The sequence below is a fragment of the Coregonus clupeaformis genome, chromosome 1 (assembly GCF_020615455.1).
Source record: "Coregonus clupeaformis isolate EN_2021a chromosome 1, ASM2061545v1, whole genome shotgun sequence".
NCBI lineage: Eukaryota > Metazoa > Chordata > Actinopteri > Salmoniformes > Salmonidae > Coregonus > Coregonus clupeaformis.
In genome coordinates, this window is record NC_059192.1 from 73,682,595 (window position 1) to 73,803,927 (window position 121,333).

Here is a 121,333-nt window from a genome sequence, read left to right on the forward strand (position 1 = left end):
CGGATGATCTCCGCATGGGTAGTTCCCACCGTAAAGCATGGAGGAGGAGGTGTTATAGTGTGGGGGTGTTTTGCTGGTGACACTGTCTGTGATTTATTTAGAATTCACACACTTAAACAGCATGGCTACCACATCATTCTGCAGCGATACGTCATCCCATCTGGTTTGGGCTTAGTGGGACTATCATTTATTTTTCAACAGGACAATGACCCAACACATCTCCAAGCTGTGTAAGGGCTGTTTTACCAAGAAGGAGAGTGATGGAGTGCTGCATCAGATGACCTGGCTTCCACAATCCCCCGACCTCAACCCAATTGAGATGGTTTGGGATGAGTCGGACCGCAGAGGGAAGGAAAAGCAGCCAACAAGTGCTCAGCATATGTGGGAACTCCTTCAAGGCTGTTGGAAAAGCATTCCAGGTGAAGCTGGTTGAGAGAATGCCAAGAGTGTGCAAAGCTGTCATCAAGGCAAAGGGTGACTATTCGAAGAATCTCAAATATAAAATATATTTTGATTTGTTTAACACTTTTTTTGTTTACTGCATGATTCCATATGTGTTATTTCATAGTTTTGGTGTCTTCACTATTATTCTACAATGTAAAAAATAGTCAAAATAAAGAAAAGTAGGTGTGTCCAAACTTTTGACTGGTACTGTATATCTGGCAGACTTTTTTTTTTAACATAGTACAATTATATTTCATACAGGTATGGTCATGCAAAATGGATCAAATAAAACCTAATTGAGTTGTTTGGCAGCCATTTTGGGGAGAAAATATTTGTCACTCCAACAATGCAGAGTTAAAGATACAAAAAATAAGAATAATGAAATAGTGGCATGAGGAATAGATACACAGTGAATAACGAATAACAAACACAAGTAAAAATAACATGGCTATATACAGGAAGTACCAGGTAATAACATGGCTATATACAGGAAGTACCAGGTAATAACATGGCCAAATACAGGGAGTACCAGGTAATACCATGGCTATATACAGGCAGTACCAGGTAATAACATGGCTATATACAGGGAGTACCAGGTAATAACATGGCCAAATACAGGGAGTACCAGGTAATACCATGGCTATATACAGGCAGTACCAGGTAATAACATGGCTATATACAGGGAGTATGAGGTAATAACATGGCTATATACAGGAAGTACCAGGTAATAACATGGCTATATACAGGGAGTACCAGGTAATAACATGGCCAAATACAGGGAGTACCAGGTAATACGATGGCTATATACAGGCAGTACCAGGTAATAACATGGCTATATACAGGGAGTACCAGTACCGAGTCGATGTGCAGGGGTACGAGGTAATTGAGGTAGATATGTACATATAGGTAGGGATAAAGTGACTAGGTAACAGGATAGATAATAAACAGTAGCAGCAGCGTATGTGGTGAGTGTGAAAGTGTGTGTGTGTGAGTGTGTGGCGTCAGTATGCATGTGTACACATGCTATGTGTGTATGGCCGTATGTAGCGTGTGTGTGTATGTGTGTGTTGAGGTGTCAGTATAAGTACTGTATATATGAGTGTGTGGGTAGAGTCCAGTGTGTGGGTAGAGTCCAGTGTGTGGGTAGTGTCCAGTGTGTGGGTAGAGTCCAGTGTGTGGGTAGAGTCCAGTATGTGGGTAGAGTCCGGTGTGTGAGTAGAGTCCAGTGTGTGTGTAGAGTCCAGTGTGTGTGTAGAGTCCAGTGTGTGAGTAGAGTCCAGTGTGTGTGTAGAGTCCAGTGTGTGTGTAGAGTCCAGTGTGTGGGTAGAGTCCAGTGTGTGGGTAGAGTCCAGTGTGTGAGTAGAGTCCAGTGTGTGTGTAGAGTCCAGTGTGTGTGTAGAGTCCAGTGTGTGGGTAGAGTCCAGTGTGTGTGTAGAGTCCAGTGTGTGGGTAGAATCCAGTGTGTGGGTAGAATCCAGTTTGTGTGTAGAGTCCAGTGTGTGGGTAGAGTCCAGTGTGTGAGTAGATTCCAGTGTGTGGGTAGAGACCAGTGTGTGTGTAGAGTCCAGTGCAAGAGAGTTAGTGCAAAAAAGGGTCAATGCAGGTAGTCCGTGTATCCATTTGATTAGCTATTTTGCAGTCTTGTTTGGCAGTCTTATGGCTTGGGGGTAGAAGCTGATCAGGGTCCTTTTGGTTCCAGACTTGGTGCACTGGTACCACTTGCCATGCGGTAGCAGAGAGAACAATCTATGGCTTGGGTGGCTGGAGTCTTTGACAAATTTTTTGGCCTTCCTCTGACACCACCTGGTATAGAGGTCCTGGATGGCAGGGAGCTCGGCCCCAGTGACGTACTGGGCTGTACTCATCACCTTCTGTAGTGCCTTGCAGTCTGGTGCCTTGCAGTTGCTGTACCAAGCAGTGATGCAGCCAGTCAGGATGCTCTTAATGGTGCAGCTGAATAACTCTTTGAGGATCTGAGGGCCCATGCCAAATCTTTTCAGCCTCCTGAGGGGGAAGGGGCGCTGTCGTGCCCTCTTTACAACTGTGTGATGGGTGTGGACACCGTCAATTCCTTAGTGATGTGGACATGTTCATTCCTTAGTGATGTGGACACTGTAGTGGAGCTCTCAACCCGCACCACTACAGCCCCATCGATGTGGATGGGGGTGTGCTCGCCCCTCCGTTTCCTGTAGTCCACGATCAGCTCCTTTGTCTTGCTGATGTTAAGGGAGAGGTTGTTGTCACATTGCCAGGTCTCTGACCTCCTCCCTATAGGCTGCCTCATTGTCGGCGGTGATCAGTCCTACCACTGTCGTGTCGTCAGAAAAATTGATGATCAAATCAAATCAAATCAAATTTTATTTGCCACATGCGCCGAATACAACAGGTGTAGACATTACAGTGAAAGGCTTACTTACAAGCCCTTAACCAACAATGCAGTTTTTCAATAAAAAATAAAAGACGGTGATGCAACCAGTCAGGATGCTCTCGATGGTGCAGCTGTTGAACTTTTTGAGGATCTGAGGACCCATGCCAAATCTTTTCAGTCTCCTGAGGGGGAATAGCCTTTGTCGTGCCCTCTTCACGACTGTCTTGGTGTGTTTGGACCATGATAGTTTGTTGGTGATGTGGACACCAAGGAACTTGAAGCTCTCAACCTGTTCCACTACAGCCCCGTCGATGAGAATGGGGGCGTGTTCAGTCCTCTTTTTTCCCCCTGTAGTCCACAATCATCTCCTTTGTCTTGATCACATTGAGGGAGAGGTTGTTATCCTGGCACCACATGACCAGGTCTCTGACCTCCTCCCTATAGGCTTTCTCATCGTTGTCGGTGAGCAGGCCTACCACTGTCGTGTCGTCGGCAAACTTAATGATGGTGTTGGAGTCGTGCCTGGCCATGCAGTCATGGGTGAACAGGGAGTACAGGAGGGGACTGAGCACGCACCCCTGAGGGGCCCCCGTGTTGAGGATCAGCGTGGCAGATGTGTTGTTACCTACCCTTACCACCTGGGGGTGATGATGGTGTTGGTGTCGTGTGTGGCCAAGCAGTCGTGGGTGAACAGGGCGTACAGGAGGGGACCAAGCAGACACCCCTGAGGGGTCCCCGTGTTGATGGTCAGCGTGGCAGATGTGTTGTTGCCTTCCTTGGATTCTGGACTTCTGTAGGGTTAATGCGTGAATACTGTAATGGCCCTGTATTTACAAATATTTTTAAAACCCTGTTATAGCTGTGTGTGTGCAATTTGGTGCCTCTATCCCCAAAGTTACAATCCAAAAACATAGCTGCCTCACTACATGGAATTCTATTGCTAAGCTTCCAATATTATAACGTCAATGTCACAATATGGGCCAATAGTTGTAGGTAGTGCTTTCAAAGTTGGTTATGTTATATATAATTTGAAAGGTAATTTCATGACCTTTCAGAACCACTTGTCAAACAAAGTTTCAAATGTATCAGGGGTTCATTTTAAAGCAACCTTTACAGGTAATTCTGATATGTACCCTAGAGGTCAAATGTCAAAGTTATGTTGACCTGAGCATTCCAAAAATGTGTCGAATGGATAACTGTGAATCTAAGCTTTCCAATGATATATGATTAATGTGAGCAATAACTTGTTGTATGCTGACATTGTTTGTCATAGGGTAAAATCCACAAAAATGAATGGAATGGAGGGATGAATGAAAGCCTGACAACACAAAGAAAGCTGCCATTGCTGCACTGCTACCACACATTTTACAACTCTAGGGACATAGACTTCAAGAAAATCACTAATGGACATCGTCACCCCAAGTGAGCCCGACTGACCCCCCTGGCCCATGGACTATTAGTCTGGTTCCTCCAAAAGTTTCATCTGATCTAGGGAGTGTTTTATTGCCACTGTCGCATCTGCTTGCTTTACATGGGTTTAGGGCTGAGTTTAATTTTGTGACAAATGTATTTGTAAAAAAGCTTTACACAAATATAATGTTATTAATGTATTTATTGGTTGATTGATTCATAGATTAGGTGATCGATACATTGGTTGATTGATTGATTGGTTGATCATGCCAAAATATCTCTGATCATAGTATGAAAGAATGAAAAATAAAATAAAATGTATGCACTCACTAACAGTAAGTCGCTCTGGATAAGAGCGTCTGCTAAATGACTAAAATGTAAAAAATGTAATCATACGGTACCGCCAGTCCAGATTGCAGTAGCATGCCTCAAGCAGCTGAAAACTACAACTCCCAGAATACCTTTCACAGGAATAAACACGAAGAAGCGGTAGGTGACTACCAACATGTGTTACTGAGGCTGATTTTACAAAGTTGCTTTTAAGCGAAGAGATTCAAGGGTACATTGGTAGAATACTAATAAACGAAATCTAAGATTGCTTTTACAGTATTGGCAAGTGGTAGAATAGAGTCGGAGAAACGCATAGCTTCACTACTACTCTGTTAGCATGCTAGCTAGCAAGGTAGCAAACTGTAATGTGTTAATTGTTGTATGTCACTGGATGTGCAATCAGCACTGTTATGTTCGATATTAGAGAAGACATGATGATCTGAAGATTTTGTTTAAAGTATAGAATACATTTCTGATGCAAGGAGCACAAGTCCCCTGTTAACCAATAACGTGATGTCAAATTCAATCTTGCCCCTTTGGTTACAGAGTGCACCACCAGGAGTAGTGGTATGATATCACACGAGACAACAAGAAGGAAGCCCTGACTCTAGACTTTGACAGCCTGACATCACCCCAAAAACAGTCCAATCACGTGCCAGAAGAAGATGCCCGACCGCTGTGTGGCGTATGGGTGTGGCAAGTCTTGGGACGATGGCGTGACTCTGTACAATTTCCCCAACAATGACACAGAGGAGTTTCACAAATGGGAGAAGCAGGTCCAGCGGACACGCAGCAACTGGACCGCCACGCCGAACTCCCAGCTTTGCTGTGAACACTTCGGGAAGGAGTGTTTTGAAAACAAGCCCTACCCCGTCCTCAAGGCTCTCGCTGCCAAAGGACAGCTGAAGCTGAAGCATGGGGCGGTCCCCACAGTGTTCATACGGCCCCCCTGCACCTCCTGTGATGGCTTAGGCTGCAATGTGTGCATCCCCAAAGCCCAGAGACGTGGCGTCCCCGTAGAACCACAGGAGTATGACACGGTGAGTCTGCGACCATGAGTGTTGTGTGTCGGTGACCACCTGACATGGGAAAAAACTGCCCAATTCTATACTTTCTTAAACAAGAGGTAGCTAGATAGATTTATAACCTAAGGTTGATCATCTGTGATGGTAAAGACTTATTTAAGAGCTAAAGCACAGTTCCATGTTCGCAGAATAGTTCAAATCATACATGACCCTCTCTCTTACCCAACCTTGTTCCTCTCTCTCAAAGGAGGATGTTGAGGGGGGCCCTCTGCAGTCGGATGACACTGACGCAGAGGATGACGATGAAGATGACGATGAAGAGGAAGATGATGAAGACGAGATGGATGATTCCTTTGGAGATTACTACTCTGCTCTCACTATAGATGACGGACCAGGTGAGGAAAGACTGCATTTGCCTGTTGCTCTAAAGCTAATCAGTTAGCCTGTTGATCAAAAGTTAATCAGTTAGCCTGTTGATCTAAAGCTAATCAGTTAGCCTGTTGATCTAAAGCTAATCAGTTAGCCTGTTGATCTAAAGCTAATCAGTTAGCCTGTTGATCTAAAGTTAATCAGTTAGCCTGCTGATCTAAAGCTAATCAGTTAGCCTGTTGTATCTAGACCTGGCCGTGTGGTGCCAGGATAACAACCTCTCCCTCAACGTGCTCAAGACAAAGGAGATGATTGTGGACTACAGGAAATAAAAGAGGACTGAGCACGCCCCCATTCTCATCGACGGGGCTGTAGTGGAACAGGTTGAGAGCTTCAAGTTCCTTGGTGTCCACATCACCAACAAACTATCATGGTCTAAACACACCAAGACAGTTGTGAAGAGGGTACGACAAAGCCTATTCCCCCTCAGGAGACTGAAAAGATTTGGCATGGGTCCTCAGATCCTTAAAACGTTCTACAGCTGCACCATCGAGAGCATCCTGACTGGTTGCATCACTGCCTGGTATGGCAACTGCTCGGCCTCCGACCGCAAGGCACTACAGAGGGTAGTGCGTACGGCCCAGCACATCACTGGGGCCAAGCTTCCTGCCATCCAGGTCCTCTATACCAGGCATTGTCAGAGGAAGGCCCGAAAAATTATCAAAGACTCCAGCCACCCTAGTCATAGACTGTTCTCTCTGCTACCGCATGGCAAGCGGTACCGGAGCGCCAAGTCTAGGTCCAAACGGCTTCTTAACAGCTTCTACCCCCAAGCCATAAGACTCCTGAACAGCAAATCATGGCTACCCGGACTATTTGCATTGCCCCCCCCCACCCCAACTCCCTCTTTTACGCTGCTGCTACTCTGTTTATTATCTATGCATAGTCACTTTAACTCTACCCACATGTACAGTGGGGAAAAAAAGTATTTAGTCAGCCACCAATTGTGCAAGTTCTCCCACTTAAAAAGATGAGAGAGGCCTGTAATTTTCATCATAGGTACACGTCAACTATGACAGACAAATTGAGAAAAAAAATCCAGAAAATCCCATTGGTAGGATTTTTAATGAATTTATTTGCAAATTATGGTGGAAAATAAGTATTTGGTCACCTACAAACAAGCAAGATTTCTGGCTCTCACAGACCTGTAACTTCTTCTTTAAGAGGCTCCTCTGTCCTCCACTCGTTACCTGTATTAATGGCACCTGTTTGAACTTGTTATCAGTATAAAAGACACCTGTCCACAACCTCAAACAGTCACACTCCAAACTCCACAATGGCCAAGACCAAAGAGCTGTCAAAGGACACCAGAAACAAAATTGTAGACTTGCACCAGGCTGGGAAGACTGAATCTGCAATAGGTAAGCAGCTTGGTTTGAAGAAATCAACTGTGGGAGCAATTATTAGGAAATGGAAGACATACAAGACCACTGATAATCTCCCTCAATCTGGGGCTCCACGCAAGATCTCACCCCGTGGGGTCAAAATGGTCACAAGAACGGTAAGCAAAAATCCCAGAACCACACGGGGGGACCTAGTGAATGACCTGCAGAGAGCTGGGACCAAAGTAACAAAGCCTACCATCAGTAACACACTACGCCGCCAGGGACTCAAATCCTGCAGTGCGAGACGTGTCCCCCTGCTTAAGCCAGTACATGTCCAGGCCCGTCTGAAGTGCATTTGGATGATCCAGAAGAGGATTGGGAGAATGTCATATGGTCAGATGAAACCAAAATATAACTTTTTGGTAAAAACTCAACTCGTCATGTTTGGAGGACAAAGAATGCTGAGTTGCATCCAAAGAACACCATACCTACTGTGAAGCATGGGGGTGGAAACATCATGCTTTTGGGCTGTTTTTCTGCAAAGGGACCAGGACGACTGATCCGTGTAAAGGAAAGAATGAATGGGGCCATGTATCGTGAGATTTTGAGTGAAAACCTCCTTCCATCAGCAAGGGCATTGAAGATGAAACGTGGCTGGGTCTTTCAGCATGACAATGATCCCAAACACACCGCCCGGGCAACGAAGGAGTGGCTTCGTAAGAAGCATTTCAAGGTCCTGGAGTGGCCTAGCCAGTCTCCAGATCTCAACCCCATAGAAAATCTTTGGAGGGAGTTGAAAGTGTGTGTTGCCCAGCGACAGCCCCAAAACATCACTGCTCTAGAGGAGATCTGCATGGAGGAATGGGCCAAAATACAAGCAACAGTGTGTGAAAACCTTGTGAAGACTTACAGAAAACGTTTGACCTGTGTCATTGCCAACAAAGGGTATATAACAAAGTATTGAGAAACTTTTGTTATTGACCAAATACTTATTTTCCACCATCATTTGCCAATAAATTCATAAAAAATCCTACAATGTGATTTTCTGGATTTTTTTTCCTCATTTTGTCTGTCATAGTTGACGTGTACCTATGATGAAAATTACAGGCCTCTCTCATCTTTTTAAGTGGGAGAACTTGCACAATTGGTGGCTGACTAAATACTTTTTTCCCCCACTGTACATATTACCTCAATTACCTCGACTAACTGGTGCCCCCGCACATTGACTCTGTACCGGTACCCCCTGTAATAACCTCCCTACTGTTATTTTATTTTACTGCTGCTCTTTAATTATTTGCTCTTTTTATTTTTTCTTAAACTGCATTGTTGGTTATGGGCTTGTAAGTAAGCATTTCACTGTAATGTCTACACCTGTTGTATTCGGCACATGTGGCAAATCAAATTTGATTTGATTTGTTGATCTAAAGTTAATCAGTTAGCTTGCTGATATAATGTTAATCAGTTAGCTGCTGATCTAAAGTTCCAGGCAAGGCTACTCATCATGGATCACCAAAACCACAGATCCAGTCTGTAACATATTCTCATCCTCTTCCCTCCACAGTGGTGTGTGAGATGTGTGGCTTCAGTGGGACCAGAGACACCTTCTATTCCAAGACCAAGCGTTTCTGCAGCGTCTCCTGCTCCAGAGCCTACTCCTCCAACTGCAAGAAGTCCTCTATCCTGGCACGGCTTCAGGTGAGAGAGAATGTCTTTCTGTGTGTTACAGGTGGTGAGGCTAGATGTTTATAGACTTTATACTGTATAGCCTTTATAAAGCCTTTCATATAGCATCACCCTTGTCTTCACTCATTGTTTTATTTTCTCCAGGGAAAGCCTCCCACCAAGAAGGCCAAGGTGCTGACTAAAACGGCATGGTCCACCCAGATGGGGAACATGATCGCCTCTCTGGGCAGCAGTCAGGACAACCGCTCCAGCTCTACAGCACAGGACGGTGAGACCACTTGGAGGGCTTTTCCATTGCTGGGTTAGTGGAAAAGCCACATTATAGACAGACACATACAAACTTTTAATTTGGCTCTATTCTTCAGCGTTTTGGATTTGAGATTAAATGTTTCATTTGAGGCGACAGTACAGAATGTCACCTTTTATTTGAGGGTATTGTCATATCTGTTTTGCGGTTTAGAAATGAAAACACTTTATGTATCTAGTCTCCCCATTTGAAGGTGTCATAAGTATTTTGACAAATTCACTTATACAGTGGGGAAAAAAAGTATTTAGTCAGCCACCAATTGTGCAAGTTCTCCCACTTAAAAAGATGAGAGAGGCCTGTAATTTTCATCATAGGTACACGTCAACTATGACAGACAAAATGAGAAAAAAATATCCAGAAAATCACATTGTAGGATTTGTAATTAATTTATTTGCAAATTATGGTGGAAAATAAGTATTTGGTCAATAACAAAAGTTTCTCAATACTTTGTTATATACCCTTTGTTGGCAATGACACAGGTCAAACGTTTTCTGTAAGTCTTCACAAGGTTTTCACACACTGTTGCTGGTATTTTGGCCCATTCCTTCATGCAGATCTCCTCTAGAGCAGTGATGTTTTGGGGCTGTCGCTGGGCAACACGGACTTTCAACTCCCTCCAAAGATTTTCTATGGGGTTGAGATCTGGAGACTGGCTAGGCCACTCCAGGACCTTGAAATGCTTCTACGAAGCCACTCCTTCGTTGCCCGGGCGGTGTGTTTGGGATCATTGTCATGCTGAAAGACTCAGCCACGTTTCATCTTCAATGCCCTTGCTGATGGAAGGAGGTTTTCACTCAAAATCTCACGATACATGGCCCCATTCATTCTTTCCTTTACACGGATCAGTCGTCCTGGTCCCTTTGCAGAAAAACAGCCCCAAAGCATGATGTTTCCACCCCCATGCTTCACAGTAGATATGGTGTTCTTTGGATGCAATTCAGCATTCTTTGTCCTCCAAACACGACGAGTTGAGTTTTTACCAAAAAGTTCTATTTTGGTTTCATCTGACCATATGACATTCTCCCAATCCTCTTCTGGATCATCCAAATGCACTCTAGCAAACTTCAGACGGGCCTGGACATGTACTGGCTGAAGCAGGGGGACACGTCTGGCACTGCAGGATTTGAGTCCCTGGCGGCGTAGTGTGTTACTGATGGTAGGCTTTGTTACTTTGGTCCCAGCTCTCTGCAGGTCATTCACTAGGTCCCCCCCGTGTGGTTCTGGGATTTTTGCTCACCGTTCTTGTGATCATTTTGACCCCACGGGGTGAGATCTTGCGTGGAGCCCCAGATCGAGGGAGATTATCAGTGGTCTTGTATGTCTTCCATTTCCTAATAATTGCTCCCACAGTTGATTTCTTCAAACCAAGCTGCTTACCTATTGCAGATTCAGTCTTCCCAGCCTGGTGCAGGTCTACAATTTTGTTTCTGGTGTCCTTTGACAGCTCTTTGGTCTTGGCCATAGTGGAGTTTGTGTGACTGTTTGAGGTTGTGGACAGGTGTCTTTTATACTGATAACAAGTTCAAACAGGTGCCATTAATACAGGTAACGAGTGGAGGACAGAGGAGCCTCTTAAAGAAGAAGTTACAGGTCTGTGAGAGCCAGAAATCTTGCTTGTTTGTAGGTGACCAAATACTTATTTTCCACCATAATTTGCAAATAAATTCATTAAAAATCCTACAATGTGATTTTCTGGATTTTATTATTCTCAATTTGTCTGTCATAGTTGACGTGTACCTATGATGAAAATTACAGGCCTCTCTCATCTTTTTAAGTGGGAGAACTTGCACAATTGGTGGCTGACTAAATACTTTTTTTCCCCAATGTAGAACATTAATGGACAGGAACAGCAACACAAATTTAAACTAAGAACACTACGACTAAAGAACAATATGACTGTTTTTTTTTAAAAAGAAGAATAATAATACAAAGAATAATGTGTGGGTGTGTGTTGAGTTTGTGTTGGAGAGTGTGTGTGTCTCTTCACAGTACGCGTTATTCCTTGAGGTGTTTTATCTTTTATTTAATTTTTTGCTTGCCTGAGTTACCTGAGGTGGAAGAGAATTCCATGTAGTCATTGCTCTACACACTACTGCGCGACTCCCAGCCTCTGTTCTGGACTTGGGGACTGTGAAGAGACCCCTGATTGCATGTATTTTGAGCTGTGTATTAACTGGCCGAACAGACGATTCGGTACTTTCAGCACGTCAATACTTCCAAAGAACAGCAGTGATGCAGTCTATCTCTCCTCCACTCTGAACCAGGAGAGAATGACATGCATGTTATTGACATTGGCTCTTCGTGTGCATTTGAGGGCCAGACGTGTTGCTCTGTTCTGGGCCAGCTGCAGCTTTTCTAGGTCTTTTTTTGCCGCACCTGACCATACAACTGGGCAATAATCAAGGTGACAACCAGAGCTTGCAGGACTTGTTTGGTTGCATGTGATGTTAAAAAAGCAGAGCATATGTTTATCACAGACAAATCTCTCTCCATCTTTACAACAATAGAATCAATATGCTTTGACCATGACAGTTTACAATTTAATATAACATCAATAAGCTTAGTCTATTCAACTTGCTCAACAGCCACAGTATTCAGGACCAGATTCAGCTGAGGTTCAATGCCTAGAGAGTGATTTGTACCAAATACAATGCTTTTGGTTTTAGATATGTTCAGGACTAGTTTATTCATAGCCACCCATTCTAAAACTGACTGCAAATCTTTGTTTAGGGTTGCAGTGATTTCACTAGCTATGGGTGCTGACAAGTTTGGTGTTGAATCATCTGCATACATAGTAGGGCTGGGAATTGCCAGGGACCTCATAATACGATATTATCACGATACTTAGGTGCCGATACGATATGTATTGCTATTCTCACGATTCTATATACAGTGGGGAGAACAAGTATTTGATACACTGCCGATTTTGCAGGTTTTCCTATTTACAAAGCATGTAGAGGTCTGTAATTTTTATCATAGGTACACTTCAACTGTGAGAGATGGAATCTAAAACAAAAATCCAGAAAATCACATTGTATGAAGTAATTAATTTGCATTTTATTGCATGACATAAGTATTTGATACATCAGAAAAGCAGAACTTAATATTTGGTACAGAAACCTTTGTTTGCAATTACAGAGATCATACGTTTCCTGTAGGTCTTGACCAGGTTTGCACACACTGCAGCAGGGATTTTGGCCCACTCCTCCATACAGACCTTCTCCAGATCCTTCAGGTTTCGGGGCTGTCGCTGGGCAATACGGACTTTCAGCTCCCTCCAAAGATTTTCTATTGGGTTCAGGTCTGGAGACTGGCTAGGCCACTCCAGGACCTTGAGATGCTTCTTACGGAGCCACTCCTTAGTTGCCATGGCTGTGTGTTTCGGGTCGTTGTCATGCTGGAAGACCCAGCCACGACCCATCTTCAATGTTCTTACTGAGGGAAGGAGGTTGTTGGCTAAGATCTCGCGATACATGGCCCCATCCATCCTCCCCTCAATACGGTGCAGTCGTCCTGTCCCCTTTGCAGAAAAGCATCCCCAAAGAATGATGTTTCCACCCCCATGCTTCACGGTTGGGATGGTGTTCTTGGGGTTGTACTCATCCTTCTTCTTCCTCCAAACACGGCGAGTGGAGTTTAGACCAAAAAGCTCTATTTTTGTCTCATCAGACCACATGACCTTCTCCCATTCCTCCTCTGGATCATCCAGATGGTCATTGGCAAACTTCAGACGGGCCTGGACATGCGCTGGCTTGAGCAGGGGGACCTTGCGTGCGCTGCAGGATTTTAATCCATGACGGCGTAGTGTGTTACTAATGGTTTTCTTTGAGACTGTGGTCCCAGCTCTCTTCAGGTCATTGACCAGGTCCTGCCGTGTAGTTCTGGGCTGATCCCTCACCTTCCTCATGATCATTGATGCTCCACGAGGTGAGATCTTGCATGGAGCCCCAGACCGAGGGTGATTGACCGTCATCTTGAACTTCTTCCATTTTCTAATAATTGCGCCAACAGTTGTTACCTTCTCACCAAGCTGCTTGCCTATTGTCCTGTAGCCCATCCCAGCCTTGTGCAGGTCTACAATTGTATCCCTGATCCTTACATATCACTGTGGTCCTCTGTAGCTCAGCTGGTAGAGCACGGCGCTTGTAACGCTAAGGTAGTGGGTTCGATCCCCGGGACCACCCATACACAAAAAAAAATGTATGCACACATGACTGTAAGTCGCTTTGGATAAAAGCGTCTGCTAAATGGCATATTATTATTATTATTATTATATCTCTCTGGTCTTGGCCATTGTGGAGAGGTTGGAGTCTGTTTGATTGAGTGTGTGGACAGGTGTCTTTTATACAGGTAATGAGTTCAAACAGGTGCAGTTAATACAGGTAATGAGTGGAAAACAGGAGGGCTTCTTAAAGAAAAACTAACAGGTCTGTGAGAGCCGGAATTCTTACTGGTTGGTAGGTGATCAAATACTTATGTCATGCAATAAAATGCAAATTAATTACTTAAAAACCATCCAATGTGATTTTCTGGATTTATGTTTTAGATTCCATCTCTCACAGTTGAAGTGTACCTATGATAAAAATTACAGACCTCTACATGCTTTGTAAGTAGGAAAACCTGCAAAATCGGCAGTGTATAAAATACTTGTTCTCCCCACTGTATATTGCGATATGATAATGAGTTTAATGCGATTCGATGTTCCAAACATATTTCTCACCATATGTCTGCTGCAGAGGGACAAGTGAGAGCCATGAGAAAATTCGTTTTGATCTGTCATGGAAGTTAAAGTGCTGAAAACCAATGGGATCCCTATTTATAAAGATAATGGAGAACAAGCTATGAAGAAAAATACTGGAGTTTTGGTGCAGGTACAGCAAACTAGCGCAAAAATAATATTGTGGTACTGTCAAAACGATACGATATATCATCAAAAATAATATCCCGATATGTAACGCTCCCCCCCCCCCCATCACTAGTACATAAACACACAGGCATTGTTTAACGCTAGTGGTAGATCATTAGTAACAATAGAGACTGTATTGTAGAGGGCCAAGACGGCTCCCTTGTGGAATACCACACTTTACATGTTTTACATTAGAGAGGCTTCCATGAAAGAAAACCCTCTGTTCTATTAGATAGATAGCTCTCTATCCATGATATGGCAGATTATGTAAAGCCATAACATACATTTTCTCAATAATAAATTATGGTCAATAATATCAAAGGCTGCACTGAAATCTAACAAACAGCTCCCACAATCTTCTTATTATACATTTCTTTCTGCCAATCATCAGTCATTTGTGTCAGTGCAGTACATGGTGAGTGTCCTTCCCTATAAGCGTGCCGAAATTCAGTTGTTAAATTGTTCACAGAGAAATAGCATAGTATCTGGTCAAACATGCATAAATATCATACCCCTTAAAAATGCTAACCTCCCCTGTTATTGGTAATGGTGAGGGGTTAGCATGTTCTGGGGGTATGATATGTATGCCTCTGTAACTTTCTCACTCATAATTATTCACGTTTCATTCATGATTACCCGTAATCATGGTAGCATCCACATTTTATGTAGAAGTGTTCAGAAACATATTCTATTCTTATTTACAATAAAAGTGACTCCAAAATGACACAATACATATTTGACCATTTAATTTCTATTGGGCACAACATAATCTCAAACACAACCAAAACAAACTGCAAATGCATCCAACAAGTTTGTAGAGTCACAAGCTTGATGGAGCCATTGCGTGCTAGGAATATGGCAACAAATACTAAACTTCTGACTACTTTCGTACACTATAAGTGAATTTGTCCAAATACAGATGACACCTTTAAATGGGGGGACTAGATACATAAAGTGCTTTCGTTTCAAAACGGTAAAACATATGTATGAAAATACCTTCAAATAAAAAGTGACATTCTGTACTGTCACCTCATAAAACATTTAATATCAAGTCCAAAATGCTGGAGTATAGAGCCAAATTAAGTGTACATAGACAATATTAGCTAAAACATCACACCAGTGCAGCCAGGAAGGAAAATCCTCTCAATCTTTTTATGTAAGTTACAAGAAGGGAACATTTAGTTCCTTTCTGAGACCTGTGTTAGTTCTCCCTTTTCCCCTTGTGATATAGCTGCAGCAACAGGAAACTTTGACTGGGGTGCTTACCTGGAGAAGGCAGGCTCTCTTGCTGCTTCAGTGGCCTGCTTCAGACATGTACGTCTTCATTTGCACTTGTTACAATACTATCCTATTCCATTTTAAAGTTGCGTAGCAATAAAACGTTTACTTTATTCGACTGGTGAACCAACGTTGCCTCTGTTCCCCTCCATTCCACCCCTGCAGGCACCGCTCTGTGCCCAGTGGGATGACATCACAGTTGGGTTAAAGGTAGAGGTCCTGAACACTAGTGCCATCCTGCCCAGTAAAGTCTATTGGATCGCCAGCATCATCCAACTTGCAGGTCAGCCAAATACACTGAAACTGACTGATGGCACATCTAAAAATGGCACCATATTCCCTATACACTACTTTTGAGTACACTATACAGGGAATAAGGTTCCATTTAGGAGGCATCCTGAGACCTCAAACCTGATTTATTGGCATGTACTGTATGTTAGTTTACCTTTTCCTCCCTCTGTTTTCCAGGCTACAAAGCTCGGTTGAGGTACGAGGGTTTTGAGGAGGACGGCAGCCAGGACTTCTGGTGCAGCCTGGGCTCTGGAGACATGTACCCCATCGGATGGTGTGCCATGACCGGCAAGCTGCTGGTGCCACCACAGGGTGAGTGACCTCCACAGGTATAGAGGACTATAGGTCTAAAAGTTTTAGTTAACATTTCTGTAAAAAAAATAAAAAATGTGGGTAACGAGACATCCCTTTTTTTAAGCAGTATCTGAAGAAGTGCAAAATTTCGATTACACATACTTTTTTTTTGGTGTTAATTAAACGTTTTGCTAGTTGATCAATACAGTGCATTTGGAAAGCATTCAGACCCCTTGACTTTTTCCACATTTTGTTACGTTACAGCCTTATTCTAAAATTGATTAAATAAAAATGTCCTCATCAATTTACACACAATACCCCATATGACCGTTTTTTTTTGTTTAATTTTATGTAAATGTATTAAAACTAATAACAGAAATACCTTATTTAAATAAGTATTCAGACCCTGGTCACTGATGATCCTCAGTCACATTCACATTATCTTGGACTCCACTATGACATTGGAGTCTAAAACTATCACTCTTCTCTTCCAATTTTACTCTTGTTTAATTGTTGCACTAGCTGAAGAGTTTAGAGCCACGGTTTGTTTGCTTAATTGTACATATCCAAAATGCTAAGGACGTTTACCAATACAGGGGCTGACCCTTTTCATAGCCTACTGGTTAATTTAGAATGTTTCTCATTACTCAGCCATGTGGCGACACATATGTTGGCATTATCAAAGATTCTTGTGCTCTGTTTCTCTAAAGGATTATTTAAAAAAATATTCCTGTGTTTTTTTCATGCAGCTCCATGTCTATGTCTCTTTTCCTGTTTCTTTTTCATTTCAATTATCTTCTTATAAGGATTAATGTCTAGTTCAACAACAAGTCAGGATGGTATTTTGGGGCTTCCAGTCAGACTGGTGACATGGAACATTCGCAGATGTGGGGGGCAAATTAAGCGCTCCATAGTATTTTAACATCTGAAGAGCCTGAATACTGATATCGCATCTCTTCAAGAATATGTGTTAATGACCATACTAGATTGCGTAAAGCATGGTTTGGACAGGTTTTTCATTCAAATTTTAACGGCAAAGCCAGGGGAACAGCAATAGTGATTCACAAACGAGTACAGTTTTCACCCTCACAGATAATTTCAGATCCTGGAGGACGTTATACAATAGTTAGTGGCACCCTCTTCCAGACCCCTGTAGTACTTGTGAATGTTTACGCCCCTAACTGGGATCCTGAGTGGCGCAGCGGTCTAAGGAAATGCATCACAGTGCTAGAGGCTTCACTACAGACCCGGGTTCCATCCCGGGCTGTATCAAAACCGGCCGTGATCGGGAGTCCCATAGGGTCGTCCGGGTTAGGGGAGGGTTTGGCCGGGGTAGGCCGTCATTGTAAATAAGAATTTGTTCTTAACTGACTTCCCTAGATAAATACAAATAAATAAATAAATACACCTGGCTATTAGATAACACTAGATTTATGACATCTCTTTTAGCCTCTCTCCCTAATCTTGACACCCACCGCCTCATCTTCGGTGGGGAACTTAACTGTGTTATTGAACCAAAACTTGACCGGTCTAATGCCAGAACACTTACTCCTTCCGGGATGGCAAAAGCTCTTTCTACATTCATGATCCAAATGGGTTGTGTTGATCCATGGTGCTTCCTCCACCCGGTCACAAAGAACTTCTCCTACTTTTCTCATGTTCATCAAGCCTACTCGCGCATAGACTACTTTCTTTTAGATAGGGCCCTTCTCCCCTCAGTTAAAACTACAGAATATTCTGCTATAGTAATTTCACACCATTCCCCCCACATTCTGGACTTAAAAATTACACCTCCCCCTCTTTTCTTTGGGAGACTTTCAAAGCTTTATTACGGGGAAAGATAATTTCTTACAATGCTCATTATGTCAAACAAAGAAAACTGAAACGTCAAGAACTGGTGGACTCAATCCTGGCAATAGACCGCCAATATTCAACTTCACCATCCCCTGAAATATATACGTAGAGAGGCTGAAACTTCAAACTCAGTTTAATCTGCTTTCCACTGATAAAGCAACGTTTCTGTTGCAACGAACAAAGGGTACGTACTACGAATATGGTGACAAGGCCAGCCGCCTTTTGGCACACCAACTTAAACGCCAATCAGCATCTCATCTCATCTCTCAGGTACAGTGGGGGAAAAAAGTATTTAGTCAGCCACCAATTGTGCAAGTTCTCCCACTTAAAAAGATGAGAGAGGCCTGTAATTTTCATCATAGGTACACGTCAACTATGACAGACAAATTGAGAATTTTTTTTCCAGAAAATCACATTGTAGGATTTTTTTATGCATTTATTTGCAAATTATGGTGGAAAATAAGTATTTGGTCACCTACAAACAAGCAAGATTTCTGGCTCTCACAGACCTGTAACTTCTTCTTTAAGAGGCTCCTCTGTCGTCAACTCGTTACCTGTATTAATGGCACCTGTTTGAACTTGTTATCAGTATAAAAGACACCTGTCCACAACCTCAAACAGTCACACTCCAAACTCTACTATGGCCAAGACCAAAGAGCTGTCAAAGGACACCAGAAACAAAATTGTAGACTTGCACCAGGCTGGGAAGACTGAATCTGCAATAGGTAAGCAGCTTGGTTTGAAGAAATCAACTGTGGTAGCAATTATTAGGAAATGGAAGACATACAAGACCACTGATAATCTCCCTCGATCTGGGGCTCCACGCAAGATCTCACCCCGTGGGGTCAAAATGATCACAAGAACGGTGAGCAAAAATCCCAGAACCACACGGGGGGACCTAGTGAATGACCTGCAGAGAGCTGGGACCAAAGTAACAAAGCCTACCATCAGTAACACACTACGCCGCCAGGGACTCAAATCCTGCAGTGCCAGATGTGTCCCCCTGCTTAAGCCAGTACATGTCCAGGCCCATCTGAAGTTTGCTAGAGTGCATTTGGATGATCCAGAAGAGGATTGGGAGAATGTCATATGGTCAGATGAAACCAAAATATAACTTTTTGGTAAAAACTCAACTCGTCGTGTTTGGAGGACAAAGAATGCTGAGTTGCATCCAAAGAACACCATACCTACTGTGAAGCATGGGGGTGGAAACATCATGCTTTGGGGCTGTTTTTCTGCAAAGGGACCAGGACGACTGATCCGTGTAAAGGAAAGAATGAATGGGGCCATGTATCGTGAGATTTTGAGTGAAAACCTCCTTCCATCAGCAAGGGCATTGAAGATGAAACGTGGCTGGGTCTTTCAGCATGACAATGATCCCAAACACACCGCCCGGGCAACGAAGGAGTGGCTTCGTAAGAAGCATTTCAAGGTCCTGGAGTGGCCTAGCCAGTCTCCAGATCTCAACCCCATAGAAAATATTTGGAGGGAGTTGAAAGTCCATGTTGCCCAGCGACAGCCCCAAAACATCACTGCTCTAGAGGAGATCTGCATGGAGGAATGGGCCAAAATACCAGCAACAGTGTGTGAAAACCTTGTGAAGACTTACAGAAAATGTTTGACCTGTGTCATTGCCAACAAAGGGTATATAACAAAGTATTGAGAAACTTTTGTTATTGACCAAATACTTATTTTCCACCATAATTTGCAAATAAATTCATTACAAATCCTACAATGTGATTTTCTGGATTTTTTTTTTCTCATTTTGTCTGTCATAGTTGACGTGTACCTATGATGAAAATTACAGGCCTCTCTCATCTTTTTAAGTGGGAGAACTTGCACAATTGGTGGCTGACTAAATACTTTTTCCCCCACTGTATATGACTCTTCCCGTAATCTTACAAGTGATCCCTCTAATATTAATTAAACTTTTGTGTCATTTTATTCTAACCTCTACAAATCCGAACCCCCATCAGGTAATACGGCTATGGACAACTTTTGAGAACTTGGATATTCCAGCATTTGATATGGACATGAGTGAAGTTCTGGATAACCCTCTGCATCTAGATGAGATTACAAAGGGTCTAAAGTTAATGCAAAGTGGCAAGGCCCCAGGCCCTGATGGCTTCCCCGTCAATTTTTATAAAATATTCTCAGATCAACTCGCCCCATTACTATTAGGTATGTTCACCGACTCGTTATCACAGGACTCTCTCCCCCCGACGCTAACTCAAGCCACTTATACTCAAGAAAAATAAAGATCCGGCGGAATGTGGTGGATATCGGCCCATTTCACTTTTGAACGCTATTAAACTATTAGCTAAGGTTCTAGCATGCCAGTTGGAACCCTGCCTTCAGGATGTCATATCTGATGATCAAACGGGTTTCATCAAAGGGCGACAACTGTTTTCCAATTTACGCCGTCTTTTGAACATTATACTCTCTCCTTCTGTCTCTCCAGACCCCAAAATTGTTGTTTCTCTTGATGCGGAGAAGGCTTTCGACCGGGTGGAATGGGATTATTTATTTAAGATTTTGGGAAGATTTGGTTTTGGGTCCAATTTCATCTCATGGATACGTCTGCTCTATTCTGCTCCTACGGCTAGCGTACACACCAACTCTCAACATTCAAAATACTTCCCCCTCTCCAGAGGGACCCATCAAGGGTGCCCTATGTCCCCGCTCCTTTTTGCACTTGCGATAGAACCGCTTTCCTTGGCCTTAAAATTATCATCATTCACTGGAATCCACCGAGCTGGTGAAGAACACAAAGTGTCACTGAATGCAGATGATCTACTATTATATATCACTAACCCTGTGATATTTTAAACACATTTGGATCATTCTCAGGTTACAAATTGAATATTCAGAAAAGTGAATGTTTTCCGATCAACCCGGCTGCCAAACAAATTCCCCCTGGAGCCCTGCCTTTCCGTCAGTCACCCTCTGGTTTTTCCTATTTAGGTGTGAATACATTCTCTGGCTACATTTACATTTACATTTACGTTATTTAGCAGACGCTCTTATCCAGAGCGACTTACAAATTGGTGCATTCACCTTATAGCCAGTGGGATAACCACTTTACAATATGTTTTTTTTTCTTTCTTTCTTTCTTTGGGGTGGGGTAAGGGGGGGTAGAAGGATTACTTTATCCTATCCCAGGTGTTCCTTAAAGAGGTGGGGTTTCAAATGTCTCCGGAAGGTGGTGAGTGACTCCGCTGTCCTGGCATCGTGAGGGAGCTTGTTCCACCATTGGGGTGCCAGAGCAGCGAACAGTTTTGACTGGGCTGAGCGGGAACTGTGCTTCAGCAGAGGTAGGGGAGCCAGCAGGCCAGAGGTGGATGAACGCAATGCCCTCGTTTGGGTGTAGGGACTGATCAGAGCCTGAAGGTACGGAGGTGCCGTTCCCCTCACAGCTCCGTAGGCAAGCACCATGGTCTTGTAGCAGATGCGAGCTTCAACTGGAAGCCAGTGTAGTGTACGGAGGAGCGCGTTGACGTGAGAGAACTTGGGAAGGTTGAACACCAGACGGGCTGCGGCATTCTGGATGAGTTGTAGGGGTTTAATGGCACAGGCAGGGAGCCCAGCCAACAGCGAGTTGCAGTAATCCAGACGGGAGATGACAAGTGCCTGGATTAGGACCTGTGCCGCTTCCTGTGTAAGGCAGGGTCGTACTCTCCGAATGTTGTAGAGCATAAACCTACAGGATCGGGTCACCGCCTTGATGTTAGCGGAGAACGACAGGGTGTTGTCCAGGGTCACGCCAAGGCTCTTCGCACTCTGGGAGGAGGACACAACGGAGTTGTCAACCGTGATGGCGAGATCATGGAACAGGCAGTCCTTCCCCGGGAGGAAGAGCAGCTCCGTCTTGCCAAGGTTCAGCTTGAGGTGGTGATCCGTCATCCATACTGATATGTCTGCCAGACATGCAGAGATGCGATTCGCCACCTGGTTATCAGAAGGGGGAAAGGAGAAGATTAGTTGTGTGTCGTCTGCGTAGCAATGATAGGAGAGGCCATGTGAGGATATGACAGAGCCAAGTGACTTGGTGTATAGCGAGAATAGGAGAGGGCCTAGAACTGAGCCCTGGGGGACACCAGTGGTGAGAGCACGTGGTGCGGAGACAGCTTCTCGCCACGCCACTTGGTAGGAGCGACCGGTCAGGTAGGACGCAATCCAAGAGTGAGCCGCGCCGGAGATGCCCAGCTCGGAGAGGGTGGAGAGGAGGATCTGATGGTTCACAGTATCAAAGGCAGCAGACAGGTCTAGAAGGACAAGAGCAGAGGAGAGAGAGTTAGCTTTAGCAGTGCGGAGAGCCTCCGTGACACAGAGAAGAGCAGTCTCAGTTGAATGACCAGTCTTGAAACCTGACTGGTTTGGATCAAGAAGGTCATTCTGAGAGAGATAGCAAGAGAGTTGGCTAAAGACGGCACGCTCAATAGTTTTGGAGAGAAAAGAAAGAAGGGATACTGGTCTGTAGTTGTTGACATCAGAGGGATCGAGTGTTGGTTTTTTGAGAAGGGGTGCAACTCTCGCTCTCTTGAAGACGGTAGGGACATAGCCTGCGGTCAAGGATGAGTTGATCAGCGAGGTGAGGTAAGGGAGAAGGTCACCGGAGATGGTCTGGAGAAGAGAGGAGGGGATAGGGTCAAGCGGGCAGGTTGTTGGGCGGCCGGCCGTCACAAGTCGCAAGATTTTATCTGCAGTGTGAGCAGGACCAGCAGTGTCATTTGACTTAACAAACGAGGATCGGATGTCGTCAACCTTCTTTTCAAAATGGTTGACGAAGTCATCCACAGAGAGGGAGGAGGGGGAGGGGGGAGGGGGAGGAGGATTCAGCAGGGAGGAGAAGGTGGCAAAGAGCTTCCTAGGGTTAGAGGCAGATGCTTGGAATTTAGAGTGGTAGAAAGTGGCCTTAGCAGCAGAAACAGATGAAGAAAATGTAGAGAGGAGGGAGTGAAAAGATGCCAGGTCCGCAGGGAGTCTAGTTTTCCTCCATTTCCGCTCGGCTGCCCGGAGCCCTGTTCTGTGAGTTCGCAATGAGTCATCAAGCCACGGAGCTGGAGGGGAGGACCGAGCCGGCCGGGAAGATAGGGGACATAGAGAGTCAAAGGATGCAGAAAGGGAGGAGAGGAGGGTTGAGGAGGCAGAATCAGGAGATTGGAGGGAGAAGGATTGAGCAGAGGTAAGAGATGATAGGATGGAAGAGGAGAGAGTAGCGGGAGAGAGAGAGCGAAGGTTGCGACGGCGCATTACCATCTGAGTAGGGGCAGAGTGAGTAGTGTTGGAGGAGAGCGAGAGAGAAAAGGATACAAAGTAGTGGTCGGAGACATGGAGGGGAGTTGCAGTGAGATTAGTAGAAGAACAGCATCTAGTAAAGATGAGGTCAAGCGTATTGCCTGCCTTGTGAGTAGGGGGGGATGGTGAGAGGGTGAGGTCAAAAGAGGAGAGGAGTGGAAAGAAGGAGGCAGAGAGAAATGAGTCAAAGGTAGACGTAGGGAGGTTGAAGTCCCCCAGAACTGTGAGGGGTGAGCCATCCTCAGGAAAGGAACTTATCAAGGCGTCAAGCTCATTGATGAACTCTCCAAGGGAACCTGGAGGGCGATAGATGACAAGGTTATTAAGCTTAAATGGGCTAGTGACTGTGACAGCATGGAATTCAAATGAGGAGATATACAGATGGGTCAGGGGAAAAATAGAGAATGTCCATTTGGGAGAGATGAGGATTCCTGTGCCACCACCCCGCTGACCAGATGCTCTCGGGGTATGCGAGAACACATGGTCAGACGAGGAGAGAGCAGTAGGAGTAGCAGTGTTTTCAGTGGTAATCCATGTTTCCGTCAGCGCCAAGAAGTCGAGGGACTGGAGGGTAGCATAGGCTGAGATGAACTCTGCCTTGTTGGCAGCAGAACGGCAGTTCCAGAGGCTGCCTGAGACCTGGAACTCCACGTGCGTGGTGCGTGTAGGGACCACCAGGTTAGAGAGGCAGCAGCCACGCGGTGTGAGGCGTTTGTATAGCCTGTGCGGAGAGGAGAGAACAGGGATAGGCAGAGGCATAGTTGACAGGCTGCAGAAAATGGCTACAATAATGCAAAGGAGATCGGAATGAAATGAACTAAACATCTGGGAAAGGAGAGAGCGGGGCCTCCCTCACCACAACACCCAAATATAACTCTCCCAACTTCCACCTCAGAAACTATAATTGTTGTAAACTACAGCGGTTCAATGTTTTCTAGGAATAGACTAACTTAGTTTATTCAGCTAGCTAACTAGGGACAGTATTCTTCCGTGAAAATCGTCCAGGGCACCTAGTCATAAGACGCCACAGCCAGCTAGCATGCCGGACTCCAACAACACGGTTTAGCACCAATACTCGGCCACAACAAACCACCAGTGTGTCAACACGCCAAGCAGATCGTTCGTGTCCGTGTCTAACGTTGTGTGTTAGTCCCGACAGCTTGAGCGAGTCCGTCGTCAACTTATTCAGCCAGTTAGTTAGCTAGAATAGTTAGCATACTAGCTAGCCATTGCTTTCAGACAAAGAAGAAACCCCTCCTTTCACGGCACAAACACACAGAGAGAGCAAAACTAACGTTAACTAGTCACCCATGTCCCGAATTCCTTGAACGACTCTAGCTACCAATATGTAAAAATAAAACACAAATGTAGGTTATGACTTACCCCTAGCAGCTACTGTTAGCTAGCCAAGTGCAATGCTAGCCACTGAATTGACTCAGCCAGTTCGCGTCTGTTCGCCAGGTCGTTCCAGCTATTGTTTACTAGTTGCTATCCAGGTAGCAACAAGCTAGCCAAATTTCAAGCACAGTAGCCACTTACTACCTAACGTTATGGCTACCCTTCATAAAACGAACTTTGCAAGTCACACAAGTTAAAGCAGACCTACAACGCTGGGATAGTCTGCCTCTCTCCTTAGCTGGCAGAATCCAATCTGTTAAAATTAACATTTTACCTACAGTACCAGTCAAACGTTTGGACACGCCTACTCATTCAAGGGTTTTTCTTTATTTTTACAATTTTCTACATTGTAGAATAATAGTGAAGACATCAAACCAACAAAGCACCATCACACCTCCTCCTCCATGCTTCACGGTGGGAACCACACATGCAGAGATCATCCATTCACCTACTCTGCGTCTCACAAAGACACAGCGGTTGGAACCAGAAATCTCAAATTTGGACTCATCAGACCAAAGGACAGATTTCCACCGGTCTAATGTCCAATCTCTTCTTATTATTGGTGTCCTTTAGTAGTGGTTTCTTTGCAGCAATTCGACCATGAAGGCCTGATTCACGCAGTCTCCTCTGAACAGTTGATATTGAGATGTGTCTGTTACTTGAACTCTGTGAAGCATTTATTTGGGCTGCAATCTGAGGTGCAGTTAATTGCAGATTTCTGAGGCTGGTAACTCTAATGAACTTAACCTCTGCAGCAGAGGTAACTCTGGGTCTTCGTTTCCTGTGGCGGTCCTCATGAGAGCCAGTTTCATCATAGCGCTTGATGGTTTTTGCGACTGCACTTGAAGAAACTTTCAAAGTTCTTGAAATGTTCCGGATTGACTGACCTTCATGTCTTAAAGTAATGATGGACTGTTGTTTCTCTTTGCTTATTTGAGCTGTTCTTGCCATAATATGAACTTGGTCTTTTACCAAATAGGGCTATCTTCTGTATACCAACCTTACCTTGTCACAACACAACTGATTGGCTCAAACGCATTAAGAAGGAAAGAAATTCCACAAATTAACTTTTAACAAAGCACACCTGTTAATTGAAATGCATTCCAGGTGACTACCTCATGAAGCTTGTTGAGAGAATGCCAACAGTGTGCAAAGCTGTCATCAAGGCAAAGGGTGGCTACTTTGAAGAATCTCAAATATAAAATATATTTTGATTTGTTTAACACTTTTTTGGTTACTACATGATTCCATATGTGTTATTTCATAGTTCTGGTGTCTTCACTATTATTCTACAATGTAGAAAACAGTAAAAAATAAAGAGAAACCCTTGAATGAGTAGGTGTGTCCAAACTTTTGACTGGTACTGTGGGTTTCTATACCTTTTTCAATGTCTTCTGATCTTTCTGCCTAAATCATTTTTTACCAAGTTGGATAGGCTCATCAGTCATTTTATCTGGGCAGGCAAATCACCTAGGATACGTAGGGCAATACTTCAAAGAAAGAGACAAGATGGAGGATTGGCACTTCCAAATTTACTGATTTACTATTGGGTAGACAATATTCAAAAGATTATGGCCTGGTGTAATGCTCCAAGTACCAACTGGTGCTCATTAGAAGCACAGACCCTTTCTGCTCTTACTGCCCCACACTGTCCTTGTGTCCTTCAAACCCCATTGTGCTCTACTTTGAAGATCTGGAGACAGTTTCATCAACATTTTAGACTTTTGGCCGCTTCTCTTCTAAGCCCTATTTGTAACAACCACCTATTTTTACCCTCCAAACTCGACCAGGCTTTTGTTTTGTGGCGAGAGAGAGGTTTGGTATGTTTCAAAGTTGATTTTTTAGATGGGAAGTGTGCCTGTTTTAATGATCTCGTAGCTAAATGTAATCTGGCTCATTCTAATCTTTTCCGCTATTTTCAAGCCCGTAACTTTGTTCTCTCTCATTTTTCCACCTTTCCTCAACTACCTCCCAAGACGTTGCTAGAAGAGATTTAGTCCCTGCCATGGATTAGGCAGGGTTTGATTTCTAGATTATATGACATTATGCTTTCCTCTGAACCCTCTCCAATAAACAAAATCAAGACAGACTGGGGTAGTGAACTTGACCTTATAGATGACTGTTGGGAGGAGGCTCTTCTTAGGGTTAACTCCACATCCTCATGTGCTCGGTTAAGTTTAATTCAGTTCAAGGTCTTGCACAGAATTCACTACACCAAAGAAAAATGTAGTAAATTCCTCCCAGACACAAATGACACGTGATAGATGTTCAATCACTTCGGGCAGACCACACCCATATGTTTTTTTCATGTTCTAAGCTGTCTGAGTATTGGTCATCCTTTTTTAATACTCTCTCTAAAATTCTAGATATTGACCTGCAGCCTTGTCCGTTGATAGCTAAATTTGGAGTTCCATCTTTGTTGCCTAGTCTCACTAAAAGTAAAGCAGATATTCCGCTGGCACATATTTTTTGGTTTTTTACAGCTTTTCTGCTACATATACATACATTTTACATACATTTTACTTTTAAATAAAGCAGTCATATAACAATAATACATTACCAAACATAAGCTCTTTAATCCCACCCCTCATCCACTCTCAGCCCATCCCACCTATCACCATAGACCACCCTTGTTTGGTTTCCATGTGCCATATATTTTTCAATTGTGCTGTGATGTTTTACATAAATGTTGAACCTTTCTAATCATATAGTATCCACAGATTGTGAGCTAAAAGATGAAAACCTTTCCCACGAGTATTAATATATTATTTATTGACTGACTATGGCTTTCCAAATCGCCGGCAGATCTTGCTTAATTGGAAATCCTCCAAACCTCTCACTGTATCAGCGTAGTTGAAAGATCTAATGTCTTTTCTACACTTAGAAAAATTTTAATATACTTTGAGAGGTTGTACTGATAACTTTTTCTTGAGATGGCAGCCTTTCATTTCCTTTTTTGAACAGTTGCCTTATATTGATCAGGAGTAAGAATTTTGGCCAACGGGATATGAGAGGGTGTGGGAGGGAAGGGATAGTATGTTGTGATATTTTGTATTTATTTTTGTGTATGTATATGTGTGTGTATGTGGTGTACATGTGCATATACAGTGGGGAGAACAAGTATTTGATACACTGCCGATTTTGCAGGTTTTCCTACTTACAAAGCATGTAGAGGTCTGTAATTTTTATCATAGGTACACTTCAACTGTGAGAGACGGAATCTAAAACAAAAATCCAGAAAATCACATTGTATGATTTTAAAGTAATTAATTTGCATTTTATTGCATGACATAAGTATTTGATCACCTACCAACCAGTAACAGTTCCGGCTCTCACAGACGTGATAGTTTTTCTTTAAGAAGCCCTCCTGTTCTCCATTCATTACCTATATTAACTGCACCTGTTTGAACTCGTTACCTGTATAAAAGACACCTGTCCACACACTCAATCAAACAGACTCCAACCTCTCCACAATGGCCAAGACCAGAGAGCTGTGTAATGACATCAGGGATAAACTTGTAGACCTGCACAAGGCTGGGATGGGCTACAGGACAATAGACAAGCAGCTTGGTGAGAAGGCAACAACTGTTGGCGCAATTATTAGAAAATGGAAGAAGTTCAAGATGACGGTCAATCACCCTCGGTCTGGGGCTCCATGCAAGATCTCACCTCGTGGGGCATCAATGATCATGAGGAAGGTGAGGGATCAGCCCAGAACTACACGGCAGGACCTGGTCAATGACCTGAAGAGAGCTAGGACCACAGTCTCAAAGAAAACCATTAGTAACACACTACGCTGTCATGGATTAAAATCCTGCAGCGCACGCAAGGTCCCCCTGCTCAAGCCAGCGCATGTCCCATCTGAAGTTTGCCAATGACCATCTGGATGATCAAGAGGAGGAATGGGAGAAGGTCATGTGGTCTGGAGACAAAAATAGAGCTTTTTGGTCTAAACTCCACTCGCCGTGTTTGGAGGAAGAAGAAGAAGGATGAGTACAACCCCAAGAACACCATCCCAACCGTGAAGCATGGAGGTGGAAACATTCTTTGGGGATGCTTTTCTGCAAAGGGGACAGGACGACTGCACCGTATTGAGGGGAGGATGGATGGGGCCATGTATTGCGAGATCTTGGCCAACAACCTCCTTCCCTCAGTAAGAGCATTGAAGATGGGTCGTGGCTGGGTCTTCCAGCATGACAACGACCCAAAACACACAGCCAGGGCAACTAAGGAGTGGCTCCTTAAGAAGCATTTCAAGGTCCTGGAGTGGCCTAGCCAGTCTCCAGACCTGAACCCAATAGAAAATCTTTGGAGGGAGTTGAAAGTCCATATTGCCCAGCGACAGCCCCGAAACCTGAAGGATCTGGAGAAGGTCTGTATGGAGGAGTGGGCCAAAATCCCTGCTGCAGTGTGTGCAAACCTGGTCAAGACCTACAGGAAACGTATGATCTCTGTAATTGCAAACAAAGGTTTCTGTACCAAATATTAAGTTCTGCTTTTCTGATGTATCAAATACTTATGTCATGCAATAAAATGCAAATTAATTACTTAAAAATCATACAATGTGATTTTCTGGATTTTTGTTTTAGATTATAGACTCACAGTTGAAGTGTACCTATGATAAAAATTACAGACCTCTACATGCTTTGTAAGTAGGAAAACCTGCAAAATCGGCAGTGTATCAAATACTTGTTCTCCCCACTGTAAGTATTTGACCCCCTCTCAATCAGAAAGATTTCTGGCTCCCAGGTGTCTTTTATACAGGTAACGAGCTGAGATTAGGAGCACACTCTTAAAGGGAGTGCTCCTAATCTCATCTTGTTACCTGTATAAAAGACACCTGTCCACAGAAGCAATCACTCAATCAGATTCCAAACTCTCCACCATGGCCAAGACCAAAGCGCTCTCCAAGGATGTCAGGGACAAGATTGTAGACCTACACAAGGCTGGAATGGGCTACAAGACCATCGCCAAGCAGCTTAGTGAGAAGGTGACAACAGTTGGTGTGATTATTCGCAAATGGAAGAAACACAAAATAACTGTCAATCTCCCTGGGCCTGGGGCTCCATGCAAGAACTCACCTTGTGGAGTTGCAATGATCATGAGAACGGTGAGGAATCAGCCCAGAACTACACGGGAGGATCTTGTCAATGATCTCAAGGCAGCTGGGCCAATAGTCACCAAGAAAACAATTGGTAACACACTACGCTGTGAAGGACTGAAATCCTGCAGCGCCCGCAAGGTCCCCCTGCTCAAGAAAGCACATATACAGGCCCATCTGAAGTTTGCCAATGGTCCTGGAGTGGCCTAGCCTCTCAACCTTAATGACTTGGAGAAGATCTGCAAAGAGGAGTGGAACAAAATCCCTCTTGAGATGTGTGCAAACCTGGTGGCCAACTACAAGAAACGTCTGACCTCTGTGATTGCCAACAAGGGTTTTGCCACCAAGTACTAAGTAATGTTTTGCAGAGGGGTCAAATACTTATTTCCCTCATTAAAATGCAAATCAATTTATAACATTTTTGACATGCATTTTTCTGGATTTTGTTGTTGTTATTCTGTCTCTCACTGTTCAAATAAACCTACCATTAAAATTATAGACTGATCATGTCTTTGTCAGTGGGCAAACGTACAAAATCAGCAGGGGATCAAATACTTTTTTCCCTCACTGTATATCGACATAACCTGAAAGGCCGCTCAGCAAGGAAGAAACCACTGCTCCAAAACCGCCATAAAAAAGCCAGACTACGGTTTGCAACTGTGCATGGGGACAAAGATCATACTTTTTGGAGAAATGTCCTCTGGTCTGATGAAACAAAAATAGAACTGTTTGGGTATAATGACCATCGTTAGGTTTGGAAGAAAAAGGGGATGGCTTGCAAGCCAAAGAACACCATCCCAACCGTGAAGCATAGGGGTGGCAGCATCATGCTGTGGGGGTGCTTTGCTGCAGGAGGGACTGGTGCACTTCACAAAATAGATGGCATCATGAGGAAGGAAAATTATATGGATGTATTGAAGCAACATCTCATGACAACAGTCAGGAAGTTAAAGCTTGGTCGCAAATGGGTCTTCCAAATGGACAATGACCCCAAGCATACTTCCAAAGTTGTGGCAAAATGGCTTAAGGACAAAAGAGTCAAGGTATTGGAGTGGACATCACAAAGCCCTGACCTCAATCCTATAGAAAATGTGTGGGCAGAACTGAAAAAGCGTGTGCGAGCAAGGAGGCCTACAAACCTGACTCTGTCAGGAGGAATGGGCCAAAATTCACCCAACTTATTGTGGGAAGCTTGTGGAAGGCTACCCGAAACGTTTGACCCAAGTTAAACAATTTAAAGGCAATGCTTCCAAATACTAATTGAGTGTATATAAACTTCTGACCCACTGGGAATATGATGAAATAAATAAAAGCTTAAATAAATCATTCTCTCTACTATTATTCTGACATTTCACATTCTTAAAATAAAGTGGTGATCCTAACTGACCTAAGGCAGGGAATTTTTACTAGGATTAAATGTCAGGAATTGTGAAAAACTGAGTTTGAATGTGTTTGGCTAAGGTGTATGTAAACTTCTGACTTCAACTGTGTGTGTGTGTGTGTGTGTGTGTGTGTATATATATATATATATATAGCTATAGCTCTGGAAAGAATTAAGAGACCAGTGCAAAGTTTTCTTAAATCAGCATCTCTACATGTATGACAGCCATTCCATTCCAGTGTCTGTTGAATTCCAACACAGGCACACCTCATTCTACTGAATTAGGTACTGAGTAGGTGATCACCTGAACCAAATCTTATTTAACGAGGAAAAGTATAAAAACCACTGCTGTGGTCATCACTTTCCTCTTGCAATAGGACCAGCTGGATGGCAAAAACAGTGCTAATAGTACCTCAAAAGTAATATTAATCAAAAAATAACTATTGACCATGCCAAAAGAGTTGAAAAGGAAAGTTTTGAGTGAGGAAAAGAAGGGTTCAATTCTGGCTTTACTGGCAGAGGGATACAGTGAGCGTCAGGTTGCTTCCATCCTTAAAATTTCAAAGACGGCGGTTCATAAGAACAAGGTCAAGCAGCAGACATTGGGGACAACAAAGCTACAGACTGGCAGAGGGCAAAAACGACTCTCTACTGACCGGGATGACCACCAACTCATTCGAATGTCAGTCAACAACCGTAGGATGACATCAAGTGACCTACAAAAAGAATGGCAAACGGCAGCTGGGGTGAATTGCACGGCGAGGACGGCTCGAAACAGGCTCCTAGGGGCAAAGCCAGAAAAAAGCCCTTCATCAATGAGAAGCAAAGAAGAGCCAGGCTGAGGTTTGCAAAAGACCATAAGGATTGGACCGTAGAGGACTGGAGGAAGGTCATCTTCTCTGATGAGTCCAATTTTCAGCTTTGCCCAACACCTGGTCGTCTAATGGTTAGACGGAGACCTGGAGAGGCCTATAAGCCACAGTGTCTCGCACCCACTGTGAAATTTGGTGGAGGATCGGTGATGATCTGGGGGTCCTTCAGCAAGGCTGGAATCGGGCAGATTTGTCTTTGTGAAGGATGCATGAATCAAGCCACGTACAAGGTTGTCCTGGAAGAAAACTTGCTTCATTTTGCTCTGACATTGTTCCCCAACTCTGAGGATTGGTTTTTCCAGCAGGACAATGTGCCATGCCACACAGCCAGGTCAATCAAGGTGTGGATGGAGGACCACCAGATTAAGACCCTGTCATGGCCAGCCCAATCTCCAGACCTGAACCCCATTGAAAACTTCTGGAATGTGATCAAGAGGAAGATGGATGGTCACAAGCCATCAAACAAAGCCGAGCTGCTTGAATTTTTGCGCCAGGAGTGGCATAAAATCACCCAACATCAATGTGAAAGACTGGTGGAGAGCATGCCAAGACGCATGAAAGCTGTGATTGAAAATCAGGGATAATCCACCAAATATTGATTTCTGAACTCTTCCTAAGTTAAAACATTAGTATTGTGTTGTTTAAAAATGAACATGAACTTATTTTCTTTGCATTATTCGAGGTCTAACAACACTGCATCTTTTTGTTATTTTCTGCAAATAAATGCTCTAAATGACAATATTTTCATTTGGAATTTGGGAGAAATGTTGTCAGTAGTTTATAGAATAAAACAAAAATGTTAATTTCACCCAAACACAAACCTATAAATAGTAAAACCAGAGAAACTTATATTTTTGCAGTGGTCTCTTAATTTCTTCCAGAGCTGTATATATATATACACTGCTCAAAAAAATAAAGGGAACACTTAAACAACACAATGTAACTCCAAGTCAATCACACTTCTGTGAAATCAAACTGTCCACTTAGGAAGCAACACTGATTGACAATAAATTTCACATGCTGTTGTGCAAATGGAATAGACAACAGGTGGAAATTATAGGCAATTAGCAAGACACCCCCAATAAAGGACTGGTTTTGCAGGTGGTGACCACAGACCACTTCTCAGTTCCTATGCTTCCTGGCTGATGTTTTGGTCACTTTTGAATGCTGGCGGTGCTTTCACTCTAGTGGTAGCATGAGACGGAGTCTACAACCCACACAAGTGGCTCAGGTAGTGCAGCTCATCCAGGATGACACATCAATGCGAGCTGTGGCAAGAAGGTTTGCTGTGTCTGTCAGCGTAGTGTCCAGAGCATGGAGGCGCTACCAGGAGACAGGCCAGTACATCAGGAGACGTGGAGGAGGCCGTAGGAGGGCAACAACCCAGCAGCTGGACTGCTACCTCCGCCTTTGTGCAAGGAGGAGCAGGAGGAGCACTGCCAGAGCCCTGCAAAATGACCTCCAGCAGGCCACAAATGTGCATGTGTCTGCTCAAACGGTCAGAAACAGACTCCATGAGGGTGGTATGAGGGCCCGACGTCCACAGGTGGGGGTTGTGCTTACAGCCCAACACCGGGCAGGACGTTTGGCATTTGCCAGAGAACACCAAGATTGGCAAATTCGCCACTGGCGCCCTGTGCTCTTCACAGATGAAAGCAGGTTCACACTGAGCACGTGACAGAGTCTGGAGACGCCGTGGAGAACTTTCTGCTGCCTGCAACATCCTCCAGCATGACCGGTTTGGCGGTGGGTCAGTCATGGTGTGGGGTGGCATTTCTTTGGGGGGCCGCACAGCCCTCCATGTGCTCGCCAGAGGTAGCCTGACTGCCATTAGGTACCGAGATGAGATCCTCAGACCCCTTGTGAGACCATATGCTGGTGTGGTTGGCCCTGGGTTCCTCCTAATGCAAGACAATGCTAGACCTCATGTGGCTGGAGTGTGTCAGCAGTTCCTGCAAGAGGAAGGTATTGATGCTATGGACTGGCCTGCCCGTTCCCCAGACCTGAATCCAATTGAGCACATCTGGGACATCATGTCTCGCTCCATCCACCAACGCCACGTTGCACCACAGACTGTCCAGGAGTTGGCGGATGCTTTAGTCCAGGTCTGGGAGGAGATCCCTCAGGAGACCATCCGCCACCTAATCAGGAGCATGCCCAGGCGTTGTAGGGAGGTCATACAGGCACATGGAGGCCACACGCACTACTGAGCCTCATTTTGACTTGTTTTAAGGACATTACATCAAAGTTGGATCATCATAGGTACACGTCAACTATGACAGACAAATTGAGAATGTTTTTTCCAGAAAATCACGTTGTAGGATTTTTAATGAATTTATTTGCAAATTATGGTGGAAAATAAGTATTTGGTCACCTACAAACAAGCAAGATTTCTGGCTCTCACAGACCTGTAACTTCTTCTTTAAGAGGCTCCTCTGTCCTCCACTCGTTACCTGTATTAATTGCACCTGTTTGAACTTGTTATCAGTATAAAAGACACCTGTCCACAACCTCAAACAGTCACACTCCAAACTCCACTATGGCCAAGACCAAAGAGCTGTCAAAGGACACCAGAAACAAAATTGTAGACCTGCACCAGGCTGGGAAGACTGAATCTGCAATAGGTAAGCAGCTTGGTTTGAAGAAATCAACTGTGGGAGCAATTATTAGGAAATGGAAGACATACAAGACCACTGATAATCTCCCTCGATCTGGGGCTCCACGCAAGATCTCACCCCGTGGGGTCAAAATGATCACAAGAACGGTAAGCAAAAATCCCAGAACCACACGGGGGGACCTAGTGAATGACCTGCAGAGAGCTAGGACCAAAGTAACAAAGCCTACCATCAGTAACACACTACGCCGCCAGGGACTCAAATCCTGCAGTGCCAGGTGGAAACATCATGCTTTGGGGCTGTTTTTCTGCAAAGGGACCAGGACGACTGATCCGTGTAAAGGAAAGAATGAATGGGGCCATGTATCGTGAGATTTTGAGTGAAAACCTCCTTCCATCAGCAAGGGCATTGAAGATGAAACGTGGCTGGGTCTTTCAGCATGACAATGATCCCAAACACACCGCCCGGGCAATGAAGGAGTGGCTTCGTAAGAAGCATTTCAAGGTCCTGGAGTGGCCTAGCCAGTCTCCAGATCTCAACCCCATAGAAAATCTTTGGAGGGAGTTGAAAGTCTGTGTTGCCCAGCGACAGCCCCAAAACATCACTGCTCTAGAGGAGATCTGCATGGAGGAATGGGCCAAAATACCAGCAACAGTGTGTGAAAACCTTGTGAAGACTTACAGAAAATGTTTGACCTGTGTCATTGCCAACAAAGGGTATATAACAAAGTATTGAGAAACTTTTGTTATTGACCAAATACTTATTTTCCACCATAATTTGCAAATAAATTCATTAAAAATCCTACAATGTGATTTTCTGGATTTTTTTCCCTCATTTTGTCTGTCATAGTTGACGTGTACCTATGATGAAAATTACAGGCCTCATCTTTTTAAGTGGGAGAACTTGCACAATTGGTGGCTGACTAAATACTTTTTTTCCCCACTGTATATGTATATATATATATATATATATATATATATATATATATATATATATACACACACACAGTGGGGAGAACAAGTATTTGATACACTGCCGATTTTGTAGGTTTTCCTACTTACAAAGCATGTAGAGGTCTGTAATTTTTATCATAGGTACACTTCAACTGTGAGAGACGGAATCTAAAACAAAAATCCAGAAAATCACATTGTAGGATTTTTTATGAATTTATTTGCATTTTATTGCATGACATAAGTATTTGATACATCAGAAAAGCAGAACTTAATATTTGGTACAGAAACCTTTGTTTGCAATTACAGAGATCATACGTTTCCTGTAGGTCTTGACCAGGTTTGCACACACTGCAGCAGGGATTTTGGCCCACTCCTCCATACAGACCTTCTCCAGATCCTTCAGGTTTCGGAGCTGTCGCTGGGCAATACGGACTTTCAGCTCCCTCCAAAGATTTTCTATTGGGTTCAGGTCTGGAGACTGGCTAGGCCACTCCAGGACCTTGAGATGCTTCTTACGGAGCCACTCCTTAGTTGCCCTGGCTGTGTGTTTCGGGTCGTTGTCATGCTGGAAGACCCAGCCACGACCCATCTTCAATGTTCTTACTGAGGGAAGGAGGTTGTTGGCCAAGATCTCGCGATACATGGCCCCATCCATCCTCCCCTCAATACGGTGCAGTCGTCCTGTCCCCTTTGCAGAAAAGCATCCCCAAAGAATGATGTTTCCACCTCCATGCTTCACGGTTGGGATGGTGTTCTTGGGGTTGTACTCATCCTTCTTCTTCCTCCAAACACGGCGAGTGGAGTTTAGACCAAAAAGCTCTATTTTTGTCTCATCAGACCACATGACCTTCTCCCATTCCTCCTCTGGATCATCCAGATGGTCATTGGCAAACTTCAGACGGGCCTGGACATGCGCTGGCTTGAGCAGGGGGACCTTGCGTGCGCTGCAGGATTTTAATCCATGACGGCGTAGTGTGTTACTAATGGTTTTCTTGAGACTGTGGTCCCAGCTCTCTTCAGGTCATTGACCAGGTCCTGCCGTGTAGTTCTGGGCTGATCCCTCCCCTTCCTCATGATCATTGATACCCCACGAGGTGAGATCTTGCATGGAGCCCCAGACCAAGGGTGATTGACCGTCATCTTGAACTTCTTCCATTTTCGAATAATTGCGCCAACAGTTGTTGCCTTCTCATCAAGCTGCTTGCCTATTGTCCTGTAGCCCATCCCAGCCTTGTGCAGGTCTACAATTGTATCCCTGATGTCATTACACAGCTCTCTGGTCTTGGCCATTGTGGAGAGGTTGGAGTCTGTTTGATTGTGTGTGGACAGGTGTCTTTTATACAGGTAATGAGTTCAAACAGGTGCAGTTAATACAGGTAATGAGTGGAAAACAGGAGGGCTTCTTAAAGAAAAACTAACAGGTCTGTGAGAGCCGGAATTCTTACTGGTTGGTAGGTGATCAAATACTTATGTCATGCAATAAAATGCAAATTAATTACTTAAAAATCATACAATGTGAATTTCTGGATTTTTGTTTTAGATTCCGTCTCTCACAGTTGAAGTGTACCTATGATTAAAAATTACAGACCTCTACCTGCAAAATCGGCAGTGTATCAAATACTTGTTCTCCCCACTGTATATATATATACAGTGAGGGAAAAATGTATTTCATCCCCTGCTGATTTTGTATGTTTGCCCACTGACAAAGACATGATCAGTCTATAATTTTAATGGTAGGTTTATTTGAAAAGTGAGAGAAATCCAGAAAAACGCATGTCAAAAATGTTATAAATTGATTTGCATTTTAATGAGGGGAAATAAGTATTTGACCCCTCTGCAAAACATGACTTAGTACTTGGTGGCAAAACCCTTGTTGGCAATCACAGAGGTCAGACGTTTCTTGTAGTTGGCCACCAGGTTTGCACACATCTCAGGAGGGATTTTGTCCCACTCCTCTTTGCAGATCTTCTCCAAGTCATTAAGGTTTCGAGGCTGACGTTTGGCAGCTCGAACCTTCAGCTCCCTCCACAGATTTTCTATGGGATTAAGGTCTGCGAACTGGCTAGGCCACTCCAGGACCTTAATGTGCTTCTTCTTGAGCCACTCCTTTGTTGCCTTGGCTGTGTGTTTTGGGACATTGTCATGCTGGAATTCTGCAGCGCCTGCAAGGTCCCCCTGCTCAAGAAAGCACATATACAGGCCCATCTGAAGTTTGCCAATGAACATCTGAATGATTCAGAGGAGAACTGGGTGAAAGTGTTGTGGTCAGATGAGACCAAAATCGAGCTCTTTGGCATCAACTCAACTCGCTGTGTTTGGAGGAGGAGGAATGCTGCCTATGACCCCAAGAACACCATCCCCACCGTCAAACATGGAGGTGGAAACATTATTCCCTCAGCCAGGGCACGACCCATTTTCAATGCCCTGGCTGAGGGAAGGAGGTTCTCACCCAAGATTTGATGGTACATGGCCCCGTCCATCGTCCCTTTGATGCAGTGAAGTTGTTCTTCCATTTGTGAATAATCGCACCAACTGTTGTCACCTTCTCAGCAAGCTGCTTGGCGATGGTCTTGTAGCCCATTCCAGCCTTGTGTAGGTCTACAATCTTGTCCCTGACATCCTTGGAGAGCTCTTTGGTCTTGGCCATGGTGGAGAGTTTTGGAATCTGATTGATTGATTGCTTCTGTGGACAGGTGTCATTTATACAGGTAACAAGCTGAGATTAGGAGCACTCCCTTTAAGAGTGTGCTCCTAATCTCAGCTCGTTACCTGTATAAAAGACACCTGGGAGCCAGAAATCTTTCTGATTGAGAGGGGGTCAAATACTTATTTCCCTCATTAAAATGCAAATCAATTTATAACATTTTTTACATGCGTTTTTTCTGGATTTTGTTGTTGTTATCAAATACTTTGTTGTTGTTAAACCTACCATTAAAATTATAGACTGATCATTTCTTTGTCAGTGGGCAAACGTACAAAATCAGCAGGGGATCAAATACTTTTTTTCCCTCACTGTATATATTTGAAAAAATCAGACCCTTTGCTATGAGACTCGAAATTCAAATCAAATCAAATGTTATTTGTCACATGCGCCGAATACAACATGTTTAGACCTTAACGTGAAATGCTTACTTACATGCCATTAACCAGCAATGCAGTTCAAGAAAGAGTTAAGGAAATATTTACTAAATAAATCTAAAACTAAAGTAAAAAATAAAATTAAAAGTAATACAATAAAATAACAATAACGAGGCTATATACAGAGTCTATGTGTGGGGGTACAGGTTAGTTGAGGTAATTTGTACATGTAGGTAGCAGAGAGAACAGTCTATGACTTGGGTGACTGGAGTCTTTAACCATTTTTCGGGCCTTCCTCTGACACGCCTAGTATATACACGACCGTTCAAAAGTTTGGGGTCACTTAGAAATGCCATTTTTTCGAAAGAAAAGCAATTTCTTTGTCCATTAAAATAACATCAAATTGATCAGAAATACAGTGTAGACATTGTTAATGTTGTAAATGGCTATTGTAGCAGGAAACAGACGATTTTTTATGGAATATCTACATAGGCGTACAGAGGCCCATTATCAGCAACCATCAGTCCTGTGTTCCAATGGCACGTTGTGTTTGCTAATCCAAGTTTATCATTTTAAAAGGCTAATTGATCATTAGAGAACCCTTTTGCAATTATGTTAGCTCAGCCGAAAACTGTTGTGCTGATTAAAGAAGCAATAAAACTGGCCTTCTTGAGACTAGTTGAGTATCTGGAGCATCAGCAATTGTGGGTTCGATTACAGGATCAAAATGGCCAGAAACGAATAACTTTCTTCTGAAACTTCGTCAGTCTATTCTTGTTCTGAGAAATGAAGGCTATCCCATGCAAGAAATTGCCAAGAAACTGAAGATCTCATACAACGCTGTGTACTACTCCCTTCACAGAACAGCGCAAACTGGCTCTAACCAGAATAGAAAGAGGAGTGGGAGGCCCCGGTGCACAACTGAGCAAGAGGACAAATACATTAGTGTCTAGTTTGAGAAACGGACGCCTCACAGGTCCTCAACTGGCAGCTTCATTAAATAGTACCCGCAAAACACCAGTCTCAACGTCAACAGTGAAGAGGCAACTCCGGGATGCTGACCATCTAGGCAGAGGTACTGGATGGCAGGAAGCTTGGCCCCAGTGATGTACTGGGCCGTACGCACTACACTCTGTAGCACCTTACGGTCAGATGCCAAGCAGTTGCCATACCAGGCGGTGATGCAACCGGTCAGGATGCTCTCGATGGTGCAGCTGTAGAACCTTTTGAGGATCTGGGGACCATGCCAAATATTTTTGGTCTCCTGAGAAGGAAAAGGTGTTGTCGTGCCCTCTTCACGACTGTCTTAGTGTGTTTGGACCATGATAGTTTGTTGGTGATGTGGACACCAAGGAACTTGAAACTCTCGACCCGCTCCACTACCTCCCCTTCGATGTTAATGGGGGCCTGTTCGGCCCGCCTTTTCCTGTAGTCCACGATCAGCTCCTTTGTCTTGCTCACATTGAGGGAGAGGTTGTTGTCCTGGCACCACACTGCCAGGTCTCTGACCTCCTCCCTATAGGCTGTCTCATCGTTGTCGGTGATCAGGCCTACCACTATTGTGTCGTCAGCAAACTTAATGATGGTGTTGGAGTCGTGTTTGGCCATGCAGTCGTGGGTGTACAGGAGGGGACTAAGCACGCACCCCTGAGGGATCAGCGTGGCAGATATGTTGAGGATCAGCGTGGCATATGTTTTTGCCTACCCTTACCACCTGGGGGTGGCCCGTCAGGAAGTCCAGGATCCAGTTGCAGAGAGAGGGTCCTTAGCTTAGTGATGAGCTTTGTGGGCACTATGGTGTTGAACGCTGAGCTGTAGTCAATGAACAGCATTCTCACATAGGTGTTCCTTTTGTCCAGGTGGGAGAGGGCAGTGGGGAGTCCATTGAGATGTTTCTAAAACTTGATTGGAGTCCACCTGTGGTAAATTCAATTGATTGAACATGATTTGGAAAGGCAAACACCTGTCTATATAAGGTCCTACAATTGACAGTGCATGTCAGAGCAAAAACCAAGCCATGAGGTCGAAGGAATCGTCCGTAGAGCTCCGAGACAGGAATGTGTCGAGGCACATATCTGGGGAAGGATACCAGAAAATGTCTGCAGCATTGAAGGTCCCCAAGAACACAGTGGCCTCCATCATTCTTAAATGGAAGAAGTTTGGAACCACCAAGACTCTTCCTAGAGCTGAGAAAACAAGATTCTCTGGTCTGATAAAACCAAGATTGAACTCTTTGGCCTGAATGCCAAGCGTCATGTCTGGAGGAAACCTGGCACCATCCGTTGAAGCATGGTGGTGGCAGCATCATGCTATGGGGATGTTTTTCAGCAGCAGGGTCTGAGAGACTAGTCCGGATCGAGGGAAAGATGAACGGAGCAAAGTACAGAGAGATCCTTGATGAAAACCTGCACCAGAGCGCTCAGGACCTCAGACTCGGGCAAAGGTTCACCTTCCAACAGGACAATGACCCTAAGCACACAGCCAAGACAACGCAGGAGTGGCTTCGGGACAAGTCTCTGAATGTCCTTGAGTGGCCCAGCCAGAGCCCTGACTTGAACCTGATCGAACATCTCTGGAGAGACCTGAAAATAGCTGTGCAGCGACGCTTCCCATCCAACCGGACAGAGCTTGAGAGGATCTGCAGAGAAGAATGGGAGAAACTCCACAAATACAGATGTGCCAAGCTTGTAGCGTCATACCCAAGAAGACTCGTGGCTGTAATCGCTGCCAAAGGTGCTTCAACAAAGTACTGAGTAAAGGGTCTGAATACTTATCTTAATGTGATATTTCTGTTTGTCTATTTTTAATACATTTGCAAAAAATATCTAAAAAACAGTTTTTGCTTTGTCATTATGGGGTATTGTGTGTAGATTGATGAGAAAAAAACCAACAATTTAATCAATTTTAGAATAAGGCTGTAAATTAACAAAATGTTTAAAAAGTGAATACTTTCCGAATGCACTGTATATTGGTTGTGTGTCCCTTTTCTAGCTGTGCACCAGAACATCTCCGACTGGAAGGAGTACCTGATGAACCGGCTGGTTGGAGCCAGAACGCTGCCTGTGGACTTCTATATGAAGGTAACACTTGTGTCAGACAAACTGCCTTTTCTCTGTGGTAGAACTAACCAAATTACCACATCTCTCCACCACTGCCCTTTTCTTCTCTAATGGCCTTCCCTTCTCTCTCTGCCTGTCCCCCCCCTCCCTCCTCTTTCTTTCTCAGCTGGCAGAGAGTATGAAGTGTCCGTTCCGCACAGGCATGCGTGTGGAGGTGGTGGACCGCACTCTGGTGAGCCGGACGCGGCTGGCAATGGTGGAGACTGTGACCGGAGGCCGCCTAAGACTGGTCTATGAGGACGGGGAGCAGGAGGCCCAAGGGGAGCCCCTCTCAGACTTCTGGTGCCACATGTGGAGCCCCATACTGCACCCAGTGGGCTGGTCCAGCAAAGTGGGCCACGTCATCAAACTGACTGGTACGGGATTAAACCAACTGGAGCACTGTGTTTTTGTTTTTGTTTTCTATGTTGATCAAGTTGAAGGCTGATCATATTTAACTTTTTTCCCCAGACGTTGACCACCCAACATTCCGTAAGGTGTACTGTGACAGCGTCCCTATGCTGTTTAAGAAGGTCAGTGTATAGACTTATCACATGAATCAATGTCTAGCTATAGATACTTTGTTGATACTTTGGCATGACTAACACCAGAGGAGTCGGCTAAAGAAGCACAAATAGAGCTGTGTTTCTGCATACCACAACGGCTTGTTTCATGACTGTGGACCTTTATAACACTGCTATGCCTCTCTATGAACCCCCACAGCCCAGGACTGTGTACATGGAAGGAGGCTTCTTTGAGGTGGGGATGAAACTGGAGGCCATCAACCCTGTAAACCTGGGCAACATCTGTGTGGCCACTATACACAAGGTAATGATTGAGAGGATTTTCCTTCCTGGCTGCAATGGTGTGATGTTTTAGCTAATATTGTACACTTAATTTGGCCCTATACTCCAACATTTTGGATTTTATATTAAATGTTTTTTCATGAGGTGACAGTACAGAATGTCACCTTTTTATTTGAGGGTATTTTCATACAGTTGAAGTCGGATGTTTACATACACTTAGGTTGGAGTCATTAAAACTTGTTTTTCAACCACTCCACAAACTTCTTGTTAACAAACTATAGTTTTGGCAAGTCGGTTAGGACATCTACTTTGTGCATGACACAAGTAATTTTACCAACAATTGTTTACAGACAGATTATTTCACTTATAATTCACTGTATCACAATTCCAGTGGGTCAAAAGTTTACATACACTTAATTTGACTGTGCCTTTAAACAACTTGGAAAATTCCAGAAAATGATGTCATGGCTTTAGAAGCTTCTGATAGGCTAATTGACATAATTTGAGTCAATTGGAGGTGTACCTGTGGATGTATTTCAAGGCCTACCTTCAAACTCAGTGCCTCTTTGCTTGACATCATGGGAAAATCAAAAGAAATCAGCCAAGACCTCAGAAAAAGAATTGTGGACCTCCACAAGTCTGGTTCATCCTTAGGAGCAATTTCCAAACGCCTGAAGGTACCATGTTCATCTGTACAAACAATAGTACGCAAGTATAAACACCATGGGACCACGCAGCCGTCATACCGCTCAGGAAGGAGACGCATTCTGTCTCCTAGAGATGAACGTACTTTGGTGTGAAAAGTGCAAATCAATCCCAGAACAACAGCAAAGGACCTTGTGAAGATACTGGAGGAAACAGGTACAAAAGTATCTATATCCACAGTAAAACGAGTCCTATATCGACATAACCTGAAAGGCCACTCAGCAAGGAAGAAGCCACTGCTCCAAAACCGCCATAAAAAAGTCAGACTACGGTTTGCAACTGCACATGGGGACAAAGATCGTATTTTTGGGAGAAATATCCTCTGGTCTGATTAAACAAAAATAGAACTGTTTGGCCATAATGACCATTGTTATGTTTGGAGGAAAAAGGGGGTTGCTTGCAAGCCGAAGAACACCATCCCAACCGTGAAGCACGGGGGTGGCAGCATCATGCTGTGGGGGTGCTTTGCTGCAAGAGGGACTGGTGCACTTCACAAAATAGATGGCATCATGAGGAAGGAAAATTATGTGGATATATTGAAGCAACATCTCAAGACAGTCAGGAAGTTAAAGCTTGGTCGCAAATGGGTCTTCCAAATGGACAATGACCCCAAGCATACTTCCAAAGTTGTGACAAAATGGCTTAAGGACAACAAAGTCAAGGTATTGGAGTGACCATCACAAAGCCCTGACCTCAATCCTATAGAAAATCTGTGGGCAGAACTGAAAAAGAATGTGCGAGCAAGGAGGCCTATAAACCTGACTCAGTTACTCCAGCTCTATCAGGAGGAATGGTCCAAAATTCACCCAACTTATTGTGGGAAGCTTGTGGAAGGCTACCCGAAACGTTTGACCCAAGTTAAACAATTTAAAGGCAATGCAACCAAATACTAATTGAGTGTATGTAATCTTCTGACCCACTGGGAATGTGATGAAAGAAATAAAAGCTGAAAGAAATAATTATTGCTACTATTATTCTGACATTTCACATTCTTAAAATAAAGTGGTGATCCTAACTGACCTAAAACAGGGAATTTTTACTAAGATTAAATGTCAGGAATTGTGAAAAAACTGAGTTTAAATGTATTTGGCTAAGGTGTATGTAAACTTCCGACTTCAACTGTATGTTTTACCGTTTAGAAATGAAAGCACTATGTACAGTTGAAGTCGGAAGTTTACATACACCTTAGCCAAATACAGTGGGAAAAAAAAGTATTTAGTCAGCCACCAATTGTGCAAGTTCTCCCACTTAAAAAGATGAGAGAGGCCTGTAATTTTCATCATAGGTACACGTCAACTATGACAGACAAAATGAGAATTTTTTTTCCAGAAAATCACATTGTAGGATTTGTAATGAATTTATTTGCAAATTATGGTGGAAAATAAGTATTTGGTCAATAACAAAAGTTTCTCAATACTTTGTTATATACCCTTTGTTGGCAATGACACAGGTCAAACGTTTTCTGTAAGTCTTCACAAGGTTTTCACACACTGTTGCTGGTATTTTGGCCCATTCCTCCATGCAGATCTCCTCTAGAGCAGTGATGTTTTGGGGCTGTCGCTGGGCAACACGGACTTTCAACTCCCTCCAAAGATGTTCTATGGGGTTGAGATCTGGAGACTGGCTAAGCCACTCCAGGACCTTGAAATGCTTCTTACGAAGCCACTCCTTCGTTGCCCGGGCGGTGTGTTTGGGATCATTGTCATGCTGAAAGACCCAGCCACGTTTCATCTTCAATGCCCTTGCTGATGGAAGGAGGTTTTCACTCAAAATCTCACGATACATGGCCCCATTCATTCTTTCCTTTACACGGATCAGTCGTCCTAGTCCCTTTGCAGAAAAACAGCCCCAAAGCATGATGTTTCCACCCCCATGCTTCACAGTAGGTATGGTGTTCTTTGGATGCAACTCAGCATTCTTTGTCCTCCAAACACGACGAGTTGAGTTTTTACCAAAAAGTTATATTTTGGTTTCATCTGACCATATGACATTCTCCCAATCCTCTTCTGGATCATCCAAATGCACTCTAGCAAACTTCAGACGGGCCTGAACATGTACTGGCTGAAGCAGGGGGACACGTCTGGCACTGCAGGATTTGAGTCCCTGGCGGCGTAGTGTGTTACTGATGGTAGGCTTTGTTACTTTGGTCCCAGCTCTCTGCAGGTCATTCACTAGGTCCCCCCGTGTGGTTCTGGGATTTTTGCTCACCGTTCTTGTGATCATTTTGACCCCACGGGGTGAGATCTTGCGTGGAGCCCCAGATCGAGGGAGATTATCAGTGGTCTTGTATGTCTTCCATTTCCTAATAATTGCTCCCACAGTTGATTTCTTCAAACCAAGCTGCTTACCTATTGCAGATTCAGTCTTCCCAGCCTGGTGCAGGTCTACAATTTTGTTTCTGGTGTCCTTTGACAGCTCTTTGGTCTTGGCCATAGTGGAGTTTGGAGTGTGACTGTTTGAGGTTGTGGACAGATGTCTTTTATACTGATAACAAGTTCAAACAGGTGCCATTAATACAGGTAACGAGTGGAGGACAGAGGAGCCTCTCAAAGAAGAAGTTACAGGTCTGTGAGAGCCAGAAATCTTGCTTGTTTGTAGGTGACCAAATACTTATTTTCCACCATAATTTGCAAATAAATTCATAAAAAATCCTACAATGTGATTTTCTGGATTTTTTTCTTTCTAAATTTGTCTGCCATAGTTGACGTGTACCTATGATGAAAATTACAGGCCTCTCTCATCTTTTTAAGTGGGAGAACTTGCACAATTGGTGGCTGACTAAATACTTTTTTTCCCCACTGTACCTTACCCTCTTTAGTGTCCTAAGTTATCATAACTGTGACCTTAATTGCTTACTGTCTGTAAGCTGTTAGTGTCTTAACGACCGTTCCACAGGTGCATGTTCATTAATTGATTATGGTTCATTGAACAAGCATGGGAAACAGTGTTTAAACCCTTTACAATGAAGATCTGTGAAGTTATTTAGATTTGTACGAATTATCTTTTAAAGACAGGGTCCTGAAAAAGGGTTTATTTTAGAGCAGGGTTTCCCAAACTCGTTCCTGGGGACCCCAAGGGGTGCACGTTTTGGTTTTTGCCCTAGCACTACACAGCTGATTTGAAATAATGAACTCATCGTCAAGCTTTGATTATTTAAATCAGCTGTGTAGTGCTTTAATGGCTTCTTCTATCCAGCAGACTTGTGATCCAACCTGGTTAAAACAGGTGGGGAGAAAGCAGTTGTACCTTGAAATGGAATCTAGTAGCAAGGTAACTGCTGTAACTCTCTCTTTCTCTCTCTGTCTCTGTCTCTCAGGTGCTGTTGGATGGCTACCTGATGGTGGGCATTGATGGCACAGATGGGTCGGGTGATGGGTCTGACTGGTTCTGCTACCACGCTTCCTCCCATGCCATCCTACCCAAGGGATATTGCCAAAAGCACAACATACAGCTCACACCACCCCCTGGTAATACCCTACTCTCTCTCCTCTACTCAATTTCAATTTCAATTTAAGGGCTTTATTGACATGGGAAACGTATGTTAACATTGCCAAAGCAAATGAAGTAGATAGTAAACAAAAGTGAAATAAACAATAAGTATTAACAGTAAACATTACACTCAGAAGTTCCAAAAGAATAAAGACATTTCAAATGTCATATTATGTACAGCCGTGGTCAAAGGTAACAAGAATGACACAAATACAAATTTTCACAAAGTCTGCTGCCTCAGTTTTGATGATGGCAATTTGCATATACTCCAGAATGTCATGAAGAGTGATCAGATTAATTGCAAAGTCCCTCTTTACCATGAAAATGAACTTAATCCCCAAAAAACATTTCCACTGCATTTCAGCCCTGCAACAAAAGGACCAGCTGCCATCATGTCAGTGATTCTCTCGTTAACACAGGTGAGAGTGTTGACCAGGACAAGGCTGTAGATCACTCTGTCATGCTGATTGAGTTAGAATAACAGACTGGAAGCTTTAAAAGGAGGGTGGTGCTTGAAATCATTGTTCTTCCTCTGTTAACCATGGTTACCTGCAAGGAAACATGTGCCGTCATCATTGCTTTGCACAAGAAGGGCTTCACAGGCAAGGATATTGCTGCTAGTAAGATTGCACCTAAATCAACCATTTATCGGATCATCAAGAACTTCAAGGAGAGAGGTTCAATTGTTGTGAAGAAGGCGTCAGGGCGCACAAGAAAGTCCAGCAAGCGCCAGGACCGTCTCCTAAAGTTGATTCAGCTGCGGGATCGGGGCACTACCAGTGCAGAGCTTGCTCAGGAATGGCAGCAGGCAGGTGTGAGTGCATCTGCATGCACAGTGAGGCGAAGACTTTTGGAGGATGGCCTGGTGTCAAGAAGGGCAGCGAGGAAGCCACTTCTCTCCAGGAAAAACATCAGGGACAGACTGATATTCTGCAAAAGGTACAGTGATTGGACTGCTGAGGACTGGGGTAAAGTCATTTTCTCTGATGAATCCCCTTTCCCATTGTTTGGGGCATCCGGAAAACACCTTGTCCGGAGAAGACAAGGTGAGCGTTACCATCAGTCCTGTGTCGTTTACATTTACATTTTTAGTCATTTAGCAGACGCTCTTATCCAGAGCGACTTACAGTAAAGCATCCTGAGACCATTCATGTGTGGGGTTGCTTCTCAGCCAAGGGAGTGGGCTCACTCCCAACCATCCAAGAACAGTTTGGTGACGACCAATGCCTTTTCCAGCATGATGGAGCACCTTGCCATAATGCAAAATTGTTAACTAAGTGGCTCAGGGAACAAAATATCGACATTTTGGGTCCATGGCCAGGAAACTCCCCAGACCTTAATCCCATTGAGAACTTGTGGTCGATCCTCAAGAGGCGGGTGGACAAACAAAAACCCACAAATTCTGACAAACTCCAAGCATTGATTATGCAAGAATGGGCTGCCATCAGTCAGGATGTGGCCCAGAAGTTAATTAACAGCATGCCAGGGCGGATTGCAGAGGTCTTGAAAAAGAAGGGTCAACACTGCAAATATTGACTCTTTGCATAAACTTAATGTAACTGTCAATAAAAGCCTTTGACACTTATGGAATGCTTGTAATTATACTTCAGTATACCATAGTAACATCTGACAAAAATATCTCATAACACTGAAGCAGCAAACTTTGTGAAGACCAATACTTGTGTCATTCTCAAAACGTTTGACCACGACTGTATATATACAGTGTTGTAACAATGTGCAAATAGTTCAAGTACAAATGGGAAAATAAATAAACATAAATATGGGTTGTATTTACAATGGTGTTTGTTCGTCACTGGTTGCCCTTTTCTTTTGGCAACAGGTCACAAATCTTGCTGCTGTGATGGCACACTGTGGTTTTTCACCCAGTAGATAAGGGAGTTTATCAAAATTGGGTTTGTTTTCTAATTCTTTGTGGATCTCTGTAATCTGAGGGAAATATGTGTCTCTAATATGGTCATACATTTGGCAGGAGGTTAGGAAGTGCAGCTCAGTTTCCACCTAATTTTGTGGGCAGTGTGCACATAGCCTGTCTTCTCTTGAGAACCAGGTCTGCCTACGGCGGCCTTTCTCAATAGCAAGGCTATGCTCATTGAGTCTGTACATAGTCAAAGCTTTCCTTAAGTTTGGGTCAGTCACAGTGGTCAGGTATTCTGCCACTGTGTTCTCTCTGTTTAGGGCCAAATAGCATCTAGTTTGCTCTGTTTTGTTGTTAATTCTTTCCAATGTGTCAAGTAATTCTCTTTTTGTTTTCTCATGATTTGGTTGGGTCTAATTGTGTTGTTGTTAATATTATTAATTAATATTAATATGCCATTTAGCAGACGCTTTTATCCAAAGCGACTTACAGTCATGAGTGCATACATTTTTGTGTATGGGTGGTCCCGGGGATCGAACCCACTACCTTGGCGTTACAAGCGCCGTGCTCTACCAGCTGAGCTACAGAGGACCACGTTGTTGGCTTGGGGCTCTGTGGGGTCTGTTTGTGTTTGTGAACAGAGCCCCAGGACCAGCTTACTTAGGGGACTCGTCTCCAAGTTCATCTGTCTGTAGGTGATGGCTTTGTTATGGAAGGTTTGGGAATCGCTTCCTTTTAAGTGGTTATAGAATTTAACGGCTCTTTTCTGGATTTTGATAATTAGCGGGTATCGGCCTAATTCTGCTCTGCATGCATTATTTTGTGTTTTTTGTTGTACACTGAGGATATTATTTGCAGAATTCTGCATGCAGAGTCTCAATTTGGTGTTTGCCCCATTTTGTGAATTCTTGGTTGGTGAGCGGACCCCAGACCTCACAACCATAAAGGGCAATGGGTTCTATAACTGATTCAAGTATTTTTAGCCAGATCCTAATTGGTATGTTGGTTTTTATGTTCCTTTTGATGGCATAGAAGGCCCTTCTTGCCTTGTCTCTCAGATCGTTCACAGCTTTGTGGAAGTTACCTGTGGCGCTGATGTTTAGGCCGAGGTATGTATAATTGTTTGTGTGCTCTAGGGCAACGGTGTCTAGATGGAATTTGTATTTGTGGTCCTGGCAACTGGACCTTTTTTGGAGCACCATTATTTTTGTCTTACTGAGATTTACTGTCAGGGCCCAGGTCTGACAGAATCTGTGCAGAAGATCTAGGTGCTGCTGTAGGCTCTCCTTGGTTGGTGACAGACGCACCAGATCATCAGCAAACAGTAGACATTTTACTTCAGATGTTAGTAGGGTGAGGCCGGGTGCTGCAGACTGTTCTAGTGCCCTCACCAATTTGTTGATATATATGTTGAAGATCGTGGGGCTTAAACTGCATCCCTGTCTCACCCCACGGCCCTATGGAAAGAAATGTGTGTGTTTTTTGCCAATTTTAACCGCACACTTGTTGTTTGTGGACATGGATTTTATAATGTTGTATGTTTTTCCCCCAACCCCACTTTCCATCAATTTGTATAGCAGGCCCTCATGCCAAATTGAGTCAAAAGCTTTTTTGAAATCAACAACGCATGAGAAGACTTTGCCTCTGTTTTGGTTTGTTTGTTTGTCAATTAGGGTGTGCAGGGTGAATACGTGGTCTGTCGTACGGTAATTTGGTAAAAACATTGTTTTCCCTGAGGAAATGAACTAATCTGCTGTTAATGATAATGCAGAGGATTTTCCCAAGGTTGCTGTTGACGCATATCCCGCGGTAGTTATTGGGGTCAAATTTGTCTAAATTTTTGTGGATTGGTGTGATCAGTCCTTGGTTCCAACTATTGGGGAAGATGCCAGAGCTAAGGATGATGTTAAAGTATAGCCAATTGGAATTTGTGGTCTGTATATTTTATCATTTCATTGAGGATACCGTCAACATCACAGGCCTTTTTGGGTTGGAGGGTTTGTATTTTGTCCTGTAGTTCATTCAATGTAATTGGAGAATCCAGTGGGTTCTGGTAGTCTTTAATAGTTGATTCTAAGATTTGCATTTGATCATGTATATATTTTTGCTGTTTGTTCTTTGTTATAGGGCCAAAAAGATTGGAGAAGTGGTTTACCCATACATCTCCGTTTTGGATAGCTAGCTCTTCGTGTTGTTGTTTGTATAGTGTTTTCCAATTGGTTAGAGTCTATGGATTCTTCAATTACATTGAGCTGATTTTTGACGTGCTGTTCCTTCTTTTTCCGTAGTGTATTTCTGTATTGTTTTAGTGATTCACCATATTGAAGGCGTAGGCTCAGGTTTTCTGTGTCTCTATGTTTTAGGTTGGATAGGTTTCTCAATTTCTTTCTTAGGATTTTGCATTCTTCATCAAACCATTTGTCACTGTTGTTACTTTTCTTTGGTTTTCTGTCAGAGATTTTTAGATTTGATAGGGAAGCTGAGAGGTCAACTATACTGTTTAGGTTTTCTACTGCCAAGTTTACACCTTCACAATTTACAGTGGAACGTTTTGTCCAAGGAAGTTGTCTAAAAGGGATTGAATTTGTTGTTGCCTAATTGTTTTTTGGTAGGTTTCGACACTACTTTCCTTCCATGGATGTAGCTCAGTTGGTAGAGCATGGCGTTTGCAACGCCAGGGTTGTGGGTTCGATTCCCACGGGGGGCCAGTATAAAATAATAATAATGTATGCACTAACTGTAAGTCGCTCTGGATAAGAGCGTCTGCTAAATGACTAAAATGTAAATGTAAATCTATAGCATTTCTTAATATTATTCAGTTCCTTTGGCTTTGATGCCTCATGATTGAGTACTGCTCTGTTCAAGTAGACTGTGATTTTGCTGTGGTCTGATAGGGGTGTCAGTGGGCTGACTGTGAACGCTCTGAGAGACTCTGGGTTGAGGTCAGTGATAAAGTAGTCTACAGTACTACTGCCAAGAGATGAGCTATAGGTGTACCTACCATAGGAGTCCCCTCGAAGCCTACCATTGACTATGTACATACCCAGCGTGCGACAGAGCTACAGGAGTTGTGACCCAGTTTTTGTTGGTTATGTTGTCGTAGTTGTGCCTAGGGGGGCATATGGGGGAGGGAATGCTGTCACCTCCAGGTAGGTGTTTGACCCCCTGTGTGCTGAGGGTGTCAGGTTCTTGTCCAGTTCTGGCATTTAGGTCACCACAGACTAGTACATGTCCCTGGGTCTGGAAATGATTGATTCCCCCCTCCAGGATGGAGAAGCTGTCTTCATTAAAGTATGGGGATTCTCATGGGGGGATATAGGTAGCACACAGGAGGAAATTTTTCTCTGTTGAGATAATTTCCTTTTGAATTTCTAGCCAAACGTAAAATGTTCCTGTTTTGATTAATTTAATAGAGTGAGTTAGGTCTGCTCTATACCAAATTAGCATACCCCCTGAGTCCCTTCCCTGTTTCACACCTGGTAATTTGGTGGATTGGACTACCAGCGCTCTGTAACCTAGAGGGCAACTAGTGGGTCCGTCTTCTCTATACCATGTTTCTTGTAGGATGACAATGTCTGTATTTCCGATTTCTTTGGTGAAGTCCAGGTTCCTGCTCTTTAGGCCAAAGGCAGATGACCTCAGGCCTTGGATATTCCAGGATGAAATAGTGAATGCTTTGTGTTCCATAAAGTGTCTAATGTTGTTGGTCATGTGGTTTGGCCTCAGGCCAGTAATTGTGAGAAGAGCCTGCTGAGCATCTGGTACATACACTCTCTCCTCTACTCTCTCTCCTCTCTACTCTCCCTACTCTCGCTCCTCTACTCCTGCTCCCTACTCTACTCTCTCTACTCTCCCTCCCCTACTCTCGCTCCTCTACTCTCTCTCCTCTACACTCTCTCCCCTACTCTCTACTCTCTCTCCTCTCCTCTCTCCCCTACTCTCTCCTCTACTCTCTCTCCCCTACTCTCTCCTCTACTCTCTCCTCTCTTCCTCTACTCTCTCTCCTCTCTTCCTCTCCTCTCTCTCCTCTACTCTCTCTACTCTCTCTCTCCCCTACTCTCTCTCCTCTACTCTCTCCTCTTTCTCCTCTCCTCTCTCCCCCTCTCCTCTACTCTCTCTCCCTTACCTCCTCCTCTCCTCTCTTCTACTCTCTCTCCCCTACTCTCTCCTCTACTCTCTCCCCTACTCTCTCTCCCCTACTCTCTCTCTTACTCTCTCTCCTCTACTCTCTCCTCTACTCTCTCTCCCCTACTCTCTCTCCCCTACTCTCTCTCCTCTACTCTCTCTCTTCTACTCTCTCTCCTCTACTCTCTCCCCTACTCTCTCTCCCCTACCCTTTCTCCCCTACTCTCTCTCTCTCCTCTACTCTCTCTCCCCTACTCTCTCCTCTCCTCCTCTACGCTCTCTCCTCTACTCTCTCTCCCCTACGCTCTCTCTCTCTTCCTATTTCTTGTTGCTCTGGTTAACTGTTTTGGTCAAACACCACCTGCTTGGTGAATCTATGATAAGAATTAAGTGAGTGGTTCCCCATGCAGTGTCACATCCCTTATACCAGTGGCATATTAATATTCTCCACCAGGCTATGACTGGAAAACCTTCTCCTGGGCAAAATACCTGGAGGAGAAGGGAGCCAGAGCAGCACCAGCACAGCTCTTCAATACGGTAACTCAAAGCTTTTTATCTACCCAGTGTCATACAGGTTCCCAGCCTACAGTATATGGACTTATGACACTATTGGTACTGACAGAGGTTTGGGAAACACTGTTCTAATTCTGCTTCTATGGTGTGTGGGCGGGCGCGCGTGACTGCGTGTGTGTCCTACAGGACGGCTCTGGTCACGGCTTCACTCAGAAAATGAAGTTGGAAGCGGTGGACCTGATGGAGCCGTGGCTGGTGTGCGTGGCCACTGTGAGGCGCTGTGTGGGTCGGCTGCTCCTGCTGCACTTTGATGGCTGGGAGCCAGACTTTGACCAGTGGGTGGACGTCCAGTCACCAGACATCTACCCTGTGGGCTGGTGCGAGGTCACAGGATACCAGCTCCAGCCACCCATTGGACCAGGTAAGAACTGAGGACTCAGCAGCCTGGTCTTGTTAGACTTCAGTTCAGCTTTTGACATTATCGATCATAGTCTGCTGCTGGAAAAATGTATGTGTTATGGCTTTACACCCCCTGCAATAATGTGGATAAAGAGTTACTTGTCTAAAATAACACAGAGGGTGTTCTTTAATGGAAGCCTCTCCAACATAATCCAGGTAGAATCACGAATTCCCCAGGGCAGCTGTTTAGGCCCCTTACTTTTTTCCATCTTTACTAACGACATGCCACTGGCTTTGAGTAAAGCCAGTGTGTCTATGTATGCGGATGACTCAACACTATACACGTCAGCCACCACAGCAACTGAAATAACTGCAACACTTAACAAAGAACTGCAGTTAGTTTCGGAATGGGTAGCAAGGAATAAGTTAGTCCTAAATATTTCCTAAACTAAAAGCATTGTATTTGGGGCAAATTATTCACTAAACCCTAAACCTCAACTACATTTCATAATGAATAATGTGGAAATTGAGCAAGTTGAGGTGACTAAACTGCTTGGAGTAACCCTGGATTGTAAACTGTCATGGTCAAAACATATTATTACAACAGTAGAAGTCTGTCCGTAATAAAGCGCTGCTCTGCCTTCTTAACAACTATTAACAAGGCAGGTCCTACAGGCCCTAGTTTTGTCGCACCTAGACTACTGTTCAATAGTGTGGTCAGGTGCCATAAAGAGGGACTTGGGAGAATTGCAGTTGGCTCAGAACAGGGCAGCACGGCTGGCCCTTAAAAGTACATGGAGAGCTAACATTAATGACATACACAAAGGTACAGACACATGCATATGCACACATTGTGATATTGTTGTATGGTGGTATTAAACATGTTATATTGTAGATATGTAGTGGTGTAATAATGTTATATGATGTACTGTTTTATCTTTTGTTTTATATGTAATGTAAGTGTTTTAATATGTTTGGACCCCAAGAAGGCAGCAGCTAATGGGATCCCTAATAAATACAAATACAAAAATAGACTAGACGTAACATAGTAAATTCAAATCCGAGACACTCAAATGAGTATGATATAATAATAATAAATAATAATATGCCATTTAGCAGACGCTTTTATCCAAAGCGACTTACAGTCATGCGTGCATACATTTCTTGTGTATGGGTGGTCCCGGGGATCGAACCCACTACCTTGGCGTTACAAGCGCCGTGCTCTACCAGCTGAGCTACAGAGGACCACGATGATATGTTACGTTTGGTATGGTCCATAAGACAGAAGGTCATTTAAGGCAAAAACGAAAGGTGTTTGGTCGGGGTAGATGGGTGGGCGTATAACGCGAATGTCTAGCAACCCAAAGGTTGCCTGTTCGAATCTCCTCACGGACAACATTAGCATTTGAGCTAATTAGCAACTTTGCAACTACTTGCTACTTTGTACCTACTTAGCATGTTAGCTAACCCTTCCTCTAACATTAACCCCTAACCTAGCTAACATTAGCCACCAAGCTAACGTTAGAAATTGGAATTCGTAAACACATATTCATTTGATTGTCCTGGATTTTCGTTTACTATGTTACATGTACTCCTGAGTCCAGGTTGGACTGAGGGATGGAAGGCACTAACACACACGCCCCACTGTTTGGTGTTGATGCTTTGAGTGTTTGATTGGCATGTGTTTGTTCTCTCCTTTTCGTAGATCCTGTTGCAAGTCGCAAGAAACACAAGCCTATGGGGAAAAAGAGTAAGTCCTCCCAAAACCGTCCCACACCACAGATACTAACTAAACCAGATAACCCACTTTGAGATTCAACCATGCAACTCAATATTCTTTCCTCTGTTGTAACCCTCTCTCTTTGCACGTTCCAGAGAAAAGGATGGTGAAGAAGAAACTGGCGAACCTCATCTCCAAGAACCGCCCCCCAAGACGTCCGAGCCAACAGTCTGAACCTGAGGCCGGAACCCCAGAACAGTCAGACCCCACAACTCTCATACAGCAGATTAAGGCTGAGCCTGAGGAGCAGGAGAGTGAGTAGACATGCATCCTTTAATGACTTACAGTTCATCCATACAAGATGTAGTTGATAACTTGGAAGAGAGAGAAGATACAGATTATTATTGAATGCCTTTCACTTTTCTTAATTGCTCACTGTTTGTGCCCTCTTTTTCTCTCTCTCTAGTCATAGCAGTGAAGGTGGAGGAGGTGGAGATGGAGACCCCCATCGTCCCTACCCTGCCAGAGGCCCAGGTTCCTCCACCCTCCCTGGGGGTGGTCAAGCAGGAGCCACAGGGAGAGGACCAGCAGAAAGCGGAACCTCAGAAGAAGCAACAGGCAGAGGTGGAACCGATGGAACGTTGAGACTCACTGATATTGATATACCCTAAATACAATTTTCCAAAATGACCATAGATGAGTGTCTATGGTCAACTTCATTCTACACCATCACAGCCTTATATCACTACACTACTGATCACTTTGAATTACCTCAACCTGAAAATCAGATGAGTTTATTTAACCCGTACTTGCTTTTATGGATTTCAGCATCTTATAAACAGTCTATTGAGCTGAGCTGGTCCCAGTTCTGAACATTTTCAGCTCTGGAGCTGAATAAAAGTGTTCTCAGGAGTATCTGTGTGGGACAGTTTAACAGAAAGGCCAGTACTGTGACACCCGTTAAGGATATTCTTTCATACATTGAATAACAAACACCCAGTCGTTGTTGTATAATGTTTATTTCTTTGTTTTATATCCAGATTCCTTTGTATATACAATCCTGGATTAAAATACTTCAGTGAACTGATTGCTCTGAGGGTCTGTGGGATTTATGACCTTCCTTCACGTTTGACATTTTAATGACTAAACTGGGATCAGCTATGAAACACATCCACTACCACGTACAGAGACAATAGAGTAGTGGGAGGTACTAGTAGGAACCTAGCGTTCAGCTATTTCTAATGCCAAATTTTTCGACAGTGAACAACCATCTCATTTGAAATAATTTTTTATTTATATCTCGGTAACATTCAAAAATGTTTTCAATTATAACGTATGTCAAACTGCCCTTTAATGGCCATTATAGTGAGTCTTAGTATAATGTAATTCGGAATGTGGAGATTGGGAAATAATTGTTGGAACTTCCTACAGTTTGGTTTTCACTAGCAAGCATCAACATAGCGGACTAAACTTGAATGTGACATACATTTAAAATATTAGTATGAATTCAGAACATTTTCAACAGGAAGCCACTCAATATAGAAATAACATAGTATAATCCTGGAGTTGAAGAAAAGTTTCAACATTATTGAAATTCTACATCTATTTCTACCTACCCTCTTCAGAATAGCATCCCTCTATGGAGATCCCTGTGTGTCTGTCTTAGTATCCTTTATGTGTTGGTCTGTTCTGCGTTGAGTTGTGCATATCTACAGAGGTCAAAGCCTTGAGGGAGACAAGTAAGGCTCATCATTATAGCTCCAGCAGTTACACCTCACCTGTAGTTACGTATAATAGTTATAGCTCCCTCTAGTGAAAGCTTCATGCAATCAAACCACCTTGCTTCTCTTGGTGGTTTTCTTTGAGATGGCGGGCTTTGGGGTCTGAATCTTGCCAGCTTTGGTTTTGACCACTTTGACCTGTCTGGGGGCGTTGAGGTGGGCAGGTTTGGGTTTGGTGGACTTGGGGGGTTTGGAGACCTTCGGGAGGGGGGCGGAGGACAGGCTCTCCCCTCCAGGGCAGGCCTTGAAGATGTGGACGTCCTTGACCCTCCGGCCTCGCAGCTCAGGTGGGTGGACACAGGTGGCCCGGACCTTCAGGTTCACCTTCTCAATCCACCTGAGGCAAAGAGAGTTAGGCTTTAACAAAGGCATTGTCGTGTGTTGAGTATAGTCTATTTCTGAGTGGCCAATAATACATGTTTGTATGTGTGTTTACAGTTTGTATGAGAGGGTGAAGGTGAGTGGGTTACAGCATGTGTGTACATGAGAGAGGAAGAAAGAGGGGGAGTCTGCAAGCATGTATCAGTGTGTGTATATGAGAGAGAGAGAGCGAGAGGGAGCAAGAGCGAGAATAATGTGCGAATGTCGTACATGCGTAGCGGCAGCAGGGGGCAGTCACACAGCAGAGGGTTCTCTGCCAGGTTGATGACCTCCAGGCCGGTCAGAGGGTTGAAGTCAGGCACCTCCTCTAGCTGGTTCCCCTCCAGGTATAGACTCCTCAGACCAGCACCCAGCCCTGCCAGAGAGTCCTTAGACATCTACAGGAGAACCACAAAACACAGGGGTGTCATGGGGAGGGGAGAGGAGAGGAACTGGAGCATAAGAGATTGTGACAGGAAAACCACAGATGTACTGGCATGTAAATATATCCCCTCACTTTCTCCAATCCCATGCCGTCCAGATACAGATCCTTCAGTGTCCTAGCCAATGGCTGGAAAGCATGCGGCCCAATCCAGCGAATGGGATTCCCAGACAGCCGTAACTCTCCCAGGTTGCCTGTCTTCGCTAAAGCATCACTGGGAACCTCCTTGAGCTTGTTCCCTCCCAAGTGAAGAGTGTCGAGGTCGGGGGCCGGGTCAAGTGCCCTGGGGGCCACACCGGTGATGGCGTTGGAGGTCAGGTAGAGCCCCCTCAGCTTCTCAGCCCCAGTCAGGATCCCTGGCTCCAGCTTGGCAATGGAGTTGTTCTCCATGTGAAGGGTCAGCAGGCCAGGCAGCAGCTTGAAGGCCCCCTTGGGGAAGAGTGTGAATTTGTTATTCTCCAAGTGGAGGTAGGTGAGCTGAGGCATGCCCTTGAAGGCGTCGGGGCTGAGGGAGTCAAGCTCATTCTCTGAGAGGTAAAGGTAGACCAGCCCCTTCATGCCATGGAACGCACCAGGCTCCACCTCCACAATCTTACAGCGCTGCAGGTGGAGGGAGACTACCTTGACAACCCCCGGGAAACTGTTGGCGGGGATGTAGTGAAAGTGGTTGCCGCGCAGGTCGAGGAGGCGCGTGTCGGGGGAGAAGCCGCGGGGTACTTTGGTGTGGCCACGGTTCTCACAGGAGGAGTGGTGTGTCTCACCCTGAGGGGAACAGCGGAGGAGGGATGGAAAAGGGAGGACAGGAGGGATGGATAGAAGAGGGTTTGGTGAGGTAAATCAATTTTAGGATGGCAAGATCATAACAACCCATATCAAAATCTCAGCATCCCCTCTCTCACCTCACAGGCACAGTTGGCGGGACACTTGACCTTGTTGGTGGGCTCAGGGGTGGGGGGCGGCATCACCCTGGTCTGCTCCTCAAACTCAGCCTTCAGCATGGCCTCCTGGCTCTGGCAGCGCAGGTCCCGGGGGTGGATGGCCTCCAGGTTCTCCCCAGAGAAGTGAGCCGGTCCCCCGCAAGCCCCCATTAGCTTCACCTTCTTCCGTATGCCCCACTCCCTCAGTGGCAGCAGGTAGCAGTTGCAGTAGATGGGGTTTCCAGCCAGGTTGAGGCGGGCCAGCTTGGGGGAGGCTGGAGTGAAGGGCTGAAGGACGCGGAGCTGGTTGTGGCTGAGGTCCAGGTGGGTGAGAGAGGGGGACAGGGACACGGCCGTGTGGGACAGGTCCTGCAGGGACATGTGGTCCATGAAGAGGTGGGTGAGTTTGTTCATGGAGACAGTCTCCTCGCCCAGGAAGGTCATGGGGTTGAAGCTGAGGTCCAGACGGGTCACCTCTGGGAGTCTGGAGAGAGGGAACAGAGAGAGCAAGAGCAGACAGACAGACAGACGACACACAGAGAGAGAGAGAGAGGACAGAGAGGACACAGAGAGAGGAGAGGGAGAGAGACGTGAATGGTTAGTAGAATAGGCCTTTATGGTACCTGGAAAAAGGGTGGTGTGGTGTATGTCAGGGAAGCGATAACACAACCATCATACCTGGTCATGGTCTCAGTAGGGAAGAACTGCAGCTCGTTGTGGTCGAGGCTGAGGCGCGTGAGGGTGAAGAGGCCTGCGAAGGCCTCAGTGGCCATGTAGTTAAGGGAGTTGTGGCTAAGGCGCAGCCACTTGATGTTCTGCAGGCCCTGGAAGGCCATGTTCGGGATGTAGGTGAGCTGGTTGTGGGTGAGGGAGAGCAGGTTGAGGAAGCCCAGCTGAGAGAAGGCCCCTGGCTGGATCTCCTCCACACGGTTACGGTCAATCAGCAGCTGCTTCAGCGAGGAGAGACCGTCGAACGACTCCTGGAGATGGGCGAGGAGAGAGAGTGAGAGGAAGGGGGGGAGGGTGAATGAGAGGGAGGGGAGAGAGTGGCGGCCCAGGAATGAAAGGAAGACAGACAGAGAGCAGCTGCTGAGAGAGAGAGAGAGAGATAAAGGGAAAATGAGATGAAGAAAGAGAGTGTGGAGCTTTTCATTTTCAACACCAAGTTCCCCCAGAAACATAGTCAAACCACAGCAAAGAAACAGTCACATATAACACTATGTCAATCTCTCTCACCTGATAGAGGATCTCGATGTTGTTGTTGGCCAGGTTGAGGAAGACGAGGCGGCCCAGAGCACGGAACGCCCCCTCTTTCACGGTGCGGAGATTGCAGCGCTGCATGGACAGGTGTGTCAGGTACGGCGTGTGTTTGAACGCACCTGATGGCAGCTCCTGGATGTAGTTGCCTCTCAGATCCAGCTTCACTGTGATCTGATGGGGAATCAATTGATAAGGATTGAGATTTGTTTAATATATATGATTTTCTTATTCAACCTGTATTCCAGTGTTTCACAAACTCGGTCCTGGGGCCACCCCTGGGTGCACATTTTGTTTTTTGCCCTAGCACTACACAGCTGATTCAAATAACCAACTCATCATCAAGCATTATTTGAATCAGCTGTGTAGTGTTAGGGCAAAAACAAATAGTGCACTCAGGGGGGGCCCCAGGACCGAGTTTGGGAAACCCTGCTCTATTCAAACAGGTTGCCCCTTGAATTGTAATCTTTAGACTTACTTCATAAAATCCAGAATTTCATTGAGTCAGTCACATGGGGTTTAGGCTTACCTCATTGATTGTGGGAGGCACCTCTGTCAGGTTTTTGTTGACACAGGTAACAGTGAGTGAGATTTGGTCACACGTGCACTCCTTTGGACACTTGCCAAGGTACGCCCCCGGGATGGCTAAGAGCAGTACCAGCAGAGGCCTCAAGGCTGTGGGGCAGACCATGGGATACATCTGGAAAATCAAAGGAGATTCAACTGGCTGCGCAAATATTATTCTACTACAAGATAAACAAAGTTGACAGCCATTCCATATCCTATATAGACCTACATGTTTAGAGAGTCTCAAATGTATTGGCCCTTTATCGAGTTAATCCAATTTCTCAACCCGTCTATTTTTCGGATTAGAGTAATTTGGGCTATTTGCTTTCTCAAGTCTTTGCTGGTATGCGTCGGTTTTCGCCGGTCTACATTCCATGGCTTCATTATCAGCTCGGTGAGACGCATCTCGACTTGAAAAGCCGTTTCACACCTCGCTCTGTTAAAACTATCCAAAGACATGTATTTAAATGTGGTCCCAACAACTCTAATTACGCATTCGGTTAATCCATGCGTAAAACGATATAAATACGTATTTATTCAATAGCCTACATAACAAAAAAAAATAGTTATAATGTACCTATATGCTAAAGTGGCCACTGATTGTAGGCTAAAACTCCACGAGACCATACAGCTTTGTTCATGGGCGACATTGTCTTACATCGTGCGTAAAAAGGTGTAGGCCTGTCTGAATGTATGGATAGAGCGACTAATAAATGGAAACATTCTCAAACCTGCCTTTTCCAATACATGCGTCACCAGATTCAGACTGCGAGAAAATGTATTTAGAGTGTAGGCCTAATAGCCAATAATAGCAAGAATGGCATGAATCCCAATGTGTGTCCTAGTTTCATAATGGAAATTCACTAATTTAAAGTGTTTTTCCACATCTAAAGACAGTATTTCAATGATAGCCTACAGACACACGTTTAAGCTATTTCATCACACTTATGAAACCGTTATCACCTTGTAGTCTGAAGTTGCAGTCTACCTGAACCAAAACAATCCACTAAGTATGGAAATATTGGTTTGGGAGATTGTCCCTACCTGAACCGAGGAAAGTTTCCAGATAAATCCAACCAAAACGATGTAATCCTTGGTGACCAATAGCCTACTTGTTTCTATTTAGCAATTGAAAAACTATGTTTTAACTAATTTTTCAAAGATGTCTCCATCTACAATGATCGCAGACCGTTGTGAATTTTGAGTGAGCGAGAAAGAGAGAGTTGTGAGAGAGGGGGGAGAAATAAGAGACGGTGGAAATTCCTAGGGCAAAGCCTGTGTGTCAGTATCCCCCCCGGGATCAGCAGTTTAGACGGCAGTTGAGCTGGCACGCCGGCTGCGCACAAAGACGCGCAGTGTATTCACGGCTGGGCACCGGACTCACTGCTGCGGAGTGTCTCCTGTAAATAAACCAGGAGGAATGGGGGAACACATTTCCCTCTATTGGTTTCCTACCCTCACCTGGCTATTCCACGACAACTTTCCCACGTCTCTGTGTTTTAAAACTAGGTGTAGGCTGACAGAAAAACATGATATTGTAATTTCCCCATTCTGTCCTATCTCTAGAAGTTAGAAAAGTCCGGCAGTATTTTTTCCATGATTAATATCTTGTCAATATCTAAAGTTCTCAACATGCGCACAAAGTTGACGCTTCAGTTTACCGCAACATCTCTCCACTATTTACCGTTTACTCACTCTGGCTCTGTATCCGTGTTCCTGTTATTCAGCTCCTGTTCTTTGTACTGTCGTTTATTCTCTCACGGTCCCTGGTCTCTGTCCCCTGCTCTTCCCCTTGCTGTACCCCATCCAAAATAAACTTCACTTATCCCTCCATTCACACCGTCTCTCGATTCATTTATAGTGAGTTTCAAAGTGCGCAGTAGAGTTGCGCCTCAGAGGATGTAAAAACAATATGCATATCGCCAAGCTACTGTACCGCATCTACATGGAGGCTTGAGGCCAACTAACCAGCATCTCAAACAACTAAATGTCAGTGATTGATGTTCATAACAAATATTTAAACCAGTTAATAGGTCTACTGTAGGCATACATGTGTTTAACAGAGATATTGAGGTAAATCCCTGGCAGTGAACATAAACAAGAAGAGGAATTGTCTCAAGCTTGAGGATTAATAATAAATAATTGCCGTTCAAGTTTTATTGAAATGAATAAAAACACTGAGTACTCTTGGAAAAGTAATATTTTATCACATCAATCACTTCATCTCAATACAATCAAAGAAACATGAAAAACATCAATATAGTCCTGATGATACTGTACATGTATTCCAATCTTATACAGATCAATATTCATTACATTAAAATCATAGGAGACATGAGAATCAAAGGTAAATTCCATTTCATTTTCCCCATAACATCCCTTTCAGCACATTAGTCTCCTTAGGGAGACTATAATAGCATACAGTACAAGAGCCATACATACATAGATGTCTATTCCTGTCCATACGGTGCGATGCACAGGCATACTGTAGTCCACTACTCACCATCTGATGCAGAGTAATGGATTGACCTGGTTGAACTCAGGAGAATAATATGGTCGGATAATATTAAGACTCAGCAGTACAGATGTGGCCAGCTAGGTTCATCTAGAACTTATTACTACATTCTTACTGAATCTGACCACCATCCTTGTTTGTGTGGCTATCAACTTCACTTCAGTATTTATTAAATTTTTCAAATAACTTTCTCCCCTTTATATGTCTTTAAAGGCTTAATGAAAATGTCCCTTTTTGTATAAAAATAGTAGTAGCAAGAACGAATACAAAAATAAAATTGAGGAAATCCTGTCTGAATATGTAGTCTTCAATATGTTTTCATTGGAGGAGCTTCATGAATCTAAAACACACACAGGTATGTATTGAGTGTAGGTAGATTGGTTTTTGTCCACTTCTGTCCAGTGTAAAGAATCTGTGAGGTCCTCATGCAAGGAATGTCCCTTTATCAGTGCAGTGGGCAATTCTGTGGTGTGTGTCCTGAGTGGCAGTGTGTGCGTAGGTTATATGTCTTTGACTGGTTCATTTGGCAGAAGGGCTCAGCATTCCGGGGAGATCCTTCTCTTCAGTGTGGACTTGAGACTATCTCGGGCACTGCTGCAGGACTTCAGGGCTTTACCGTGCCTGTAGGTTGCATAATAATTTTTACCTCCACGACAGTGGGAAAATCTAAGCTCATCACAAGATAAAATTAAAATGAGATAAAATTAAAATGTATTTGAACATAGTATTTATAGGAAAATACTTTCAAATAGAAGTACAGTGGGGAAAAAAAGTATTTAGTCAGCCACCAATTGTGCAAGTTCTCCCACTTAAAAAGATGAGAGAGGCCTGTAATTTTCATCATAGGTACACGTCAACTATGACAGACAAATTGAGATTTTTTTTTCCAGAAAATCACATTGTAGGATTTTTAATGAATTTATTTGCAAATTATGGTGGAAAATAAGTATTTGGTCACCTACAAACAAGCAAGATTTCTGGCTCTCACAGACCTGTAACTTCTTCTTTAAGAGGCTCCTCTGTCCTCCACTCGTTACCTGTATTAATGGCACCTGTTTGAACTTGTTATCAGTATAAAAGACACCTGTCCACAACCTCAAACAGTCACACTCCAAACTCCACTATGGCCAAGACCAAAGAGCTGTCAAAGGACACCAGAAACAAAATTGTAGACCTGCACCAGGCTGGGAAGACTGAATCTGCAATAGGTAAGCAGCTTGGTTTGAAGAAATCAACTGTGGGAGCAATTATTAGGAAATGGAAGACATACAAGACCACTGATAATCTCCCTCGATCTGGGGCTCCACGCAAGATCTCACCCGTGGGGTCAAAATGATCACAAGAACGGTGAGCAAAAATCCCAGAACCTGCAGAGAGCTGGGACCAAAGTAACAAAGCCTACCATCAGTAACACACTACGCCGCCAGGGACTCAAATCCTGCAGTGCCAGACGTGTCCCCCTGCTTAAGCCAGTACATGTCCAGGCCCGTCTGAAGTTTGCTAGAGTGCATTTGGATGATCCAGAAGAGGATTGGGAGAATGTCATATGGTCAGATGAAACCAAAATAGAACTTTTTGGTAAAAACTCAACTCGTCGTGTTTGGAGGACAAAGAATGATGAGTTGCATCCAAAGAACACCATACCTACTGTGAAGCATGGGGGTGGAAACATCATGCTTTGGGGCTGTTTTTCTGCAAAGGGACCAGGGCGACTGATCCGTGTAAAGGAAAGAATGAATGGGGCCATGTATCGTGAGATTTTGAGTGAAAACCTCCTTCCATCAGCAAGGGCATTGAAGATGAAACGTGGCTGGGTCTTTCAGCATGACAATGATCCCAAACACACCGCCCGGGTAACGAAGGAGTGGCTTCGTAAGAAGCATTTCAAGGTCCTGGAGTGGCCTAGCCAGTCTCCAGATCTCAACCCCATAGAAAATCTTTGGAGGGAGTTGAAAGTCCGTGTTGCCCAGCGACAGCCCCAAAACATCACTGCTCTAGAGGAGATCTGCATGGAGGAATGGGCCAAAATACCAGCAACAGTGTGTGAAAACCTTGTGAAGACTTACAGAAAACGTTTGACCTGTGTCATTGCCAACAAAGGGTATATAAAAGTATTGAGAAACTTTTGTTATTGACCAAATACTTATTTTCCACCATAATTTGCAAATAAATTCATTACAAATCCTACAATGTGATTTTCTGGAGAAAAAAAAATTCTCATTTTGTCTGTCATAGTTGACGTGTACCTATGATGAAAATTACAGGCCTCTCTCATCTTTTTAAGTGGGAGAACTTGCACAATTGGTGGCTGACTAAATACTTTTTTCCCCCCACTGTAGTTGATTCAGCCAAATACTCAAATACACAGAAAATAAGTATTTAAAATACAAATACGCATGTACAGTGCATTTGGAAAGTATTCAGACCCCTTTACCTTTTCCACATTTTGTTACGTTAGCCTTATTCTTAAATGGATTAAATAAAATATTTCCCTCATCAATCTACACACAAAACCCCATAATGACAAAGTAAAAACAGGTTTAGACATTTTTGCAAATGTATTTCAAATAAAAGAAATACCTTATTTACAAAAGTATTCAGACCCTTTGCTATGAGACTCAAAATTGAGCTAAGGTGCATCCTGTTTCCATTGATCATCCTTGAGATGTTTCCACAACTTGATTGGAGTCCACCTGTGGTAAATTCAATTGGTTGGACATGATTTTGAAAGGCACACACCTGTCTATAAGGTCCCACAGTTGACAGTGCATGTCAGAGCAAAAACCAAACCATGAGGTCGAAGGAATTGTCTGTTGAGCTCCGAGACAGGATTGTGTCGAGGCACAGATCTGGAGAAGGGTACAAAAACATTTCTGCAGCATTGAAGGTCCACAAGAACACAGTGGCCTCCATCATTCTTAAATGGAAGAAGTTTGGAACCACCTACACTCTTCCTAGAGCTGGCCGCCCGGCCAAAACGGAGCAATTGGGGGAGAAGGGCTTTGGTCAGGGAGATGAACGGAGCAAAGTACAGAGAGATCCTTGATGAAGACCTGCTCCAGAGCGCTCAGGACCTCAGACTGGGGTGAAGGTTCACCTTCCAACAGGACAACGACCCTAAGCACACAGCCAAGACAACGCAGGAGTGGCTTCGGGACAAGTCTCAATGTCCTTGAGTGGCCCAGCCAGAGCCCGGACTTGAACCCGATCGAACATCTCTGGAGAGACCTGAAAATAGCTGTGCAGCGACACTCCCCATCCAACCTGACAGAGCTTGAGAGGATCTGCAGAGAAGAATGGGAGAAACTCCCCAAATAAAGGTGTGCCAAGCTTGTAGCGTCATACCCAAGAAGACTAGTGTGTAATCGCTGCCAAAGGTGCTTCAACAAAGTACTGAGTAAAGGGTCTGAATACTTACTGTATGTAAATGTGATATTTAAATTTTTTATTTTAAATAAATTTGCAAAAAAATCTAAAAACCTGTTTTTGCTTTTTCATTATGGGGTATTGTGTGTAGATTGAGGGAAAAAACAACAACAATTTAATCCATTTTGGAATAAGGCTGTTACATAACAAAATGTGGAAAAAGTCAAGGGGTCAGAATACCTTCTGAATGCACTGTATAACATTCTATTGGTTGCAAGAATTTAGTATAATAATTTATATGCATGCATTTGAACCCAGGTCTGATACATCACAATGCAATAAATTACTTTCCAATAGTCCCAGTCGGTATTCATGTAATAATAAGGAATTCCCCTGGACCACGACACAAATTGGGGAAAACAAACATTCTTCTCTAATGACCTTGATCTACGTGGTCATAGATTTTTTTTGTTATACAGAAATAACAAAACATGCCGAAAAGCAGCTGTGTTGTTCAATGTACCAGGTAAAAAATCCCAACCTACGGTTCGCAATGCTCCAACGTAGGGAAATAGAGCCTGCGAGAAGAGCCCTGTGGCTTCAGGATATACGGTGTGGGAAATGTGGGGACCTAATGTTCAAGTAGACTACACGTAGCTATATGTGTGGAAAACATTTAAAATCACAGGTAAGACATTTAACTTGTTTAGTACAGTCAGTTTAACTCCACTCACTACTTGTAGCTGAATAGTCAATTTTTTTGTGTTGTTGGTCTTGACTAGCTTAATGTTCTGGTTGGTAGCTAGCTAGCACTCACTCATGTGGCTGCTAGCACCCTCATGAAAAGGGGCATGAGGGAAGCCCTACAATATTACGTTTTTCTAAGTAGTGAGAACGCGTGTGAGCAGGCAATGTTGAAAAGTAATCTTTAGACATGTGCTTTTCTTAAAATAGTTTTGTAACTGACTAAAAGAAGCAGACAATAAAATTACATTTGAAAAAAGGTAAAGTTTTTGCTGTGAGCCAAATGGTGTAACTTACGTAACCACAGGTTGTTTTCCCCCACAGGCGGGCGGGCCACGACATTCTAATACCGACTGGGTCTATCGTGTCACTTTAACATCACAATAATAGGGGGGCGCTAGAGAGCGTGCTATGGAGTAGACGTGCATTGCTAGAGCTCCGCTCAATTTTGAAACAAATTAATATTTATCTTAACCTCTCACAACCTATAACTTCAAACAAATATGACAAAGGGAAAAGGCAATAAAAAAGGGGGCGCTAAACAAGATAATTGGAATGAGATAGACAACGAACCAATTTCAACGTCGCCGACCCACGAGGAGCTAGCTGAAGAGGCTAGCTTCCAAGAGTTCCCCACAGATCCTACTCAAAGTGACATACTGGCTGCCATAAACGCACTAAGCAAGAAGATGGACACAAGGTTGGCTGATATCTCAAAGAGTATTGGGACTTTGGCCGAAACTGTGAAGGCAACTAAGGGAAGGGTGCACGAGGTTGAGCAGACGACAATCGATCACGAGGCCAGGCTACAGGACATAGAGAAACAGTGCGCAACGTTCAAAAATGACAACAAAACCCTGAAGGCCCGACTGGAAATGCTCGAGTCGCATTCAAGACGCCAGAACATCCGAATATGTGGGATCCAGGAGGACACGGAGAAAGGGAAACCCACTGAATTTGTCTCGGAGCTGATACCGGCATTGCTGGGGAGTGAACACTTCAAAACGGCCATCCTGATCGACCGCGCACACAGAGCACAGGCAACGAAGCCGGCCAAGGGCGGGCCACCAAGGCCATTCATTGTAAGGCTGCACTATCCCCACACCAGGGATCTCATCCTCAAGCTGGCTAGTCAAAAGTTCCCCCTTAACTACAACGGAGCCAGGGTGTCTTTCTACCCAGATCTTACCTTGGAGGTGAGGAACCAACGGAAAGAGTATGATGAGGTACGCAACAAATGCAGGGCGGCCAACATCCGATATGGATTCCTCTTCCCAGCCCGGTTTAAGGTGACAGTCGAGGATCAACACGTACGTTTGACAACGCAAAAGAGGCAGATCTGTTCTTGACAAGCAAGCTCCCCGGCTGAGGATACAGAACGGCTGTGCCAGCAGGCTAAATGGCCAAATACAGGCCAGGAATGTGTGTGAATTGAATTTCCGGCCTATGTCTTTTCGATCAGAAGATCAGAAATTGGGACTTATAGGATAGGTGAGATGTTGTGGCTAATATAGCATTGTTTGGCATGTCATGTTTTAGCGCCACTCACCCCCCTAACATGAGAGTTAAGTTAAGTGTTATTTAATATTAGTTTATATGCGGAGCATCTATAGACGACGAGTTAGTTCAAGCTTTATGTCTAGACACCCTAACGTTTGTGTGTTAGCCAAGGAGTGCTTCGTTTGGGGAAGTCACTCAGTAAAGGGACGGGAGGGGGGTTGGGGTCTGTGTTTTATGTTCACGTTTATTAGTACAGGTGGCATGACAAGCTCCGCACGGCGGGGACGTTTTTCTTCTGGGTTTTGTATGACAGCAGCAATTTGCTTTAAAATAAGAAATGCCACATAGTGACCGAGCACAGAGTAGACCAGGTGGAATAAAGATAGTCAGCTGGAACTGTAATGGATTAGGGCATGTCGTGAAACGAGCTAAGGTTTTTTCTCATCTTAAATCACTGGGTGCTGACATAGTGCTTCTTCAAGAAACTCATATTAAACGCCCCGCGCAGGCCAAGCTACGAGTCGGCTGGATCGGTCAGATATACCAGTCTAACTTTGATGCAAAAGCGAGAGGGGTAGCAATCCTGATAAGGAAAAACATTCCTTTTGTTTACTCAACCTCGATTTCAGATCCTAATGGTCGGTATATTATTGTGGCTGGTACACTGAATTCAAAACCAATAACCTTGGTCAATTTATATGGACCCAACTTCGATGATCCATTATTTTTTCAAAGGGTATTTAAGGCCATACCAAATATCTCGGATACAAGTGTTATTGTTGGAGGTGACTTTAACTGTACGTTAGACCCTCTTTTAGATAAACAGCTATCAAGGTCACTTCAACAATCAAATGCCAGTGTCTGTCTAAATACATTGATGACAAACCTTAACATTGTCGATATTTGGAGACTGACGCACCCAACAGACAGGGATTATTCTTTCTTCTCATCAGTTCATAAATCATATTCCAGAATTGACTATTTTTTGTTGGACTCCAAACTAATCTCAGCAGCTGAGTCGGTTACCTATCACCCCATTCTAATTACGGACCACTCTCCTCTGTCCATGGTGCTGAAACTCGACAATATGTCGACAGGTCGGCGACCGTGGCGCTTAGACGCATACCTGTTGAAAGATGAGGCTTTTTGTCAGTATTTGGAGGAGCAGATTGCCTTTTTCCTCAGTACTAACGACACGGGGGATGTTGACGACTCCACCCTTTGGGAATCTCTAAAGGCTGTGATTAGAGGTTACATTATTTCTTATACATCAGAGAGGAAGAAACGTGCCAATACTAGGCTGAGAGAAATTGAAAGAGAGTTAGGGGAACAGGAGAACGTTTTTAGGACAAATTCCTCGTATACAGTCCTTGAGAAGATCACAAAGTTAAAGTATGAATACAATACCATCCTTTCGAACGGGTGGGCTCTTTACTTGCTAGAACGCAACAAAGTTATTTTGAACTGGGGGACAAACCACATAAATTATTAGCAAGACAGCTAAGGCATGTACAAGCATCTAGAGCTATTCACAAAATAAAAGACAAGAAGGGTAAAATAGTAACAGATCCGCAGGACATTAATAAATGCTTTGCACAGTTTTACTCAGAGCTATACCAATCAAAATGCGATGCTACTGATCCACAAACTATGGAACGCTTTCGCTGATTGTGAACTTCCTAAACTAGACAGGGGGCAGCTGCCGCACTCGATGCAGGGATAACCTTAGATGAAATTAACACAGCGATAGCACAATTTCCAAACAGCAAGGCCCCTGGGCCCGATGGATATGTAATAGAATTCTATAAGAAGTACTGCGCTAGTCTATCTCCACTTATGCTGCGAATGTTTCAACAATCCAAAGAAAATACCAAACTCCCGCAAACACTGTATGAGGCTACAATAGCCCTGATCTTGAAAAAAGATAGAGATTCCATGGAGATGTCGTCGTATCGCCCCGTGTCGTTACTCCCCATAGAAAACAAGGTGTTGACAAAGATATTGGCAAACCGATTGAAAAAATATATTTCCGACATCATACACCCTGACCAGACAGGTTTTATCCCGGGCCGACATATATACTACAATTTGAGACGCCTTTTCAACGTAATGTATCATGATCATAAAGTTGAGGCAGTGGTAATAGCTCTTGATGCAGAGAAGGCGTTTGATCAGATTGAGTGGAAGTATATGATGTCGGTTCTGGAGCATTTCGGATTTAGAAAGGAATTTATTAATTGGATAAGAATTATTTATGCACACCCAATGGCGTCCGTGGTGACCAATCAGGAAATGTCGCAGTCATTCCGCCTGTTCAAGGGGTGCCGACAGGGGTGCCCTATTTCGCCTGCTCTCTTCGCTATAGCCATGGAACCCCTTGCTACGCGCATTCGGGCATGTGCCGATATAGCTTCTGTTAAAATAAAAGACACACAGCACAAAATTTCCCTATATGCAGACGATGTTCTTTTGTTTTTGTCCAAGCCTAAAACGTCTATTCCACCATTACTTAACTTGATAAACACATTCGGCTCCTTCTCTGGCTACAAGATAAACTGGCAAAAAAGTGAGATGATGCCAATATCACGGCCTGTGGATATGCAATTTCTGCAATCTACCCCGTTTAGAACAGTGAGGGACAAGTTCACAAGCCTTGGCATTGTAGTGACAAGAGACCTTGACCAGCTATTGAAAGTGAATTGGGACATGAAAATATATCAGCTTAAACAAAATATAGATTTCTGGAAAACTCTGCCTATTTCCTTGGTTGGTCGTATAAACGCTATTAAAATGGTTGTCCTACCCAGGTTTCTTTACCTCTTCCAATGTCTACCCAATTTCATACCACAAAGCTATTTTAAGAAACTGGATTCAATAGTAACTCCATTTTTATGGGATAACAAGGCAGCCAGAATTGCAAAGAAGCATTTATGCAAGTACAAGATAGAGGGGGGCTTTGGCCTTCCTCACTTCAAACTGTATTATTGGGCTGCTAATCTGAACATTGTGTCTTTCTGGAGGGAAAGTTTACCTGAGATGAGACGGAAGGATATGCCTTCATGGCTTTTGATTGAGCAGGCCTCCTGTCAACGTTCCTCACTCCCTGCACTTGTTAATAGCCCATCATATGTGAAAAAAGCCACTTATGACTCCAATCCAGTCATTTGTCATACTCTTAGGATCTGGAAACAGATTAGGGATTTTCTTAACATACCCACTGTGTACATAGACAGCCCGATTAGCCGGAATCATGCTTTCCACCCTGCAATGGATGATGTGGTGTTTTCACAGTGGAGGGAGAAGGGGCTCACAACAATTGGTAATCTATACATAGATGGTCAGTTAGCTTCATTTCAACAACTACAGGCAAAGTTCAACATGCCAACAACACATTTTTTTCAGATACCTCCAAATCAGGAATTTCTTAAGGACACACATCCCACAGTATGGCATGAAGCCAAATAGTCCTACATTAGATAGCTTGATCCTTGTCAAACCCCATTCAAAAGGGTCGGTCTCCAGACTGTATGATGTGCTACAGGCCCACATAGAGGTATCCACAGACACCATTAAAAGGGCTTGGGAACAAGAACTTGGTTCAGAAATCTCAAATGAGGACTGGATAGAAGCTCTCAGGAATATAAACCACAGTTCAGTGAATGCCAGACACAACCTTGTACAGTTTAAGGTGATACACAGGTTACACTACTCAAAAGTAAAACTGCATAAAATATTCCCGGACACCTCACCACTGTGTGAGAGGTGCAAGCAGGAGGAGGGGACGTTGTCCCACTTATTCTGGACATGCCCTAAATTACAGGCTTACTGGGCTCTCATTTTGATTACTTATCTAAGGCCTTTGATAGAGTTCTAGCCCCAGACCCATTGATCGCTCTGTTTGGTACAGTTGATGGGAATAACCAGGAGGGGAAAGCTGTCTCTCTTTGTACTCTATTAGCCAAAAGGCTCATATTGCAATTTTGGAAATTGGAGACTGTACCTACCTTTGAAATGTGGTTACGGGATTTAGGGAATGTAATCCATATAGAAAAGATTTGATACAACACCTCCAATAGAAGTCCATTGTTTTACAAAATATGGCAGCCGATACTGGATAAATGGTCTAGTCCCGCTTCATAACTGGGCTGACGATCTGCTGCTACTCTGTGCTGTACTCCACTCAATATTTATTTTTGGCTGAACTACACTGCTTGTAATGACTATATGCTGTCTTCTTATACACGTACCACCTAATAGGATTTTGTTTTATTTTGTGTATGTGTGAGTTAACTTTTGTTTTGTCCTCTAAACTGGCCATCCCATCCAACAGTACAATGAATGTCATTGTTTGTATTGCTGTCTCTTTTACTTTATTTTTATTGGAAAATAATAAACATATTATAAAAAATAAAAAAAACATCACAATAATAATATAATAATAATAATAATAAGCCATTTAGCAGACGCTTTTATCCAAAGCGACTTACAGTCATGCGTGCATAATTTTTTTTTTTTTGTGTATGGGTGGTCCCGGGGATCGAACCCACTACCTTGGCGTTACAAGCGCCGTGCTCTACCAGCTGAGCTACAGAGGACCACACAATGGCGTCTAGACAGACAGAAATATAATTATACTGTGTTCCTCCATCATAGAAATATCATTCTAATTCTGTGCATCTAGAAGCCATTGATGTCATAATTCTCCAGTTACACCACCATAGAAATATAATTCAAATTCTATCCATCTAGACGCCATTGTGATGTTATAGTGACCCTATTGAAATGTCATTTACGCCATTGTGATGTATTTTTTATTTTTCTACATGGACACCCCTGATACCTCAAGGATCATAGAGCTGCCTACTATGCAATGTCCACAATCTACCCAGAGAGACAAACGGGTACACACACACCTCATACACAGCCTTACCTGGCAACAAAGGTGTCCAGCAGGGAGGCGTGGTCCTGGGGGAAGTAGTCCTGTTGGACAGCGTGCTCCAAAACCAACAGGTGACCAGGTAACACCTGCACCTTCTTCACCTTGCCCTCACCCTGGACAGCACAGATTAACATGGGAGCGATATAAATTAGGGCTGGCATTACTGCTAATCAGAGTTGAGCTCCATTTTTGTAGCCTGTCAATTGAAATAATTTTCATAGAAAACAGGAAATGTTGTTAATTTCCTGCTTGTATTTGATTTGAATGGATTGTCCCCAAACCCACCATGGCTGAGACTAATTTAGTAGAGAATAAATTGAGTGAATTGTGAACTGTATCAGCATGTTATACATAGTGTTTCTACCTTGAGGAGTCCCAGCATCACCAGTAGAGTGGACAGGAAGCTGTAGGTCTGCAGGGAGGAACCAGAGAAGGCCTTCTTCAACAGGGCGTCTGTAGGACAAGCAGAGCAACTTCCTCACGTTAATGTCCCACTCCAACACAGAGACAAGGCAGGATGCCGGACAGAAGTTAGAGAAGAGGGTGTTTGAGTGTTTAGGCTCACTAATAGTCTCCAGGACAGCCTTCTTGATCTCATGGTCATCACAGTACAGAGAGGAGATTTTCAGGAAGGCGTCGGCAGCCTTATCAGAGTCAGAAACATCCACCTGGCCAGGGAAGAGTTTCCACAATAGATGTTAAAACCCAATGACACAACAGTTACTGCCTTCTAACCATTCACAAGGCCCTCTTCAGATACACTTCAACAGTTAAAGCGTGAATGGCCCATGACCACAGTAATAATTTACATGTTGCTGGATGAGCCCAGTCCTGTTGTCCCCCAGTTTGAGCAGTGTCTCAGCGGTGGGTGAGCTGAGGAAAGAGAGGACCTCTGGATGACAGGTTGGCTCAGGCTTCACTGAGTTGTCTCTTTCATCCTTCATTCCATTCTCCTTCATCTCTCTGCCATTCTCCTCTTCCTCATCAGGCTCTCCCTCATCATCACTATAGAGAGAGTAGAACAAGGCCAATCCAGCATCTAGGACAATAGCTATACAGTGGGGGAAAAAAGTATTTAGTCAGCCACCAATTGTGAAAGTTCTCCCACTTAAAAAGATGAGAGAGGCCTGTAATTTTCATCATAGGTACACGTCAACTATGACAGACAAAATGAGAAAAAAATATCCAGAAAATCACATTGTAGGATTTGTAATTAATTAATTTGCAAATTATGGTGGAAAATAAGTATTTGGTCAATAACAAAAGTTTCTCAATACTTTGTTATATACCCTTTGTTGGCAATGACACAGGTCAAACGTTTTCTGTAAGTCTTCACAAGGTTTTCACACACTGTTGCTGGTATTTTGGCCCATTCCTCCATGCAGATCTCCTCTAGAGCAGTGATGTTTTGGGGCTGTCGCTGGGCAACACAGACTTTCAACTCCCTCCAAAGATTTTCTATGGGGTTGAGATCTGGAGACTGGCTAGGCCACTCCAGGACCTTGAAATGCTTCTTACGAAGCCACTCCTTCGTTGGCCCGGGCGGTGTGTTTGGGATCATTGTCATGCTGAAAGACCCAGCCACATTTCATCTTCAATGCCCTTGCTGATGGAAGGAGGTTTTCACTCAAAATCTCACGATACATGGCCCCATTCATTCTTTCCTTTACACGGATCAGTCGTCCTGGTCCCTTTGCAGAAAAACAGCCCCAAAGCATGATGTTTCCACCCCCATGCTTCACAGTAGGTATGGTGTTCTTTGGATGCAACTCAGCATTCTTTGTCCTCCAAATACGACGAGTTGAGTTTTTACCAAAAACTTATATTTTGGTTTCATCTGACCATATGACATTCTCCCAATCCTCCTCTGGATCATCCAAATGCACTCTAGCAAACTTCAGACCGGCCTGGACATGTACTGGCTTAAGCAGGGGGACACGTCTGGCACTGCAGGATTTGAGTCCCTGGCGGCGTAGTGTGTTACTGATGGTAGGCTTTGTTACTTTGGTCCCAGCTCTCTGCAGGTCATTGACTAGGTCCCCCGTGTGGTTCTGGGATTTTGTGATCATTTTGACCCCCACGGGGTGAGATCTTGCGTGGAGCCCCAGATCGAGGGAGATTATCAGTGGTCTTGTATGTCTTCCATTTCCTAATAATTGCTCCTACAGTTGATTTCTTCAAACCAAGCTGCTTACCTATTGCAGATTCAGTCTTCCCAGCCTGGTGCACGTCTACAATTTTGTTTCTGGTGTCCTTTGACAGCTCTTTGGTCTTGGCCATAGTGGAGTTTGGAGTGTGACTGACTGAGGTTGTGGACAGGTGTCTTTTATACTTGTATACTGCCATTAATACAGGTAACAAGTGGAGGACAGAGGAGCCTCTTAAAGAAGAAGTTACAGGTCTGTGAGAGCCAGAAATCTTGCTTGTTTGTAGGTGACCAAATACTTATTTTCCACCATAATTTGCAAATAAATTCATAAAAAATCCTACAATGTGATTTTCTGGATTTTTCCCCTCAATTTGTCTGTCATAGTTGACGTGTACCTATGATGAAAATTACAGGCCTCTCATCTTTTTAAGTGGGAGAACTTGCACAATTGGTGGCTGACTAAATACTTTTTTTCCCCACTGTATGTTGTATAATCACACCTGTGATGACATCCACACACACACCTACCTGAGAGATGCCAGTATGTCTGCCCTGTCCATGTTATCCATGGTCTCTTTCAGAGCCTCACACCCCTCCTCCCCCAGACAGTTACCTATACAAACACAGGTAATAGATTAGAAACAAAACACACTAAATTGATTTGTCATTAACACGTGGATCTCTATTTCATGGCCATTCAGACTGATTAAAGTAGTGCGTGGTGGATAATACCATTGAGATCCAGTTTTTCCATATGGGGTTTATCTTGTACAGCCTGAGCCAACACCAGTGCTGCAGCCTCTGTGATCTCCCCAAAGGACACATTCAGCTCCTGAACACAGGAATGAACACAATCAGACAAGAATGGGTAATCCACCCACCCACACACACACCTCTACTGACCTTAAGAGTGGGCAGTCCCTCTCTCAGGACAGCAGAGAGAGCGATGGCCCCTTCAGAACGCACCAGGCAGTCCCCAAAGTTGATCACCTGCACAGTCCTCAGGTGTCTCAGAGCCTGGGGACAGAGAGGGGAAAAGATCATGATAAATTAAGAGAACTCGTCAAATAAAACCTTGTTAATATAGTAATTGTAGGACCCAATCAGCTAAATAACCATTTTGTTCAGCCTAGTACCAAAACATGACGTGTTTGACTACAGCAGGGCACTAGGCAGACAATTTGGCAGTAATACCTGAGCCATAGCCAGCGCCCCTCTCTTGGTGAAGGTGTTGTCGTTGAGGTTGAGGACGCGGAGCTGGGGGTTGTGCTGCATGGCGGTGGCCAGAGCTGTCACCCCAGCATGGTTGATCCCATTTTGGGGCATGTGCACCTCCTCTAGGCTTCCCATCAGCTGATAAGAAAGAGAGAGAGAGGGAGGGAGATGGAGAAAGAGAGCGTGAGAGAAATTAGAGGGAGGGAGAGAGAGCACAAAAGAAATAGAGGGGAGGAAAAAAGGCTGGATATTAGGCCAAGCTGCATCTACCAAGCTCGTTGTGTGAATAAGAGAAATGTCTGTATTGCATAGAATAATGTCATGATATGGGGATAGATCCTCATCATAAAGTTGCAATTTGTGTCCGTTTGTCTGTACCTGAAATGCCAGGGCAAGGGCTGTGGCTCCTTCGTTCTCCAAGCGGTTTCTGCCTGCGATGAACACTTTCAGTTTCAGTGGGGCACCGAGAGCGCTGGACTGTTCATGACACTCAGTCAACGCTGCCGCCAGGATCTAATAGACAGAACATAACACTTGTTACTTTGTGGCACATCCTAACAGTAGACCAGAAAAGCGAATGATGGAGAAGAGTTGTTGATGGCCTATGCTCCCGAAGGAGTGATGGTCTAAGTACTAGCAGTATACCTCCCATAAGACCATTAAAATACCTTAGTCACACAATTGGTGTTTTCAAACTCTCACCTTGCCCCCGCCGATGCCCATGCCACAGTTGTTGAGTCTCAGCTCCCGTAGAGAGTGACACGCAGAGCTCTTCAGTAGAGTCTCAATGCCCTTTACGCCATCTGGCCCAAAGGCGTTATCACTCAGGTCAAGCTCTCTCAGTCTGGCCCCTGCTGTCATCAATGCACTGCCCAGGGACCTCTGAGGACGAAGAGAGACATGAAGAGCTACAGACTTGTGGAACATATATCAGTATATGTATAAGCCCAGCTGAAGCACAAGGGGAGGTTGTTAGTGTTGACTCACCAGGGCGGTTGGGATTTCTGAGCGCAGGCGACCCGTGAACATATCACTCCAGTGGCAACTCTGAAAAATAAACAGTTATGTACCGTCTCCCTACAGACCTACAGCTTCCTGTCCACTCTACTGGTGATGCTGGGATTCCTCAAGGTAGAAACACTATGTACAAGCAATACACTCAACAGTAAAATGCTGACACCATCATGGAGGATCATGGGGTGAATGTGTGGCTTCACTATTTTTCCACAGTTAGCCCAAGTCAGTTTGCTTTGCTCAGCCTGACAGACAATTGATCTCAAGGCTCTCTCCGCCCAGTACCTGAAGTTGGTCTTTGCACTCCAAGGATTTGGCGATAGCCTGTGCTGCCTCCACACCCACTGTGTTTCCCTCCAACCGCAGGGCCCGGAGTCCCTGGTACTCCTCTATTTCCCGCACCAACTCCTTCACTGCAGAGACAACCAGATTCACAAACACATGACAGAAGACTATCATTAAAGCCGTTAACCGTGTTGGCATTAATAGAGAACAATGCCATATTGAAGTCTCCTGTTGTTGACCAGTTTGAAAGGGATGAATGTGTGTGTTTGCAGTCAGTGCACTCACCAGATTCTGCGTTGTCTAGCTTCAGTCCCTGGCCCTTGTAGCTCAGCTCTCCATCTCCTACATGAGTCTTGGACAGCGCCTCGGCCAGCAGGGCAATGTCATCGGAAGCCATGGTATCTGTGGTGGTCTATGAAAGCAAGAACAGTGAGATGAATTGGGTCGCAAAGCACTGAAGATTTAACAATTGACTTACAGTGAGTACCAGGCATTACCAATGACTATTATTACCGTGCTCATATGAATCAACTACTCAGCCAGGTAACATGAGTTTTGAGTTGCATAGCTAGCTAACAAACATAACGGGAAAAGAGAACGCAGTAACGTACCATTCTGTTTGTTAGGGTGACTAGCTACTATAGTTAGCAAGCCGGCTGCTAACACACTGACGTTATCCAAAATAGAAGTACTCGTTCCTTTACACAAGTTAGCATATATAAGGTTTATGCTTTCTGCTCTAACAACAGCAAATGTACACAAAAACAACACACTAACTAGTTGACAAACGTGTTACAGTACCGTAATGGATGTTATATTATGATATTCACGTTACTTCCCTCCCGCGCGCCTGTTGCTACAATGCGTGACGTCAATGTCTTCTTCTTCGAGGAGGTTTAACGGCGGTTGGAATCCAATTTGTTGCATTACCGCCACCTACTAGACTGGAGTACAACTCCCTTTTTCTTTATTGAAAAATAAAATAAAGAAATACCCTACCATCTAACACTACACTCACAAATTCAAAAATATTATTAATAATTAACCCCACCCTTCTCCACTATTTAAATATATTCATTTCTACCTCATGCCCTCAACCTGAAATGATGGGACATCACCACTTAACACTCCCTGTAACTCTTCTGATGTCAAGTCTCGCACACCCAAATACCTCTCTGCAGCTGCCACCACAACCTCAATTTTCTTCGACCTACGTTCCATCCCTGCAGTACAATTAATAACCATTGCTATAAATGCTAAAAATCCAATATTACTGAAACATATATCACTTGTTGGCCTATCCCTCTGTACTGGTACATATCTACTACTCTCACCACTCCTCCCCCTTGACCCATCTTGAAGTCTACTTTCTTCACTGCCTCAGCATATGACAACTTCTTCTCTACTCTTACCCTGGAAACCTCAACCTGCCTCTCTCGCATGGGACATTTCTGATCCCCAGCCCCATGAGCACCTCTACAATTAGCACATACCACTACTTTCCCCAATTCTACACATTCCTTTGTCTCATGCCCTTCTGCACACTTCTCACACCTTGGAACCTCCCTCCTACACACTGCTGCCACATGCCCATAAGTTTGACACCTGTAACATCGTAATGTATTTGGCACATAAGCTCGTACAGGATAACTTATATATCCTAACTTCACTTTGTCAGGCAAAGACTCAACTTAAAAACTTGTTTAACCTACACCATTCTTCTTCTTCTTCAGTGGGGTTTATAGGCGGTTGGCCACCAACGTTATGGTACATTACCGCCACCTACTGTACTGGAGTGTGGGCCAGCGACAGGGAGAAACTAAATCGTTCCTGCCAGCGTGACGTCAATGTTTATTTTCTTCTGTCATTTTTTTTTACACAGACCCACTAACTAGATTACTCTTTGCCGCCACTTTGTGGAATGGAGTTGCAATATGTTTGCAACACAAATGATTGGAGGGCAAAAGAGCGCCTGAAAACAACCTTTCGAGAGGAGGATCAATTATACTCTTTCGTAAAAATCAGAAGACATTTCAGTGACACTAACCACGTTTCCATCCAACCATTTCATGGGGATGAATTACCTGACAAATTAAAAAAGTAATGACCAGGCTAATGGAAACAGCAAATGCCCAGGGCCAGATAAAGAAATCACAGGTTTTCCCAACTGTAGGCAACCGGTAACTTCCAAAATAAAGGAAACACTTGAGTAAATGAGGGATACAAATAATATGTTATGGTGTATTTGTATCCCTCATTTACTCAAGTGTTTCCTTTATTACATTGAAGCTGTTCTGGCAGCTCGTGGTGCCCAAACACCCTTTTAAGACTCTATGTTGGTGTTTCCTTTATTTGGGCAGTTACCTGTATGTGCTTGTGACAATTTTATTCACAGTTATTTTTTTGAAACTATTGATCCTCTGGCTAAATTATGCTCTCTGGTGTATTTTAAACATTGAGAGCAGGCTCCTGTGGTTACCTCTTGGGTCCCATATGGGCTTGGGCCCAGCCCCTGACTCACACAATTGACCAGTCAAATTTATTTATTATGCAGTTTGTATTTTTATTTTGTATTAATCAGTTACCCAATCAAGGCAGGACCCCCCAGTTACCTACGTGGGCCCCCTACCTCCTCTCCTCCCCACATCTAACTGTCACGACTTCCTCCGAAGCTGCCTCCTCTCCTTGTTCGGGCAGGCTTCGACGTTCGTCGTCACCGGCCTTCTAGCCACTGCCGCATCTCATCTCATCATTCTATTTGTTTTGTCTTGTCTATTACACACACCTGGTTCATATACCCTCATTAGTACGTGTATAAGTGTTCCCTCTGCCCCCTTGTCTTTGTGGGTGATTGTTTAATGGGAGGAGAGAGTAGCTCGGTTGAGCTACGTGTATTTTGTATTGCCGGGGTATATTTTCCCTGTGTGCCTGTTTTGTTCCAGTGCGCCTGTTTTGCGCACTGGACTGTTTGACACTATATAGCGTAACTCTGTATTCCGGAATAAACTCTGTATTCTGGGATTTACCCTCCTGCGCCTGACTCCTTCAAATCACCCATCACAGAATCACCCACCAACTATGGAGTCAGCGGGAGAGGAGCGCATGCCTGGAGTTGTGGCACGCGTCCAGGAGCATTCAACGATGCTAGCCAGCTTGGGAGAAGCGATGGATCGGGTTCTCCAGGTCGTCCAACGCCTGGAGAGGAGAGGACCCGATCTGTCGAGCCAGCTGTACCTCCACCGTGACAGTACCTCCACTGTGCGCATTCCACCCGAATACCTCGATTTGGCGCACGCGTTTTCCAAAACGCAGGAGACCAAGTTACCACCTCATCGGGCGGGGAATTGCGCGATAAACCTACGGGAAGACGCTGTGCCTCCCAGGAGTCATGTGTATCCCCTGTCACAGGCTGAAACGGAGGCTATGGAAACATACATCACTGAGTCCCTGCGCCAGGGGTTTATACGTCCCTTCACTTCGCCCGCCTCCTCTAGTTTCTTATTTGTGAAGAAGAAAGACAGCGGTCTGCCACAGCCATTATGAATACCTGGTGATGCCCTACGGTTTGATGAATGCTCCATCCGTCTTCCAGTCCTTTGTGAACAAGGTGTTTCAGGACATGCTTGGTCACGGTGTAGTGGTCTGCATCGATGACATTCTGGTGTATTCCACTACGCGCGCCGAGCATGTGTCCCTGGTTCGCAAAGTGCTGGCCTGACTGTTGGAAAATTACCTTTTATGCCAAGGCAGAAAAGTGTCTGTTTTTCCAACAGTCCGTCTCCTTCCTCGGATACCGCATTACCACCTCAGGTGTGGAGATGGAGGGAGATCGCATTTCAGCCGTGCGTAATTGGCCGACTCCAACCACGGTTATGGAGGTGCAGCGCTTTATTGGCTTTGCCAACTACTATCAGAGGTTTATCCGGGGCTTTGGCAAGGTCGCAGCTCCCATTACATCTCTGTTGAAGGGTGTGCCATCCCAACTCTGCTGGTCTGCTGAGGTTGACAGGGCCTTCAGTAACCTGAGGGCTCTGTTCACCTCAGCCCCGGTACTGGCCCACCCCGATTCATCACTACCGTTCGTAGTGGAGGTGGATGCGTCCGAGGTAGGGATAGGCGATGTCCTATCTCAACGCTCGTGCATGCCACCCAAGCTCCGACCCCTGTGCCTTCTTCTCCAAGAAGCTCAGCCCAGCGGAGCAGAACTACGACGTTGGTGATCGGGAGCTGTTGGCTGTTGTTCGAGCCCTGACCGTGTGGAGGCACTGGCTCGAAGGGACGAAACCCCCTTTCCTCGTCTGGACGGACCACCGTAACCTGGAGTACATCCGGGCAGCGAGGAGGCTGAATCCTCGTCAGGCCAGGTGGGCCCTATTCTTCACCCGGTTTGATTTCACTCGATCATATATCCCGGGTACGAAGAACGTGAAGGCAGACACACTGTCACGGCTGTATGACACAGAGGAGAGGCCCAGAGACAACACCCCCATACTGCCGGCCTCTTGCATTGTGGCGCCGGTAGTATGGCCGATGGATGCGGATATAGTCCCCTGTAGCTTAGTTGGTAGACCATGGCGCTTGCAACGCCAGGGTTGTGGGTTCGTTTCCCACAGGGGGCCAGTATGAAAATGTATGCACTAACTGTAAGTCGCTCTGGATAAGAGCGTCTGCTAAATGACTAAAAAATATATAGAGCAGGTGTTACGCACAAAGCCATCTCCACCTCAGTGTCCAGCTGGGCTGCAGTACGTGCCTGCTCTTGTCCGTGACCATCTGATCTAATGGGCACACACGTCACCCTCCTTTGGTCACTCCTTTGGTCACGTACAGTGCGCTGCCTGACCGGAAAGTACTGGTGGCCTACCTTGGCTAAGGACGTGAGGGTGTATGTCTCCTCCTGCTTGGTGTGGGCCCAGAGTAAGGCACCTAGGCACCTTCCAGTGGGTAAGTTACAGCCTTTACCAGTTCCACAATGACCATGGTCTCACCTAAGTATTGATTTCCTTACTGATCTTCCCCTCTCTCAAGGTAACACCACCGTCCTGGTCGTTGTGGACCGCTTTTCCAAGGCCTGCTGCCTCCTTCCTCTGCCCGGTCTCCCCATGGCCCTGCAGACTGCGGAGGCCCTGTTTACACACATCTTCCGGCACTACGGGGTACCAGAGGACATAGTGTCTGTCCGGGGTCCCCAGTTCACATCAAAGGTCTGGAAGGCGTTCATGGAACGTCTGGGGGTCTCGGTCAGCCTGACCTCTGGTTTCCACCCCGAGTCTAATGGGCAGGTGGAACAGGTAAATCAGGATGTGGGTAGGTTCCTGCGGTCCTACTGCCAGGACCGGCCGGGGGAGTGGTTGGTGTTCTTGCCATGGGCCGAATATGCCCAGAACTCTCTCCGTCACTCCTCCACTAACCTAACGCCATTCCAATGTGTGTTAGGTTACCAACCGGTTCTGCCACTGTGGCACCAGAGCCAGACCGAGGCTCCTGCGGTGGATGACTGGTTTCAGCACGCGGAGGAGACGTGGAACGCTGCTCACATCCACCTCCAACGCGCCGTGTGTCATCAGAAGGCCAACGCTGACTGCCACCGTAGTGAGGCCTTGGTCTTCGTACCGAGTGATCGGGTCTGGCTCTCGATCCGGAATCTGCCCCTCCGCCTGCCCTGCCGGAAGCTGAGCCCGCGGTTTGTGGGGCCGTCCAAAGTCCTGAGGAGGATCAACGAGGTTACCTATAGGTTATTACTCCCCCAAGATGATCGTATTAACCCCTCGTTTCATGTGTCTCTCCTCAGGCCGGTGGTGGCTGGTCCGCTCCAGGAGTCTGAGGTGCGGGAGGTCCCTCCACCTCCTCTGGACATCGAGGGGGCCCCGGCGTACTCCGTCCGTTCCATCCTGGATTCGAGGCGTCGGGTGGGGGGCCTTCAGTACCTCGTGGAGTGGGAGGGGTACGGTCCGGAGGAACGGTGCTGGGTCCCGGTGAGGGATGTCCTCGATCCCTCCCTGTTGCGGGATTTCCACCGTCGCCATCTGGCTCGCCCTGCTCCGCGTCCTCCTGGCCGTCCCCGAGGCCAGTGTCGGCGCGCTGCTGGAGCTGTGTGTCAAGGGGGGGGGGGGTACTGTGACGACTTCCTCTGAAGCTGCCTCCTCCCCTTGTTTTGGCAGGCTTCGGCGTTCGTCGCCACCGGCCTTCTAGCCACTGACGCATCTCATCTCATCATTCCATTTGTTTTGTCTTGTCTATTACACACACCTGGTTCATATACCCTCATTAGTACGTGTATAAGTGTTCCCTCTGCCCCGTTGCCCTTGTGGGTGATTGTTTAATGTGAGGAGAGAGTAGCTCGGTTGAGCTACGTGTATTTTGTATTGCCGGGGTATATTTTCCCTGTGTGCCTGTTTTGTTCCAGTGCACCTGTTTTGCACACTGGACTGTTTGATGCTATATAGCGTTACTCTGTATTCCGGAATAAACTCTGTATTCTGTGATTTACCCTCCTGCGCCTGACTCCTTCAAATCACCCATCACACTAACGATTAGCAGTGCGGCAGCAGGCTCTAATTGAGAGCGGGCTCCTGAATAATCCTGTGGTTGGTGGTTGCAGTAAAGAAATGAAATATATATACAGTATATATAATATACAGTGCCTTCGGAAAGTATTCAGACCCCTTGACTTCTTCCACATTTTGTTTCGTTACAGCCTTATTCTAAAATGGATTAAATACATTTAAAAAATCAGCAATCTACACACAATAGCCCAAAATGACAAAGTGAAACAGGTTTATAGACATTTTTGCTAATAAAAAAAAAATATTCAGACCATTTGATATGAGATTCGAAATTTGAGCTCAGTTTCATCCTGTTTCCATTGATCATCCTTGAGCTATTTCTACAACTTGATTGGAATCCACCTGTGGTAAATTCAATTGATTGGACATGATCTGGAAAGGCACACACCTGTCTATATAAGGTCCCACAGTTGACAGTGCATGTCTGAGCAAAAACCAAGCCATGAGGTCAAAGGAATTGTCTGTAGAGCTCTGAGACAGGATTGTGTCGAGGCACAGATCTCGGGAAGGGTACCAAAACATTTCTGCAGTATTGAAGGTCCCCAAGAACACAATGCCTTCATCATTCTTAAATGGAAGAAGTTTGGAACCACCAAGACTCTTCCTAGAGCTGGCCGCCCGGCCAAACTGAGCAATCAGGGGAGAAGGGCCTTGGTCAGGGAGGTGACCAAGAACCCGATGGTCACTCTGACAGAGCTCTAGAGTCCCTCTGTGGAGATGGGAGAACCTTCCAGAAGGACAACCATCTCTTAAGCACTCCACCAATCAGTCCTTTATGGTAGAGTGGCCAGACGGAAGCCACTCCTCAGTAAAAGGCACATGACAGCCCGCTTGGAGTTTTGGCACTTAAAGACTCTCAGACCATGAGAAATAAGATTCTCTGGTCTGATGAACCCAAGATTGAACTCTTTGGCCTGAATGCCAAGTGTCACGTCTGGAAGAAACCTGGCACTATCCCTACGGTGAAGCATGGTGGTGGCAACATCATGCTGTGGGGATGTTTTTCAGCGGCAGGGACTGGGAGACTAGTCAGGACCGAGGCAAAGATGAACGGAGCAAAGTACAGCGAGATCCTTGATGAAAACCTGCTCCAGAGCGCTCAGGTCCTCCGACTGGGGCGAAGGTTCACCTTCCAACAGGACAACGACCCTAAGCACACAGCCAATACAACGCAGGAGTGGCTGCGGGACAAGTCTCTGAATGTCCTTGAGTGGCCCAGCCAGAGCCTGGACTTGAACCAGATCGAACATCTCTGGAGAGACCTGAAAATAGCTGTGCAGCAATGCTCCCCATCCAACCTGACAGAGCTTGAGAGGATCTGCAGAGACGAATGGGTGAAACTCCCCAAATACAGGTGTGCCAAGCTTGTAGCGTCATACCCAAGAAGACTCGATGCTGTAATCACTGCCAAAGGTGCTTCAACAAAGTACTGAGTAAAGGGTCTGAATACTTATGTAAATGCTATATTTCCGTTTTTATTTTTAATAAATTAGCAAAAATGTCTAAACCTGTTTTTGCTTTGTCATTATGGGGTATTGTGTGTAGACTGATGAGGGGGAAAAAACAATTTAATCAATTTTAGAATAAGGCTGTAATGTAAAAGTCAAGGGGTCTGAATACTTTCCGAAGGCACTTCTCTCTATCTATATATCTATATCTACATCTATATCTATATATACAGTACCAGTCAAAAGTTTGGACACACCTACTCCTTCAAGGGTTTTTCTTTATTTGTACTATTTTCTACAATGTAGAATAATTGTGAAGACATCAAAACTATGAAATAACACATATGGAATCATGTAGTAACCAAAAAAGTGTTAAACAAATAAAAATATATGTGAGATTTGAGATTCTTCAGATAGCCACCCTTTGCCTTTAAGACAGCTTTGCACGCTCTTGGCATTCTCTCAACCAGCTTCACCTGGAATGCTTTTCCAACAGTCTTGATGAAGTTCCCACATATGCTGAGCACTTGTTGGCTGCTTTTCCTTCACTCTGCCGTCCGACTCATCCCAAACTATCTCAATTGGGTTGAGGTCAGGGGATGGTGGAGGCCAGGTCATCTGATGCAGCACTCCATCACTCTCCTTCTTGGTAAAATAGCCCTTACACAGCCTGGAGGTGTGTTGGGTCATTGTCCTGTTGAAAAACAAATGATAGTCCCACTAAACCCAAACCAGATGGGATGGCGTATCGCTGCAGAATGCTGTGTGCCTTGAATTCTAAATAAATCATATTGGATATTTTTCAGTAGACTATGTATTAAATATAGTAAATCCTTTGTATTTTTCTGTAGACTAGATGTTAAACATAGTAAATATTTTCAGACTATAAATTAAGCACATTTTTCAGTTAAACTATATGTTAAACACAGTTAAATATTTTTTGACTATAAAGTTAAAACATAGTTAATCATAAAGACAAGCAGTACAACTAAGTGAATACAGAGTGTGGTACAGAGTGATACAGAGTGTGGTACAGAGTGATACAGAGTGTGGTACAGAGTGATACAGAGTGTGGTACAGAGTGATACAGAGTGTGGTACAGAGTGGTACACAGGGAGGGAGCCTGAGCCAGAGTCAGGACATGGCTTTTGGGAATGGGTCTGCTCATTCTCACTATGTGTGGGAAATATACACTATGCATGAAAACGGTACATGTTTGAGAATTGATTGTACTGTTATGCATGAGGCAATGCATAAGAAATGTCTTAAATGTATATGGTTGAGAATGGGTTATGGACCTGCCATGTTTAAACCATATTTAAGTATCGATTGATATGTTTTAGAATAAACAGAGCAGAGCCAGGAGATGGTTCTGTTATTTTTTACATGAGAAAGCTTGGTTCTGCCACTATTGTTTTCAAACTGAATATATAGGAGGAGAAGTAAGATTTCACCACTATCATAAATAAAAAGAGTGGGTGGAGCGGTCAAAAGATGAAAGCTTGGAAACAATGGTGGAGGAACTAAACTGGGAGGGATTAGGCAAAAGGTATGTAAAATGTACAGGAATAGAACTGTATATAAACTGAGGGCCAAGTGTTGGGAGTTTAGTTGCTTTGCAGACCAGCTCGGCTTTTGTTGCTCTGTGTAATAAAGTATATCTTGATTCTACAAAAACTCTGTAAGAACCTTGATTTTTAATAAGTATAGTGAATCATTTCTACGACATAATTGGCGACCCCGAAGGGACTGGAAAGAGAGACCACAGGGGTACTCCGCCATCGGAGAGAGGCTGGACAAATCACACACAAAAATATAGTGGCCACTGTTAATAGAGGTAAGCGACATTCTTACTTTTAACATAGAAATTGTGTGATTCGCTCAAGCTGATTCTGAAGGTCAGGTACCGGGGGTCTCTCCAGTATTAAGGGCTAAATTTAGGAAAAGTACAGAGTTTTTGTTGGAATGAGAAATAAGCATGTATGCAATGTTATTGATTGTTGAATATTGTTGATAATTGTAAATAAGTTTAAATCATGTGGATACCGCTTTGGAGAGCTAATGTTAGCACTCCAGAGGGCTGAACGGGCAGGTGGCTACCCAATACGTGAATAGGTGCCTATGGTTACCGCTCTAACGTGGAGTTCATTGTTAGAGGCTGCTAAGGTAGGCTGTACATAAGACTGAGAGAGTTCTGCTCATCCTGTGGTGGAGATGCAATAATTAGACAGGGCCATTAAATGAAGAAGTAGGTCATCCTGTGTAGGTGACATCATAAATTGGAAGTAGCGCTGGTCATCCAGAGTAGGTGAACGGTTGTGAAATAGCCACCAGGGATTCAAAATATAGAGAAAGCGTTAAATAGAGTAGGTCTGCTCATCTCGTGCGGGTGAATGGTTTGCTTGGGCGGCTGTGATTCATTCAGTTGTGAATAAGTTGTATGTTTCATCTGTCTCATTCAGTTTTCTCATTTGGTCGGCTTGATCAATTTGTTTGATTCGATTGTTTTGTCTGACTCGTTTTGTACAAGACTGGTTTGTTGGACCTGCTTGGGTTTGTGAAAGCAACTCTTTCATCTTGGTCAACTGGTCTGACTCAATTCGTGTATTCAATCTGTCGAATTCACTCGATTGTTCATCTGATGTATTTGTTCAATTCGTCTGATTCATTTGTTCGTCCTGCTGGTCATTCTGTCTGATTCATTTAAGCACCAGCGGCTGCTCATCTGTGTGGGTGATCAGAAAATAACAAGAAACCCTGCAAATAATAGCCTTTTCTGTGTTGAGGAAGTGTCAGGAAGGGGACTATATTTGAGGTCGCTTGAAGCTTCTATCTCTGGTTGTCAAGGTGACGTGTATGCGGTGAACAAAGTTAAGCGCAGGACACCGAGCTACTGGCAGACGTACTTTACTTGCACAGTAATGAACATACAAAACAAAAAACCTCCTAACAGGGAGGAACAATACTCGCATACAACAGCAACTGCCGACCTCATGGAAAACAATCACACACAACAAACAATGAGAGATAGGTTTTTTTTAAAGGGAATACAATGCCACATAATGGGACACAGGTGTAAACAATAAAGACCAAACAAGGCAAACACCGAAACATAGATCGGTAGCAGCTAGTACTCCGGGGACGACGAACGCCGAAGCCTGCCCGAGCAAGGAGGAGGAGCAGCCTCGGCTGAATCCGTGACACTGGTGGAGAAAGGGCGTGCCCAATCTCACATTAGGAAGAGAAGAATAGATGGATTGTGGATATTCATTGATAAACTGAGTGTGGGAAATTCACATTACCAGGAGGGGTAGAATAAATACTGTTGGAGGAACAGGTCACGTGTACCGGTGTGGTTGTATGACGTCTACACATTGTATTGCGGCCAATCTTTTAGGGTGTGTTTCGGAAATTATATTTGGAAATGTAGAAGTGATTTAGGATTATGGTAAAATTGACCATAGTAAAATGATAAATGTCATAGGGTTAAGATTCCAAATTTGGGCCCTTTTATGGATTTTTTTTTTCCTGCAGGTGATACAAATAGTGATTAAGGGTGTTTGAGAACAACATTGTGTGAATGTGATATGAGAGTGGTATAAATGTGGAAAATAAGTCGCACTCTGAAGTTTGAATGATAAGATATAGAAGTGTGTATGATCATTTGATAGAAGTGTAGATAATAAGCTTTTGATATAATGATATCTTGGGGCTCCGTACAACACTGCCCATCATAGAATATTGCGGGATGGTATTGAAAGCGGGATGTTAGTTTAGTGAATAGTGACCAGTCTATAAGATTCTGGGAGGATTCTATGACTGAGGGGCAGGGTCTGGGTAGTTAAAGTTGTTGTTCCGCTGGGAGTAGATTATGATAAACTGATTTGTGGCAATAAAGAATCATTAGAAATACGAATGCTTTGGTTGATATGAATATATGAAAATTTGATGCATTTTATGTGCGTTTAATCAATTACTAGAGATTGGATAAAGTAATAAGTGGAATAATGTATAGGTACTGACTTGCGCATCCAAAACGTAGACGTATGTGGGGGGTGGGAGACAGTACATAGATCATTTGATAGAGATAAGATTAAGCATTATAATAACTATCTATCATTTCGGAAAAACATAATCCATTTGATTAAACTCGTTAGATCTGTTTCCAAATCAATTCATGTAGATTTGACTCGTTGACTGCTAATTCATTCCCTTCGAGCCTGTGAGATCTTTGACCTGTAAAGCTATTTTCTGGTAATTGTGTTATGTACCAGATGTTAAGACTACAAACCATTGTAATTGGAATATTGGCGGGATTTACTTGTCATTTCAATAAGGCATAGGTTCTGCATAACTGACTAAAATCTAGGTTTTCTGATTATAATTCGACTATGGCCATGGTTTGCTTAGATTGATAGAGCAGCCAGTGTTTATTTTGTGATGTAAGACTGGACGATTTAGCAGCTTGCTTGTTTCAAATTGAAAGACTCACTTATTCAACATGAATAGTGGGACGATTTCGAGGTAGTCATTTTTTGCGTTGCCTAATGGTTTGCTAGCTTAAACTACTGTGAATAGGGTTGTAATTTAAAATATTGAATTGAATTGAGAAAGCAGCCAATAGCATTTTACAGCTCTACACTAGATTCAGTAGCACAATGGCATCCACCATGTTACCAGGTGTCACACCCTGGCTCTGGGACTCTATATGTTGAGCCAGGGTGTGTTTATTCTATGTATTGTATTTCTCTGTTGGCCAGAGTGGTTCCCAATCAGAGGCAACGAGTGTCAGCTGTTGCTGGTTGTCTCTGATTGGGAGCCATATTTATAGAAGCTGTTTTCCCACAATAGTTGTGGGATCTTGTTCCGTTTGGTTTGTTCCAGTGTGGTTTGTGTTAATCCATAGACGTCACGTTATCGTTTGTTGTTTTGTTCGTGAGATCACAATAAAGAGTATGTTTGCTTTCAACGCTGCGCCTTGGTCTACTCCGTCTAGCGATCGTGACAGAAGATCCCACCATACCAGGACCAAGCAGCGTGCCCAGGAACACACGCAGGAGGTAACTCTTGTGGATGTCCTCCTCGGTTGGGGGCAGATTACAGAGGAGGAGGCCGTCCGGTACCGGAAGGCTATGAAGGGGGAGACCCAGGCAGGAGAGGAGAAGCGGCGTCAACCGGGCCGTGGTCGGACAGGCGAGAGGCACCCCCAAGAATTTTTTAGGGGGGGCACACGGCATGGGCGACGGGGCAGCAGGAGGCTGCCACAGGGCGTTTTGGGAGATTAGGAGAGGAGGACACCGGGTTTGGGGGGCCAGAAGGCAGGTTGGCGGAGCCTGGATGGAGAGTAAAGCCAACTCCCCGTACTCAGGCATGGCAGCATGAGACTGGGCAGGTTCCGGGGTATGCGGAGCTGCGCACTGTGCCACGAGTGGTCCGGCATAGTCCGGTACGTCCTGTGCGAGCACCCCGCACGTGTCGTGCGAAGGTGGGCATGCAGCCAGGATGGAGTGTGCCGGCTCAGCGCTCGTGGCCTCCAGTGCCTCTCCTCGGTCCCGGATATCCTGCGCCAGTGTCACATGCTGTTATGCCAGTACGGGTACACAGCCCTGCACGTCCTGTGCTGATGCCTCACACAGAGTGTGTGAAGGTAGGCATTCAGCCAGGACGGGTTGTGGCAGCTCTTCACTCCAGGTCTCCTATCCGTCTCCACAGCCCGGCCCGGCCTGTTCCTGCTCCTCGCACCAAGCCTACGGTGCGCGTCGCCAGCCCGGCCCGGCCTGTTCCTGCCACTCGCACCAAGCCTACGGTGCGCGTCGCCAGCCCGGTCCGGCCTGTTCCTGCTCCTCGCACCAAGCCTACGGTGCGCGTCGCCAGCCCGGCCCGGCCTGTGCCTACTCCTCGCACCAAGCCTTCGGTGCGCGTCGCCAGCCCGGCCCGGCCTGTTCCTGCTTCTCGCACCAAGCCTACGGTGCGCGTCGCCAGCCCGGTCCGGCCTGTTCCTGCTCCTCGCACCAAGCCTACGGTGCGCGTCGCCAGCCCGGCCCGGCCTGTTCCTGCTCCACGCACCAAGCCTACGGTGCGCGTCGCCAGCCCGGCCCGGCCTGTTCCTGCTCCTCGCACCAAGCCTACGGTGCGCGTCGCCAGCCCGGCCCGGCCTGTTCCTGCCCCTCGCACCAAGCCTACGGTGCGCGTCGCCAGCCCGGCCCGGCCTGTTCCTGCCACTCGCACCAAGCCTACGGTGCGCGTCGCCAGCCCGGTCCGGCCTGTTCCTGCTCCTCGCACCAAGCCTACGGTGCGTGTCGCCAGCCCGGCCCGGCCTGTGCCTGCTCCTCACACCAAGCCTTTGGTGCGCGTCGCCAGCCCGGCCCGGCCTGTTCCTGCTCCTCGCACCAAGCCTACGGTGCGCGTCGCCAGCCCGGTCCGACCTGTTCCTGCTCCTCGCACCAAGCCTACGGTGCGCGTCGCCAGCCCGGCCCGGCCTGTTCCTGCTCCACGCACCAAGCCTACGGTGCGCGTCGCCAGCCCGGCCCGGCCTGTTCCTGCTCCTCGCACCAAGCCTACGGTGCGCGTCGCCAGCCCGGTCCGGCCCGTTCCTGCTCCACGCACCAAGCCAGAGGTGCGAGTCGTCAGCCCGGTCCGGCCCGTTCCTGCTCCTCGCACCAAGCCTACGGTGCGCGTCGCCAGCCCGGTCCGGCCCGTTCCTGCTCCACGCACCAAGCCAGGGGTGCGAGTCGTCAGCCCGGTCCGGCCCGTTCCTGCTCCACGCACCAAGCCAGGGGTGCGTATCGTCAGTCCGGTACGGCCCGTTGCTGCTCCACGCACCAAGCCGAGGTGCGCATCGTCAGCCCGGTCCGGCCCGTTCCTGCTCCACGCACTAGCCAGGGGTGCGTATCGTCAGTCCGTACGGCCCGTTGCTGCTCCACGCACCAAGCCAGGGGTGCGCATCGTCAGCCCGGTCCGGCCCGTTCCTGTTCCACGCACCAAGCCAGGGGTGCGCATCGTCAGCCCGGTCCGCCCGTTCCTGTTCCACGCACCAAGCCAGGGGTGCGCATCGTCAGCCCGGTCCGCCCGTTCCTGCTCCACGCACCAAGCCAGGGGTGCGCGTCGTCAGCCCGGTCCGGCCCGTTCCTGCTCCACGCACCAAGCCAGGGGTGCGCATCGTCAGCCCGGTACGGCCCGTTCCGGCTCCACGCACCAAGCCAGGGGTGCGCATCGTCAGCCCGGTCCGGCCCGTAGCTGCTCCACGCACCAAGCCAGGGGTGCGCATCGTCAGCCCGGTCCGGCCCGTAGCTGCTCCACGCACCAAGCCAGGGGTGCGCATCGTCAGCCCGGTCCGTCCCTGATCTACGCACCAGGCCAGGGGTGTGCGTCGTCAGTCCGGCACAACCCTTGCCTGGGTCACCGGTGCCTGGTCAGGTACCGGTCAGCTGCTCCACACCGGAGCTGAAGCAATCCGCTTCTACGATGTCCAGTCCAGCTCCGGTCAGCGGGGCCAGACCGGACCAGGGGCGCCACGGGGGGATGGTTGAAGGGTGGTGGTCTAGCCCGGAGCCGGAACCGCCTCCGAGGAGGAATGCCCACCCAGCCCTCCCCTGGGTTGTTGATGTTTAGGCGCGGTCGCAGTCCTCGCCTTTAGGGGGGGGTACTGTCACACCCTGGCTCTGGGACTCTATATGTTGAGCCAGGGTGTGTTTATTCTATGTATTGTATTTCTGTGTTGGCCAGAGTGGTTCCCAATCAGAGGCAACGAGTGTCAGCTGTTGCTGGTTGTCTCTGATTGGGAGCCATATTTATAGAAGCTGTTTTCCCACAATAGTTGTGGGATCTTGTTCCGTTTGGTTTGTTCCAGTGTGGTTTGTGTTAATCCATAGACGTCACGTTATCGTTTGTTGTTTTGTTCGTGAGATCACAATAAAGAGTATGTTTGCTTTCAACGCTGCGCCTTGGTCTACTCCGTCTAGCGATCGTGACACCAGGGAGTGGCAGCTGTACAGTATGCATTTAACAAAGCATCCACAATCACAATGGGATACCCAGTGGTAATCTATGCTCATCATAAAATAACTGAGTTGATTGAGAAAGAAGAATTTGTACTGACCAATGCCAGAATATTGGAGCATTTGACATTATTGACCTATCCAGATGTAACCATAAAACAATGTACTACAGTTAACCCAGCAGAGAGCTTGCCAATAGAAACTGAAGGTGAACCACATGAATGTGTAGCAGTCTTTAACATTCACTAAATTGAGACCTGATTTGTTGTCAATTCCAATCCTAGGAGCTATGAAGGAATTGTTTGTAGATGGGTCTTGCTTTAGAGACTATGATGGTAATCATGCTGGTTATGCAGTAGTAAGGAAACGACTAGATGACCAATTCTACACCATAGAGAGTGAAAGTTGTGACCAACCATGTTCTGCTCAGCTAGCAGAACTGAGAGCATTAACAGCAGCATATAATCAAGGAAGAGATAAAGTTGTAAATATTTACACTGATTCAGCATATGCACATGGAGTATGACACCTATTTGGAGCAGTCTAGAAACAGACAGGGTTTAGAAAAACTGATTGAAGCCCAATTTTGCATTTTGAACAAATACAATAACTAATGATTGCATTAATGAGGCCAAAACAAATAGCAATTGTTAAATGCCAAGCACACAAGAAGGGAAAGGAATATGTTACCAGAGGAAACGATGCAGCAGATGAAGCGGCAAAAATAGCATCCAAATGTAAAGTAGCCATACAGACTCCACTGATTCTGATAGAAGCAGCCCCAGAAATAGATGATATAATAAGAATACAGGATAGAGCCAACATAAATGAGCACACTTTGTGGGAAAAAAAGAGGTGCAACAAAGGACGAGAAGGGATTATGGAGAACACATAATGGATTAATCGTGGCTCCTATAACACTTCTGAACTTACTCATTATCAATGCACATGGGTTTGATCATTGTGGGAGAGGGGAGGTAGTAAGGAAACTTAGAAAACAGGGTTTCTGGTCTCCATATATGCAAGCAACAATAGATGTAAAATTGGCAGAATGTGAAACATGTGCGAAAAATAATAACAGAAAAGGAATAACAGCACCAATTGGACATATTCCAGTACCAGAAGGACCTTTTAGACACCTAGTAATAGACTATGTGGATATGATAAAATCAGTGAATGGGAAAAGGTATATGTTAGTGGTAATCGACAGATTTAGCAGATGGGTAGAAGCAGTTCCATCTAAAACTCTAGGGGCAGCAACAGTAGTAAAATTCTTAACAAGAGAAGTGATGCCACGATTTGGGATTCCAACGGAAATTAATTCAGACAATGGTTCAGCATTTACAAAGGACACAGCAAAAATAGCGATGCAGCAGTTGCACATAAAGCAGAGGTTAGGATGTGTTTATCATCTTCAATCGCAGGGTATGGTAGAAAGAGTAAACGGTTCTTTGAAGGCGAAGATTGCGAAGATCTGTGAAAGTACAAGGTTGAATTGGGTAGATGCATTACCTCTGGCACTAATGAGTTATTGCATGCAAGCTAACAGAACAACGCATCTAACACTGCATAACAAATATTTTAAAAAAAATATATGAAAAAACATTTATAAAAAAAACACTGCATAAAATGCTTACGGGTCGACCCATGCCAGTGCCAGTTCTTAGAGGACCATATGAGGGTCCATCTCTAGAACAGTTGGAAAGGGAATTAGCAGAGTATATTAGGCAACTAACTGCTATACAGACAGACAGAGTTCTTGAACCAGAGGCGAATCCACCACGACCAGTGGTCCCAGGAGAGAAGGTCTACATCAGGGTCTTCAGAAGGAAGTGGAACGAACAAAGACGTAAGGGACCATACACCATCACCCAGGCTACACCAACGGCTGTGATGGTTGAGGGGAGCTTGACCTGGTATCATCTAAACCACTGCACCCGAGTACCACCTGGATACTGACGACCTAGAGATGAGGGAGCTGAAGATGCTGAAATACCCATTAGGGATGACGATGAAACAGAAACCAAAGAAGAGGGAGAAGGGATGGAAGCTCAAGCAGAATCACCAATCTCTGCTGGAGCTGGCCAAAGTCAGGAGATGGGGGAGGATGGTGCTGGGAATGATACTGATGAGCTACATGCTCTGGCTGATTCCTTCAGCCAATGTGAAGATCTCCAAGACATCCCAGACCTCCCAGACCTCCAAGATCTCCAAGACATCCCAGACCTCCGAGACCTCCAAGACCTCCAAGAACTACAAGAACTTCCAGACCTTCAAAACTCACCTGACTTCCCCACCATTGATTTCTCTGGCCTTGAAGAGTTCCCCTACCAGAAATGGGAAACCAGAACAGTTCAATAAGGAAAATGGAACATTGACAATAGTAAAGAGCACAAGAACAAGACAAAGAAGACAAATAGACAGAATTTGAATGTATATTCCGGCACATGCAAGAACCAAGAAAGAAATACAGAAAGGGATTGCAATTAGAAAACGAGGGTCAAAAGATTATTGGTGTGGGTGGAACCAGCACAGGAATTATGGGGAAGTCGTATGGAGAAAATGTGATCTAAAGATAATAAAAGAAGAAGACAGGTGTATCATAGACATAAAAGGAACAGACAAAGACTTAGATAAACATTATGATGTAGTATTTACAAGTATTGCCTGCCCAGGGGGAAGAATTAGTGATTATTCCTTGGGTAAGGGCACCAAAACCCGTACATGTTAGAGCCCCAATAGAAGTGGAAGGAAGGGAATGGAAGGAGGCGCAAATTAATGACTGGTATAAATGGGCACAATATACTACATTAAAATTAAAGAAAGAAAATGGTCTAATATGTACTTCTTCTCCTTTAAAATAATTAACAGTAGTACCAAATCCCTACAGTTATCAGAACTGTGCTAAATTTAACCTCAACATTTGTAATCTAAGGAGCTAGGAAAGACCATACTGCCCAGCAGAATGTTTGTCATATTTAGGAAACCCAAACTATAGGCAATTCTATAATCGAACAGGATGGGGGGAGAAGTGTAAACAATTAGATGTTAGGATAGAAATCAGGAAAAGGGAATCACCAGAGAAATACCAAATTGACTATGAGCAGGAGTATATGTGTTACAACAAAACAAATTGGGTATTAGATATGGGAGACTTCAAGGGTAAATGTGAAACTACTTGGCACATAGATAAAAATAGCTTTTGGAATGCAGATACTCCCCAAAGAAAAATCTATCAAGCAGCAGGGTCAAGTACTGGAGTAATAGTTACAACAGAAATATGTGAAAATCAGACATTGGCATTACCACTGATTGCTCCTTATGAAGATCAAACATTGGCAATTGCAGATTTCTTTTGGCTCTTTGAGGGGCAACTCAGGGTAACATTACCAAAAGGATGGAAAGGGCTCTGTGCCAGAGTACAGTTAATACAACAAGTTGTGATATCTGATTGGGAGGCTTTAGAGGCTGATACACAGGATATTAAATTAAGGAGATCAAAAAGGGCATATGAAGCTGATCCAAATGTAAAGATAGATGCTATAGGCCAACCAAGAGGAATTCCCAATGAATTTAAGGCTAGAAGTGAGGTTAAATCAGGATTTGAATCAATACTTGTTTGGATAACCCCCAATAAAAATGTGGAATGGATCACTTATATATATTACAAATAAAAATAAAAATGTGGAATGGATCACTTATATATATTACAATCAGCAGAGGTTCATAAATTACACTGACTCAGCTTTGTCAGTACTGGGAGAACAAGTACAGGCTACAAGTATGATGACCTGGCAGAATAGACAGGCTTTAGATTGGATCCTAGCAGAAAAAGGTGGAGTTTGTGTTATGTTTGGAAGTGATTGTTGCACTTTTATTCCAAATAACACTGCCCCAGAGGGAACATTCGCTGTAGCAATGACCCAGCTTAAAGGACTGAGACAAGAACTCAAGGACAATGCTGGACAAGATGCTCAGGCTTGGGCCTGGTTGGACTTATCATTTGGAAAATGGTGAGCAATGCTTACAAAGATGGCAATAATGATAGGCGTAGCATTGGTAGTAATGGGAGTGGTCTTCTACTGTGTATTGCCATTGCTGAAATCCCTTTTGATCAAAACCACAGTAAAACAGATGGCCATAACAACTGTGAACACTAGAACAAATTGGGAAGTGGAATCAACTCTAGGAGAAGGATTCCCCGTTCAAGGACAACCGGGATACTACATTGATGCTAATGTGAAGCCCTGCAATGTCAAAGGAGGACCACATGACTGCCCTTATGGAAACCCAGAATGTCTGTATGGGGTAGTTGCAGGAGGAGGATGGGCTTGTCATGACTACAAGGACAAGCAACAGCTGAAGCACACTGGACTTGGAGATATTAATCTCCCAGACTTATATCCTGTTCCATATTACTTTAGTGGTGATAAAGAGCCTAAGTATTAATTAAGGAAAGTAGGTGAGGCAACATTTAAATTGATTCTGGGGCTGGAATTAGGAGTCCCATTTGGGATGCCTGAGGAAAACCTGTAATCCAAAAAAATTAGATTAGGCCTCTCTCATGTTTTCTCTATGTAGTATATGCATGTAACATAGGGTTTCCGGTTACAAGTGTTCATGGACATGTCTCTTAATCCCCTAAACAGGTTCTGCTTAGATTCAGAAAATGGTTGTTAGGGAGGTGTCCGAAAGGGAGAGCAAGCATTGCTAGGCCTTGTAAAACATAAGGGATGATATTATGAAGAATAATATTATAAAGGATTTAGTATTTCATGTATTGCTTATACTGATAAGATAACTGCCTTAAATATATATTATGGTTAAAACAAAGCTGCATTCTTTTATGTGTTAGGATACTAGCACTCATACTTTAACATGCTGAGTAGAAACTCTTATTGTTTATTTTAAGTAGAAACATTTATATTGTCACTGTTTGAATAAGTAATGTTTTCAAAATATAACCTTAGTACAAGAATTGTGACTTATTTCATAAACATGTTGATGTGTTAGTCACTGCATATCCCAGTATTCATATCTTAGTCACTATATACATTTGAAGTGTTGGTATAAACAGAGTGTGGGACCTATTAAGTCCCAAAGGGGGGATATATTGGATATTTTTCAGTAGACTATGTATTAAACATAGTAAATCTTTTGTATTTTTCTGTAGACTAGATGTTAAACATAGTTAATCTTTTCAGACTATAAATTAAGCACATTTTTCAGTTAAATTGTATGTAAAACATAGTTAAATCTTTTTAGACTAAGCAGTACAACTAAGTGAATACAGAGTGTGGTACAGAGTGGTACACAGGGAGGGAGCCTGAGCCAGAGTCAGGACAATGGCTTTTGGGAATGGGTCTGCTCATTCTCACTATGTGTGGGAAATATACACTATGCATGAAAACGGTACATGTTTGAGAATTGATTATACTGTTATGCATGAGACAATGCATTAGAAATGTCTTAAATGTACAGTCAGGGAAAAAAGTATTTGAAAAATATATGTCAAAAATGTTATAAATTGATTTGCATTTTATGAGGGAAATAAGTATTTGACCCCTCTGCAAAACATTACTTAGTACTTGGTGGCAAAACCCTTGTTGGCAATCACAGAGGTCAGACGTTTTTTGTAGTTGGCCACCAGGTTTGCACACATCTCAGGAGGGATTTTGTCCTACTCCTCTTTGCAGATCTTCTCCAAGTCATTAAGGTTTCGAGCCTGACGTTTGACAACTCAAACCTTCAGCTCCCTCCACAGATTTTCTATGGGATTAAGGTCTGGAGACTGGCTAGGCCACTCCAGGACCTTAATGTGCTTCTTCTTGAGCCACTCCTTTGTTGCCTTGGCCCGTGTGTTTTGGGTCATTGTCATGCTGGAATACCCATCCACGACCCATTTTCAATGCCCTGGCTGAGGGAAGGAGGTTCTCACCCAAGATTTGACGGTACATGGCCCCGTCCATCATCCCTTTGATGCGGTGAAGTTGTCCTGTCCCCTTAGCAGAAAAACACCCCCAAAGCATAATGTTTCCACCTCCATGTTTGACGGTGGGGATGGTGTTCTTGGGGTCATAGGCAGCATTCCTCCTCCTCCAAACACGGCAAGTTGAGTTGATGCCAAAGAGCTCGATTTTGGTCTCATCTGACCACAACACTTTCACCCAGTTCTCCTCTGAATCATTCAGATGTTCATAGGCAAACTTCAGACGGGCCTGTATATGTGCTTTCTTGAGCAGGGGGACCTTGCGGGCGCTGCAGGATTTCAGTCCTTCACGGCGTAGTGTGTTACCAATTGTTTTCTTGGTGACTATGGTCCCAGCTGCATTGAGATCATTGACAAGATCCTCCCGTGTAGTTCTGGGCTGATTCCTCACCGTTCTCATGATCATTGCAACTCCACAAGGTGAGATCTTGCATGGAGCCCCAGGACGAGGGAGATTGACAGGTCTTTTGTGTTTCTTCCATTTGCGAATAATCGCACCAACTGTTGTCACCTTCTCACCAAGCTGCTTGGCGATGGTCTTGTAGCCCATTCCAGCCTTGTGTAGGTCTACAATCTTGTCACTGACATCCTTGGAGAGCTCTTTGGTCTTGGCCATGGTGGAGAGTTTGGAATCTGATTGATTGATTGCTTCTGTGACAGGTGTCTTTTATACAGGTAACAAGCTGAGATTAGGAGCACTCCCTTTAAGAGTGTGCTCCTAATGTCACGATCGTTATGAGAAGCGGACCAAGGCGCAGCGTGATAGGCGTACATATTTATTCAGTACTCACACACGATCAAAACAATAAACAAACGATACGTGAAGTCCTAGGTAATACAACAAACCATACGGAACAAGATCCCACCAAACTAAAATGCCAAAAGGCTGCCTAAGTATGGTCCCCAATCAGAGACAACGAGCTACAGCTGTCTCTGATTGGGAACCACCCTGGCCAACATAGAAATAAACGATCTAGAACAAAACCCATAGAAAACTAAACATAACAAGTCCACACCCTGGCTCAACATTTAAGAGTCCCCAGAGCCAGGGCGTGACAGTACCCCCCCCCCCCAAAGGCGCGGACTGCGACCGCACCAACCAAACACAACAGGGGAGGGGCCGGGTGGGCATTCCGCCTCGGAGGCGGATCCGGCTCCGGGCATGACCACCACTCTCCCTCTACCCCCCCGTAGCGCCTTTGGTCTGGTCTGGCCCCGCTGGCCGGAGCTGGACTGGACACCGGTGGAGCGGATTGCTCTGGCTCCGGAGTGGAGCAGCTGACCGATGCCGGACCAGGCACCAGTGGAACAGGCACGGACCGTGCCGGACTGACGACGCGCACCACTGGCTTGGTGTGGGGAGCAGGAACGGGCCGGACCGGGCTGACGACGCGCACCACTGGCTTGGTGCGGGGAGCAGGAACGGGCCGGACCGGGCTGGCGACGCGCACCACTGGCTTGGTGCGGGGAGCAGGAACGGGCCGGACCGGGCTGACGACGCGCAACACTGGCTTGGTGCGGGGAGCAGGAACGGGCCGGACCGGGCTGACGACGCGCACCACTGGCTTGGTGCGGGGAGCAGGAACGGGCCGGACCGGGCTGGCGACGCGCACCACTGGCTTGGTGCGGGGAGCAGGAACGGGCCGGACCGGGCTGACGACGCGCACCACTGGCTTGGTGCGGGGAGCAGGAACGGGCCGGACCGGGCTGACGACGCGCACCACTGGCTTGGTGCGGGGAGCAAGAACGGGCCGGACCGGGCTGACGACGCGCACCACTGGCTTGGTGCGGGGAGCAGGAACGGGCCGGACCGGGCTGACGACGCGCACCACTGGCTTGGTGCGGGGAGCAGGAACGGGCCGGACCGGGCTGACGACGCGCGCACCACTGGCTTGGTGCGGGGAGCAGGAACGGGCCGGACCGGGCTGACGACGCGCACCACTGGCTTGGTGCGGGGAGCAGGAACGGGCCGGACCGGGCTGACGACGCGCACCACTGGCTTGGTGCGGGGGAGCAGGAACGGGCCGGACCGGGCTGACGACGCGCACCACTGGCTTGGTGCGGGGAGCAGGAACGGGCCGGACCGGGCTGACGACGCGCACCACTGGCTTGGTGCGGGGAGCAGGAACGGGCCGGACCGGGCTGGCGACGTGCACCACTGGCTTGGTGCGGGGAGCAGGAACGGGCCGGACCGGGCTGGCGACGCGCACCACTGGCTTGGTGCGGGGAGCAGGCACGGGCCGGACCGGGCTGGCGACGCGCACCACTGGCTTGGTGCGGGGAGCAGGAACGGGCCGGACCGGGCTGACGACGCGCACCACTGGCTTGGTGCGGGGAGCAGGAACGGGCCGGACCGGGCTGGCGACTCGCACCACTGGCTTGGTGCGGGGAGCAGGCACGGGCCGGACCGGGCTGGCGACGCGCACCACTGGCTTGGTGTGGGGAGCAGGAACAGGCCGGACCGGGCTGACGACGCGCACCACAGTACGTGGCTCCGCATAACCCGGAACCTGCCCAGTCTCACGCTGCCTAGCCTGAGTACGGGGAGTTGGCTCTGCTCTATCTCTAGGCTCCGCCAACCACCCTTCCAGCCCCCCAAACCTGGTGGCCTCCTCTCCTAGATCGCCGATGCGCCCTGTAGCTGCCTCCAGCAGCCCCGTCGTCCACGCCGCGTGCCCCCCCAAAAAAATTACTTGGGGTTGCCTCTCGCGTGTCCGTCGTCGGCACGGTTGGCGCCGTTTCTCCTCTCCTGCCTGGGCATTTATTTTTGTCCATGGCCCTCTGCCCGTGAATATGTCCTCCCAAGACCACCATTCGCCCACCTGGGACATTGCCAACTTCTCCTGTTTGGCACACTGCTTGGTCCTCTCTTGGTGGGATCTTCTGTCACGATCGTTATGAGAAGCGGACCAAGGCGCAGCGTGATAGGCATACATACTTTATTCAGTACTCACACACGATCAAAACAATAAACAAACGATACGTGAAGTCCTAGGTAATACAACAAACCATACGGAACAAGATCCCACCAAACTAAAATGCCAAAAGGCTGCCTAAGTATGGACCCCAATCAGAGACAACGAGCTACAGCTGTCTCTGATTGGGAACCACCCTGGCCAACATAGAAATAAACGATCTAGAACAAAACCCATAGAAAACTAAACATAACAAGTCCACACCCTGGCTCAACATTTAAGAGTCCCCAGAGCCAGGGCGTGACACCTAATCTCAGCTCGTTACCTGTATAAAAGACACCTGGGAGCCAGAAACCTTTCTGATTGAGAGGGGGTCAAATACTTATTTCCCTCATTCAAATGCAAATCAATGTATAAAATTTTTGACATGCGTTTTTCCGGATTTTTTTGTTGTTATTCTGTCTCTCACTGTTCAAATAAACCTACCATTAAAATTATAGACTGATCATTTCTTTATCAGTGGGCAAACGTACAAAATCAGCAGGGGATCAAATACTTTTTTTCCCTCACTGTATATGGTTGAGAATGGGTTATGGACCTGCCATGTTTAAACCATATTTAAGTATCGATTGATATGTTTTAGAATAAACAGAGCAGAGCCAGGAGATGGCTCTGTTATTTTTTACATGAGAAAGCTTGGTTCTGCTATTGTTTTCAAACTGAATATATGTTATGTGAATTATTTAACAAACTATTCTAGTGTCTCTGTGCGTCTCCCAAAAGGTTGTAACCTTTTGGGATTTAAGTAACGGACAGAGTCCCGGTATGCATAGTCAGAGATATTTATTCATTGAGAATTCTAAAACAAAATGGTGGTACAATCCTTTCATACACATAAGTCATACGAAAAATCCTGCCCCCCGGGCTGTAGTTTTCCACTCTAAAACTGCTCTCCTGACCATTAGTTCACACACACACATATACACACATGCATACACACACACACACACATGCATACACACATACATACATACACACTTTCTTATCATAGCCTACTCCCTGCATTCCTCAGTTATCGCCGTTCTCACAATATTCTGCACCATGTTTCATAACAGTTTCTCTCCTCCCTAAATTGGGAGGCCCCTTTATCTTGGTTTAGACAGTTCTCCTTTGTTGTCTGGTCTAACTCTTACTCACATTGCTAAATAGTAGCTCAATGCCATAGTCTTTACTGGTCCTACACTCACACACTTCTAACACATTTCACACAGTTTCAGGGTGTAATAATTAGTCATTAATAATTAATCTATCAATCCACCCTTTGACTAAATATTACACACATACAAAATATATGTTGTTATAGAAATGAATCACACTCATTGAAGTATATAAGTTGGTTTGCATATAAAAACATTAAAAATCGTCTCATTCAATACAGGTTCATCAGGGTTACCCCATGATTAAAAGCGTAACGTTACTCTTTAGCAATGGTACCTAACCTGTTTACCCACTATCTGGAAACAACAGTCTAAGCCTATGGTGAAGAACATTTGCTTCATCACATCCTGCAATATTGATTAATTAGTACATCATACTTCAAACAATACTTTAATACACAAAAATCATTACAATAACTTTTAAACTAGAGATTTGTAGTTCTAGGTTAACATCCAATCACAGCTCTTCGTTAGATTTTCACTGCAACCTTCACACATTAGAACTAAGAAAAGTTTCATCCAGTCTCAAACTATCTGAATCGTCGTCATCCTCCACCAAGCCTGGTGGGTCATATTCTTCATTCCTTAGGTCGGAGTCCGGGATTGGGCCGTATCTCACCATCTGCTGTGATACTGCTCCAATGCCTTGCTCACCAATCCTCGGACACAGGGAATAAGACAACATCCACAAAGAACAAGCATACCCATAGACGCGATTGCGCGCCTAAAATAGTTACAACAATAGTTTTCCATTTACCAAACATTTTATCAAACCAACCAGTCATTGATGTATTCACCCCCCAGTTCTCAGCCCATTCTTTACTTTATGCAGTGAGACCTGCCAGTGCTCTAGTTACTGTACCATCTGGGGCTGTATTGTTGGGGATAAACATACAACAATGACCTCCCACCATCTTGCAAATCCGCCCTTCTCTGCTAAAAGCATTTCGAGAACCAAACTATTCTGCAGGTCATGAGTTGGGTGAGTTGAGTTTGCAACGCCAGGGTTGTGGGTTCGATTCCCACGGGGGGCCAGTATGAAAAATAAAATAATGTATGCACTCACTAACTGTAAGTCGCTCTGGATAAGAGCGTCTGCTAAATGACTAAAATGTAAATGTAAATGAGTGAGGTGGCAGATAGTTGGCCTGAGATTCTCTTCACTGCATCCCCTGTCTAATTAACGAACCTTTGTAGATGTAATTAATCCAGTCAACATTTTTATCAATTGTAACCCACCAGAAAAACGTTGTTGTAAACCCTTCTCCAATTTGATCTGTGATTCGCATTACTTTGGTGTCTATAACACTGATAATCTCCGGGGTTCATGGTGAATTGGGGTGCCTTAGTATTATCCTTTTTAAGAGTGGTTATTTTAATATCAGAACAATTAGGTGAGGTTTGGTTTGATCCCAATTCTATCACACAAGAGAACATGGTCTGAGGCATAGGTGCAGTTACAAGGGTTGGCCTACCTGTTGAACAGGCATAACAATTAGTTTGACCCAACGCCCTAGCTGTGTAGTTCATCCACATTACCCAGAAGTTCTCATTTGAAATTCCTTCTACTTCTCCTTGGTTCATTTCCTGCAAGAGGAAATATTCTACCCTTGGTGGTTTAGTGCTATTTAGGATTCCTTCTGAGGGCCTTCCAAGGGGTATTAGACTATTTGTTGATACCTCTAGGATAACATTGGATCTACCTGCTGATCTGTCTCGGAGGTGGAAGATAAATTTTTCTCCTGAAAAATGAACCTCAAACATATATCTGCCCCGAAATCATCAACACAGGCCCAATAGTTCCTTGCTATGTCATCTTGCATAATTGACTTTACCGTTATCACCAGTTCCGGAGTCCCCCAAAATCCCCAAAACCGCCATCCCAATCCTGTCCCTGACTCACCTGCCTGGTACTTCCCCATACCCACACCTCTATAAACACCCCACAGTGATGAAAGGTCGGGGTAGGGTTTCTTCATTAACAGAGTTGACCCCCGAACCCTAATGGTACAGTTCTTCTCTTTAACTATGTGTGTGTTCAACGGTGTTGGTATGTGGGCCTACCTTTTTGCAGTGGGTAACGTGGACCCTCAGCTATTGTGGCTCTCTCAGCTATTCTTATAGCGAAGGCACTTACCAATAGGATTTGGTATGGTCCCTCCCAGCGTGACTGCTTTCGATCCTTTTTCCTCAACGATTGGATCCACACCCAGTCTCCAGGTTATACAGTGGAGAAAAAATGTATTTAGTCAGCCACCAATTGTGCAAGTTCTCCCACTTAAAAAGATGAGAGAGGCCTGTAATTTTCATCATAGGTACACGTCAACTATGACAGACAAAATGAGATTTTTTTTCTCCAGAAAATCACATTGTAGGATTTGTAATGAATTTATTTGCAAATTATGGTGGAAAATAAGTATTTGGTCAATAACAAAAGTTTCTCAATACTTTGTTATATACCCTTTGTTGGCAATGACACAGGTCAAACATTTTCTGTAAGTCTTCACAAGGTTTTCACACACTGTTGCTGGTATTTTGGCCCATTCCTCCATGCAGATCTCCTCTAGAGCAGTGATGTTTTGGGGCTGTCACTGGGCAACACGGACTTTCAACTCCCCTCCAAAGATTTTCTATGGGGTTGAGATCTGGAGACTGGCTAGGCCACTCCAGGACCTTGAAATGCTTCTTACGAAGCCACTCCTTCGTTGCCCGGGCGGTGTGTTTGGGATCATTGTCATGCTGAAAGACCCAGCCACGTTTCATCTTCAATGCCCTTGCTGATGGAAGGAGGTTTTCACTCAAAATCTCACGATACATGGCCCCATTCATTCTTTCCTTTACACGGATCAGTTGTCCTGGTCCCTTTGCAGAAAAACAGCCCCAAAGCATGATGGGGGACACGTCTGGCACTGCAGGATTTGAGTCCCTGGCGGCGTAGTGTGTTACTGATGGTAGGCTTTGTTACTTTGGTCCCAGCTCTCTGCAGGTCATTCACTAGGTCCCCCCGTGTGGTTCTGGGATTTTTGCTCACCGTTCTTGTGATCATTTTGACCCCACGGGGTGAGATCTTGCGTGGAGCCCCAGATCGAGGGAGATTATCAGTGGTCTTGTATGTCTTCTATTTCCTAATAATTGCTCCCACAGTTGATTTCTTCAAACCAAGCTGCTTACCTATTGCAGATTCAGTCTTCCCAGCCTGGTGCAGGTCTACAATTTTGTTTATTGTGTCCTTTGACAGCTCTTTGGTCTTGGCCATAGTGGAGTTTGGAGTGTGACTGTTTGAGGTTGTGGACAGGTGTCTTTTATACTGATAACAAGTTCAAACAGGTGCCATTAATACAGGTAACGAGTGGAGGACAGAGGAGCCTCTTAAAGAAGAAGTTACAGGTCTGTGAGAGCCAGAAATCTTGCTTGTTTGTAGGTGACCAAATACTTATTTTCCACCATAATTTGCAAATAAAATCATTAAAAATCCTACAATGTGATTTTCTGGAAAAAATATTCTCAATTTGTCTGTCATAGTTGATGTGTACCTATGATGAAAATTACAGGCCTCTCTCATCTTTTTAAGTGGGAGAATTTGCACAATTGGTGGCTGACTAAATACTTTTTTTCCCCACTGTATACTATGAATCACCTTCTCCTTTAATTCTCCTGTAGGACACAAATTCTTAGACATATGGTTAACGAACAATTTTCTCATGTGTTCTGCTACCAGAGTTCTCTAGTTCTATGTCTGCCTGTCTGGTCCTGCCAACTGTGGCATTCTGTAAGGTCTTCCAAACACTTTCTCAAAGGGGGATAACCCATCTTTATCTGGGGTTACTCAAAATTTCTTCCCTTCACTCCGTGATAACTCTATGAAATCCATTTCCAATTGCTGGAAAGGGTACTTAACCGGAGGATACTCACCCCGAGGTGCCGTTTGTCTGCCCTGGTGATTATTTTGAGCACAGATAACACATCTTGAACAAAAGTTTTTTTTTCTTTTTCTTAAAAAAAAAAAATGTGTAATCCCATATGCAACAAAGTGTTGTCTAATCTGCTCTACCATCCATTCCTCCTCTTGACACATGTCACTGCCATGTGTCAATATTACCACCTATCTAAACAATCACTTAGGTAATATTGGTAATTGATCATCCAATTGCCATCCCTTATTTATTTTTGAGACTGTCCCTTGCTTCTTCATTGCTCCTATCTTCCTAATCTCATTACTAAATAAGTGATCTAGGTAATAGCTGTTTCGCATTAGATTGTGCCTTCCTCTGATTACTGCAGCTCATTGCATTAATTTAGTTTCAAATACCAACTTGTTGTTTATTAAAGCATAATAAAATTGAAATTTGAATGACAACATTTGATAATACCTCAACTTACTTCTATCCCGTAAAAGCAATCCAAGATTAGTACAATTTACTAGCAACAGGTATCCCTCATTCAGGGAAAGCTCTCTCTCTCTTCTGTTGTTTTATGGTTCAAATCATATATATTATTACCAAATTATAATCTTCTTCAAACTTTTCACAGTATTATAAATTACCCTCAACTTGGTAAAATAAACAATCTTAAAGTCCTTCTCTCATGCCTTTAGAATTACCAGTTTGGATGATTAAAAAAACACCAGAAAGTCAAAACAGAGTTCAGAGGCAATTGAAATCATTCAACAAACTTTTCCATCCCATAGTATACTAAACATTACCATCATTCTAAATACTTAATAAATGTTACTTATCCCAAGTGTTCATTAAGTCCTCATGACATTTATTCTCATAAGAAATCATATATACCCTAAACTCAGTAAAAACCGAAAAACTCCATAAAATTCACTGTGTGTGTGCTCCTTTAAGACTTATCACCTTTGACCTGTTGAAAACCCCCTAAAATTGAAATAACAACCCTTTATAAACATCATACTAGGTGTGTTGTTTTTTATTTGAAAAACCCAATTGAAAAACAACAACCAAAAATAGCCAGGCCCCACTTAATTTGGTAGCTCACTTTTACGACGTAAATACTGCCTACCTCCATTAAACTGCTCCCCCTATCACTGGGCAACATTCCAATGAGATAAGCGAATCTCTTTCTCCTGGAAGAAAATTATTCATTTTGTTAACCTTCAATTACCATCAGTAATCTAAAGATGGTAAGTAAACAAAAAACATGATACAGATATTCCCAGTCCTAACTCATCAATAATTGTTTGTATCAATCTAATTCCTCATAACTAATCCATAAAAACCACTCAAAATTCCTCGAGTATACAATGATTATGTTTAATTGATTACCCTTCAGATCATATCCTCTTTAAATCTCACAATGATTATTGAACCCCTAAATCTGCTCCATGTGATCTCATCTCAAATGATCCATTAATAATTATTTGATCAACACCATAGGAAAATCTGTCTCCCCTTCTATTGTTCCTGTCGCCCCTGTAAATGTCATATTTCATTCATTAGCCAATATAATCACATACTCTGTGTAAGTAAGACATATTTTATCCCAGGCATTCCCTTAACATAATGCTATAGGAGACTTCCATCAATCCTGGAAGACACTATATAATACCACATTTCATTAAGTTCACTACACCTTCTAATATAAACATATAACCCCTTTCTATTAATGTAATAATCGCAACCTGTTGCATTTATGTTTTAAATATATAAACCTATTGTTTAATAACTTCATACTTATAACCAATGTTTACAACTCTTTTACCCGCGAACTAGAACCATACATATATATTTTTTCTCAATTCAAATAATTGTCCCAACTCTATAGCAATTTTCAGTTCGCTATTCAATTTCTTTAACTGTTCTCTCTGATTAGGCCCTAATTAATAAAACTAATACTTGCTATCATTGATAAGCATACATTTAATTTTATTCCTATCATTTGAACTATGTACTGTCTCTCACCCCTTCCCCCCGCTCCTTCCTACACAACGGGGGAAGCGCGGGGACCTGCCCTAATCATCTTCCTTCTTACGAAATCATGTCATTAGTACTTGTAACCACAACCCATTACTACTTAAAAACATATTTTCATAGACATAACTATAATATTTATCTACTTAAGCTATCTAATTCAACCTTTCACATTTCTCAATCCACCTAGTAATCTAGGTCCATAGCCCCAATGCGAAAGCTTTACCCACTGTCCCTACCTAGGTTCGAACCAGGGACCCTCTACATACATTGCCAGTCACTCCACAAAATCTGCGATCCTTTCAAAGCACGCCAAACAACCACTTCCATGTCGCACAGCCAGCCACGTCATCACTCCCGACTAGCCAGCCCTTTCATCCCAAACACTAAATCCCCTAGTAGCAAAAATAAAACACACTCTCAAACAGCGTTCTGCATTTACCTCTATCATCAGGTTTAAAAACTAACGTAACAACATTAACCATCCTCTATTGCTGTAGTAACGTCATGTTTGGTTCAGTTTATTTATTACGATGTTATGTCCATAATACTTCTCTATTCTCAGTCGTTTTTTAACTCACCTCATTCGGCAACACAAAAACTCTCTCCCTGCACCTATTCCTGTTGAATAAGTGAGCCTTTCTATTTAACACAAACCACGCAACAAATCTTCCATTCAACATCACCAAACCAAATACTCAGTAGTATCCGGTTACCACCCATACCAGCCGTTGAATTACACTCATAAATACAGATTTCACCTTATGCCATTGAAATGACAAATAAACCATAATAGTTCAATGGAACCCAATATTTGCTTTCTACTATATTATACATTACGTCTATAACCACATTAGTTATTGTCCGATTACCCATTAAACCTTATCACATTATCCAACAACTGTACAACCTTAAACTCATATTCTCTACTTTCTCACCCATGAAGTACGTCTACGTTTGGGTGAGCAAGTTCATACATATATAACGTTAGGAACTTATAGGTACCTTCCAAATAATCCCTTCGTGGTGTTTTTAGCCAATTCTTAATCGACACAAATTACTTCTTCAAACTTTTTACCCGTGGAACCCAAAAATTTTTTTGACTTTAATTTCCCGGGCACTGCTCTCACTACATCTCTCTGAGTCCATGCTCTGTATACTTATAAGGTATCTGGCTGGTTGTCTTCTCCTGCTCTGGGGTTTGGCAGGGCTATTAAGGGATAGGATTGCTCCATCTTACCCTTACCACTGCCAGCCCCACCTGACTCTTCTCTGTCTGTCTCCTCTACCTCTATTGCTGACTTTCCATCTATCTTTATCATTACTTTCCTGTCAGTTACCTCAAATTTATAAAACCACTCTCGCTTTCCTGTGTTTAGGTATATTCCCAGTGGTTTGTTCAGCCTCGGGTCACTAGACCACACCCTACTTTCCCCGATCAATATCCTTATTACTCTACTTTTCAAAAATCCTCCAGTTGTGTTAACGTACTCTATTTTTCCCATATCTGAACTTTTGTATCTGTTCTCTCTTTCCTTCCATATGTGTACCTCATATGTTATTATTCTTATGTTTGCTGCCACTGTATATTCCCCTATGTAACATCCCCTTATTTTGTATCTGTTTTCCTGTGGTTCTCTTTCTAATCTTTGTCTCGGCATTCCTCCTCCAGCCCCTTCTTCCTCATAGGGAGGTGGGGCCGGTGGTGGGGCAAGATTATTCCCCTGCACTCTCCTTCTCCTCACTACGTTCTCATCATCTGGATTTTCTCTCCATGCCTGGTCTGCCAAGTTTGGATATAACCTTTCTGCCCTCTGCTCTGGGGGAGGCACTGAGACCTCAACCTTCACTTCTCTTTCACTCTCACTCACTTCTCTTTTCTTCCTGCCTTCTTCCCGCTTTCTAGCTTCTACTAGACACACCCTGGCTGTTTCTAAGCCCTCTCTTTTCTGTTTCTTTAGATCAGTACCACAATTTACATGCATTTGTTTAATCATGGATTCCAGTTTAATTACATCAAGTATTTCTCGTCCCCAGTAAATTCTGGGACCTCTTGTGAGGATTTGCCCCCCATGGTTGGTACTGTTAAAAATCCCTTAGCCACCTCTTCTATATAACAAGTCAATATAACAAGTAATTCAAAACAGCTTCACACCACAACACCTGGAATCACCCCTCCCTGTATAGGTATTCTTGACTAGTCCCCCAGAATTATCTCCTACTCTACAGAGGAATTTATCCCCACATGTCACGGATGCCGCCGAGGCTGCTCCTCCTCCTTGCTCGGGCAGGCTTCGGCGTTCGTCGTCCCCGGAGTACTAGCTACTACCGTTTGATGTTTTCGATGTTTGTTTTGTCATGTCTAGTTAGTGCACCTGTTTCGTATTCTGTATTGATTATGTCACCTATAAGTTCCCCTATGTTATGTTTGTATTTTGTGTGTTATTGTCCGCTTGTCATGGATGTATAGGTTCGGTACCTTGGCACTTCGTGTTGGTTTTACGCACTTGCGTATTTGTTTCGCCTCTAGTGTATTTTGAGGCCGTTTATTTTGTGTGTACCTTTCGAGGTTATAGTAAAGTCGTTTTGACTTATTCCTCTGTGTCCTGCGTTTGACTCCACCACCGCATCCACATCAGCATTCGTGACACCACAATGTAATCTTGACAATTCCTGACAGTCTCATACAACAGGAATGGGTTCTCCCACTTCTCTATACAACCACCTGGAAGTTTATTTTGGTAATGGCCTATTACCGTGAATCGTTACGGACCCACCAACCTTAAATTGGCTAACAACCTTAAATCGGCTAACAACCTTAAATCGGCTAACAACCTTAAATCGGCTAACAACCTTAAATCGGCTACCGGCTACAACATTAAATTGGCTATCTTAAAATGGCTACGCATTGATCAATTTGCTACTTTAAATTTCACCAAGTAATGAATAAAGACTTCTGACCTTATCCTTGCAGCCGAGATTCAATGTAGGTCTGGTTTCCGTCACTAATCAGGTGTCCTCTGGCCTGTTTTAACCCTTAATGTCAAAGGGCAGGACTTTCTATTTACGAATGTTTCATTCGCCCGTCTACGGTTTTCAGAGTTACCTGGAATGACAGAGGCAGGTATTGGATTCCGAGCTCGAAGGACCAAGCTGTTATGTGAATTATTTAACAAACTATTCTAGTGTCTCTGTGCGTCTCCCAAAAGGTTGTAAGTCTTTTGGGATTTAAGTAACGGACAGAGTCCCGGTCTGCATAGTCAGAGATATTTATTCATTGAGAATTCTAAAACAAAATGGTGGTACAATCCTTTTATACACATAAGTCATACGAAATATCCTGCCCCCCTCTGTAGGCGGGCTGTAGTTTTCCACTCTAAAACTGCTCTCCTGACCATTAGTTCACACACACACACACACACATATACACACATGCATACACACATACACACACACACACACATGCATACACACATACATACATACACACTTTCTTATCATAGCCTACTCCCTGCATTCCTCAGTTATCGCCGTTCTCACAATATTCTGCACCATGTTTCATAACAGTTTCTCTCCTCCCTAAATTGGGAGGCCCCTTTATCTTGGTTTAGACAGTTCTCCTTTGTTGTCTGGTCTAACTCTTACTCACATTGCTAAATAGTAGCTCAATGCCATAGTCTTTACTGGTCCTACACTCACACATTTCTAACACATTTCACACAGTTTCAGGGTGTAATAATTAGTCATTAATTATTAATCTATCAATATATAGGAGGAGAAGTAAGATTTCACCACTATCATAAATAAAGAGAGCGGGTGGAGCGGTCAAAAGATGAAAGCTTGGAAACAATGGTGGAGAAACTGGGAGGGATTAGGCAAAAGGTATGTAAAATGTACAGGAATAGAACTGTATATAAACTGAGGGCCAAGTGTTGGGAGTTTAGTTGCTCTGCAGAACAGCTCGGCTTTTGTTGCTCTGTGTAATAAAGTCTATCTTGATCCTACAAAAACTCTGGAAGAACTTTGATTTTTAATAAGTACAGTGATATATTTCTACGACAATCACAGACAGTGTCACCAGCTAAGCACCCCCACACCATAACACCTCCTCCTCCATGCTTTACGGTGGGAAATACACATGCGGAGATCATCCGTTCACCCACACCGTGTCTCACAAAGACACGACGGTTGGAACCAAAACTCTCCAATTTGGACTCCAGACCAAAGGACACATTTCCACCGGTATAATGTCCATTGCTCGTGTTTCTTGGCCCAAGCAGGTCTCTTCTTATTATTTAGTAGTGATTTCTTTGTAGCAATTCGACCATGAAGGCCTGAATCACACAGTCCCCTCTGAACAGTTGATGTTGAGATGTGTCTGTGACTTGAACTGTGAAGCATTTATTTGGGCTGCAATTCCTGAGGCTGGTAACTCTAATGAACTTATGCTCTGCAACAGAGGTAACTCTGGGTCTTCCATTCCAGTGGCGGTCCTCATGAGAGCCAGTTTCATCATAGCGCTTGATGGTTTTTGCAACTGCACTTGAAGAAACTTTCAAAGTTCTTGAAATGTTCCGTATTGACTGACCTTCATGTCTTAAAGTAATGATGGACTGTAGTTTCTCTTTGCTTATTTGAGCTGTTCTTGCCATAATATGGACTTGGTCTTTTACCAAATAGGGCTATCTTTTGTATACCCCCCTACCTTGTCACAACACAACTGATTGGCTCAAACGCATTAAGAAGGAAATAAATTTAACAAATTAATGTTTAAGAAGGCACACCTGTTAATTGAAATGCATTCCAGGTGACTACCTCATGAAGCTGGTTGAGAGAATGCCAAGCGTGTGCAAAGCTGTCATCAAGGCAAAGGGTGGCTATTTGAAGAATCTCAAATATAAAATATATTTGGATTTGTTTAACACTTTTTGGGTTAATACACCTTCTCGTTGAACATCTCATTCCAAAATCATGGGCATTAATATGGAGTTGGTCCCCCCTTTGCTGCTATAACAGCCTCCACTCTTCTGGGAAGGCTTTCCACTAGATCAGGGGTGTCAAACTCATTTTAGCTCAGGGGCCACATGGAGGAAAATCTATTCCCAAGTGGGCCGGACCGGAAAAATCATGGTATATATAACTTAAAAACAACAACTTCAGATTGTTTTCTTTGTTTTAATACGATCAACATACAACATAAAGCTGGAGCCTGAGGACAGTGTGTCCAAAATAGTACAAGCACAACATCACTATTAATCATAAAACACGTCAAGTTTATTTGAAAATTCTAAAGAAAAAGAACACACAAACACACAATGCCTCAGTGATTAACAGAACTGTTTCACAGATCACAGAACTATATCAGGGTGTCATTTCTCAGGCAGAAATATAGATAAAAATAATGAAATCCTGTTCCCCAAACAAGTGCAAGAACCACAGAGTCAAGAATAGGTTAAATATACAAATAAAATAAAAACAATTAAAAACAATAGCACATCAACATAAAAACATATAAACATAAAGCTGGAGCCTGAGGACAGTGTCCAAAAGCACAACATCACTATTAATCATAAAACACCTCAAGTTATTTGAAAGTTCTGAGGACAAAGAACACACAAACACACAATGCCTCAGTGATTCACAGAAGTATATCACAGATCACATAACTATATCAGGGTGTCATTTCTCAGGCAGAAATGTAGATAAAAATAGTGAAATCCTGTTCCCCAAACAAGTGCAAGAACCACAGAGTCAAGAATAGGTTAAATATACAAATAAAATCAATTAAAAACAATAGCACATCAACATAAAAACATAAACATAAATCTGAAAGCGTTGCTCAAACTCCCGTAACAGTCCCGTTATTTTATCTTTGAACCGCTTCATGTCTGCCACATGTTGGGTCGCGCACACATTTTTCAGACAGGGGAAGTGAGCTGCATCACCACCGGCAAGTTGCGTCTCCCACAATGACAGCTTCAACTTGAAAGAACGTATGCTGTCATAATACTGTGTGACAACTTTGTTGCGCCCTTGCAGCTGTTTGTTCAAGTTATTCAGGTGCTCTGTAACATCCACCATAAATGCAAGGTCCTGCATCCATTCTGCGGAATGAAATTCTAACACTGGTTTGCCCTTTTCTTCCATGAACTGTTCAATTTCTTCTCGTAAATCAAAGAAACGCCTCAGCACAGCACCTCGGCTTAACCATCTTACCTCAGTGTGGTATGGCAGGCCATAGATGTGGTCTTTCTCTCTGAGAAGGCTGTCAAACTGACGGTGATTCAGGCTTCTGGATCAAATGAAATTAACAGTTTGGATGACCACCTTCATGACGTTATCCATCTTTAATGACTTGCAACACAAAGCCTCCTGGTGCAAAATACAGTGAAAAGTCAAAAAATCACGTCCTCCATTTGCAGATTGCATTTTCTCTCTGAACTTTGTCACAACGCCTGCTTTTTTCCCGATCATTGAGGGCGCACCATCTGTAGCCAGGCTGACAGCGCGGGACCAGTCCACTCCGACCCTGTCCAGCGCGCCCGACGAGTGCGGTAAAAATATCAGCTGCTGTCGTTGTATCTGTCATCGGCACCAACACGAACTCCTCGGTGACGGTCAATGTGTCATCAACTCCGCGGATGAAAATGGCCAGTTGTGCAACATCTGTAATGTCCGTGCTTTCATCAATTGCAACCGAAAACGCAATAAATGACTTTACTTTTTGCTTCAACTGGCTGTCCAAATCCACTGAAAGATCGGAAATCCTGTCTGCAACTGTGTTTCTTGTCAGGCTGATATTTGCAAAAGCCTGCCGCTTTTCAGGGCACACAATCTCCGCTGCCTTCATCATGCATGTTTTTACAAATTCACCCTCACTAAATGGTTTTGAAGCCACTGCGATTTCATTAGCAATGAGGTAGCTAGCTTTCACTGCAGCGTCACTGATGTCTCGGCTGTGAGTAAACACAGACTGCTGTTTCTTCAGACCCGCCAACAGTTCATTCATCTTCTCTCATCTCCGCTGTCCTTGAAAGTTGTCATATTTGTCGGCATGAAGACTCACATAGTGGCGACGAAGGTTATATTCTTTCAGCACTGCAACATGCTCTGAACACACCAAACATACAGCTTTCCCATTCAATTCCGTGAATAACTAGGATGACCATTTTTCTTGGAACACTCTGCACTCTGCGTCCACTTTTCTCTTTTTTGACAGAGACATATTGGGGCAATGAGGGTGCCAAAGCACATAATGTTAAAAGTAGAAGCCGTAATAAATATCGCGGGCAAAACAAAGTAGCTCATTGGCTGCACGTGCTTGACCTACTTGCTCTGCCCCGGTATAAACAGTTTGCTTGCTTAACACAATTGCTATTGCGCATCCAGTGGACGCAATTGGAACAGCAGTTTATTTTATTGAAAAATTGCAGCGCATTTTTATACTTTACACAAAAAAAAAATATATATATATATATATTTTTTTTTTTTTCAAAATCACCTCGCGGGCCGGATTAAACCCGTTTGCGGGCCTGATCCGGCCTGCGGGCCGTACGTTTGACACCCCTGCACTAGATGTTGCACAACATTACTGCAGGGACTTGCTTCCATTCAGCCATGAGCGTTAGTGAGGTCAGGCACTGATGTTGGGCGATTAGGCCTGGCTCGCAGTCGGCGTTCCAATTCATCCCAAAGGGGATCGATGGGGCTGAGGTCAGGACTCTGTGCAGGCTAGTCAAGTTCTTCCACACCGATCTTGACAAACCATTTCTGTATGGAACTTGCTTTGTGCACAGGGGCATTGTCATGCTGAAACAAGAAAGGGCCTTCCCCAAACTGTTGCCACAAGCTCAGAATCGTCTAGAATGTCATTGTATGCTGTAGCGTTAAGATTTCCCTTCACTGGAACTAAAGGGCCTAGACCGAACCATGAAAAACAGCACCAGACCGTTATTCCTCTGCCACCAAACTTTACAGTTGGCACTATGCATTGGGGCAGGTAGCCTTCTCCTGGGATCCGCCAAACCCAGATTCGTCCGTCAGACTGCCAGAGGGTGAAGCGTGATTCATCACTCCAGAGAACGTGTTTCCACTGCTCCAGAGTCCAATGGTGGCGAGTTTTACACCACTCCAGCCGACGCTTGGCATTGCGCATGGTGATCTTAGGCTTGTGTGCGGCTGCTCGGCCATGGAAACCCATTTCATGAAGCTCCAGACGAACAGTTATTGTGCTGACATTGCTTCCAAGGCAGTTTGGAAATCAGTAGTGAGTGTTGCAACTGAGGATAGACTGTTTTTTACGTCTTCAGCACTTGGCGGTCCCGTTCTGTGAGCTTGTGTGGCCTACCACTTTGCGGCTGAGCCGTTGTTGCTCCTAGACATTTCCACTTCACAATAACAGCACTTACAGTTGACAGGGGCAGCTCTAGAAGGGCAGAAATTTGACGAACTGACTTGTTGGAAAGGTGGCATCCTATGACGGTGCCATGTTGAAAGTCCCTGAGCTCTTCAGTAGGGGCCATTCTAATGCCAATGTTTGTCTATGTTTTTTTTTTTATGCTGCCTCTTGGGCCTGCCACGGGCCTGGGCACAGGGGCTTCAACCCAGGTAAACCCCTGCATTAAGCTGGACCTGGAAATGCAGGTACAATTTTATAAGGGAGACAGACAATTTGTTCGTTCGACATGGTGGGATCTTTTTGTATTGGTAAAATGTATTATGCAAGAAATGGCGGTGGAAACGTTTTTATGCGCAAATATTAATATAATAACCATCATATCGAAGCAGTGGCGGCTCCTGAAAAAATTCTCAGGGGGGGCAATTTTTCTGATGATTTAGGTGACCTACACACATTTAAAAAAAGATATGTCCAGCAACAACATGAAGACAGGGGCAGCATATAAGTCAATACCAGAAGCATTTATTGACTGACCTCAAAAGTGTTGGCTTACCAGGGTTGGTGGAGCCCTCAGTTTCATCTTTGCCTCGCAAAGCTAACTCAAACACTCCGCAAAACTTCACACACTGGATTAGCCGGCTGAGGATGTGGCGGTTCTTGCTAATGTCGTAGTAAATATATTTGTTATAGTGAATATGGAATATGATATGTTGAGTAAAATGTTGTGCTAAGATCTATTTAGGTCAGGAGCTGGTTATTAGTTCTGTTCCTATCCAATAACAATGGACAAAAGGGTCCTATCTTGTCAGCCTTGTCAGTTTCAGTTCTCCAGTAAACTTGTGATTATCAACACTAACCTCATCGTTGTGGCGGCGGACAGCTAGCCTGTATCCCTCATCCAGTTGAGTGGGAATGTTCACTCTCCCCAAAGCAGACAATCTCAAACAGCTATCCATGTGGGTCTTTGACAGCTCATGTTTCTTAATCTTTCCTGAAAGATGGTGCATGTCCGTTACACACCAGTCGCTGTCCAAGCGGTGCTGTCTGCCGTGCCGCCTTCAGGGTGAAAGAGTAAGCAGGGGGGTAGCAGAAGACTGCATTAGCTACATCGCAGCCTGCTAGCCAGGTTTTTCGTTCGTACCAATTTTTGGAAAATCCTCGGGTGTAGGACTTCCCCCCTTTAGTAGAAACCTGTTGAATTATTAAATTTGGTCTGGGAGGTCCTAATTGTTTCGTTGCCAATTTATCTTCATTTGTTCGCCGACAAAAGGAACTTCTTTCAAAGACACAATCGAGTTGCACTGAAGCCTAGCCATTTTGATAGAAGTAGTGAATTGATTGACGCTGCTACCCGCTCTTTTCTTAGTTACGTTCATGGTTATATGTTACGTATGACGAAAGCGCGTAAGTGCAAGCCCTCAGAAACCCATAGAGATTGTATTGAAAGCTCTGATATTTGAAAAAAATAGATTTTACATGGGAGTCTATGACAGACTTCTGGGCGATTTTCAACCTGACTGAAATCGCCCCAAAAGGGGGGGCATTTGAAGCACGACTTTAGCCTGATTGGACATTTAGTGGCACTGTGGCAGATCAGACGTCTAGATTACAACACTGATAACTACTGTTGCCGTGATATAATTGATTAGAAAAAAAATCCCTTCCTTTTCCCGTTTGGCAGTGCGTCGCCCATATCGCCCTATTGAACACACCGCCCCTGTAAATGTGGAGTCACACGATCATATGTTGTGTGGTCGTCCCACTACTACTAGTCGGGAGAGCATGCAGTTTATTAGGCTACACATTAAATAAATTATGATGAACTTCACAGGGTTGTGAATATGCATAGTGATGAGCTTGATGCTCCTTTCCAACAAATATTGAGGGTCTTATTCTGGTGACATGATGATCGATGCTTAGACAAATGCAAAAAATATCGCTCTTATCCATAATAATCTCATAATGTAGGTAGCCTACCCGCACGGTACCTGCGAGCTGTTGGCTAGAGCGCATGTGCGATGACCAGAGTATGTACATTTGCTATATAACGCAACAGTTTTTGTGACACCCATCAGTAGAGTTGAAAATGCGATGGAAACCTATTTCATTTGTATTTTTCCTTCGGTACATGGGAATTTAAAGGCAAATGTTATTTGTATGTGCACTACGTCATCACGCACGGTCTTTTATCCGCAAAAAGTCCGTTTGATGTAACCACACCTCTTGTTGGAAAATTGGCATTTTGTTATATGCAGATTTTAGATAATTCGCATGAAAATCTGTAGCAAATTGTATGGAAACCTAGCTAGTGATGATGATACCCTATTATTGACTGCCAGCTTTCATCCCCTTACCACCACCATCAACACATTTACTGTATATGTATTTACTGTACAATTTACACCCTTGTCTACTTTGCACTGACACTAGCACTTGTCTTTTCTTACT

At 44.5% G+C, this 121,333-nt stretch overlaps 3 protein-coding genes across 9 annotated transcripts; 1 reads left to right on the forward strand and 2 right to left on the reverse strand.

Moving 5' to 3' along the window:
• Nucleotides 1-4,669: 4,669 nt before the first annotated feature.
• l3mbtl2 (L3MBTL histone methyl-lysine binding protein 2) lies at nucleotides 4,670-56,460 on the forward strand. Of its 3 annotated transcripts, none has more exons than XM_041889990.2 (18): nucleotides 4,670-4,711; nucleotides 5,099-5,592; nucleotides 5,825-5,972; nucleotides 8,893-9,026; nucleotides 9,159-9,315; nucleotides 15,459-15,541; nucleotides 15,671-15,788; nucleotides 15,974-16,108; nucleotides 41,632-41,720; nucleotides 41,866-42,115; nucleotides 42,210-42,271; nucleotides 42,462-42,566; nucleotides 46,566-46,716; nucleotides 53,194-53,276; nucleotides 53,439-53,673; nucleotides 55,357-55,401; nucleotides 55,527-55,685; nucleotides 55,838-56,460. In XM_041889990.2, exons 2-18 carry the CDS (start codon nucleotides 5,218-5,220, stop codon nucleotides 56,014-56,016), a joined length of 2,508 nt encoding a protein of 835 aa, XP_041745924.1. In that variant the 5' UTR covers nucleotides 4,670-4,711; nucleotides 5,099-5,217; the 3' UTR covers nucleotides 56,017-56,460. The 3 variants fall into 3 exon arrangements, with proteins under 3 accessions (XP_041745924.1, XP_041745914.1, XP_041745933.1); XM_041889980.2 differs by having other exon boundaries at nucleotides 4,696-4,781; XM_041889999.2 differs by having other exon boundaries at nucleotides 4,696-4,781; nucleotides 9,159-9,282.
• On the reverse strand, nucleotides 56,372-62,545 carry chadlb (chondroadherin-like b). Of its 4 annotated transcripts, XM_041890037.2 has the most exons (9): nucleotides 61,740-62,078; nucleotides 60,658-60,828; nucleotides 60,108-60,302; nucleotides 59,550-59,851; nucleotides 58,854-59,355; nucleotides 58,576-58,716; nucleotides 58,030-58,383; nucleotides 57,744-57,910; nucleotides 56,372-57,489 (listed from the first exon to the last, which is right to left on the reverse strand). In XM_041890037.2, the coding sequence occupies exons 2-9, from the start codon at nucleotides 60,826-60,828 to the stop codon at nucleotides 57,201-57,203; spliced, it is 2,121 nt and encodes a 706-aa protein (XP_041745971.1). In that variant the 5' UTR covers nucleotides 61,740-62,078; the 3' UTR covers nucleotides 56,372-57,200. The 4 variants fall into 4 exon arrangements, with proteins under 4 accessions (XP_041745971.1, XP_041745955.1, XP_041745964.1 ...); XM_041890021.1 differs by lacking the exon at nucleotides 61,740-62,078 and adding an exon at nucleotides 62,391-62,545 and having other exon boundaries at nucleotides 58,030-58,716; XM_041890030.1 differs by lacking the exon at nucleotides 61,740-62,078 and adding an exon at nucleotides 62,380-62,545 and having other exon boundaries at nucleotides 58,030-58,716.
• Nucleotides 62,546-62,880: 335 nt separating this feature from the next.
• LOC121576689 (ran GTPase-activating protein 1) lies at nucleotides 62,881-79,301 on the reverse strand. 2 transcript variants are annotated; one of them, XM_041890058.1, is made up of 15 exons: nucleotides 79,224-79,301; nucleotides 78,708-78,834; nucleotides 78,423-78,550; nucleotides 78,111-78,170; nucleotides 77,826-78,005; nucleotides 77,502-77,636; nucleotides 77,103-77,261; nucleotides 76,812-76,925; nucleotides 76,641-76,740; nucleotides 76,437-76,521; nucleotides 74,569-74,764; nucleotides 74,325-74,427; nucleotides 74,124-74,212; nucleotides 73,751-73,872; nucleotides 62,881-63,831 (listed from the first exon to the last, which is right to left on the reverse strand). In XM_041890058.1, the coding sequence occupies exons 2-15, from the start codon at nucleotides 78,817-78,819 to the stop codon at nucleotides 63,747-63,749; spliced, it is 1,668 nt and encodes a 555-aa protein (XP_041745992.1). In that variant the 5' UTR covers nucleotides 78,820-78,834; nucleotides 79,224-79,301; the 3' UTR covers nucleotides 62,881-63,746. The 2 variants fall into 2 exon arrangements, with proteins under 2 accessions (XP_041745992.1, XP_041745982.1); XM_041890048.1 differs by lacking the exon at nucleotides 79,224-79,301 and adding an exon at nucleotides 79,034-79,217.
• Nucleotides 79,302-121,333: the final 42,032 nt, after the last annotated feature.

What these genes read in the sequence shown, in the direction of transcription:
- l3mbtl2 (XM_041889990.2), top strand. Translation starts at nt 5,218, where the DNA reads ATGCCCGACCGCTGTGTGGCGTATGGGTGTGGCAAGTCTTGGGACGAT. An exon ending in ACAGCTCACACCACCCCCTG is followed by an intron (nt 46,717 to 53,193) that starts GTAATACCCTAC and finishes ATTCTCCACCAG; the next exon opens with GCTATGACTGGAAAACCTTC. An exon ending in CCAGCCACCCATTGGACCAG is followed by an intron (nt 53,674 to 55,356) that starts GTAAGAACTGAG and finishes TCCTTTTCGTAG; the next exon opens with ATCCTGTTGCAAGTCGCAAG.
- chadlb (XM_041890021.1), bottom strand. Translation starts at nt 60,828, where the DNA reads ATGTATCCCATGGTCTGCCCCACAGCCTTGAGGCCTCTGCTGGTACTG. An exon ending in TGCCTCCCACAATCAATGAG is followed by an intron (nt 60,303 to 60,657) that starts GTAAGCCTAAAC and finishes ATTCCCCATCAG; the next exon opens with ATCACAGTGAAGCTGGATCT. An exon ending in ACATCGAGATCCTCTATCAG is followed by an intron (nt 59,852 to 60,107) that starts GTGAGAGAGATT and finishes GCCCATCTCCAG; the next exon opens with GAGTCGTTCGACGGTCTCTC.
- LOC121576689 (XM_041890048.1), bottom strand. An exon ending in TGGGCATCGGCGGGGGCAAG is followed by an intron (nt 77,637 to 77,825) that starts GTGAGAGTTTGA and finishes TCTGTCTATTAG; the next exon opens with ATCCTGGCGGCAGCGTTGAC. An exon ending in AGGGACTGCCCACTCTTAAG is followed by an intron (nt 76,741 to 76,811) that starts GTCAGTAGAGGT and finishes TCCTGTGTTCAG; the next exon opens with GAGCTGAATGTGTCCTTTGG.